The 118,625-nt window shown below is 39.3% G+C and overlaps 2 protein-coding genes, 1 long non-coding RNA gene and 2 pseudogenes across 3 annotated transcripts; 1 reads left to right on the top strand and 4 right to left on the bottom strand.

The window, feature by feature from the left end:
• Nucleotides 1-15,262: 15,262 nt before the first annotated feature.
• On the bottom strand, nt 15,263-16,032 carry LOC123925679 (annotated as a pseudogene).
• Nucleotides 16,033-50,088: 34,056 nt separating this feature from the next.
• LOC123926153 (28S ribosomal protein S36, mitochondrial-like) lies at nt 50,089-50,481 on the bottom strand. Its single transcript, XM_045979942.1, has one exon. It carries the CDS (start codon nt 50,469-50,471, stop codon nt 50,160-50,162), a length of 312 nt encoding a protein of 103 aa, XP_045835898.1. The 5' UTR covers nt 50,472-50,481; the 3' UTR covers nt 50,089-50,159.
• A 9,357-nt stretch (nt 50,482-59,838) lies between these two features.
• Nucleotides 59,839-60,561, bottom strand: LOC123925678 (annotated as a pseudogene).
• An 841-nt stretch (nt 60,562-61,402) lies between these two features.
• On the bottom strand, nt 61,403-64,289 carry LOC123925966. Its single transcript, XR_006815119.1, has 3 exons — nt 64,195-64,289; nt 63,348-63,543; nt 61,403-61,524 (listed from the first exon to the last, which is right to left on the bottom strand). It is a non-coding gene; the product is annotated as an uncharacterized LOC123925966 (long non-coding RNA).
• Nucleotides 64,290-64,482: 193 nt separating this feature from the next.
• Nucleotides 64,483-103,562, top strand: ACTR2 (actin related protein 2). The gene is made up of 9 exons (XM_045979400.1): nt 64,483-64,639; nt 72,972-73,082; nt 78,620-78,835; nt 82,413-82,485; nt 86,579-86,715; nt 88,349-88,498; nt 92,956-93,101; nt 96,548-96,680; nt 100,728-103,562. Exons 1-9 carry the CDS (start codon nt 64,592-64,594, stop codon nt 100,896-100,898), a joined length of 1,185 nt encoding a protein of 394 aa, XP_045835356.1. The 5' UTR covers nt 64,483-64,591; the 3' UTR covers nt 100,899-103,562.
• The last annotated feature ends 15,063 nt before the right edge of the window (nt 103,563-118,625 follow it).

Below are 118,625 nucleotides of genomic sequence, written 5' to 3'. Positions count from 1 at the left end.
GGGAGCATGAAGTGGGGCTTGATCTCAGGACTCTGAGATCATGACCTGAACTGAAGGCAGATGCTTAATCTACTGAGCCACCCAGGTGCCCCTACATCAGGATTTCCTTCCTTTCTTACTTTCTTTCTTTCTCTCTTTCTTTCTTTTTAAGATTTTTATTCATTTATTTGAGAGAGAGAGCACATACAAGTTGGAGGGGCAGAAGCAGAGGGAGAGGGTGAAGTAGACTTCCCACTGAGCTGGGAAACCAGTGCAGGGCTTGATCCCAGGACCCTGGGATCATGACCTGAGCTGAAGGTAGACACTTAACCGATTGAGTCACCCAAGTACCGCAACTACATTTGAATTTTCAAAAGAATCAATGCTTATTAGAAACAATGCATTGTAAAGTAGATAGAACTTATTGATAATCATAGTTATAGCTTTAATAAGCTTGTCCTGAGTACCATAAACTTGTCATGAAATTAGGATTCAAGTTTAAGCTGGCTCAACTCCTACTTTTTAAAGCATATTTTCCATTAAACCATCAAATCATTGTAGTGGTGAATGTGTTGTTTCTCCCACAACCCTGTACACCTACCTCTCACTCTCTATCTTCCCCCAGTATCCCTCAGTCCATAGACTACTAGAAAAATCCCAAGGAGCCTAGTTCTGAAGAGCACCCCCTGTACACTTTCTGAATTGTTTGTGTGGGTTTAGAACCAAGAAACAGAAATATAAGGCAATGGGTCTACCAACCCAATGAGCTAAAATAATACTATCAAGTTCTCCTGCTTTGTTTCAAATTTGTATCTCTTTATCTGCCTTTGTGGCACAGTAGGTTGGGCGCCTGACTCTTGATTTCAGCTCAGGTCATGATTTCAGGGTCATGAAATTGAGCCCTGCCTTGGCTCCATGCTCAGTGGGGAGTCTGCCTGAGATTCTCTCCCTCTCCCTCTGCCCTTCCCCTCACTTTCTCTTTCTCTCTCTAAAATAAATAAATCTTTAAAAAAAATTTTTTTCCTAAACATAACCACAATATCTTTCTCATATCTTTTTTTTCCATTTTATTTATTTTTTCAGTGTAACAGTATTCATTCTTTTTGCACAACACCCAGTGCTCCATGCAAAACGTGCCCTCCCCATTACCCACCACCTGTTCCCCAACCTCCCACCCCTGACCCTTCAAAACCCTCAGGTTGTTTTTCAGAGTCCATAGTCTCTTATGGTTCGCCTCCCCTTCCAAATATTTTTTTTTTTAATAAACATATAATGTATTTTTATCCCCAGGGGTACAGGTCTGTGAATCGCCAGGTTTACACACTTCACAGCATTCACCATAGCACATACCCTCCCCAGTGTCCATAGCCCCCTCCCCCTCTCCCAATCCCACCTCCCCCCAGAAACCCCCAGTTTGTTTTGTGAGATTAAGAGTCATTTATGGTTTGTCTCCCTCCCAATCCCATCTTGTTTCATTTATTCTTCTCCTATCCCCCTACCCCCCCATGTTGCTTCTCCATGTCCTCATATCAGGGAGATCATATGATAGTTGTCTTTCTCCAATTGACTTATTTCACTAAGCATGATACGCTCTAGTTCCATCCACGTCGTCGCAAATGGCATGATTTCATTTCTTTTGATGGCTGCATAGTATTCCATTGTGTATATATACCACATCTTCTTGATCCATTCATCTGTTGATGGACATCTAGGTTCTTTCCATAGTTTGGCTATTGTAGACATTGCTGCTATAAACATTCGGGTACACGTGCCCCTTCGGATCACTATGTTTGTATCTTTAGGGTAAATACCCAGTAGTGCAATTGCTGGGTCATAGGGTAGTTCTATTTTCAACATTTTGAGGAACCTCCATGCTGTTTTCCAGAGTGGTTGCACCAGCTTGCATTCCCACCAACAGTGGAGGAGGGTTCCCCTTTCTCCACATCCTCCCCAGCATCTGTCATTTCCTGACTTGTTAATTTTAGCCATTCTGCCTGGTGTGAGGTGATATCTCATTGTGGTTTTGATTTGTATTTCCCTGATGCCCAGTGACGTGGAGCACTTTTTCATGTGTCTGTTGGCCATCTGGATGTCTTCTTTGCAGAAATGTCTGTTCATGTCCTCTGCCCATTTCTTGATTGGATTGTTTGTTCTTTGGGTGTTGAGTTGGCTAAGTTCCTTATAGATTTTGGATACTAGCCTTTTATCTGATATGTCGTTTGCAAATATCTTCTCCCATTCTGTCAGTTGTCTTTTGGTTTTGTGAACTGTTTCCTTTGCTGTGCAAAAGCTTTTGATCTTGATGAAATCCCAATAGTTCATTTTTGCCCTTGCTTCCCTTGCCTTTGCCGTTGTTCCTAGGAAGATGTTGCTATGGCTGAGGTCGAAGAGGTTGCTGCCTGCATTCTCCTCAAGGATTTTGATGGATTCCTTTCTCACATTGAGGTCCTTCATCCATTTGGAGTCTATTTTCGTGTGTGGTGTAAGGAAGTGGTCCAATTTCATTTTTCTGCATGTGGCTGTCCAATTTTCCCAGCACCATTTATTGAAGAGGCTGTCTTTTTTCCATTGGACATTCTTTCCTGCTTTGTCGAAGATTAGTTGACCATAGAGTTGAGGGTCGATTTCTGGGCTCTCTATTCTGTTCCACTGATCTATGTGTCTGTTTTTGTGCCAGTACCATGCTGTCTTGATGATGACAGCTTTGTAATAGAGCTTGAAGTCCGGAATTGTGATGCCACCAACTTTGGCTTTCTTTTTCAATATTCCTTTGGCTATTTGAGGTCTTTTCTGGTTCCATATAAATTTTAGGATTATTTGTTCCATTTCTTTGAAAAAAATAGATGGTATTTTGATAGGGATTGCATTAAATGTGTAGATTGCTTTAGGTAGCATAGACATTTTCACAATATTTATTCTTCCAATCCAGGAGCATGGAACATTTTTCCATTTTTTTGTGTCTTCCTCAATTTCTTTCATGAGTACTTTATAATTTTCTGTGTATAGATTCTTAGTCTCTTTGGTTAGGTTTATTCCTAGGTATCTTATAGTTTTGGGTACAATTGTAAATGGGATTGACTCCTTAATTTCTCTTTCTTCAGTCTTGTTGGTGTACAGAAATGCAACTGATTTCTGTGCATTGATTTTATATCCTGACACTTTACTGAATTCCTGTACAAGTTCTAGCAGTTTTGGAGTGGAGTCTTTTGGGTTTTCCACATATAGTATCATATCATCTGCGAAGAGTGATAGTTTGACTTCTTCTTTACCAATTTGGATGCCTTTAATTTCTTTTTGTTGTCTGATTGCTGAGGCTAGGACTTCTAGTACTATGTTGAATAGCAGTGGTGATAATGGACATCCCTGCCGTGTTCCTGACCTTAACGGAAAAGCTTTCAGTTTTTCTCCATTGAGAATGATATTTGCGGTGGGTTTTTCATAGATGGCTTTGATAATATTGAGGTATGTGCCCTCTATCCCCACACTTTGAAGAGTTTTGATCAGGAAGGGATGCTGTACTTTGTCAAATGCTTTTTCAGCATCTATTGAGAGTATCATATGGTTCTTGTTCTTTCTTTTATTAATGTGTTGTATCACATTGATTGATTTGCGGATGTTGAACCAACCCTGCAGTCCTGGAATAAATCCCACTTGATCGTGGTGAATAATCCTTTTAATGTACTGTTGAATCCTATTGGCTAGTATTTTGGCGAGAATTTTTGCGTCTGTGTTCATCAAGGATATTGGTCTGTAGTTCTCTTTTTTGGTGGGATCCTTGTCTGGTTTTGGGATCAAGGTGATGCTGGCCTCATAAAATGAGTTTGGAAGTTTTCCTTCCATTTCTATTTTTTGGAACAGTTTCAGGAGAATAGGAATTAGTTCTTCTTTAAATGTTTGGTAGAATTCCCCTGGGAAGCCGTCTGGTCCTGGGCTTTTGTTTGTTTGGAGATTTTTGATGACTGTTTCAATCTCCTTACTGGTTATGGGCCTGTTTAGGTTTTCTATTTCTTCCTGGTTCAGTTGTGGTAGTTTATATGTCTCTAAGAATGCATCCATTTCTTCCAGATTGTCAAATTTGTTGGCGTAGAGTTGCTCATAGTATGTTCTTATAATTGTCTGTATTTCTTTGGTGTTAGTTGTGATCGCTCCTCTTTCATTCATGATTTTATTTCTTTGGGTCCTTTCTCTTTTCTTTTTGATGAGTCTGGCCAGGGGTTTATCAATCTTATTGATTCTTTCAAAGAACCAGCTCCTAGTTTCATTGATTTTTTCTATTGTTTTTTTGGTTTCTATTTCATTGATTTCTGCTCTGATCTTTATGATTTCTCTTCTCCTGCTGGGTTTAGGGTTTCTTTCTTGTTCTTTCTCCAGCTCCTTTACGTGTAGGGTTAGGTTGTGTACTTGAGACCTTTCTTGTTTCTTGAGAAAGGCTTGTACCGCTATATATTTTCCTCTCAGGACTGCCTTTGCTGTGTCCCACAGGTTTTGAGCTGTTGTGTTTTCATTATCATTTGTTTCCATGAATTTTTTCAATTCTTCTTTAATTTCCTGGTTAACCCATTCATTCTTTAGAAGGATGCTGTTTAGTCTCCATGTATTTGGGTTCTTTCCAGCTTTCCTCTTATGATTGAGTTCTAGCTTCAGAGCATTGTGGTCTGAAAATATGCAGGGAATAATCCTAATCTTTTGATACCGGTTGAGACCTGATTTGTGACCCAGGATGTGATCTATTCTGGAGAAGGTTCCATGTGCACTAGAGAAGAATGTGTATTCTGTTGCTTTGGGATGAAATGTTCTGAATATATCTGTGATGTCCATCTGGTCCAGTGTGTCATTTAAGGCCTTTATTTCCTTGTTGATCTTTGGCTTGGATGATCTGTCCATTTCAGTGAGGGGAGTGTTCAAGTCCCCTACTATTATTGTATTATTATTGATGTGTTTCTTTGATTTTGTTATTAATTGGTTGATATAGTTGGCTGCTCCCACGTTAGGGGCATAGATATTTAAAATTGTTAGATCTTCTTGTTGGACAGACCCTTTGAGTAGGATATAGTGTCCTTCCTCATCTCTTATTATAGTCTTTGGCTTGAAATCTAATTGATCTGATATAAGGATTGCCACCCCAGCTTTCTTCTGATGCCCATTAGCATGGTAAATTGTTTTCCACCCCCTCACTTTAAATCTGGAGGTGTCTTCGCGTCTAAAATGAGTTTCTTGTAGGCAACATACTGATGGGTTTTGTTTTTTTATCCATTCTGATACCCTGTGTCCTTTGATTGGGGCATTTAGCCCATTAACATTCAGGGTAACTATTGAGAGATATGAATTTAGTGCCATTATTAGCCTGTAAGGTGACTGTTACTGTATATTGTCTCTGTACCTTTCTGATCTACTACTTTTAGGCTCTCTCTTTGCTTAGAGGACCCCTTTCAATATTTCCTGTAGAGCTGGTTTGGTGTTTGCAAATTCTTTCAGTTTTTGTTTGTCCTGGAAGCTTTTGATCTCTCCTTCTATTTTCAATGATAGCCTAGCTGGATAGAGTATTCTTGGCTGCATGTTTTTCTCGTTTAGTGCTCTGAATATATCATGCCAGCTCTTTCTGGCCTGCCAGGTCTCTGTGGATAAGTCTGCCGCCAATCTAAGATTTTTACCATTGTATGTTACAGACTTCTTTTCTCGGGCTGCTTTCAGGATTTTCTCTTTGTCACTAAGACTTGTAAATTTTACTATTAGGTGACGGGGTGTGGACCTATTCTTGTTGACTTTGAGGGGGGTTCTCTGCATCTCCTGGATTTTGATGCTTGTTCCCTTTGCCATATTAGGGAAATTCTCTCCAATGATTCTCTCCAATAGACCTTCTGCTCCCCTCTCTGTTTCTTCTTCTTCTGGAATCCCAATTATTCTAATGTTGTTTCGTCTTATGGTGTCACTTATCTCTCGAATTCTCCCCTCATGGTCCAGTAGCTGTTTGTCCCTCTTTTGCTCGGCTTCCTTATTCTCTGTCATTTGGTCTTCTATATCACTAATTCTTTCTTCTGCCTCATTTATCCTAGCAGTGAGAGCCTCCATTTTTGATTGCACCTCATTAATAGCTTTTTTGATTTCAACTTGGTTAGATTTTAGTTCTTTAATTTCTCCAGAAAGGGCTTTAATATCTCCAGAGAGGGTTTCTCTAATATCTTCCATGCCTTTTTCAAGCCCGGCTAGAATGTTCAGAATCGTCATTCTGAACTCTTGATCTGACATATTACCAATGTCTGTGTTGATTAGGTTCCTAGCCTTCGGTACTGTCTCTTGTTCTTTTGTTTGTGGTGATTTTTTCCGCCTTGTCATTTTGTCCAGATAAGAGGATATGAAGGAGCAAATAAACTACTAAAAGGGTGGCAAAGACCCCAGAAAAATGCGCTGTAACCAAATCAGAAGAGACCCCTAATTGTGGGGGGGAGAAAGGGGATAAAAACAGGTTCTGAAAAAAAAAAGAAAAAAAAAGGAAAAAAAAAGAAAAAAAATTTAAAAAATAAAACAAATAAAAAAATATAAAAAAGAAAAAAAATTTTATATATTTAGATGAACTAGTCAAAAAACGTTAAAAAAGAAAAGGGTAAAAGTTTTAAAAAATTTAGCAGAAGAAGAAAAAAGAAAAAAGAAAAAAAATTGAAAAAAGAAAAAAAAAATTGAAGTAGCCGCAAGACTAAAGAATCATGGGGAGAAAGCCATGAGTTCCGTGCTTTGCTTTCTCCTCCTCTGGAATTGCTCTGCTGTCTTAGGAATTGAACCTGCTTTCTCCTTGATCGATGAACTTCGTCCTGGCTGGATATTTTGTTGATCTTCTGGGGGAGGGGCCTGTTGTAGTGACTCTCAAGTGTCTTTGCCCGAGGCGGGATTGCACCGCCCTTACCGGTGGCCGGACTAAGTAATCGGCTCGGTTCGCTTTTGGGAGCTTCTGTTCCCTGAACGCTTTCCATAGAGTTCCGGAGGACGGGAATGAAAATGGCGGCCTCCCAGTCTCCGGCCCGGAGGAGCCGAGAGTCTGGGGCCCCACTCCTCAGTGCGCCCCCAGAGGACAGCACCCAATCACTCCCGTATCCCCAGCCTCTAGCCGCGCTCCGAGCTCACCCAGCCCGCGACCAGTTCAAGGTAACCCCGAGCTGAGAGTTCAGTCCTCGGCTCTGTCTCTGCAGCTGGCTTCTCTGTTCTAATACCTGCGAGCTCTCCGACACTCCGACACCCCCGATCCTTCTATGACCCTGCGGGGCCTGGGGCCACGCTGACCCCGCGTGGGCTTCACCCTGGTTTAGCCTCTGGAGCAATGTCCCTCAGTGGAACAGACTTTTAAAAGTCCTGATTTTGTGCTCCGTTGCTCCGCCGCTTGCCGCGAGCCGGCCCCTCCCCCCGCGGTCTATCTTCCCGTCGTTTTAGATTCACTTCTCCGCCAGTCCTACCTTTCAGAAAGTGGTTGATTTTCTGTTTCTAGAGTTGCTGTTCTTCTTCTCTTCGCTCTCCCGTTGGATTTGTAGGTGTTTGCAATGTTTAGATAAGCTATCGAGCTGATCTCCTGCTACCTGATGTAGTCTCAGGCTGCTACTTCTCCGCCATCTTGGCTCCTCCTCCTCTTTCTCATATCTTAATACTATCTTCAAAATCAGGTATCCATTAGTAACACCCCTTATGGTCCCACTCTGTCTCCATATGTGCTCAGTCCAAGAGATGCAGATAAAATTCACAGCCGCTAAGCAGGCTAATTGTCAAGCTACAGCTTTTGGCCTGAAGTACTTGACCAAGCTGCTCCCGAAAAAAGTAAGAGTGAGTCTGCTTCAGTAACCTCCTTGCTAAGCACCTCGTTCAATCTTGACTTTGGTCTTTGTAATCACACCATCAGCAGGGAAGACGGATGTGGCAGAGAGAGAGAGAACATCCATATGGACATTGTAAAACATGGGATTCAGGTAGTGTGGTCCTCCATGTGGCTTGGTCCCATTCATAAATATCTCAATCTATCCTTACCTCTTTGCTTCTAGCTTTGTGTTTTAAGACGATTCAACACACTGTAACTTCTTTTTGATCTGTGAGCTTTTCTGTGCCATGACCTAGTCTATGATAACTTGCCTAATAGGAGGCTTGGAAACCACCATTGCATCAGATTAATTTCCCACATTGTGAATTTAAATCAGATAATCTGATACCAATGCCTGTTCCTTTAGAATTACACCATACAAACTCCTTGAAGAAATCACGTATGCTCAAAAATCTATAGATTTCCCACAATCAAAACATTTTAGAGACACCTGGGTAGCTCAGTCAGTTGAGTGTCTGCCTTGGGCTCAGGTCATGATCTCAGGGTCCTGGGATCCAGCCCCATGTTGGGCTCTCTGCTCAGCAGGAGCCTGTTTCTCCCTCTCCCTGCCGCTTCCCTTGCTTGTACTCTCTCTTCCTGTCAGTCAAATAAATAAAATCTTTTTAAAAAATTTATTCAGAGCAGGAAAAGGATACTTTCTTTAAAAAAAAAAAAAGTAGAAAAATGAGTGTTTAAGACCATAAGAAGAGTCACAAAGAACCTGGGGGGAAAAAGACATTTTAAAGTGAGGTGATCCGGATGCCTGGGTGGCTCAGTCAGTTAAGCATCTGCTTTTGGCTCAGATCATTACCCCAGCGTCTCCGGATTGAGTCCAGCATCGGGCTCTCTGCTCACTGAGGAGCCTGCTTCTCCCTCTCCCACTCTGACTGCTTGTGTTCTCTCTCTTTCACATAAATATAAATAAATAGGATCTTTAAAAATATATGAAGTGAGGTGATAGAATGAGATATTACATACAACAAATGAATCGATTCGAATTTTTGTTAAAAGTAGCTTTCTGGAAAAGCCTACAAATAATGAATAACTCAGTACTAAACACCTTGAGCAATTAGATTGTCATTTCTACATACAGTTTCCCTACGAAAAGGAACCATACTTCTTATGGAAATGGCTAACTCCATGTCCGAAGTAGAATATATATACATTGAGACTTGGACCATGTTATCCTACCAGAAAGCCAAGAAGTTATCAGAAATTAATAGGATCCTGTCAAAATGACACAGAGGCCAACTTGAAGACATTCCTACTGACCCAACATGGAACAATTTGAGCATCAGTAAGAATAATAGCTGTAATGAATTAAAACACATTAAGTATGGATAAATAGTAAGTTCAAATTATTCATTAAAAAAATCTCAGTGGCCATTTTTAGAGAATGCTAGAGAACCAATTCATCATTTCTAAAAACTGTACGATAGGTAAAAGAGAACCTATTAAACTGATTAATTTGTAATATTTTTACAAAAACTGAAAGGATCACGGAACATTAAGATGGATACTACTCTGTTCTATGCATTTAATGGCTTACTGAATTCTGTAAAAGAAACAGAATAGGTAAAAATGCCTTTACTGTGTGTTTAACAAGTTCTTACTCACAGATTCATAATTCAATAGCTATGTAAAAATGTTAATAAATGATCACAAAAAGGGAAGAGGCATCACCATACATAGTTAAACAAAGCATTTTTGTCTGTTCTAACAGACTGTAATCCATTACTCATTTGCGCTAGCTTTCCAAGGAAACCTTCATTTAAATTTCTACTCCTATGTTTCACAAGTTTCACGAAGGGCCATTATTCCTATATGTTTACATTCATAGCTGCAGGACACAAAAAAATTACAGCATGACATATTTTTAAAAGGACCAACCAAATTAGATAAAATGTCATGACCTTTACTTCTCTTTTGTAGGCTTATTTTAAATTATCACTTTATCCTGCATAAAGCAGTTTTTCAAAGGGCATGTGATTTTTCCATTCTAATAAACTTCTTTAGAATTCCATCATAAAGAGAACTACTCCTTCCTTTGCATGCTACTCTATAATTTTCTATCCTATCCTATAGGGGTAGAGATTACTGCATTATTCAATACTTTATTAGGTCAATTCACAGGAACTGCCATGCTATAATATATATAGCTGTCCCAGAATAAAGGGAGTCTGAGGACGCACATTATATCAATTACACTCTTCCAAAGGGGGAAATGGACTGTAAAATGAGTGAACTAGGAGAAAACAGGCATCTAGAAGTCTGCTCCTAATTATCAGGTCTTAAAGCATATATGCATGGGAGTGGTCACACCCAGGGTACATATTACACTTTTTTTTCATTCTTCAAAGGCAACAGTATTCACAGATAAGAACTAGTTCAAGAAAACAAAAATCCCAATGTTGCCAGAAAGTTGTGTTAAGCATTTGTGTTGAATGTCACTGTGAAAGGTTCTGTGTTAGAGTTACCGAAGAGGAGGAAATATAATCATTGTTCTCAAAAGACTTCCACAAATAATGACCAACTTTGAGTGCTTCTCATGGACCATGCTCAGCACTGTATGTGTGTGTGTCGTGTGTGTATCACTATATATATATATATATATATATAGCTTCACTATAACCTCCCTGGATAGATATTGTTATTTCCACTTTAGAGATGGAGAAACTGGAGCTCAGAGAAGTTAAGTAACTTGTCCAAAGTCACACAGCAAGTTGAGTGTTGGATCTGGTTAGGAACCCTAGCAGTCTATCCCTAGAGCCTAAGCATTTAATTATTAAGATCTCCTCCCCACTGAAAGTCTGATCAAGAGACAAAACACTTATATATACTTAAGATACACAGATGGGTAAGTTAGAGATTTTGGCTTTAGTCGTCACTCTGACATTTTAGTCAACTCTCTTTGTGGCTCACTTTCTTCATCTGTCAAATGGGCCTTCCAATGCTTATCTAGCTAATTATGCAACTATTATGATAATGGATGTGAAAGTGCTCTGAAGGGACATATATTATACAAAGTGCTGTTTTTTAAAGCAATAGAGGGCCCCACATCTGTCCCCTGTCTTTGTGGGGTCAAGATCCAGATAGATATTGTCATTCAACAAATCTTTATTGAGGATCTACTATGCACCCAACAAGTGCTGGGCACTACTTGTAGAGAAGATGAGCAAACCAGATATGGCTATGGCCTTTGCTGAGTGCACAGTCTCACGTGAAGGACAAACGTTAAGCACATAAATACACAAATATGGGTATAATTTTAAAGTATGTCTTGAAGGAAATGAACACCTCACCATTAGGAAAGAGACCAAGAGAAAGGACTTGGGAGAAATGACTTTTAAACTGGCGCAGGGAAGAACTGAACTCATGGGGTGAGACCTGTGGTGTCTGAGTCACCGTAGAAGAGGCCCCGACCAGCACAGGGCAAGGCAGGAGCCTTGTGGGTGCTGTAGTGGTTTTGTATTTTGACCTAAGTGCAATGAGAAATCATTAATGGGTTAAGAGCGGGGGTCTGGCATGGTCAAAGAGTTGAAGGTGTTTGCCACAGTAATTGCACTGCTGAACCACAATGTCAGGGCTGGGTAAGAGGTCAGTGAAGAGAGAAGGATGGAGAGGGAGTGGCAGGTCTCTGGACTGAAGGATTTGATGGCATTAGTGGAAGGAGAGAACAGGGTCCTTGAATGAGTGAAGAAGACAGTGGTAAAGTTTCTGGTCCATGTTGTGATCATGAGAGCGAGTGGTGGTGACAGGTTCAAGTGTAGCTAGAGATACAAAGTCAGAGAACTAAAAAGCCGGGATAAGTTATCTGAACTGGGAAGAAAGTTCCAGCTCACAGAGGGCTCAGGTGTGGGTTTTGCTCAGGTCTGACCCCTGCTGGTAAGTGCTGGTAAGAAGCCCCAGAAGCCAAACTATGGTGGGCTGAGTGGAACTCCGAGAAGCTTAGGGAAACCCGCAGCCACAGGCAACAAAGGAAGAGGGCTATTCTCACTTAGACATAACATTTTCACTTTTCAAAATGTCTTTTCTAGGGCTCAGAATGTCCTCACAGCTAAAACACCCCTTCTAGATAATTCCAGGCTCATGTTATCAAATAATGAAAATGCGACGCATGAGTAGTTGGAAGAACACGAATTTCTCCATAAATTTTGTTTTTACTTTCTTTCCTGAAGCGTAACATAAATTTTATAAAATGCACAAATTGTAACTGTACAGCTAGATTAAATTTTCGAAATGTGTAAACCCATCGCATTACAAGTTAACCATCACTCATATTAAATACAGAATATCCAAGTAACCCAGAAATTTCTCTCTTGTCCACCCCAGTCACTACTTATTATACTATACTGACTTTGAACGACTGGATTAGTTTTGTCTGTTCCTTGACATCATGTAAATGGAATCAAACAGTATGTGTTCTTATACTTTGTTTCTTTGACTTAATACAAATCTGTGAAATTTACCCATATTACGGATAGCAGCAGCTCATTCCCTTTTTTTGAAAAATCCATTTAGAAAATATACCACCATTACTTATTCATTCTCTTGCTGATGGGCATTTGGGTTGTTTCCAGTATATGACCATTATTACTCTTATGATGTCTTCTGTTGATCATACGTATGTATGTATGTATGTATACAGTAGATATCTAACTAGATTTAGAATTGCCAGGTCACTTTAGATAGATGCTATCAAAGGTTTTCCAAAGAAGCATTCCGACCACCAGTATACAATAGTGCCAGTTGTTCCACATTTTTTTTGCTAACACTTGGTATTGTTGGGGTTTTGTTTTGTATTTCTAGTAGGTGCATCCTCTCATGTTAGCCAACTGTTAGAGGGGATTTCAAGAGAAAACCCTTGGAGAGTTTGACTCATTCCTCTTGGAGTTTCTGTGGCACAGAGGCAAGTGCCAAACCTAGTTCTGAAAAAATTGTCCAGGCTAAAGCAGCAAGTGGTAGCAGAGACAGCTGCATAAAATGTGGAGGACGCTCCCTCTGAGGGCAGGCAAGGCCTAGGTGGTTCTTATGGACCAAATGCAGGTCTAAGATCCCTCCGGGATCCTGTCCTGGAGAGGTCAGCAGTTTCCAACAAAGAGGTGGCCTGAAAGATGAAAAGGAGGAGTCTAGAAAGGCAGTCAGAGAAGAGGCATTGCCAGTGTCCAGGGTGTTGTCATCAAAGAGCCCAGCACAGGAGTCTCTGATGGACCAAGGAAGGGCCCCACGAGAGGCCGGGATCTGCCTTCCCCAGTGGTCATGTTTGTGAGGTGCCTGTCAGTGAGATCTCTCTGTCCCTTCCCAACCTGAAGGAAGAGCTGGCTGAGGGCCAGGAGAGAGCAGGAGAACCCACTGTTGCCTTTCCAGCCTAAAGCAAGCCAGAGCTGAGAGAAGGTTTAAATTAGGTAAAAGTGTGAAGTTGTGATTCGGACACTAACCTAAACATTTTAGTTACTAAAATATGCATGATAAACCCCTATACCCCAAAGCTTGCTCTCCTTGCAGAGCTGCCTGCTTCATTTAATGGCAGTTCCCTCCCTCCTGTTGCTTCAGCCCAAAGCCATCAAGTCATCCTTGCGTCTTCTCATAGCCTGTATGTAGTCTGTCCATCAACAGATACTGCCATCCCTACCTTGACATGTTCTGCATTTTAAAAGGAGGCCGGGGAGTGGTCAACTATGTTTTTGGTGTTTTCTGTACTTAGGATGTCCTGAATTATTAATTATTGGCCAACTCAAGGAGATAAGAATTAATACGGTTTGTATGTAGGTTTGCCATGTTTTGCAAAGAAATGCTCTGTCTCTTCTTTTGCATATGCTTAAGCTACTAAAGGCTAAATCATCTAAACAGAGACCAAAACCTAAGAAAGGAACTAATAATTCATTAAAGTGAAATGATCATCGTTGCTACTAATTCCTGTCTCATACAATCCAATACAAAGGAATTGTTGGCTCAGGATAAATGACATATATCCTGGGGAGATGAACTCAACCTAGAAGATGGAATTTGATTGGGCATAATTACATACGAATATGGGTTTTAAAACAAATACAAAGCCTTAACTTAGAGTTTCATTGTGTTTTAGAATCATTGCTGCCTTTATGTTTATTTTTTCTTTCATGATTGAGTTTTTATTGGTTGTGCTGAGGTGTTCAGTTTGTACACAATTCCTTTTTTTTTAAATAGGCTCCATGCAGGGCTCGAACTCACAACCCTGAGGTCAAGACCTGAGCTGAGATCAAGAGTTGGACACTTAACTGACTGAGCCACCCAGGCACCCCAATTTGTATACAATTTTTAACGTACATACTAAAAATCTAAATTTAAAAAAAATCATGGAGCTGTGATTCTTCTCTAAAAGTTAGTCTGGTGATCTTCCAGCTTAAAATTTGGAGGCAAGGGGTGCATGGATGGCTCAGGCAGTTAAGCATCTGCCTTCAGCTCAGGTCATAATCCCAGGGTCCTGGGATCGAGCCCGGCGTCCAGCTGCTTGCTCAGGGAGGAACCTGCTTCTCCTTCTCCTCCCCGCTTGTGCTCTGTTGCTATCACTGCCTCTCTCTCTCTCAAATGAATAAATAAAATATTTTTTAAAAATTTGGAGGCAGGGGCGCCTGGGTGGCTCAGTGGGTTAAAGCCTCTGTCTTCGGCTCAGGTCATGATCCCAGGGTCCTGGCATCGAGCCACCCATCGGGCTCTCTGCTCGGCGGGGAGCCTGCTTCCTTCTCTCTCTCTCTGCCTGCCTCTCTGCCTACTTGTGATCTCTGTCTGTCAAATAAATAAATAAAATCTTTAAAAAAAAATTTGGAGGCAAATATTCCTTAACAGTATATCAAGTACCTGTATCTTCAAATGTTGATATACTGTTACACTGTTAAATCCCATTAATTCACAATTTAATATCATATACACTGCATACTCAGATTTTCAGTCTTTCATAGAACATTTAAAAAGATATTAGGAAAACTGGACTACCATGACCAAGATGTTATAGAGTATACAAAATTCTGACAGGAGGAACCAAGATCAAGAGTGGTTTTCTTTAGGAAATAATTCTACCAAAACAACATGGGAATAGAACTTAAAATATTCAAGACATATTAAATGCATGACCGACTCCAAATTATTGTTCAGTATGCTTGGTATTACAGGGTATAAAAGGAACTACCCCACCCAAGGAATGTTAAACTGACACACAAGACAACTGAGGATATCAATATCCCACATTCAATATCCCACTATTTTCTGGTTATACCAAAAAATAAGCAACCAACAAATGATTTCACCTCTTTAAAAAAATTACACTTAAAAAAATGGAATGAGGTGGGATTCTCCCTTCAAACATTTTCTAGAACTACTAAAAATTTGCCTTTACAAAATAGTTGATAAAAATATTTCTCTAGATTGTACAAACAAGTGGACAGTGACTATGATAAGACCTGGTATATGGTATTAATCAGACTTGGTTTCTTTCTCTCCTGCTTCATCAGAGGCTAGACTCTCCTCATTTTCATTTTCTCTGATTTCTGCAGGTGAGTCTTATTTTGCTTTCTGGTTAGCTACTTCAGCCTGGTTTCCCTTCGTTCCCCTCTGGTTAGCACTTTTTTGTCTGAAGATTTATCCTTTCCTGTCGCCTTGTTTGGTTTTGTTTCCACTTTTGCAGGAGCATATTTGGCTGACAACTTCTCCGACCTTGCCCTGGGCTCCTCCTTTGCAGCCCGTTGGGCAGAGCTGATGTTCCTCTTGGCTACCTTAGTGGTGGGGCAGGTGTGCGATGTCTGTCTGTGGCCACCCGGCAACTTTGCAAAGCTGGGCTGCTGGTCATTTCCACTTCTCCACTCCGCCTGCTGCCCAAGCTGCTGCAGCCCTACCCTAATGTTTAGGTATCTGTTGAAATCCACCTACTAAAGGAGAAATATGTTTTTGCCTATGGAATTTATAAATATAAACACAGAGAGCTATGGCTTTTATTTATTTTTTTAATTTGACACAGGGAGAGAGACAGAGCACAAGCAAGGGAAGTGAGAGAGGGAGAAGTAGGCTCCCCACTGAGTAGGGAGCCCGATGTGGGACTCCATCCCAGGACCCCAGGATCATGACCAGAGTGGAAAGCCAACGCTTAAATGACTGAGCCACTCAGGGGCCCCAGAACTATGACTTTAAAAGGAACATATTGTTTTCATGATAATACTTGTTAATCTCACCAATAGGAGCAAATTCATTGTTAGCAGACCTGCCTTGTAAGAAATATTAAAAGAAATTGCAGAAGAAATGAATATGGAACAGAGTTATTCATTTAAAAAATAAGGCTTTCCCCAAATAACATGTTACTTTAAATATTCTAAGATTCCTTATGAAAACTAAAATTCAAGGGATTCTACTTCCAGAATAGCAGCTTGAAGTACTACATGAATCTGTCCCCCAGCTAAATAAAGAAATGAAGAAAATTATAAAAACATACCCATTTGAGGTCTCTGAAAATTGTCTTAAGGTCTTACAGAAAGTGAATAAATATTTATTCAAGGAAATCTACTAAATTTCAGTACAAACAGAAAAGTCTGGAGTGCTTGAGCCACAGCCCCTTCATGCCCCTTCTCCAACTCAGCTTTGGCGGAGTGCCATGTCAGGCAGATTTGACCAAGAAAGAAGGGTTTTCTTTCTCTTGAGTTCCCAGTCAAGGGATAAGGCATCTCACAAGGAGATGCCACTAGCATGTCTTATATCCTCCATCTCTGACTTGCAGAGGCTATATTCCCGATGAGTATAGCCAAGAAATTCAGACTCCTCTCCTCTACGCAGCTTTATTCATATGTTGGAGGCTCTCCCCCAGGCACTGCAAATGGAGAATACTGGGGTCCCAACTGCCTTGCCACAGCTCACGTGGAGGGTAAAGGTTCCACACAAGGAGAGGCAAGACAAGAATGCCAGAGGCTACCATCACTATTTAGCATCTGGCTTGTAAAACACTTACAGGTCACTTCTACGTCAGTTCCAGAGGAGTGGCTCAGAGACATTGCCTATTAGAGGAGAGAGTTCAAAGCTCTTTCCAAAAGAACTGACTTTTTCTCAACTGGCATAAGAAAGAGCCAAAAATTTTGAAGGTAGATCAATTGAGATTATATAATCTGAAGAATAAAGAAAAGAAATGATGAAGAAAAATTAACAAAGCTATAGAAAAATGTGATACCAGTAAACATACTGACATATGTGTAATGAGAGTAGCCAAAAAAGAGGAGAGAAAGAACGGAAAATATATTCAAAAAAATAATGGCTGGAAACAACCCAAGTTTGATGAAAAATTAAATTAATCTATAATCTATAAATTAATCTATACATCCAGGAAACTTAATAAACTCCAAGGAGGATAAACACAAAGAGATCCATGTATAGGTATATCATAGTAAAAATCCTGAGGTACAAAGACAAAGAGAAAATGTGAAAGCAAAAGAAAATCAATTACTCATGAACAAAGAAAGCCAAATTAGATAAATAGCTGACTTCTTCTTTGAAACAATGGAGGCCACAAGTTATTGGAATGTCATATTCAAAGTGTTGTGTCAACTAAGAATTTTATATCCGGAGAAACCATATCTTGAAAATGAAGGCAAAATAAAAATGTTCCCCGTTAAACAAAACCTGAGCAAATTCACTGTCAGCAGACCTGCCTTGCAAAAAAATATTAAAAGAAATTCATTAGTCTAAAAGCAGTGACTTCAGCCAGTAATTGAAATCCACATAAAAAAATTATACTGGTGAAGGTAATTATCTAATTACATACTATAAGAAAGCAATAAATGCATATTTTCCCCTTCTCAAATTATTTTAAAGCAATTGTACAAAGCAATGTGTATATAATTGTATGGTTCATCCTGTAATATGTGAAATGTATTATATTTGGCAATTAATAGCACAAAGATGTTGGGAGCAAAACTTTATGGAGTAAGGAAAGTACACCACATGGTAATTCTGATCCACAGGAACAAATAAAGAGATTGGGAATGATTAACAAGAAGGTTAATATAACAATCTCCACAAATATATACTTGCTTTCCTCCTTCTTTTAGCTTTCTTACTAGACATAAAATTATATAGCTTTAATAATGAATTTTGAGTTTGTATCATCATAGACATAATACGTATGACAATAATAGTACAGAAAGGAGGAAGAGAAGATAGAGATATATACTGGAATAATGTTTCTATATCTCACCGAAATTGAGTTGCTTTAAGTCTGAAGTCAATTTTGGTAAGATGTATATAGTAAGTCCTAGGGTTATCATTTAGAAAATAACTCAAAAATATATTAAAGAAATAATTAAAGGAATTTAAATATTACACTAGAAAATAACCACTTAATGCAAAAGAAAGCAATACAGAAATAGTAGGGGAACAAAAAGACATGAGACATAGAGAAACAAAAAGCAAGATAGCAGGTGTATATTTAACTGTATCAATAATTTAAATTTTAGGGGCGTCTGGGTGGCTCAGTGGGCTAAAGCCTCTGCCTTCAGCTCAAGTCATGATCCCAGGGTCCTGGGATCGAGCCCCACATCGGGCTCTCTCCTCAGCAGAGAGCCTGCTTCCTCCTCTCTCTCTGCCTGCTTCTCTGCCTGCTTGTGATCTCTGCCTGTCAAATAAATAAATAAAACTTTTTAAAAAATTTAAATTTTAAATGTATCAATAACTCTCCAATTGGATCTAATGCTATCCAACTTTTAGATTCAAAGACAAGAATAGGAAGCTGGAATGGTCATACTAATACCAGAATAGACTTTAAAACAAAAAAGTTGGGCACCTGGGTGGCTCAGTGGGTTAAAGCCTCTGCCTTCAGCTCAGGTCATGATCCCAGGGTCCTGGGATTGAGCCCCGCATCGGGCTCTCTGCTCCGCAGGGAGCCTGCTTCCCCCTCTCTCTCTGCCTGCTGCTCTACTTGTGATCTCTCTCTCTCTCTCTCCCCGTGTCAGATAAATAAATTAAAAATTTAAAAAAAAAAGTTATAAAAAGTGAGGTAAGTGGAACATTTATAATAATGAAAGTATCAATCCATCAGGAAAAATATAATTATAAACATATACACCTAATAGAACTCAAAAAGCATGAAGCAAAACTGACAAGTGAAAGAAGAAATAGTTAATTCAACAATAATGATTAGACACTTCAAAACCTCACTTTCAATAATGGAAAGAGCAATGAGGCAGAAGATCAACAAGGAAATAGAGAGCTTGTTTTTATAAGCCAAGTAAATCTAAGAGTCATCTTTGAACACTCCATCCCCAAACAGCAGAATATAATTCTTCTCAAGTTCACATAGAAAAGTCTCTAGTATAGACCATATACTAGGCCATAAAACAAATCTCAATACATTTAAAAGGATAAAGATAACACAGGGTCACCTGGGTGTTGCAGTCAGTTAAGTGCCTTGGTTCTGGCTCAGGTGCTGATCTCAGCATCCTGGATTCAAGCCCTGCATTGGACTCCATGCTCAGTGTGGAGTCCGCTTGAGATTCTCTCTCCCTCTCCCTCTGCCTCTCCCACTCATGCTCTCTCTCTTTATTTCTAAAACAAATAAATACATGTTAAAAAAAATAATATGAAGTATGTTTTCTGACCATGGGGGAGTGAAATTAGAAATCAACAATAGAAAAAAATTTGGGAAACACACAAATATGCAAAAATTAAGCAACACATTCCTAAATAACCAACTGGTCAAAGAAGAAATCACAAAGGAAACTAGAAAATATTTAGGAACATTTAGGCGTGGTACAGTTGGTTAAGGATCCAACTCTCCAACTCTTTTTTTTTTTAAGATTTCATTATTTATTTATTTGAGAGATCACAAGTAGGCAGAGTGGCAGGCTGAGAGAGGCAGGGGTTGGGCAGGGGGGAAGCAGGTTCTCTGGCGAGCAGAGAGCCTGATGCAGGGCTCGATCCCAGGACCCTGAGATCATGACCTGAGCCAAAGGCAGAGGCTTAACCCACTGAGCCACCCAGGTGCCCCAAGGATCCAACTCTTGGTTTCAGCTCAGGTCTGATCTTAGAGTCATGAGATTTAGTCCCACAGTGGGCCCCCATTCAGGGCAGAGCCTTCTTGGGTTTCTCTCCTCTCCCTACCATGTGCACTTGCTCTCTCTCTCTCAATCTCTCTTTCAAAAATAAATAAATAAATCTTTAAAAAAGAAAAGAAAAGAAAATCTTAGTGAATCCACTAAAAAACTTTTAGAAGCAATAAACAAGTTCAGTAAGGTTGCATAATACAAAATCAATATACAAAATCAGTTCTATTTCTGTACTTTAACAATGAGCAAACCTAAAATGAAATTAAGAAACAATTCCATCTGCAATACCATCAAAAAACAAAATATAGTCAATTCTTACTGTATTCTACAAAGTCACCATAAACATTGAATTAGCATATACTGAACCATTTCTCCTAGGGAAGGTACGAGGTTAGGTTCCTACAAATCTCTGGTTACATTTCACCAACTGATCAATGCATAGCCTTGTTTTTATATATGTTTCTATTTAAAGACACCTGATTTAATATATATTGTTGATTTGTTAACTTTGAACTCAGACCCAACAGTACACATCAAGAATGATTACAACTTAATAACCAAAAGACAACCCAATTAAGAATGAGCAAAAGACCTGAATAGACAGTTCTCCAAAGAAAATACACAAATGGCCAATCAACACATGAAAAGATGTTCAACATCATTAGTTAACAGGTAAATGCAAATGGGAAACACAGCGAGAGACCACCTCACACTCACTAGGAGGGCTGTAATCAAAATGACAGATAAAATAACTGTTGACAAGGAAGTGGGGGAATTGGAGCCCTCATACATTGCTGGTGGAGATGTAAAAGGATACAGCCTCTTTGGAAAACAGTCTGGCAGTTCCTCAGTGGGTTAAATATAGAGTTACTATGTGATCTAGCAATTCTACTCCTAAATATTTACCTGAGAGAAATGATAAATAAAACAATAGGTTTGCATAACTTGTAGATGAATGTTCATAGAAACATTGTTCCTGATAGTTAAAAAGTCAAGATGACCCAAATGTCCATCAACTGAAGAACAGGTAAATAAAATGTGGTTTATCCCTACAATAGAATATTATTCAGCAATAAAATAAATGAAGGACTGATGCATAATACAACATGAATGAACCTTGAGAATGTTAGCTAAGAAAAAGAAGCCAGTCACAAAGGGTCATATAATGTATGATTCCACTTATATAAAATGCCCCAGAAAGGTAAATCCATTGAGATAGAATGTATATTAGTGGTTGTCTGAGTCTGGGGGTAAATGGGGAAATTGGGGATGACAGCTAAGGGGTGCAGGGTTTCTTTTGAGAGTAATAAAATATTCTATATCTGTGATGATGGTTACACAACTCTGTGAATATACTAAAAGCCATTAAATTGTACACTTTATTTTTAAGACTTATTTATTATTAAAATGCATAAGCAGGGGTAGGGTCAGAAGGAGAGGGAGAGAGAGACTCTCAGGTAGACTCCCTGCTGAGTGTGGAGCCTGAAGCAGGGCCTGATCCCATGACTCAGATCATGACCTGAGCCAAAATCAGGAGCCTGATGCTTAACCAACTGAGCCACCCAGGTACCCTGAATTGTACACTTTAAATGGATGAATTGTATAGTATGCAATAAAGCTGGGTTTTTTTTTAATATTTTATTTATTTACTTGACAGAGAGAGATCACAAGTAGACAGAGAGGCAGACAGAGAGAGAGGAAGGGAAGCAGGCTCCCTGCTGAGCAGAGAGCCCGATGAGGGGCTTGATCCCAGGACCCTGAGATCATGACCTGAGCCGAAGGCAGCGGCTTAATCCACTGAGCCACCCAGGCGCCCCAATAAAGCTGTTTTTAAAAAGGAAACGAGTTACAAATTTCCAAAAGGATGTTGATGAAATGATAATTCAAAATAATAAAGAAAATAATGCTTTCATATAACCTGACTTAAAAGACTATAAGAGGATTTGAAAAATTGTTATTTGATCCTGTAAGATGTTTGAACAATGAGGATATTAAAAATATTGACTATGAAAAAAAGAAAAATATATTGACTATGATATTTTCCACTTGATCATCTTCTCTCCTCCCTTTATCTTTCACTCACCAAATCACATTGTTACGTCTTTGTCTTATAACTATATTGATTTCAAAGTCTATTTCACTTCAAATAGAACTCTGTGAATAGAGGACACAGAAACCCCTGAAAAGAATTATTTTACTCTACATATATAAGTTTAAATTATTATGCATTGATATAATATGAAAAATGATTCCAAGTAACAGGAATATAATAGGTCTCTATCATTTGAATCTATCTTCAAAAATCTATTATGTAGAAAAAAGTCTAACTTTTCTCACTTGTTTTATCTTTAGATTGGTTTCTTAATGGGAATAAGAACCCCAGCCAAATGAAGTTAAGGAAATTGGTTTGTTTGTTTTTTTTAAGATTTATTTTTATTAATTTTTGAGAGGCAGGGGAGGGGCAGAGAGACGTGGAAAGAGAGAATCTCCCACAGACCCCCTGTTGAGTGAGGAGCCGGTAAGGCTTGATCTCACGGCATTGGGACCATGACCTGAGCCAGAATCAAGATTTGGACACTTAAATGACTGAGCCAACCAGGTGCCCCCAAATTTTTAAAAACCTATTTGTGCTGTCTGAGAGTTATGTATTTGCCCCCAATGATTAGATCTAAATTCTCTAACCAAATTCTGGCTTTTTCTTTCTAAACTCTCCTTTTATCATTAGCAATTGTCACGATTCCAGAGTTGTTAACAATTTGGCTGTGCTTTGTGGAAGTCTTTTTATTTTAAGCTTATTTAGATCATTCCCTCTGGGTCTAATAACACTTGAGAATTTATGCAGCCTTTCTTTTATATTGTGCTCTAGAAATGAAAACTGAGACTGAAAAAACCTTATGAGGCAAATAACACTTTTTTCTCTCTTTAAAACTTTTGTAGTTTTTCTCTTTTTCTTCCCTATTCCCCTGGATGAAGACTCTTTCCCTGAGGTTTATTTCTCTTGTTATTTGAGGCCAGAGCATCTGAGCATCGGCGATGGCTGTGAGGATCGCCTAAGGAAGGGTTGGAGAAGAAGGAAAGCACTATGGGAAGAGTCTAGAAGGATGGAAAAGCATGTTCTGCTTGATGGGACTGGAGAAGACAGTTATTGAAAATGGCAGAAAGGCATGCTCTCAGCACTATAAAAGTTTGTCTCTTCTTTTGGGAACTAAGAGATAGGAACCATAATAAAAGAAGAAAAGCAGACCAGAAAAGGATAGAAGGGTAGACAGCAGACACAGAGAAGATCAGAGATGGCCAACAAAGAGTAGAACCCAGGGGGCCACAGATGGAGAACACAGGAGAGATGAATCTTGTGGGCACGGCAGTCAACAAGAGAGGGCAGCTCTGAGGAGGAGGTTGAGCCTGGCCACTGATCGGAGAGAGAAAAGGGACTAGAACCCACGCGGCAGGTGGAATAGCCCCCGGGTTTGGAGAAGGTGAGGGGGTGGTGAATGGGAAGGGAGAGAGGAACAGCATATACATGTGGATACTTTCAGCACTGAAGGCAGGACAATTCAGCAGTTTGAGTGATGTGGAGAAAAACAGGTGGAGAAAAAGTTTACAGAAGGCTGTGACAAACTGAAATACTCATTCCTCATTCTAACATTTCCTTTATTATTTAACTTTCGTCTTTTTTATGGCAGTAGGAACAGCATGGCGGTAGGAAACAAAAGTGTAAAGACAGGGAATTGCAAAGAAGAGTGGGAGATGGGGAGTAGATGAATTTATTTTTTTAAATGATTTTATTTATTTATTTAAGAGAGAGAGTGTATGAGCACAAACAGGGGGAGAGGGAGAAGCAGGGTCCCCACTGATCAGAGAACCCAACGCAGGGCTTGATCCCAGGACCCTGAGATCATGACCTGAGCCAAAGGCAGACACTTAACCGACTGAGCCACCCATTTATTTAAATTCATTTAATTTAGTTAAATGAAGAACTCATACAGGGGAGTGGTGGCAGAAAAGACTGGAAATCGGGGGCAGAGTCAGGTTGTAAAAGTCCTTAGGTATCAGAGTGAAGAACTGGGCCCCAGTAAGGGGAAAGGTAGAGCTTTCAGCAGGGAAGTAAATGCTGAGCACTGTGTTTTAGGAAGATGAATTCACCAGCAAAAGACAGGATGGAGGGAAAGAGAAACCATAGGCAGGAAAATGAGTTATAAAACTAAGGTGTGTGTTGTCCGGAGAAAAGGCCTAAAAGATGCATCTGTGAAGTAATTCTGTTTCTGGCAATTTACATCCTAATGAAATAATTATGAATACAAAGATTAAATACCAAAGAAGCTTATGGCAGCATTATTATAAGACATTCACAAAATGTCTCTAAAGATTTTATATATTTATTTATTTTTGTCTATGTGTGTGTGTGTGAGAGAGAGAGAGCAAGCAAGGGAAGGGGCAGAGGGGGAGGAGGGACAGAGAGAGAATCTGGAGCAGACCCCACACTCCTGGAACCTGTGAGAGGCTTGATCCCATGACCCTGAGATCATGACCTGAGCCGAAACCAAGAGTCAGACCCTTAACCAACTGAGTCACGCACACACCCCTTTAATAAAATGTTTCTGAAAACACTTGAAAGAGCATCTTTAGCAGCTAAATCTTTGTACATATTCTTCATTATTTCCAAAAGTTCTATCTACAGAGTAAAAATCTCTAGCTTTGTTAATGAAGACAAATTATGAACTTTCTTAGATCCACAATACTAAAATGACTAACAAAGGTGTGTCTCTATAGATACACACATACACAGTGCTGTATAAACTTCTGAAGATGGAAACATCAATGTATTGCTCATATATGTTAGTACTGGAATTGAGAAAAAATGACAATGTCCTACAGATATTGGAGGCTTCCTCCATGACCCCATTTAAATTTGCGTGGAAATAGGGCAGGCAGCTTGATCAGAGGAAAGCAAGAAGCCTTCGGAGGGGGATATTAGGGGAAATTACTTACATTTTCATATTTATATCTCATCTCTAAGCTACACTGTAAATTCAATGAAAGTTAAGACCTAACACAATGCAGATTAAAAAAGCAATGGAGGGGCACCTGGGTGGCTCAGTGGGTTAAAGCCTCTGCCTTTGGCTCAGGTCATGATCCCAGGGTCCTGGGATCAAGCCCCAAGTCGGGTTCTGTGCTCAGCGGAGAGCCTGCTTCCCCCCCTCTCTCTGCCTGCCTCTCTGCCTACTTGTAATCTCTGTCAAATAAATAAACAAAATCTTTTTTAAAAAAATAAATAAATAAGCAATGGAATTTTTATATCTTCAAACAAAAATATTTTCCCTCATTGGGCCAAACCAGATCCAATTCCAGTGTTCAGCTAATCTCATGTAACTGGCTTCTATTTAGATTACCTAAACCAATAATGGCTACAAGGGAGGTAGAATTAACCTGATTGAATTAAACCCCTCAGAGCCCTCTCTGTGAGCTGGGGGTGGCAATCCATTCATAACCCCTTTGAGTCTTATAGCTGGTACATTATTTGCAAGGGGTGGATGGATCTTGGTTGAATGATTATGTTAAAGATGAAATTGAAGCCTATGATAGCAGAACTCAAATGTCAAGGGAAATTGCACTGAAATGGAATAAAAGACTTTGCAGACATGATCACAGCACTGCTAACTGTGATTTGAGATATCTTGAACAGATGAAATATCAAAAGACCGGACACGTGTCAATAGCATTATAAGGTATGGGGGACGGATGCTGAGAAACTCAACTCTGTCAAACTCAACTCAACTAATATATCAAACTTAACTATATGCCAGTTCTTACTTTTTTGGTATTTATGAGACATTTTTAAATTCTACAGTTCTATTTTTTCATATGAAATATCTTCTTATTTTGTGCGTTTAATAATAGGTGTTTCAAGTAATTTTATCCTTATCCCTAGCTGCCAGTTTATAATGTGCTTATAAATGGTTTGTAATAAGATTATACTGTATTAGATTTTCTTTTCAATTATTTTTTTAAATTTTAATTCCAGTGTAATTAGCATGGGTGTACAATATAGTGATTCAACAATCCTGTGCATTACTCAGTGCTCATCACAATAAGGGTACTCTTAATTCCCTTTACCTATTTCCCCCATCCTCCCACCCACCTCCCCTCTGGTAGCCATCAGTTTGTTCTCTATAGTTAAGAGTCTCTTTTTTGGGTTTGTCTCTTTCTTCTTTTTTTTTTCTTTTTAATAAATCTAATTTTATCTGATTTTATTTATTTATTTTAAATAGGCTCCATTCCCAATGTGTGGCTTGAACTCATGACCCCAAGGTCAACAGTCACATGCTCTACTGACTAAGCCAGCCAAGCACCCCTCTTTTTATCTTTGTTCATTTGTTTTGTTTCTTAAATTTCACATGTGAGTGAAATTATATGGTATTTAACTTTATTTGACTGACTTATTTCACTTAATATTAGACTTTCTAGATCCATTCATGTTATTGCAAATGGCAAGATTTCTTTCTTTTTTATGGCTGAGTAATCCATTCTATATATATACCACACCTCTTTTACCCATTCACCTACTGGTGGACACTTGTGTTGCTTTGATAATTTGGCTTTTATAAGTAATGCTGCAATAGAGGAGTGCATATATCTTTTCAAATTAGTGTTTTCATATTCTTTGGGTAAATACCCAATAGTGGAATTACTAGATTATATAATAATTCTATTTTTAATTTTTTGAGGAATTGCCATACTGTTTTCCACAATGGCTGCTCCAGTTTGCATTCCCACCAGTAGTGCACAAAGGATCTTTTTTTCACATCCTCGTCAAAACTTGCTATTACATGTGTTGATTTCAGTTATTCTGACAGATATGAAGTGATATCTCACTGTGGTTTTGATTTGCATTTCCTTGATGTTGAGTGAGGTTGAGCATTTTTCATGTTTCTGTTGGCCATCTGGATGTCTTCTCTGGGGAAATGTTTACTCATGTCTTCTGTCCATTTTTTAATTGGATTATTTGTTTTTCATGTGTTGAGCTATGCAAGTTCTTTATATGTTTTGGGTACCAACCCTTTATTCAATAAGTCATTTGCAGATATCTTCTTCTAGTCAATAGGTTGCCTTCCTGTTGTGTTGACTCTTTCCTTTGCCGTGTAGAAGCTTTTTATTTTTTATTTTTTATTTTGATGTAGTCTCAATAGTTTAATTTTGCTTTTGTTTCCCTTGCCTCAGGAGACATATCTAGAAAAATGTTGCTTAGAGCCAATGTCAGAGAAATTACTGCCTGTGTTCTCTTCTAGGATTTGATAGTTTTAATTCTCACATTTAGGTTCTTAATCCATTTTTAATTTATTTTTGTGTATGAAGTAAAAAAGTGGTCCAGTTCCATTGTTTTGCATGTAGCTGACCGGTTTTCCTAACACCATTTGTTGAAGAGATTGGCTTATTCCATGCATATTCTTGTCTCCTTTGTCAAAGATTAATTGACCATGTAATTATGAGTTTATTTTGGGGATATCTAATTTGTTCTATTGATCTATGTGTCTATTTAATGCCAGTACCATAGTGTTGTGATTCACTACAGCTTTGTACTATATCTTGAAATCTGAGATTGTGATACCTCCAGTTTTATTCTTCTTTTTCAAGAATGCTTTGGCTATTCAGGGTCTTTTGTGGTTCCATAAAAATTTTAGGATTATTTATTTGAGTTATGTGAAAAATGCTATTGATATTTGGATAGGGATTGCATTAAATCTATAGATTGCTTTAAATAATGTGGACATTTTAACAATGTTTGTTCTCCCTATCCCATGAGCATGTAATAATTTTTCATCTGTTTGTATATCTTCCATTTCTTTCATCAGTTTTTTTTAAAAGATTTTATTTATTTATTTGACAGAGAGAGAAGGATCACAGGCAGAGAGGCCGCCAGAGAGAGAGGGGGAAGCAGGCTCCCCGCTGAGCAGAGAGCCAGATGTGGGACCTGAGCCGAAGGCAGAGGCTTAACCTACTGAGCCACCCAGGTGCCCCTTTGTCAGTGTTTTATAGTATTCAGAGTACAGGTCTTTCACCTCTTAGGTGTTTTATTATTTTTGGTGTAATTATAAATAGGATTGTTTTCTTAATTTCTCTTTCTACTACTTCATTAATAGTGTATAGAAATGTTACAAATTTCTGTATATTATTTTGTATCCTGCAACTTTCCTGAATTCATTTATCAGTTCTAGTAGCTTCTTGGTGGATTCTCTAGGGTTTTCTATAGATAGTATCATGTCATATGCAAATAGTGAAAGTTTTCTTCTTCCTTACCAATTAAGATGCCTTTTATTTCTTTTTCTTGTCTGATGGCTAGGACTTCTAATATATGTTGAATAAAGTTGGTGAAAGTGGACATCCTTGTCTTGTTCCTGATCTTAGGGGAAATGCCCCCAGTTTGTCACCATTGAGTATGATATTAACTTTGGGTTTTTCTGTATGGCCTTTATTATGTTGAAGTATGTTCCCTCTAAATCTACTTTGTTGAAGGTTTTTATTTTTTTATTTAATTTTTTTATAAAATTATTTATTTATCTGAGAGAGATTGAGAGAATGAGAGTGAGCACTAACAGGTAGAAGAGCAGAGAGAGAGGGAAGCAGTCTTCCCGCTGAGCTGGAAGCCCAATGTGGGGCTTGATCCCAGGACCCTGGGATCATGACCTGAGCTGAAGGCAGATGCTCAACCGACTGAGCCACCCAGGCGTCCCTGTTGAAGGTTTTTATTATGAACAGATGTTATGCTTTGTCAAATACCTTTTCTGTATCTATAGAAATGATCATGTGGTTTTTATCATTTCTCTCACTGGTGTGATGTATCATGTTGATTGATTTATGACTATTGAACCACCCTTGCATCCTGGGAATAAATCCCATGTTGTGGTGAATTATTTTTTTAATGATCATTGAATTCATTTTGCCAATATTTTGTGGAGGATTTTTATTTCTTTTTTCATCAGGGCTATTGTGTAGTTCTTTTTTTTTTTTTTTTGTAGTGTCCTTGCCTGGTGTCAGTATCAGGGCAATGCTGGCCCCATAGAATGAATTTGGAAGCTTTCCTTCCTCTTCTGTTTTTTGAAATAGTTTGAGAGGAATAGGTATTACTTCTTCTTTAAATGTCTGGTAGAATTCACCTGTGAAGCCTTCTGGTCCTATACTTTTATTTCTTGTGAGTTTTTTTTTTTTTAATATTTTATTTATTTGACAGAGAGAAGTCACAAGTAGGCAGAGAGGCAGGCAGAGAGAGAGGGAGAAACAGGCTCCCCACTGAGCAGAGAGCCCGATATGGGGCTCGATCCCATGACCCTGAGATCATGACCTGAGCCGAACGAAGGCAGAGGCTTAAACCACTGAGCCACCCAGGCACCCCTCTTGTGAGTTTTTTGATTACTGATTCAATTTCATTGCTGGTAATCAGTCTGTTCAAATTTTCTGTTTCTTCCTGATTCAGTTTTGTGAGGTTATATGTTTCTAGAAATTTATCCATTTCTTCTAGGTTGTCCAATTTGTTGGCATGTAATTTTTCATAATCTTATTATCCTTCATATTTCTGTAGTATTAGGTATTATTTCTCCTCTTTCATTTCTGATTTTGTTTATTTGAGTCCTCTGTTTTTTTTGTTATTGTTGTTATGAGTCTGGCTAAATGTTTATCAATTTTGTTGATCTTTTCAAAGAACGAGCTCTTGTTTTCATTGAGCTGTTCTATTGTATTTTTAGTTTCTATTGTATTTTTTTCTACTCTATTCTTTATCATTTTCTTCCCTCTACTGGTTTTGGGCTTTGTTTTTTCTTTTTCTTGCTCCTTTAGGTATAATGGTAGGTTGTTTATTTGAGATTTTTCTTGCTTCTTGATGTCAGCCTCTTAGAGCAACTTTTGCTGAATCTCAAAGATTTGGAACCATTGTGTTTTCATTTTCATTTGCTTTCATGTATTTTTTTAATGTCCTCTTTGATTTCTTGGTTGACCCATTCATTGTTTAGTAGCATATTATTTAACCTCCATGTATTTGTGTTCTTTCAAGATTTTTCTTGTGGTTGATTTCTAGTTTTATAGCATTCTGGTTGGAAAAGATGCATGGTATGACTTTGGTGTTTTTGAATTTGTTGAGATTTATTTTATGGCTTAATATAGAATCTATTCTGGAGAATGTTCCTTGTGTACTTGAGAAGAATGTGTATTCTGCTTTTTTTTAAGATGGAATGCTCTGAATATATCTGTTAAATCTGTCTGGTCCAATGTGTCATTTAAGCCACTATTTCCTTGTTGATTTCATTTGGATGATCTAGTCATTGATCTAAGTGGGGTGTTAAAGACTCCTACTATTATTGTATTAGTATCCATTACTTCCTCTATGTTTGATAGTAGCTGCTTTATGTACTTGGGTGCTCCCACCTTGGCTGATAAATATTTACAATTGTTATATCTTCCTGTTGAATTATTCCCTTTATGATTATATAGTATCCTTCTTTGTCTCTTGTTGCAGTCTTTGTTGTTGTTTTTTTTAAGATTTTATTTATTTATTTGACAGACAGATCACAAGTAGGCAGAGAAGCAGGCAGAGAGAGAGGAGAAAACAGGCTCCCTGCTGACCAGACAGCCCAATGGGGGGCTCGATCCCAGGACTCTGGGACCGTGACCTGAGCCGAAGGCAGAGGCTTTAACCCACTGAGCCACCCAGGCGCTTTTAAAGTCTATTTTGCTACCCCAGCTTTCTTTTCACTTCCATTTGCATGAAAAAATGCTTTTCCATCCCCTTGCTTTCAATATACCTGTGTCTTTAGTTCTCAAATGAATCTCTTTTAGGCAGTGTATAAATGTGTCTTGCTTTTTTATTCATTCCATCACCCCATGTGTAGATTGGAGCCTTTGGTCCCTTTACATTCAAGCAATTATTGATAGGTATGCACTTATTGCCATTTTGTTACTTGTTTTATGGTTGTTTTTGTAGTTTTTCTTTGTTCCTTTCTTTTGCTCTCTTGTCTCACAGTTTGCTGGCTTTCTTTAGTGATATACTTGAATTCTTTCCTTTTTATTTTTGGCATATCTATTATCAGTTTTTGGATTGTGGTTACAATTAGATTTGTATCTAATATCTTATGTATATAGCACTCTATATGAAGCTGATGGTCCCTTAAGTTTGAAGCCATTCTTTACTCCTCCTCCACCCCACATTCTAAGTATAGTATCATACTTTACATCCTTTTACTTTGTGAACACGTTGACTGATTCTTATACTTAATTTTACTGCTTTTGTGCTTCTTAATTTTCTTACTCCTGTTTATAGTCTTTCCTTTCCACTCAAATAGTCCCCTATAATATTTTTTGTAGGGTTGGTTTAGTGGTCATGAATTCCTTTAACTTTTGTTTGAGAAACTCTTTATTTCTCTTTCTATTCTAAATGGTAGACTTGCTAGATAGAATATTCTTCCCTGTGGGTTTTTTTTTCCTTCTTTCAGCACTTTATTTTTTTTTAAGATTATTTATTAATTTATTTGACAGACAGAGATCACAAATAGGCAGAGAAGCAGGCAGAGAGAGAGGGAAGAGGGCTCCCTGCTGAGTAGAGAGCCCAATGCTGGGGCTCAATCCCAGGATTCTGGGATCATGACCTGAGCCGAAGGCAGAGGCTTTAACCCACTGAGCCACCCAGGCGCCCCTCTTTCAGCACTTTAAACCCTCTGACTGGGGCGCCTGGGTGGCTCAGTGGATTAAGCCGTTGCCTTCGGCTCAGGTCATGATCTCAGGGTCCTGGGATCGAGCCCCGCATCGGGCTCTCTGCTCCATGGGGAGCCGGCTTCCTCCTCTCTCTCTCTGCCTGCCTCTCTGCCTACTTGTGACCTCTCTCTCTGTCAAATAAATAAATAAAATCTTTAAAAAAAAAAAAAACCCTCTGACTAGCAAAGTTTCTACTAAAAATTAACTGATAGCTTTATGGGGTTTCCCTTTTAGTAACTTTTTTCTTTTGCTGCTTTTAAAATTCTCTATCACAAATTTTTGCCATTTTAATTACTACATGTCTTGGTGTGGATCTCCTTGGGTTGATTTTGCTGGAGGCTATCTGTGCCTCCTAGATCTGGACATCTGTTTCCTTCCCCAGATTTGGGGAGTTTTAAGCTATTATTTCTTCAAATAAATTTTCTGCTCCCCTTTCTCTCTCTTCTCCTTCTGGGATCTCTGTAATGCAATTGTTATTATGCTTGATGGTGTCAGTTATTTGCTTAAAACTAGTTTTTTTATAATTATTTTTTTCTCTCTATCATTCAGCTTGATTGCTTTCCATTACTCTGTCCTCCATGTTGCTGATCTGTTCTTCTGCTTCCTCTAATCTATTATTTATTCCCTCTAGTGTATTTTTAGTTTCAGTTATTGAGTTCTTCATCTCTGATTGTTTCTTTTTTATGTTTTCTATCTCTTTGTTAAGGGTCTCACTGAGGTCCTCAACTCTTTTCTCAAGTCCAGTGAGTATCTTGTACAAAAATATGCTGGGACAGGATGCTCAGTATTAGCAAGGTTTGCCCAGGTCTGCTATGGGATGGGACCTAGAGCCAAGGCTTGGCTGGAAGGTGCATGTCTATAGGAGAACATGGGGCAGGGTGTGTTTTTTAGTAAGTTAGGTAGCAAGTGTTAGCACTGTGCTAATTTCTGCAGCTGTCTGTGTATCCATGCTTGGACGGTGGGAGAGGGGATGGCAATGGCACTTGCCCACTCCTTTGTTCTTGGAGAAGTTTCCCAGCACATGCTCTGAGATTAGTGAACAAATCTCCCTCCCATATACCCCAGGAAGTTTTCAAACTATTGTTTCTATGCTGTATTTCTGCATATCTCTTTAATAGTGGGGACCTAGTTTCTTATCACCCTCCTGATAGGAGGGAGCCAGAGCCAAGCCTGCTGATTTTTAAAGTTTCAAGTGTTAAGCCCTGCTGATTATAAGAACTTACTAAATTCGGTCCCCCTGGTTTTCCAAGCCGAATGTTATAGGATTCATCTTCCCATTCAGGTTCCCTATGTCTAGGGCACCTGGTATGAGGGTCTGTTTCTCTCACCTCTCCATTCCCACAGCATCTTTCCCCCCCTGCAAAAAGTCCTGTGGGTCCTTTTGGCACCCAACTGCATCTCTGTCCTTCCTACCCTCTTTAAAGTGGTCTTTTGTCTCTACTTATCTATGGAAAATCTATTCTACCATGCTTTGGGCTGTTTTTTGGCTTATTTATACTGATGTGGGTGTAACCTAGTTGTAACCAGGAGACAAGGTGAGTTTAGGGGCCTCCTATTCCTCCATCTTCTCTGGATGTCAAAATACTACCATTTTTCATGGTACTTGTGACTGAATTGGAAGAGTCAAAGTTAGACAAAACAAGTTAGCAATGATTACAAAGTAAGAGCTACCCCAGGATAAACATGTCTGACATCTTTTGTGTAGGAGACAGCCATTTTTGTTGTTTTTGTTTTGCTGTTTTGTTTGTTTGTTTGTTTGTTTTGCTTGGTTTGGTTTGGTTCCCTAGCATCCGTTTTCCATTCTTCTTGTAAAACAGCATACCAGAACACCCAAAGAGACAGCTCTACTCTATTCTCAATCCATGTGGTTGCAGGGCCAGTGGTGCTTCCTATAGGCAATTCCCATCCCACTGGCTGCATTGATTGGTCCAAGTCTGGCCAAGAAGAATGAGGACCAGGATTTTTGTTTGGCTATTTGCAAAAAGAAGCTGTTTCTTTCCTTCTGGATTTGAAGCAAAAAGTTGCAGAGAAGAGCAGCTGTAGTCATTTAGGCATCGTGGAGTGTGGGTGGAAAGGAAATAGTGAAGTCTGGAACTGCCAGGAATCACCAGAGGGAGCCTGAGCATAACGCTTAGGTAACATTATATGGGTCATATCCAGCTATGCCAGAAAATTAATTTTCCTGGACTTTTCACTTATAAGAGCTGTGTTGACATACTTTCTTATTTTCTTTATTTTTGACAGTCTGGCATTTGGGGCTTTGATCCTGGAGAGACGTCCCCTCCTGGGACTAGTTAATTCACCCGTAAGGCCAGGTACCAAACAACTAGAGATCATCCCAATAGCCCAGAGCCTACTGAAATTAACCAAACTATCCAATCTTAAACTAACTCTTTGTACCTCAAAGCAAATTATATGCTGCCTTGTCCTATTTCACATGACCTACCTTGCTCCAGGTCATGGTAGACATCACCATGATCTTATATATACTCATATATATATATATATTTTATGGAAAATATTAACTTTTTACATTAGTTAAAATTTTGCAGCATTCAGATGAAAGATTCATGGAAAACTAGTTTTCTGCCAGACAAACTATTTTGGTGTTGCTACCCAGTATAATTTTTGTAGATTACTATGTGAATGCTACATCAGTTTGTCTAAGGATCAGGTGATGAGCAATAAGAACAAGGGAAAGTTTATTAACAAAAGTCATTTTAATGTTTGATTGGGTTAATAGACTGAAAGACCAGGGATATGCAGTAAAATGTCATTCAAATAATGAATCCAACATGGACTTTCATGACATTTTGATTGACAAAATAAAGTAACATGGGCCATTATACACAGCTAATTGAATAATCCAAAAAAGTATCAATTTTTCATTTAATTTATATAAGCTTTTGTTAAGTACTTACTCTGTATCAAACACTGTGTTTGGTTTAGTATATAGGAAAAGACTATGCTTTCTCCCACGCAAAAAATGTGATTCAGAATAAATATTTTAATAGAAATCTTAATAGAATGATATGTAAGCACAGAGGAGAGGTATCAAATGCAGCCTGGGTATAACTGTTCAATGAACTATTATGCCATCACTCAATATGATGCTTAAGAGAATTCATGCCAATATTAAAAATGCTTGTAAAGGAGAAAAATGGGTCACAAAATTATACTGAGATTCTTTTTTTAAGTAGGATCCATGCCCAGTGTGGAGCCCAATGCAGGGCTTGAACTCACGACCTTGAGATCAAGACCTGAGCTGGGATCAAGAATTGGATGCTTAAACAACTGAGCCACCCAGGCGTCCCTTCCACAGAGTTTTTCAAAGCAAATTCCAAACATCGTATCATTTCATTTGAAGATACTTTGGTAAGAATCTCTTCTTTAAAGTGGACATCTTCTTACATAACCACAATGCTTTTAAGGCATGTATCAAGGGGCATCTGGGTGGCTCAGTTGGTTAAGGGCTAGTATCCAAAGTCTATAAAGAACTGATCAAACTCAACACCCAAAGAACAAAGAATTTGATCAAGAAATGAGCAGAGGACATGAACAAACATTTCTGCAAAGAAGACATCCAGATGGCCAATAGACACATGAAAAAGTGCTCAACATCACTTGGCATCAGGGGAATACAAATCAAAACCACAATGGGATACCACCTCACAGTCAAATAGCTAAAATTATCAAGTCAGGAAATGACAGATGTTGGCGAGGATGCGGAGAAAGGGGAACTCCCCTATTCTGTTGGTGAGATGCAAGCTGGCGCAGCCACTCTGGAAAACAGCATGGAGGTTCCTCAAAAAGTTGAAAATAGAGCTACCCTATGACCCAGCAATCGCACTACTGGGTATTTACCCTAAAGATATAAATGTAGTGATCCGAAGGGCACGTGCACCCAAATGTTTATAGCAGCAATGTCCACAATAGCCAAACTATGGAAAGAACCTAGATGTCCATCAACAGATGAATGGATAAAGAAGATGTGGTATATATATACAATGGAATACTATGCAATCATCAAAAGAAATGAAATCTTGCCATTTGCAATGATGTGGATGGAACTAGAGGGTATTATGCTGAGCAAAATAAGTCAATCAGAGAAAGACAATTATCATATGATCTGTCTGATATGAGGAATTTGAGAGGCAGGGCAGGGGATTGTGGGGGGTAGGGAAGGAAAAAATGAAACAAGATGGGAGTGGGAAGGAGAAAAACCATAGGAGACTCTTGATTTCACAAAACAAACTGAGGGTTGCTGGAGGGTTGGGGTTAAGGATAGGGTGGCTGGGTTATGGACACTGGGGAGGGTATGTGCTATGGTGAGTGCTGTGAAGTGTGTAAGTCTGATGATTCACAGACCTGTACCCCTGGTGCAAATAATACATTATATGTCAATAAAAATAAAAAATAAAAAATAATTCAATTGCTTTTCTATATACAAGCAATAAACAACTGAAAGTTGTTAAAAAAAAGAAAAAGAATTTATTAGAAAGAAAGAAAGAATCTGACTTCTTTACCAAAAAGACAGAGACCAGGCCAAGTGAAAAATATTCAAAGATTTGAAATTACATAAGTAACTAGGAATCAAGTTTGGAGGGTATGCAGTAGAGACCACATTCTTTAAGTTCACAACTTGAATTTCTCCCTAAGAGGAAAAGAGGAAAAGAAAATTAGCAGGATTTGAAGTCCAATGTTTGTTTATTTTGTTTGTCTATTTATCTAAATAGGCATCTAAGAACTTCCTGGTAAGATCCTTTAAGAAGCCAAGGCTATGGGAGAGACTGGATGGAAAGAGATGGTATTACAGAGATCCAAGCCAAAGATTCATGCAATGTCATCATAGGGGTGCCTGGGTGGCTCAGTCAGTTAAGCGTCTGCCTTTGGATCAGGTCATGATCCAAGGGTCCTGGGATCAAGCCCTGCATTGGGCTCCCCGCTCAGTAGGAAACCTGCTTCTCCCTCTCCCACTCCCCCTGCTTGTATTCCCTCTCTCACTGCTTCTTTCTCAGTAAAATAAATAAATAAAATCTTTAAAAACTTTAAAAAAATAAATGGAAGATAACACTAGAAGCCTGATTAGATTCAAGTTCAACATATTTGGCAGGAACACTTTACAGGAAATGCTCTAAAAACACTTGTGCTTGAAGTACATATTTATCTCAACATGCTGAAATATTATGGTCTTAAATCAAGATGATTTAATTAACCAGAATAAATAAAAAGACACCATTTTAGGTTGAAAGATTAAACTGTAAAGTACAGATTGAGGACACCCAGATCAACATTCAGGGAAGATATCCAAAAGATTTTTACTGAACATTGCTGCAGGCAACAGCACACCACAGTGGTTAAGAATATGGGCTTGGGGGGCGCCTGGGTGGCTCAGTGGATTAAGCCGCTGCCTTCGGCTCAGGTCATGATCTCAGGGTCCTGGGATCGAGCCCCGCATCGGGCTCTCTGCTCCGCGGGGAGCCTGCTTCCTCCTCTCTCTGCCTGCCTCTCTGCCTACTTGTGATCTCTCTCTCTGTCAAATTAAAAAAAAAAAATCTTTAAAAAAAAAAAGAATATGGGCTTGGAATTGGACAGGATGGGTTTGAATCCTGGCTCTACCACTTATTGAGTGTGTGACTTTCGGTAAGTAAATTAACTTCCCCATTCCCTCATCAATCATAACAATATTATAGCCAGTCCTCAGTAACTATTGACAGCTAGTATTGTTATTGCCTATAAGTACAGGAAATACCATACTAGAAAAACCCTTATCCATGTGCACAAAAGGTCACATACAAGAATATTCATTACACCAAGCTTTGTAACAGGGAAAAATTGAAAAAAACTAAATGTTCATAAATTGAGGAGGGATAAATAAGCATGAAATATTCATATATTAGAATCCTATTCAGTAGTTACAGGACCTAGGTCTCTATTAGTTTTGGATGGACCTCAAAACAGAATGTTGAGGGGCGCCTGAGTGGATCAGTCGATTAAGCATCTGACTCTTGGTTTTGGCTCAGGTCATGATCTCAGGGTGGTGACATGGAGCCCTGTATCTCACTCTAGCATGGAGTCTGCTTGACATTCATTCTCCCTCTCCCTCTGCCCTTCCCCCCACTCTCTCTCTCATGCCTGTACTCTAAATAGATAGATAGATAGATAGATAGGTAGATAGATAGATAGATAGATAGAATCTTAAAAAAAAACCCAGAATATTGAGAAATCAAGTTTGCAAAATGATACTTCAGGATGATAGTATGGAAAAAACCACATATATGCAAAAGTTAGTACTAGAAATTGTATGTAGGGACATATGTACATGCAATGAATATATTTTGAATCTGACTTTTTAAATTTTAAATAATTACAGATCAACAGGGAGTTGTAAAAAAATAATATAGAAAGATCCCATGCACCTGAGCTCCAGTTTCTGCCAATGATAATACATTGCATCAAAACAGGAAAGTGACAGATACAATCCACAACTTTATTCAGATATCACCACATACACATATGTGTGTGTGTGTGTGTGTACACTTCTATGCAATTTTATCACATATGTAGATTCATGTGACCACCACCACAATCCAGATAGAGACCTGCTCCATCACCCAAAGATCTCTCATGCTACTCCTTGAAAGTTGTACCCAATATCTTCCCACACCCTATCCCAAACACCTGGAAATGACTCACCTGTTCTCTATCTCTATAATTTTTTCATTTCTAGAATGTTAAATAAATGGCATTAAATAGTATATAGCTATTTTTTCCATGCAACATAATCCCCTTGAGATCTATTCAATTCAAGTTCTTATTTTGTGTATCGACAGTCTCTTTTTTAAAAAATTCAGTTAATTAGTATATAACATTAGTTTCAGAGGCAAAGGTCAGTGATTCATCAGTCTTATAGAATACCAGTGCTCATTACATCATTTATCCTTCTTAATGTCCATCACCCAGTTACCCCATACCCCTATCAGCAACCCTTAGTTTGTTTTCTGTTTTGTTTCTTAAATTTCACATATGCATGAGATCATGATAATAGTCTTTCTCTGACTGACTTAGTTCACTTAGCATAATACCCTCTAGCTCCATCCACATCACTGCAAATGGTAAGATTTCATTTTTGATGGCTGAGTAATAGTCTATTGTATATATATACACACCATTCATCTGTTGATGGGCATCTGGGCTCTTACCATAGTTTGGCTATTGTGGACATTGCTGATATAAACATTTGGGTGCGTGTACCCCTTTGGATCACTACATTTGTATCTTTGGGGTAAATCCCTAAATTCCTGGGTCATAGGGTAGCTCTATTTTCAACTTTTTGAGGAACCTCCATATTGTTTTCCAGAGTGGCTGCACCAGCTTGCATTCCCATCAACAGTGTAAGAGGGTTCCCCTTTCTCCACATCCTCACCAACATCTGTCATTTCTTGAGTGGTGAATTTTTGACATTCTCACTGGTGTAAGGTGGTGTCTCATTGTGGATTTGATTTGTATTTCCCTGATGCCTAGCAATGTTGAGCTTTTTTCACGTGTCTGTTGGCCATCTGGGTGTCTTCTTTGGAGAAATGTCTGTTCATGTCTTCTGCCAATTTCTTGATTGGATTATTTGTTCTTTGGGTGTTGAGTTTAATCAGTTCTTTACAGATTTTGGAACCTAGACCTTTATCTAGTAAGAAATTGGCAACTATCTTCTCCCATTCTGTCAGTTGTCTTTTGGTTTTGTTGAATGTTTCCTTTGCTGTACAGAAGCTTTTTATCTCAATCAAGTCCCCATAGTTCATTTTTGTCTTTGTTTCCCTTGCCTTTGGAGACATATCTAGCAAGAAACTGCTGTGGCTGAGGTCACAGAGGTTGCTGCCTGTGTACTCCTCAAGGATTTTGATGGATTCCTGTCCCACATTTAGGTCTTTCCTCTTTTTTGAGTTTCTTTTTGTGTATGGTGTAAGGAAATGGTTCAGTTTCATTCTTCTGCATGTGGCTGTCCAATTTTCCCAACACCATTTGTTGAAGAGACTGTCTTTCATCCATTGGATATTCTTCCCTGCTTTGTCAAAGATTAGTTGGACATAGAGTTGAGAGTCCATTTTTGGGCTCTCTATTCTGTTCCATTGATCTCTGCATCTGTTTTTGTGCTGGTACATACTGTCTTGATGATTACATCTTTGTAATAGAGGTTGAAGTCTGGAATTGTGATGCCACCAGCTTTGGTTTTCTTTTTCAACATTCCTCTAGTTATTTGGGGGTCTTTTCTGGTTCCATACAAATTTTAAGATTGTTACAGCCAGGAATAATGTCAATGGTGTTTGGATAGGAATTGCATTAAATGTGTAGATTGCTCTAGGCAGCATAGACATTTTAACAGTATTTATTCTTCCAATCCATGAGCATGGAACATTTTTCTATTTCTTTGTGTCTTCCTCAATTTCTTTCATGAGTGTTCTGTAGTTTTCTGAGTACAGATTCTTTGCCTCTTTGGTTAGGTTTATTCCTAGGTAGTTGATGGGGTTTTTTTTGCAATTGTAAATGGGATCAATTCTTTAATTTCTCTTTCTTTTGTCTCATTGTTACTGTATAGAAATGCAACTGATTTCTGTGCACTGATTTTATATCCTGCCACTTTGCTGAATTCCTGTATGAGTTCTATCAATTCTGGGGTGGAGTCTTTTGGGTTTTCCACATAGAGTATCATGTCATCTGCAAAGAGTGAGAGTTTGGCTTCTTCTTTACCAATTTGTATACCTTTTATTTCCTTTTGTTGTCTGATTGCTGAGGCCAGGACTTCTAGTACTATGTTGAGTAACAGTGGTGAAAGAGGACATCCCTGCTGTGTACCTTACCTTAGGGGAAAACTCTCAGTTTTTTTCCCCATTAAGAATAATATTCACTGTGGGATTTTTGTATATTGCTTTTATGATCTTGAGCTATGTTCTCTCTATTCCTACAAGGCAGAAAGTTTTTAATCAGGAAAGGATGCTGTACTTTGTCAAATGCTTTTTCTGCATCCATTGAGAGGATCATATGGTTCTTGTCCTTTCTTTTATTAATGTAGTGTATCACACTGATTGATTTGCAGATTTTGAACTATCCTTGCAGTGTGGGAATAACTCCCACTTGCTCATGGTGAATAATTCTTTTAATACTGTTGTCTAGTATTTGGGTGAGAATTATTGCATCCATGTTCATCAGGGATATTGGTATGTAATTCTCCTTTTTGGTGGAGTCTTTGTCTGGTTTTGAGATCAAGGTGATGCTGGTCTCACAGAACTAGCTTGGAAGTTTTCCTTCGATTTCTATTTTTTGAAATGGCTTCAGGAGAATAGGTAATAATTCTTCTTTAAATGTTTGGTAGAATTCCCTTAGGAAGCCATTCAGCCCTGGACTCTTATTTTTGGGAGATTTTTGATTACTGCTTCAATTTCCTTGCTAGTTATGGTTGTGTTCAGGTTTTCTATTTCTTCCTGTTTCAGTTTTGGTAGTTTGTGTTTCTAGGAATGCATCCATTTCTTCCAGATTGCTTAATTTGTTGGCATATAGTTGCTCATAATGTGTTCTGATAATTGTATTTCTTCGGTGTTGATTGTGATGTCTCTTCTTTCATTCATGATTTTATTTGGGTCCTTTCTCTTTTCTTTTTGATAAGTCTGGCCAGGTGTTTATCAATCTTATTAATTCTTTCAAAGAACCAGCTCCCAGTTTCATTGCTCTATTCTACTGTTCTTTTGGTTTCTATTTCATTGATTTCTGCTCTAATCATTATTAATTCTCTTCTGCTAGGTTTAAGCTTTATTTGCTGTTCTTTCTCCAGCTCCTTGAGGTATAAGGTTAGGTTGTGTATTTGAGACCTTTCTTGTTTCTTGAGAAAGGCTTATATTGTTATGTACTTCCCTTTCAAGACTGCCTTTGGGAGGGTTTTCAACAGTTTTTTGTTTTGTTTTGTTTTGTTTTGTTTTGTTTTGTTTTGTTTTTGAGGAAGAGAGAGATAGTGCATGCACACAAGTGGGAAGGAGGGTCAGAGAGAGAGGGAGAAACAGACTGTCTGCCGAGCAGGGAGTCCAATGTAGCACTCCATCCAAGGACGCTGAGATCACAGCCTGAGTGGAAGGCAGACACTTAACTGACAAAGCCACCTAGGTGCCCCTGAACAATTGTTTTCATTTTTACTTGTTTCCATGAAATTTTTTTTCCATGAACTTTTTTTATTCTTTAATTTCCGGGTTGACCCATTCATTCTTTAGTAGGATATTCTTTAGCCTCCATGCATTTAAGTTCTTTCAAAATTTCCTCTTGTGATTGAGTTTAAGTTTCAAAGCCTTGTGGTCTGAAAATATGCAGGGAATGATCCCAGTCTTTTGGTTTGGGATCCAGTATGTGATCTATCCTGGAGAATGTTGCATGAGCACTTGAGAAGAATGTGTATTCTATTGCTTTAGGATGGAATTCTCTGAATATATCTCTGAAGTCTATCGAGTCCACTGTGTTATTCAGAGCCTTTGTTTCTTTGCTAATCTTCTGCTTGGATGATCTGTCCATTATAGAGAGTTGGGTGTTAAAGTTCTCTACTGTTATTGTATTATTATCAATGTGTTTCTTTAATTTTGTTATTAATTGGTTTATATAACTGGCTGCTCCCATAGGGCATAAATATTTACAATTCTTAGATCTTCTTGTTGGAAAGACTCTTTAGTTATGATATAGTGCCCTTCCTCATCTTTTATTACAATCTCAAGTTTAAAATCTAATTTGTCTAGTATAAACATTGCTATGCCAGCTTTCTGTTGATGTCCATTAGCATGATAAGTGGTTTTCCACAACCTCACTTTCTTTTTTTTAATTTAATTTTATTTTTTCAGTGTTCCAAGATTTATTGTTTATGCACTACACCCAGTGCTCCATGCAATACGTACCCTCCTTAATACCCACCACCAGGCTCACCCATCCCCCCATCCATCTCCCCTCCAAAACCCTCAGTTTTTTCCTCAGAGTCCACAGTCTCTCATGGTTTATCTCCTCCTCTGATTTACCCCAATTCAGTTTTCCTTTCCTTCTCCTAATGTTTTCCATGTTATTCCTTATGCTCTACAGTGAAACCATATGATAATTGACTTTCTCTGTTTGACTTACTTCACTCAGAATAATCTCCTCCAGTCCCATCCATGTTGATATGGGTATTCATCCTTTCTGATGACTGTGTAATATTCCATTGTATATATAGACCGTATCTTTCTTTATCCATTCATCTGTTGGAGGGTATCTTCACACCCTCACTTTCTATCTGGAGGTGTCTTTGGGTCTAAATGAGTCTCTTGCAAGAGCATATCAATGGGTCTTGCTTTTTTACCCAATCTGATACCCTGTGTCTTTTGATTGCAGCATTTAGCCCATTTACATTCAGAGTAACTATTGAGAGATATGAATTTAGTGCCATTGTATTACCTGTAATGTCACTATTTCTGTGTATTGTCTTTATTCCTTTCTGGTCTATGTTACTTTTGGGTTCTCTCTTCGCTTAAAGGATCCCCTTTAATATTTTTATAGGGCTGGTTTAGTGATCACAGATTCTTTTAGTTTCTATTTGTCCTGGAAGGTCTTTATCTCTCTTCCTATTTTGAATGATGTTCTTGCTAGATAAAATATTCTTGGCTGGATATTTTTCTCATTTAGCACCTGAATATATCATGCCAGTATTTTTTGGCCTGCCAGGTCTCTGTAGAGAGGTCTTCTGCTGGTCTAATGTTTCTACCCTTGTAGGTTACAGACCTCTTGTCCTGAGCTATTTTCAGGATTTTCTCTTTGTCTCTGAGATTTGTAAGTTTTACTATTATATGTCAACATGTTGACCAATTTTATTGATTTTGAGGAGAGTTCTCTGTGCCTCCTGGACTTGAATGCATGTTTCCTTCCCAGATTAGGGAAGTTCTCTGCTATAATTTGCTCCAATATGCCTTCTTCCCCCCTCTCTCTTTCCTATTCTTCTGGGAGACCATTAATTGAAATATTGTTTCACTTTATGTTATCACTTATCTCTCAAATACTACCCTCATGATCCAGTAGTTGTTTATCTCTCTTTTTCTCAGCTTCTTTATTCTCCATCATTTGTCTTCTATATCACTAATTCGCTCTTCAGCTTCATTTACCCTAGCAGTTAGAGCTTCCATTTTTTATTGCATCTCATTAATGGTCTTTTTTATTTGACTTGATTAGATTTTAGTTCTTTTATTTCTCCAGAAAGGGATTCTCTAGTGTCTTTCATGTTTTTTTCAAGCCCCCATAGTATCCTCATAATCATTATTCTGAAATTCTAGTTCTGACATCTTAGTTATATCCATACTGATTAGGTCCCTGGCAGTCAGTACTGCCTCTTGTTCTCTTTTTTGAGGTGAGTTTTCCTGTCTTGTCATTCAGAGATGAACAGATGAACAAGAGAACAAAATGCTAAAGTGGCAATAACAACTCCAAAGAAATATATATTAAATAAATCAGAAGAGTCCCAAAACTGAAAAAAATAAAATAAAATAAGAACACAATCAGACAGGTGAATAGAACAGAGATCCTGTATGTATTTTGGTCTATTTTTTGGAAAACTAGATCCCAAATTGTAAAGAAAGAAAAACTTATAGATATACACAAAAATAAAATTAAATGCATTGAAAGGATAGAATGTAACTGTGAAGATGAAAATTAAAAAGGAGTGTAACAAGAAGGAGTTGAAGGAGGAGGAGAGGAGGAGGAGGAGAAGGAGGAAGAGGAGGAGTAGGAGAAGGAGGAGTAGAAAAGAGAGAGAATATGACCAGATAGGTGACGAGAACACAGCAACATACTAGATTTTGGGTGTGTTTTGGTCTGTTTGTTAGAAGATACTGCATCTTTAAAAAAACATATATATATATATATATATATATATATATATATAAATTAAATACAATGAAAGGATAGAATGTAAACATAAAAATGACAATTAAAATAGACTTCTAAAAAGAGTTGATAAAAAAAGAAATTGGCTGAAAAAAGAAAGAAAAAAGTTAAAATTGAAAAACTAAAAAAATTGAAAAACTAAAAATTGAAAAACTAAAAAATCATGGGGAAAAAAAACATGAATTCTATACATTATTTTCCCCTAGCACTAGAGTTTTACAGTTCTGTGTAATCAGTAAACTTGATCTTAACTGGATGTTCTTGCAGATCTTCTGGGGGAGGAATCTGTTGCACTGATTCTCAGGTGTCTTTGCCCCAGGTGGAACTGCACTGTTCTCACCAGGGGGCCAGGATAAGTAAGTCTTTGGATTTCTCTATTTGGCTTTTTGTTCCCTGAAGGCTTTCTGAGCTTTAGAGGATGAGAATAAAAATGGCAGCCTCCCAATCTCCAGCCCCAGAGCTGGAAACTCGCACCCCACCCCCTCACTTCTCAGTGCTATGCTCTCAGGGAAGAAGCTGTCCATCACTCCTATATTCCTGGTCTCCAGTCACACTCTGTGCTCACCCAGCCTGTAACCGAGCATTTCTATCTCAGGCATGTGACCCCATTTGGAGTCTCCAAACCCTGCAGACTCTTCCTCCTGGGGAAGGGAAAGTGGTGTGGAGGCACTTCTGCTGCTTGCTGGACCCCAGCTCAGCGAGTACTTGCCCGACTCTGCCACGGTTCATGGTTTATGGCAACAGCAATCTGGGAGCCCTCTCCTGGGCTTGCTGATTGCAACTGGCTTCCCTGCTCTGATGCCTGGGGACTCTGCCCCACTCAGGCAACCCCATTCTTTCTGTGATCCCGGGGATCCTGAGACCACACTGTCCTACCTAGGATTCTGCCCCCCTTAGCCATCTTAGCACCTTTCAGGCAGAAAATCTCTCATCTGGAACAGACTTCTAAAAGTTCCAATTTGGGGGTGCCTGGGTGGTTTAGTCAGTTAATCAGCCACCTTTGCCTCAGGTCCCAATTCCAGAGTCCTAGGATTAAGTCCTGTGTCAGGTTCCCTGCTCTTCAGGGAGTCTGCTTCTCCCACTGCTTCTGCCTCCCTCTCTCTCTCTGTCTCTCATGAATAAATAAATAGAATCTTTAAAAAAAAAATAGAAGTTCCAATTTTGCACTCCACGGCTACATCACTTTCCAGTAGCCGGCTTATGGAGGGTCCCTCCCCGCCGTGATTTATCTTCCCATATATCCCCTTGGATTCACTTCTCCTTGCAGAAAGTGGTCATTTTCCTATTTATGGAGTTGCAGCAATTCTTTTTTAGATCTCCAGTTGAGTTTGCAGGTGTTCAGAATGATTGGAGTTATCTAGTTGAATTCCTGGGACCAGAAGAAACTGAAGTCTCCTACTCTTTCAACATCTTGGATTTGCTGATAGTTTGTTTTTTTTTATTGCTATGTAGAATTCCATGCTACATTGCTTCACCATTTGCTCCTTAAAGGACATATGGGTTGTTTCTAGGTTTTGGCTATTGCAAAAAAGACTGCTGTGAACATTCCCCTATAGGTTCTTTTGTGAAAGAATAAAAGAGTAAAAGTTTAAGCATACAATTGCTGGGTTGTGGGGCACATGGGTGGCTCAGTGGGTTAAGCCTCTGCCTTTGGCTTGGGTCATGGTCTCAGGGTCCTGAGATTGAGCCCCACATCGGGCTCTCTGCTCAGGACGGAGCTTGCTTTGCCCTCTCTCTTTGCCTGCCTCTCTGTCTACTTGTGATCTCTCTCTCTCTCTCTCTCTGTCAAATAAATAAAATCTTTAAACAGCAACAACAACAAAAAACAATTGCTGGGTTGTAGGTAAGTGATGCTTAGTTTCATAAGGAATTGACAGACATATTTTCTAGACTGAGTATTTCACTTTATATTCTGATCTGCAATGTCTGAAAGATCCAGTTTCTGTATTTTTACCAGCATTTGATGTTATCACTATTTTTTTTTTTAGTCACTGAATAGTCTAATAGGTGTGTAGCGGTACTTAATTATGATTTTAATTTGTGTTCCCATTGTGACTAATGATGTTGAATATCTCTTCCTGTCTATCTGATGGATATTCTAAGAATGATCTCTTAGCATCTTCCAAAACTTAAAGCAGTGTTACTTCTGAGGAAGCTGAGAGGGAACTGGGATTAATGATGAGTATAAAGAGGGACTTCAAGGGCATCTGTAATGCACCATATGTTAAAAGAAGAATGAATTCATGTAGTATTTATATGATTAACTATTAGCTAAAACAAAACAAAACAAAACAAAAGCAGAGAATGAAAAACAGCAGCAGTATTTTATCATGGAAAGAACTCAGACTTCAAATCAGACAAACATGGCTTTGAATTCTGGTGTCCTTATCAGGTATGGGGCTTTAGTAGCTATTAACCTCTCTCAGTCTCACTTCTCTTACCTGTAAAATAGTGGTACTAGTACTTACCTCATAAGATTGTTGTGAGAATTCAGTTAAGTTAGATAGTATATTAAGAGGGCTTAGATAGCGTGTGACAGAAACTAGTTGCCCAGTAAATAGCCAGCCACTGTTCCTACAAAGATGGAGACTTTATTATTTTCTTTAGAGCTTAATTTATTTAGATTGCTCTTAACCTTCCATAAATGGACTAGTGTTCATTTTCAGAAATAGTGTTATGCTATAACATGCTTAGTGATCTCATGCCATGCTTCCTAAATGAGTAATAGATTATACCTGTATGTTGTACAAAGTTGATACTAGCAAATCCCTAGTAAACTCTTTTTCTTGAGGTCCTCAAAATTTACAAAACCATCTATAATGCTGAACAGAGCCTTTTTCTACATTTTTTTGATTGTCAGGCCAAATCAACAACAGAAAAATCTATAATCTTAACCAGAGTATAGAGTAATTGTTCATCCTTAAGAATACCCAAACGGGTTTGAACAGGTCAGTTTCTTGAGCAACTTCACATTCCAAGATAAAAATCTAATCTAGATATTCAAAAGGAAACTCAAGTTCTCTGTACTAGGTGGTAAGTGAAGGTGCCATGTTACCAAAATTATATGATAGGTCTACAATATGAGTTAGTCGACTTCAGCCTAGTTAGGCTTCTTTGCCACTGCGGCTGACCCAGTCTGTCATTGACAACATTTTTTCAGGCACCAGCACACTGCATTTATAATTTACAGGAAGTTCAATTCAAGTGTAATGTGTCAATTATTACATTTACCTGAACAAATATGAAGAAGTGATCACACGTCTAGAACTGTTACTACAGGTCATAGGGGTGAACATGGAGAATCTTATTCTGCTAATTGAGGAGAAAAAGGCAGCAAGGGAAGGAGAATGAGGAAGGAACAAGTGTATGAGGAACAAGTATACAAGGAACATATAATGCTCACCCTACTTAGAATATCACCAGTGAGGGGGCGCCTGCGTGGCTCAGTTGGTTAAGTGTCTGCCGTCGGCTCAGGTCATGATCCCAGTGTCCTGGTATCGAGTCTCATTCCCAGCGGGCTCCCTGCTGAGCAGGGAGCCAGCTTCTCCCTCTCCTGCTTGTGTTCCCTCTCTTGCTGTCTCTCTCTGTCAAATAAATAAATAACATCTTAAAAAAAAAAAAAGAATATCACCAATGGAAAAATAAAAGGGAACATAAATTTCAATGTTATAACTGTGTGTTGTAAAATGCTACTACTTTTTATAAACTGAAAGGGTAATGCCTTTATTTGGGGTAAGAAAACAAAAAGAAATGTATAAAGTAAGAAGAGTTTAGAAAGTCTGGCCAGGATCCTAAAGCTAGCTGTTCTTAAAGTGAAGACTAGAATGCAGGCTCTGCATTAATTAATTCTGTGCACCCCAGGCCACTGATTTTTACACTAAGAGGGGGGTGGTAACAAATTGGAAGGTAGTCCCAGGTATCTGAAGACTATTTTTGATATTCTGCAAGAGAACAGTGACACTGTTATTTCAAAACAGCGATACTGATGACTTCAGGGTGTGCCAGAACAGTTACCGGGACACGCAGCCGACCTGTGCATGCCTGACACAGAGAATATGCGCTGTGCCTGACAACAGTTCAGAGCGGCAGCCAAAAGTAAGCAGCAAAGTGCATTCAACGGGATCTCCTGCTGGAAGGGTTGGAAACCACTCAACTCTGTTGCTATGCTGCCTTAGCTGTGGCAGAAAGAGAGTTAACTCCCTGCTCAGTCCTCTTGCTGTCACACCTTATTTGAAAGCCAGGTTGGCTGATGAGTCCGAGTTTGAAGAAGGTTGACGGCTTCATCTGGGAGTGGTAGGTGAAGATCTCAACTAGACTCAAGAAGACCATAACACGGATAAGAAGTAAACCTGAGAAGCAGAAGAAACAGATCTTAAGCCTCCAGGCCAATAGAAGAGGCCAGGCCCAGGCTTAGTCTCAACTAGGTTCTATTTTCTTGCCTATAAACTCACATATTTTTATTTTAGACTTGTTTGTTAAGCTTCAAGGCCTGAAGCAGCTTGTGACAAAAGCTCCGTGCTGTTCCTCACACTGCTGTTGGGGGATTTGGCCGTGGAACATATCCCTTTTTAATCCTTCGTTAGAGATTTAAATTGATCACTGCCCCCGTAAGCTTCATGTCTCTTTTCGGTAGCAAGTTATTCCATCAGATTTTAATCACAATGTCTAGTAACTGAATATCTTATTTAGGCTAAACATACATAAATTCTGAATTTAATCAAATTTTATGCATTTCATCTAGATAATTCAAATGACTCTTAAATTAAAACTTCTGCTGTTCTGATCATGTACTGTTCTTTTGGTGATGACAGATCCCTTGGAGGTCAGGAGCTTACACGTTTATGGTTGATGGTGTTGTCAGGCATGATTTTCCCCCTAAATCATGTGAAAAGTGAAACTCAAGCCTACTTAGTTTTTTTTTAAAAAACTGTTTAGGGGCACTAAACCCTTATTAAAAAGTCATCTGTTTATAGTCAAATTCTGAGTGCAATGACAGCCCTAGGAAACAACAAGAATGAATGACTCTTACAACATTATGTTGAGCAAATGAGACAAAAAATGTGTGTATATATATATATTACTATATATACACGTATATATATTACTATATATATATATAGTAATGATTCCATTTATATAAAATAAAAATGGGCAACATATAGTCTTTGTTTTTAGAAACTGGATGATGTTTTCCTTTCAGATGGAGAGGTGGGACAGTGATTAGAGAGGGTGTGGGCATCTTCTGTTGTACTTGAAATATCGTACTTCTTGACCTCAGTGTGATTACGTAGCTGTGTTCACTTAGTAAAAACGTTGAGTGTAAAAGTGCCATTTGTGTACTTTTTTAAAAAATATTTTATTTATTTATTCGACAGAAAGATCACAAGTAGGCAGACAGGCAGGCAGAGAGCGATGGGGAAGCAGGCTCCCTGCTGAGCAGAGAGCCGGATGCTGGGCTCGATCCCAGGACCCTGAGATCATGACTTGAGCTGAAGGCAGAGGCTTAACCCACTGAGCCACCCAGACACCCAATGTGTACTTTTTTTTTTTTTTTTTTGGATTTTTGGACAGTCTTTATTGTAAAGACTATTTTTTTGTCTGATGGCAAATAGCAGCCACACTGTCAGTGATTATTTCAGACCTCCAAGTTGGATAAATTCAATTTCTTCTTGAGATACAAGTTTCCTTCTGTATTTCTGAGGTAATGTTTTTATTATTTCTGCAGTATCCGGTGGACCCTGATGCATCAGCAAATCTGGTGATTTACTTGCCTTAGAATGCTGTGAAATTGAAGAAGAGTGAAGTGGTAGTCCTGCTGATCTCAAAACTTCTGATACATTAGGTTTAGGATTGTCTCTTCTGTCAAGGAATCTTATTAATGGAGTATGTGGCTTGACTACCTGAACGACCCTGCTGGCAGACGCCATCTTGCTGCCCATCATGACCCCGGGATGGGGCAGCTCCCATGTGTACTTTTTTGCATGTATATTTTACCTTAATAAAATTTATTTTAAATTACATCTATCTTGTAAACATTAATTTTTAATTACATGGGAGGTATGTGAAAACATCCTCCTTGTTTAAAAAACAACTGGAATATTTTAGTTAAGGCAGGTCCTTTTGGATTCCTTTCAAATTTTGTACTCTCCCAACAGGATATCAGTTTATCCTCTTAACATATATTTACATACCTAAGTAAGGGCATAGAAAATATATACCATTATGTGTGTATTTTAAAATCCATGTTCTTTTTTATTTTTTTATTTTATTTTTAATATTTTATTTATTTGACAGAGAGAAATCACAACCAGGCAGAGAAGCAGGCAGAGAGAGAGGAGGAAGCAGGCTCCCCGCGGAGCAGAGAGCCCGATGCAGGGCTCGATCCCAGGACCCTGGGATCATGACCTGAGCCGAAGGCAGAGGCTTTAACCCACTGAGCCACCCAGGTGCCCCAAATCCATGTTCTTTTTTAAAAAAACTAGGTTAATAGACTTTACATTGTTTCTTTCAGTAATGGAGGGTATCCACATTATCTTTCACTAAAAAACCTCTAATAATCTTCACTAAAATTAAATATTATTTTGTAATATACCCCATAGACACAGTTTTATCATACACATTAGAGTGCATATATGTTTAGTTTTATATACGTTACTTATGCAATATACCTCTTATTATAGTATAGATATTTAATACAACTTATAATAAAATTTATGCAATGAAAGAGTCCTCGTGTAGCTGTCAGCCAGCAAACCTCAAGGATAGAAAATTAAACTTGGAAATAGAAGCCTGTAAGAATCAACAGTAAGTAGTGGAGTTGAGGTAGCAACGTATATAATCAAGTTGTAAAAGTTTGCAAAAGTACTGCTAATGAGATTGTGGTAGGGTGTTGTCCCTATGATACTGTACAAGCCTAAGGAAGCTCCCAACCCAAGGGCTAAAATTTAATTTAAGCAAGATACACTATGATCTTACAATTTATGTTGCCGAGGGTAGGGATGCCTTGATAAAAAGAAAGCCAAGGGGCGCCTGGGTGGCTCAGTGGGTTAGAGCCTCTGCCTTCGGCTTCATGATCTCGGGGTCCTGGGATCGAGCCCCGCGTCGGGCTCTCTGCTCCGCGGGGAGCCTGCTTCCTCCTCTCTCTCTGCCTGCCTCTCTGCCTACTTGTGATTTCTGTCTGTCAAATCAATAAAAAATGTAAAAAAAAAAAAAAAAGAAAGCCAAAAAGCAAAAAATCAGCCATTTTATTTAGTACTGGGTATTCCACCAACACTCTACACACAGACATGACACACACACACGCACACACGGGTTACAAAAGTCAAATGGTTTTCAGGGAGTTCCAACAGAGGCTACCCAGGCTGGGTCTGCAGTGGAAACTGACTGTTCCCCTGCAGGAACGCTGTCGAAGACAATGTCTGAAAGCTTCTGCTGGCCACCTTGATAATCCAGTTTTTGAAATGGAGTTTTTGCAGCCTGGAAAAGCAGAATCCAGTGATGATCATCATCATCTGAACTGACTCATCGCTCATACTGCTCTCAACACCATAGATGAGAGCAAGCGGCTGCCCGACAATACAGACTGGAACACTGCGGACAAATTCAAGGACTGGTTTGTTTCAGCATTTGTTCCTGCAGGTCACGTGCGATTTACTCTGCTTCCTTACAGAAGGCAAGAAGATGAAATAAAGAACTTCTTTATTGATGACTGTGATTTATACATAAAGTTTGTAATGAATCCACGTTATGAACCCAATTCTCCTGTTTGATCAAGTGCATTTGACAGAAAAGTTCAGTCTCTTGGGAAGGAACAAGTTGAGTGCAGAAAACTTTGGGAAAAAAAACAATGTTGCTACAATGGGGTATTGTCAGGAATGAGTACATTGTAAGTAACTTGATTAAATAGCCTGGAAAAGTTTGGGGGAAAAGTCCAGGGGTCCCTGGGGGGTTCAGTTGGTTAAGTGACTGACTTTTGGTTTTGGCCCAGGTCATGATCTCAGGGTCAATAGATCGAGCCCCTTGATGGGCTCTGTGCTCAGAGGAGAGTCTGCTTGAGATTCTTTCCCTCTTTCTCTGCCGCTCCCCTGGCTCATGTGCATGCTCTCTCTGGAAGAAGTAAATAAATAAATCTAAAAAAAAATGTCAAACGGTTTTACAAAGCTTATAATGTTGAAAAGCCAGTGCTGGCCTTACCCTTTCTACTCTGAACTTCTGCTTCCCCAAGACAACTACCTTCAACTCTTAGTTGTTTCTTCTGATACTTAAGTCCTTATATTTGAACATGCTTCTTCAGCTATTTCTTGATCTTTTTCAGTTTATTTTTTTTCAGAATTTATTTATTTATCTGGGAGAGAGAGGGGGGGAGCACAAGATCAAGAGAGATTGAGTGAGAGGAGGGGCAGAGGGAGGAGCACACTTCCTGAGGAGCAGGAGTCCAATGTGGGACTTAATCCTAGGACCCTGGGATCATGACCTCAGCTGAAGACAGACTCTTAACTGACTGAGCCACCCAGGTGCCTGATCTTTTTCAATTTAAACACCATCCCTTAACCATCTACTATGAAAGATCATTTAATTCCATTACAACTCCTCCCCAGCACACATACACTTCCCTTCCCCTCATCCTCCTAGCATCCAATTATTATAATATTTGATTAGACCATTATTTGGTATTTACACTCATACTGAGCCATGTAGTATATATGATAATATTTCTTTTGTATTACAATTTAAAAATTTCCCCTGGGTTTAATCAATGTCTTATTTTTCTTCTGTTTAAGAAGGAATCACTAGTTTATCATAAAACTCTCCACTAGAAGTACATATGTACAGCTCCCAAAGTCTTTAATTTTTATTTTTATTTACTTATTTGAGAGAGAGAGCACAAGCCAGGGGAGGGGAAAAAGTGGAGGGGGATGGAGAAGCAGACTCTCCGCTGAGCAGGGAGCCTGAGGCCAGACTCAATTTTAGGTCCCCAGGATCATGACCTGAGCCAAAGGCAGACACTTAATGACTGAGCCACATAGACACCCCTCAAAGCCTTAAAATAAATCAGATAATCTAATGTTTATGCATATGTGGGGAGAGAGAGGGAGAGCTTGATTTCCCTCCTGAAGTACACTGTCCTGATTCAGACTCTAGAGTGATGCACAGCAGATTTCTTGGGATTTTTGTTCTACCATCAGTCATGGAATTCTTATTTTCTATTCTATCTTGGTGAATTCCTGTTCTTCTATTTCTCATGATTAAATATTTCTTGAATAACTGCCTCATTTTCCAGGAGTACATACTTCAATAACTTTCTGAGAAATGGAGCATTGTCTAGAAAATTATTTCTCAGTTCTTGGAAATAATCTTGTATTATCTCTCAAATTCTTTCTTTCCTCCTGTTTTCTGTTCTTTCTTTCCGTAAGTTCTATTTTTCTGATATTAAGTGTCCTGGCCTGGGGCACCTGGGTGACTGAGTTGGTTAAGCATCTGACTTCAGCTCAGGTCATGATCTCAGGGTCCTGGGATGGAGCCCCACTTCAGGCTCCCTGCTCAGCGGGAAGTCTGCTTGTCCCTTTCCCTCTGCTCCCCTCACCCCTACTCATGCTCTCTCTCTCTCAAGTAAATAAATAACACCTTAAAAAAAAATGTCCTGGCCAGATTCCCCTAGTTAATTTTTTCCCTACTTTTTCCCACTTTTATTGTTTTTTCACTCTACTTTCTGGAAAGTGTCTTAACCTTTTTGTTCCAACCTTTCTGTTGAACTTTTTTTATCATATTAAAATTTTCTTATCTCTCTGAGGACACAAAGGTATTAATTATAATGATTTTTTAAAAGTTCTCTTCTGTTTCCTACATTTTCACCATTTTGGTTTTTATCTTAGGTGTTAGAGATTCTCCTCAAGCGTTTGACGATCTCAGGCTGTCCAGTGATATTTAGAAGAGAAAGATTAAAAAACTGACTGGAAGCTGTGTGTTGAGCACTGAGTCCTGTTGACTAGTGGTTTTACTATAGTATGACCTAGCAGAGCTTTGACTATTTTTGTTAGGGAGATTCCCAGCTGTCAGTATCTATAGGAAAACTGATTATCAGTTTATTGGCAGTTCAGTAGGAAGGAGGCTGGGTGTCCCACTGGTTTGGGTATAGATGTCCCATTAACCTCCCTGTGGTATCCAACTATGCCTGTCCTTGAGAACAGGGTCTCTTTGGCTTTAGCTCACTGTAGAGAAAAGCTACTCCATTCCGTGACAGAAGGGATGGCATGGGGAGCAGGGCAGGGTGTCATCTGGCTACAACGGCTGAAGGGGGATATTTAGGAGTCTAATTTTTTTTTTAAGATTTTATTTATTTATTTGAGAGAGAGATCACAAGTAGGCAGAGAGGCAGGCGGGGGGGTGGGGGGCAGGAGGCAGGTTCCCTGCTGAGCAGAGATGCAGGGCTTGATCCCAGGACCCTGAGACCATGACCTGAGCCGAAGGCAGAGGCTTAACGCACTGAACCACCCAGGCACCCCAGGAGTCTAATTTTTAAACCATTTTTAATCAATTCCTTTTCAGATTTCTGCCTCAAGAAGAAGCTTGATTTCCCCCCATTCTAACCTCAGACATTAATTTTTAAGCTTTCCAAGGTTCAATGACTACCATTCTTCTATCTGCTCTCCAGTTTACAAATATTTGTCGATGAACCTAGCAACTCATTTCTTTCTTTCTTTTGTTCATTTGTTCATTCCTTTTTTTTAGCCCCAGGGAGTCTTTGTCCTTGCAATTCTCTTCACCTGTAAAATGAACTGCTTTAGCGGTTTAAAAAAAAAAAGGCTTTATTGAGACTAATACACATACTAAACAATTCACTTATTTAAAATATATAAACACTATATGTTAATTTCATCTCAATAAAACAAACAAAAATAAGTAAATACTGTAACCATCACCACAAGCAAATGTAGAACATTAGCCCAAAAAGAAACCATATACCCATTAGCAGTCATTCCTCATTTCTGTTTCTTCCCCACAATCCACCAACCTAGTCATAGTCAACCATAATCTACTATCTGTTCCTACAAATTTGTCCATTCCAGATATCTCATATAAATGGAATCATAAATTATAGATGGAATTGTAATTGGCTTCCTTCACTTAGCATAATGTTTTCAAGTTTCATCCATGTAATAACACATAGTAGTACTAATACTACACTCCTCTCTGCAGCTGAATAATATTCCATTTTTTGTATATAAACACACTACCTTTTGTTCATCCATTCATTGGTTGATGGACATTTGCGTTGTATCCACTTTTTGGCTATTATGGACAATGTTGCTATGAACATTTATATACAAGTTTTTGTATACACATATGTTTTCATTTCTCTGTTATATATCTAGGAGTAGAATGGCTAGGTCATATGTTAAATGTGTTTATTCTTTTGAGTAACTTTTATCCTGCTTTGTAAAGCAGCAGTACCATTTTATATTCTCACCAGCACCATTTTACATTCCAACCAGCAATAGATAAGGATTCTAATTTCTCCACATCATTGTCAAGACTTGTTATTATCTGTCATTTTGATTACAACCGTCCTAGTGAGTGTGAAGTGAAACCTTACTGTGGTTTTGATTTGCATTGACCTAATGTTTCTGTGATATTAATCATTCTGTTTCTTTTCATGACTTTATTGGCCATTTTGTATATCTTCTTTGGGTAAATGTCTATTCAAATCCTTTTCCTATTTTCAAATTGGTTTAGTTCTTTTTTATTATTGAATTTTAAAATTTCTTTATATATGCTAGATACAAGTCCCTTATCAGGTTTACGATTTGCCAGTATTTTCTCCCATCCTGTGAGTTGCCTTTTCACTCATTTGATGGTATCTTTTGTAGCACAAATGTTTTTAATTTTGATTACGTCCAGTTTATCTATTTCTTCTTTTATTGCTTGTGCTTTTGTATCATATCTAAGAAACCATTGTCTAATTCAAGGTTATAAAGATTTATCCCCTGTGGTTTTTTTATTTTTTATTTTTTTAAAGATTTTATTTATTTGAGAGAGAGAGCATGAAAGGGGGGAAGGTCAGAGGGAGAAGCAGACTCCCTGCGGAGCTGGGAGCCCGATGAAGGACTCAGTCCCAGGACCCTGGAATCATGACATGAGCCGAAGGCAGTGGCTTAACCAACTGAGCCACCCAGGCACCTCCTGTGTGTGTTTTTTTTTTTTAAGAGTTATTTATTTATTTGAGAGAGAGAGAGAGAGCATGAACAGGAGTAGGAGGGGCAGAGGGGGAGATCTCAAGATCTCGTGCTCACACTGAGCATGAGCCAATGTGGGGCTTGATCTCACAACCATGGGATTACAACGTAAGCCAAAACTAAGAGTTGGACAGTTAACCAACCAACCAGGCATCCTTACCCCGTAAGTTTTTAAAAGAGTTTCATAGTTTTACCTCTTAAATTTAATCTTTGATCTGTTTCAAGTTAATTTTTGTATACGGTGAGATGAGGGGTGAAATATGAACCTTTTGAATGAGGATTATCACAACTAAAATGCCAACTAAAGCTAGAGTTTATACACAGTAAGTGCCTGTGAGATGTGTTTTTTGATTTTTAAAAATCATTTAATTAACCTAGTTTTAAAGCTATAATTTTATTGGAAAGCAACTGCAGTGGCTAATTAGGTCAAAACCTATTTGCTTTGGAAATGAGAAATTATGGGTCAGGCAAACTACTTGATTGCTTCCTGATCTAATCAGGCAACAATCGTTGATGACTGCTTTAACTATTAAGTGGCAAACTCATGGGAACTCTCTAATATATCATTCAATAAAACCAAAATCCACTGAATAATCTTAACATCACTAACCGTGGGACATCCACGCATTGTGTTTCTTCAAATGTGATGCAATAAAAGTACATCTCTGTACTTCACTACAATAAAAGTACATCACTGCCTATGAAACACTTTTACCAAAATGGTTGAACCTACATCTAATCAAACTTCTAGATCTAACCACCAATTTCTAGAAAATATGGAGGCTAGAGGAACAAGACAAACAACATTGCATGGATACAATCAGCCAAATCCAGAATCAGGAAATTCCAGAGGACAAAAGATCCTGTTTCTTCACCCAAAATATGGTGTAGGGAAAGACAGAGGGAAGCGTCATAAACTAAAATAGGCTTCAGAGACGTATCAACTGAATGCAATGTGCAGGCCTTATTTAGATATTGATTGGAAAAAAAAAAAATGAAGGGCACCTGGATGTCTCAGTTGTTAAGTGTCTGCCTTCAGCTCAGGTCATAATTCCAGGGCCCTGGGATTGAGCCCCCACATCAGGCTCCCTGCTTGGCAGAAGCCCTGCTTCTCCCTCTCCCACTCCCCCTGCTTGTGTTCCCTATTTCTCTATCTCTCTCTCTGTCAAATAAATAAAATATTTTTTTAAAAAGAAAAAAACAAATGAAAAAGAGAAAGAGGACATTTTGGGGACAACTAGGGAAAGCTAAATATGGATTGAGTATTAAGAGATAAGAATTTGTTAATTTTGTTGGGTATAATAATGTTATTGTGATTATATTTTTAAAGTCGTTATATGTTAGAAACACATACTGAAGTATTTAAAAGAGGTAAGGTATGATCCCTGATATTTGCTTTAAAATACTCCCACCAAACAAGAACAACAAAACTGTGTGTGAAGAAAAATTGATGAAACAAGAACAGCAGAAAGCCCATCACTGCAGAAGTTAGCTGATGGGCTCATAGGGTTCATTTTGTTATACTTTTATATGTGTTTGAAATTTTCCACAATAAAAGCCAAAAATAGTAATCAGGTCGAATATTAAAAGATAACTTAGGGGCACCTGGGTGGCTCAGTCAGTTGAGCATCCAACTCTTAATTTCAGCTCAGGTTGTGATCTCAGGGTTATGAGATCTAACCCCGTGTTGGGCTCCACACCCAAAACAGAGTCGGCTTAAGATTCTTTCCCTCTCCTGCTACCCCTCTCCCCGCCCCTCCACTGCATGCTCTCTCTAAAACAAATAAATAAAGTATTTTTTTTAAACCCTTAAAGTTATTATATCATAAAATGAACAAACTCCTCAGAATTATTTTCCTTTAACCCTGAGATGTACTTATGTTATACAGAGAATCAAAAAACAAGTAAGAAGCTAAATGACATTGAGAAAAAGGGCACTTGGCTGGCTCCGTCTGTAAAACATGTAACTCTTCATCTCAGGGTCATGAATTCAAGCCCCACATTGGGCAGGAGCCTAATTTAAATAAATAAATGAATGAGTGAGTGAATAAATAAAGTCAGGAACTTGGATAGTAAAACATTTAGTTTATTAACTTTCATAGTATTTATTCCCTTCCCCAACAGAGTTATGGAATCACAAATCACAGATTCCTGCTTTTCTGTGTGTGCACATGTGTGTATAAAAATTGTACTCTTTCTAGACTAGATCTAAATCAAGACAATAGCATTATTGATAGGACTGAAAGATTTTTGCTTGGTTCTGATATTAATACAATGTTAATTTTATATTGCCAAAAGCAAAGAATATCCATGTAACATATCCTGTCTATAGTATCATCAAATGCCATAACAACATTATGCATAAACATCACTTAAAAATTTAACCAACCACGAGAAAGCATTCATACAAATCCAGATCATGGAACATTTCTATAGCCAAATGATCTGAACTCTTCAAAAAGTTAATGCCATGAAAAAAAAAAGTAGGATGACTATTCTAGATTAAGAGATTAACAAAGGGTTCCAGTGTGGTTCAGTCAGTTGAGCATCAACTCTTAGTTTCTGCTTAGGCCATGATCTCATGGGAGCCTGCCTAGGGCTCCATCCATGCTCAGGGTAGAGTGTGCTTGAGATCCTTTCTCTCTTTCCCTTTGCCCCTCCCACTTGTGCTCTCTTTCTCTCTCAACTAAATAAATAAATCTTTTTTTTTAAGACTTTATTTATATTTTGACAGAGAGAGATCACAAGTAGGCAGAGAGGCAGGTGGGGGGCGGGGGGGAAGCAGGCTCCCTGCTGAGCAGAGAGCCCAATGTGGGACTCAATCCCAAGACCCTGAGATCATGACCTGAGCCGAAGGCAGAGGCTCAACCCACTGAGCCACCCAGGCGCCCAATAAGTCTTTTTTTTTTTTTTTAAAGAGAGAGACATAACAACAAACGTAATATCTGAACCCTGATTAGATCTTGGTTTAGGAAGAAAAACAGCTATAAACATGGTAGGGACAACTGGGGAAATACAAATATGGACTGAATGTTAGATGATATAGAGTTATTGCTAATTTTTCCTAGATATAATGATACTATGGTTTTGTAAAATATTGTATTCTTTCTTCAAGAGGACATGCTGAAGAATTTAAGAGTGTAGTCCACTACCCAAAACATTAAAGCATTAACAAAGAAAAGGGCAATCAGCATGATGATGGCCAATTTCAGATCCGGGTTTTCAGTGGGACTCAATGGACCATCTTTTTCCACTGAAGTATGAGGATGATGAAGGTGACAGACTTTTCAAAAATCAAGATCAAGATGTAAAAGCACACTGCTGGACCTGGGCTCCACACTGCAGCGGGTCTCAACATTTGTCCAAATGCAGGGGCTCCCCCTGCTGCTACTCAACTAAGAAGCTCATGGCTTGCATGTCCACAGAGATGAGCAACTTGCTAACAGTTGTGTCTCAAGAGAAAGCTGAAGTGAACAAGGTCCTATTCGATGAGATCTGCTAGGTACACATTTGCAAAGTGGATGAATAACATTCCTATGACTTGTTTGGAAGTGTCTAAAAACCATATCCTCTAGGGACTTCTTTCATGCTTTGGTTCTTAGGTTTGAGCATCAACATGCTGAAGGCCACTGCACAGAGCAGTCCCTGCAAGAAAATGCCAAAACTGTGCAGGAGCGCAAGGCTCTTGCCTGGCAGCTCTCACTGGCCTTGAGGGCAGCCTGCCCAGTGGTTCCAGCTGGAGTGCCTGGTGGGGCCCTGCATTACCAGCCTGTTGGAGTAGCACAGACCCAGTCCACATGTGGCCTTACTGCCTGCAGGCCACCACTTTCATTATGGTTTTAATTTATATTTCCCTAATGATTAATGATGTTGAGTATCTTTCCGTGTGCTTATTAGTCATTCATAAAACTTCTTGGGTGAAATGTCTACTGAAATCTTTCACCCACTTTTAATATTAGATCATTTATCTTATTATTGTTATGTGTTCTTAATTTATTCTGGATACAAGTTCTTTGTTGACTATATAATTTGCAAAAATTTTTTAGTCTGTGGCTTGTCTTTTGGTTTTCTTAATACATGAGTTAAACTTTTAAATTTCTGTTAAGTCCAATTTATCATTTTTTTCTTTTATGAATCATGATTTTGGTGTTATGTCTAAGCAATCTTTACTTAACAACAAAAGATTTTCTCGTCTTTTTTTTTCCCAGAACTTACAGTTTGAGCTCTCCTAAATTTATTTATTTTTATCTTTAATTTTTAAAAGATTTCTTAAAATAATCTCTACACTCCATGTGGGGCTCAAACTCACAACCTCAAGACCAAGAGTTGTATGCTCCTCCAATTGAGCCAGCCAGGCTCACCTGCTCTTCTAAATTTAAATCTATGATCCATTTGAATTAATTTTGTGTATAGTGTGAAGTAAGGATCAAAGTTCTTTTTTTTCTCCACATATAAGAATATCTAGTTGCCCAAGTACTATTTGTTTAAAAAAAAATTACCCTTTCCCCACTGAATTGTTTTAGCAGATTTTTGAAAATCAATTGGCCATAAATACAAGTTTATTTCTGGGCTGTCTATTCTGTACCATTGATTTATATGCCCATCCTTGTGACAATATCATACCTTCTTCATTACTGTACCTTATAACAAGTTTTGAAATCAGTGGAAGTCTGCCACTTTTGCTTTTCTTTTTCAAAATTGTTTTGGCTGTTCTGGCACCTCTCCATTTCCATGTAACTTTCAGGATCAAACTTGTTGGTTTCTAAAAAGAAAAAAGGCTGCTGGGGTTTTGACAGAGATTATATTTGAATTTAACAGATCAATTTGAAGAGCACTGTCATCTTAATAATGAGTGTTCAGGGCACCTGCAGGCCTCAGTCAGTTAAGCAGCTGCCTTCGGCTCAGGTCATGATCCTGGGGTCCTGGGATCAAGCCCTGCATTGGGCTCCCTGCTCAGTGGAGAGCCTGCTTCTTCCTCTCCCTCTGCCTGCTGCTCTGCCTACTTGTGCTCTCTATCTCTCTGTCAAATAAATAAAATCTTTAAAAACCAAACCAAACCAATGAGTGTTCAATCCACGAACATGGTATGTTTACTTATCTAGATCTTCTTTAATTTTTCTAAACAATGTTTTGTAGTTTTCAGTGTATTGGTCTTGTATGAAATTTATTTAGATTTTTCTAATATTCTTTCAACTTCAGAATATTCACTGATGACAAATAATAACATACTGGTATCTGTTATGTATACTTCATATCCTATGACCTTATGGGACTTAATTTTTTAAAGCCCTCATTTCTTTTTTTTTTTTTTTAAGATTTTATTTATTTATTTGACAGAGATCACAAGTAGGCAGAGAGGCAGGCAGAGAGAGAGGGGGAAGCCGGCTTCCTGCTGAGCAGAGAGCCTGATGTGGGGCTTGATCCCAGGACCCTGAGATCATGACCTGAGCTGAAGGCAGAGGCTTAACCCACTGAGCTACCTAGGCACCCCAAGCCCTCATTTCTCATGTGTAAAATGGGGATATCTGTCTAGCAAGATTTTTGTGTGGAATAATATACATAAAACCATGACAGAGGATAGATATGAAGACTCCCTCTCCTCCTCCCCCAAAATAATCACCTAAAATATGTAATCACATTATTTTGAGGCAAGTGAAATGACCAGGTTTCGCCTGGTATAGAAGGTAGGAACCAGTCACCAATAGTGCTGCATCTGAATTTGCATGATCAAGGGTTTGGTGCATTTCCATTAGTATAGCAAATGGATATTTGTTGATATTTTCTGTCATCTGCATGTACTATTTTTATAATCAGAAAAAAACTATACTCTTAAACAGTTAAAAAAAAAAACACAGAGAGGAAAAATAAAAAGGACACAGCAATGCTTGAGCTCAATTTGCTATATTTATTTGAGACAAATAAATATACTTCCAGGAAAATTTTACAGCGCCAGGCACTGGGGCCACAAAAGGAAGATGTGTAATTTGTGAACTAATGCACTGTTCAGCAAGCTAAGGTACCTCAACAACTACCCAAACAGGTTCAGAGAAGACATATTTCCCTGAAGCCTTCTATCCATTCTAATTTCTCAAACTTTCCACTACTGTGGCAGCTTTAATTTATTTTATATGTTGAGGTTCCATGTAAGATTAAATTTGAGGGGGCACACCTGGGCAGCTCAGTCAGTTAAATGGTGGACTCTTGATTTCGACTGAGATCATGCTCTTAGGGTCCCAGGATTGAGCCCTGCCTGCATCAGGCTCCACAATCAGCAGGGAGTCTGCTTGAGGATTCTCTCTCTTCCTCTGCACCCCCCATGATCCTGCACGCTCTCTCTAAAATAAATAAATAAATAAATAAATAAATAAATAAATAAATAAATAAATATTTTTAGAAAGATTAAATTCGAATAAAGCTGCCTAAGCCCTTATAAAGGTTTGAAAATGACTGGCCTAATAAAAGAACAAAGTGAAAACTGAGAGGAAGCCTAGTATTAGAATACTGGATTGAGGGATTTATGATCCAAGCTTTAATCTAGTCAGTGCACATGTACAGCCATGTGAAAGGCACAATTCTAGTTCTCACCTCTCAAAAACGCTGGCATTTTTTCAAGATAAATTTTAATATCACTCATTCAATATTTGTTGAATGTCAAAAGCACAAAAATATTATTCATATGTCCATGGTAAACTAATTAGTGAAGAAAGAGTAAGGAGCCTCTTGAGGGTTATCAGCAGTCTTCATAGATGTGACAACTGGATCTTAGAGCATGAGAAGTCTCCTGATTGATTAAAAAAAAAAAAGGAGAGGCATTATAGGTAGAAAGAACTATACATTTAGAAGTATGTAAATAATAACCAATAACTACCATTGAATAGATACTCCATGCATAGAATTTTACCCTTACAACCACCCGTGGAAGTAGAGGTTAGTATTCATATGCATAGGCAAAGATAAATCCAAATCACAGAATCCTTGAGTGGCAGAGCCATATTTGAAACTGAGGCTGTCTGATTTCAAAGTCGAGACTCTGGGTTCAAACAGGTACATACAGTGAAGAGGTGTGAAGGAACATGGTGCTGCTGGAAGAGAAATGGTGAGGGAGGGGCCTGAAAAGATAGGTGTCCACTCCTGCTCGCTTGACTAAGGGCAAATTGGGCAAAAAAGGGTTGGGCTGGAATTGGAGGTATCAGTATAAACGCATGACTTCATATGCATGTATCTATCCCAGCTCTGTTCCCTGAAGAGCCCTAGAAGCCATGACACACCAAACCATGCTCAACGGTGGGTTCAACAGAGATGTCCTGGTTTGTTTCCCCTGCCTTCCACCCTCCAGGCGGTCTCCTCTCTACATTCCACTGCCATCTCGCACAGATCCGGTGTCCTTCACCTGCCTGCCTCTTTTTGGCAGACGGATAAGGGAGGCCCTCACCTCCTGCAGCGCCTTGGGCCTCAACGTCCCCTAGATCAGCCGCCATTAAAGCCCCGCGAAGCTCCAGGAACTAGAAGCCATAAGGAAGAAGCCGGGTGGGCGGTGACCGCGACGGCTGAGAGGGAGCCGAAGCTGAAACGGGAGTTGTGGGCGGGGCTTAGAACTTAAACGTCCCTTATTGGGTCTGACTACTGCCAGTCTCGGCCTCCTGCCTCCCATCCCCACCCCTTCCGTGCAGGCTGTATCTTAAATGGCGGGTGGGGCCGGGCGTTGACTTCCGGTTGGGGGAAGAAAGTTGGGCCGAAGGAGGGGCCGCGAAGAAGGAGGAGGAAGAGGAAAGGGCCGGGCAGTAGGGGCTCAGGTCGTTCGGCGGCGGCGGCTCTCTTCCGGACGGACGATGGACAGCCAGGGCAGGAAGGTGGTGGTGTGCGACAACGGCACCGGGGTAAGCGCCGGCGGGGAAGTCGTGACCACAAGCTGGGGCGGGGATGTGCTAGTGGCGCGTGGGCCCTCGGTGGTTGGGGTTGCACCCCTGGGCCCTCGGGCCGCCGGGATCAAGGGGCGCGGAGCAGCGCTTCCGGCCTTCGCGGGAGTGGGGAGTGAGCCGACCGATCTCATTCTGGTCTCCCCGAGCCTGCCACCTCCGCGACTCGGGGTGAGGCGGTGGGAAAGGCCGACACTGGAGGGGGGATCCAGTTTGCTGCCCGCCGGCGCCGCGCCCGAATGGGGACACTTTGGCCAAAGGGCTGGGGGGGTAAAAGACTGGGTAGGTTTGTTCGATAAGGGATCCATTCCCTAGGGTCACCGATTCTGTAGAAAGGAGAAAGACCCAGAGGCCTTCCTCTTCCTGTATAATTGACGATACCGAACGGGAGGCAGGAAATGGGTTTAAAGAAAAAGGGAAGTGCTGTCATGCAACGAGCCGCAGCCCTTTCGCAGTTTTGGGGGGCGGGGGTGCAGTTGAGCAAAGCATCATTTACTTTTGTTCTGCATGCTGGGAATTTGGCCTCGGTGCAGCCCCGCGGAGACAGTATGTTCTATTGATCTTGGGAGATCGAAGACCACTTTAAGGCCCAGGTGTTAAATTGTGGACCTTGGGGGAAGTTAACCAATTTTGTTACCCCCCCTCCCCCCATTTTTTTCCTTAGATGGAGAAAACAGATCATGTTAGTCTTTAAGATTCAAAAAGGCAAATGATTGTAAAAATCTGGCTAAAACAGTGATTTAGGAATCAATGGAAAGTTGTTGCTTTCAACTCCCCGCCCCCATTTAAAAAAAACTTAAGAGTAGAACATTGGAAGACAGAAATGTTACTTAATTGGAATGAGTTCTATAGTGATCATTTCCCCCCTGCATTACAATGATTTCTAACCATTTTGGAGTTGCAATATTTTGTGACTTTTCTCCTCTTTTTTCCATAAATGTGACATAAGAATTAAAATAGGCTTCCAGTTATGGAGTGAGTAAATCACGGGGATGACAGGTACACCTTAGGGAATGTAGTCAGAGGCACTGAATAGCATTATATGGTAGCTACACCCACGGAGAGCAAAACATAACATATAGTTGTCCTATATGTCCTATATGTCACTATGTTGTACATCTGAAAAAAAAAAACAAAAAAGATTTTACTTGAACTTTTTTTTCTTTAAAGATTTTATTTATTCATTTGACAGAGATCACAAGTAGGCAGAGTGCCTGGCAGAGATGGGGGGTGGGGGAAGCAGGCTCCCCACGCCTGATATGGGGTGGATCCCAAGACCCTGGGATCATGACCCGAGTGAGCCAAGGCAGAGGCTTAACCCGCTGAGCCACCCAGGCGTCCAGATTTTACTTGAACATTAAAACATTTTGGAAAGTGGATTGTTGAGGGGAAAAACGGAGCTGATATTTACTGGCATAATACTGCCCTTATTGTGCTACAGACTTTTACAAGCAATGATCACACTAGTTTTATATGAACTAAGTTAAAAACATGAGAGTAATAAGGGTTATCATATAGATAACCCTTAAGTTACACCTTTAAGTGTACAGAATGGTACACTTAAAAAAAAAAAGGCAGATTCACCACTGTGGAAAGATTCATACAGAATGGTATACTTTAAAAAAAGGCAGATTCACCACTGTGGAAATGTCGAAGGTTTATTATTAAGTTAAAAAAGAAGTTTTAGAATGATCCATTTATGTGAATGTTCTTTATTTTATTAAATAAATATGTGTCCACGAACTTGTACGTGAAGTTTTAGAGGGAGAGATATGTTTGTAGTGGTTACCTGTGAGCCCGGGGGATAAGAATGAGGGAAGATAGGACAGACTTCATGACTCTTCTGAATTACTGGGAAGTGCTCTGTTTTGTTTTTTTAACAAAACATGTGAGACTATCTTTAAACCAAATTAACTATAAACATTTATGCTTTTACAGCTAAAACCCAGTTAAAGATGCTTTAAAAAAAAAAACTAGCCTGATTACCCCTGTAGTCTGAAATTGACCTCTAAAAAATTTAAAGCTTTAAAAATTGAATTAAAAAAATTTTTTTAAATGTCTGATAATCTTTAGAAATCATGGCAGTTATATTTCAGTGATTCCTCCTCTTTGAAGGGTAATGAGCTCTGTATTTATAGTGTATGAGTTTGTTGATATTCAGTTAGAATAGGAATGTTAGCCATGAGTTCATTTTTGTTACTATTTAATTAGTTTACCTGAGTTAGAAAGCTGATTGTATGTTATTGATTAGGCTTATGGCTAAACCTTAGTTTAAGAATCTTGTACCTTAAAAGGGTGGCTCAGTGGGTTAAAGCCTCTGCCTTCAGCTCAGGTCATGATCTCAGGGTTCTGGGATCAAGTCCTGCGTCGGGCTCTCTGCTCAGCCGGGAGCCTGCTTCTTCTTCTCTCTCTCTCTCTGCCTGCCTCTCTGCCTACTTATAAAATAAATAAAATATTTAAAAAAAAGAGAGATCAGTAAAGGAAAAATGTAGTTAATTTGAACAAAATTTATGTATTTGGTGTTAGATTTCTAGTTACTTTAAAATTTTATCCGGATTTTCTATAGACATGATTGGCTTCAAATGGAGAGACAATTCTGATGTAATATGTAGCTAGGAAAGCTGTAATATCTGAAAATTTAGAGGATTCTAAACACAGAAATTCTCTATTTCTTACTGCTTATATTTCATAGTCCTCTTGATTTTGTTTCGGTACCTGAACCTATACTGAGTTATCTACAACTAAATATTACGGAAGATGTTCAATTTTAATTTCTAAAAACTTGCATAAATAGTTGTTACCCTAAAGCAGCTGATCTCTTAACACATTTTAGGTTTTAGGCTTATAGGCTATTTGAGAAATTGATGATTTTTTTTATCCCCGCTGGCAGGCCCTAATTGGAATGCTTTAAGAGTGGGTGAGTCTTACGATCACATGTTAAATGTTGGTCCTGCTTCTCTTCCTCACTAGCTCCCAACCAGACGGGGTCTCTCTCATTAGGGTGGTCTAAAGGAGGAAAACTTATCTGATTCCAATAATTTATGCATTTCATCTTCATAACCATTCAAACCTAAAAGAGAGCTCCCATCGAAATAGAACCACTGAAAATGGTCACACAGATGAAAATCTGGAGATCTGCTTAGGTTTAGGTGTCTTTCAAGAGTTGGGCCCAGGTCCCTGGAGTGTATTGTTACCAAACTTGGGTGATTTCATCAGCATTAAGCTAGTTCACCGACAGGACAGACTCCTGTGCTTACTGTATGACTGTACAATTTTTAGGGTCTAATGATACAAAGTAGCTTCTTGTGCTAGGATAATTATGCTTTCATTTATAATTTTCACATTTGTTGTTGCTTATGGTGTGCTTTATCAGATTTATGCTAGTTTATATTTTGAATTTAGGAGGGCTTGAAGTAGGAACAAACCAAAAACAAATTTGGCTTCACTCTGCAAAATACTTTGAAATAGAAAAAATATTTTTGTGGCTTAAGATGAGAATAATCACTAGGCAATTAAATTAATGAATATATCCATACCATCAGATTAAATTAATAAAGGAAAAATACAAATTAAATAAGCTCAAATGGGGCTGTATAAATCCCAGTTGGTTTTTTTTTGGTTTTTTTTTTTTTTTATTTATTTGACAGAGAGAGATCACAAGCAGGCAGAGAGGCAGACAGAGAGAGAGGAAGGGAAGCAGGCTCCCTGCCAAGCAGAGAGCCCGATGCGGGGCTCGATCCCAGGACGCCTGGGATCATGACCTGAGCCGAAAGCAGAGGCTTTAACCCACTGAGCCACCCAGGCACCCCCCAGTTTATTTTTTGAGGGGAGAAAGATACTTTTAGAGCAAATGTTTTTGGATTTATTTTTTTTTTTCATTTTTGCTTGAAAGAACATTATACTGTTCATGTTCTTACCATTTGATGACTCAGTGGCAAGTAAGGGAGTCAGTTCAAACCACAGTGCTATGAAGAGGAAACTATATATGGTAAAATCTATTTCTTAAACACAACCTTCTTGCTCACAATGAGAGAACTAAGTCCAAGTCTTAAAATGATTAGATTGGGGGAGGTATTGCAAGGATTAAAATTATACCAAATGAGTAGCTTGGAAAAGACTGTTTTGTTTGCATTTTATCACATGAATTAAATTTTTTTTTTAAGGTACTGACTTTTTGCAAGAAAGGAAATGTCAAATTGTCTTCATTTTATGTTATTAAAAATAGATTATTGTAATTAAACTCATTATTATAGCTATTAATGCTCTCACATTGGAAATAATAGGAAATAGTGCAGCTATTGTCATTTTGACCGAGTATCTAATACCATGTAGGAGTGCTGGCACTGGAGTATTTTTTTTTTTTTTAAAGGTTTTATTTATGTATTTGACAGAGAGAGCACAAGGAGGAAGAGCAGCAGGCAGAGACGGGCGGTGGGGCTGGGGGGGTGGGGGACAGGGGTGGGAAGCAGGCTACCTGCTGAGCAGAGAGCCCAATGTGGAGCCCGGAGCTCGATCCCAGGACCCTGAGATCATGACCTGAGCTGAAGACAGAGACTTAACCCACTGAGCCACCCAGGTGCCCCTGGCACTGGATTATTAAAGCAGCATCTTCTTCCAGTAAGCTACTGCTTAAACTGAATAAGTAATTTCATTAATAAGTGATTGGTATGTTTAATTTGAATTAAATGCCAACTTTCCTTATTTTGTAAAGCACAGGAATAAATGGGTTTACAATTGTTTTTATAGTTTCAGGGAGTCTCCTATTTCAGGGATGTCTTTTTACCTTAGTCACATGGCAAATATTTCATCCCTTAAAATATGCTCAAACAAACAAAAATATGCTCAAATGAGAATTTTAAGCTATTAAACCACCCATCTGAGCATTTATAATCAGTAAACATCGACAAATGTGATTATTTATGTATTTGCCATGTTGTGTGTTTTTGAGTCTGTGTAGCTCAGAATAAGAGGGGAAGCATGTCAACCTTCACAGCCTCCTCCATGCACCAGGATTTGATTTAGTTCCCATGCCAGGCTCGTCCTCCCACCTTCAATTTTAGATAGTATTTCTCTCTTAAATGATTTGTTTATATTTAATATGCTGAAGGGCCATATTTTTAATATGGCCCTTGGAAACTTGTCGATTCTTTTTTCAGTCATTCTATAATTTTCTTTAAAAACATTTATAACTATATAAGGGAGCATTTTCAGCTTGGAATGGACACTTTTGACCACCCAGTGTCCTAGCTGTTCATTACTTCGAGGTAAACGTAAGAATTTAATATCTGCATAGTATTTGCTTTCTATATTTGGAATATAAGGTAAATCATGACTAATGCTGATACTAGGCTGATGATCATGACAAATGTATTCATATAGAAATTTGGGTACGGTTGGGGACGCGTGGGTGGCTCAGGTCATTATCCCAGGGATCCTGGTATCCATCCCCACATCCGGCTCCCTGCTTCTCCCTCTCCCTCTACCTGCAGCTCCCCCGCTTGTATTCTCTCTCTCTGCCAAATAAATAAATAAAACCTTAAAAAAAAAAAAAAAAGATTATTCCATATCCTACTATTGCCTTGGAAGATAATCCAATAAGAATTGTATCATAGTTTTAGAAACAGGTAGCTGTAACTGAAAAATACCCTAGCCTTGATGACTTAGAGGTTAACTGACCAGGACGAGGTTTTGTGGGTTTGGAAGAACATGTATATGGACAGTATGTTTTATGGAGATTCTAGAATGTAAATGTGAACTGGGAGGACAGGAAGTCAGGTGGTATTTCAGACAGATTTTTCATAGCTTTAATCAGCATAAGTCATGACTTTAATATATTTTTTAAAATTCTATTTATAAAAGACTTGAAATTCACTTCAGATTCTGGGTGGCAGAATGTTCTAGGCTATTTATAGTTAAATGTGGTTCATCAGCATTTCCAACAAGGTTGGTATAGAGATCTTCGAAATATGAAAATTCGATATTTTGGTGGGGTTAGTCAGAAGTCAGTAAGTTTAAGATCATTCCTAAGTTTTACCACCATCAAATAAAACAGTTCTTTGTACACAGTAGCTTTCTGTCAAGGGGTAGGTTAATAGTTTTTGTCAACATTCTTATTATTGTCATGTGTCACACTCAGATACTGTTTTTCTCCTTCTTAATTCTTTTCAGAGAATGTATGGGGCCTGGAGCCATGAAACAACGTACTTTTTCTTAAGATGAAACAAATTCTCTGTATTAAAATAATCATGGTGGGCGCCTGGGTAGCTCAGTGGGTTAAGCCTCTGCCTTCAGCTCAGGTCATGATCTCGGGGTCCTGGGATCGAGTCCCGCATCGGGCTCTCTGCTTGGCAGGGAGCCTGCTTCCTCCTCTCTCTCTCTCTGCCTGCCTCTCTGCCTACTGGTGATCTCTTTCTGTCAAATAAATAAAATCTTAAAAGAATAAAAAATTTTTAAAAAATAAAATAATCATGGTATCATACTTCCAAATCAACAGCAAAATTTTTAAATTTTTTGGTCAGTTATATAGTATGCACTTCCTATGTGCCAGACACTGTTCTAGGCACTTGGGATTTATCAGTAGACACAAAAATCCTTGTACAATATAACTTACATGAATAAAGACTTGTTAAGGAAGAAGGTAGAGACTATGATTACATTTCCTGGTCTGTAGCTTCCTCCTCCTGCCCTTAAGTTTTTAATTGCATTTTCCTTGCAATGTCTGCTCTTAAAAATAAGACTGAACAGGCTGTATTATTGGTACAAGAATTAAAAACCGTTGGTTCTATTTTCAGTTTTACTGTAGTTGTTAAGTCTCTTAGTGTATCAGTTTCTTTTATTTTTATAATTTTTAAATTTTTTTATAAACATATAATGTATTATTAGCCCCAGGGGTACAGGTCTGTGAATTGCCAGGTTTACACACTTCACAGCACTCACCATAGCACATACCCTCCCCAATGTCCATAACCCCACCACCCTCTCCCTACCCACCTCCCCCCGGCAACCCTCAGTTTGTTTTGTGAGATTAAGAGTCTCTTATGGTTTGTCTCCCTCCCAATCCCATCTTGTTTCATTTATTCTTTTCCTACCCCCCAAACCCCCCTCATTGCATCTCCACTTCCTCATATCAGGGAGATCATATGATAGTTGTCTTTCTCCGATTGACTTATTTCGCTAAGCATAATACTCTCTAGTTCCATCCATGTCATCACAAATGGCAAGATTTCATTTCTTTTGAAGACTGCATAGTATTCCATTGTATATATATACCACATCTTCTTTATCTATTCATCTGTTGATGGACATCTAGGTTCTTTCCATAGTTTGGCTATTGTGGACATTGCTGCTATAAACATTTGGGTGCACATGCCCCTTTCCATCACTACATTTGTATCTTTAGGGTATTTACCCTAGTAAATGCAATTGCTGGGTCATAGGGTAGCTCTATTTTCAACTTTTTGAGGAACCTCCAAGCTGTTTTCTAGAGTGGTTGCACCAGCTTGCATTCCAACCAACAGTGTAAGAGGGTTCCCCTTTCTCCACATCCTCACCAGCATCTGTTGTTTCCTGACTTGTTAATTTTAGCCATTCTGACTGGTGTGAGGTGGTATCTTATTGTGGTTTTGATTTGTATTTCCCTGAAGTGTATCAGTTTCTTTTAAGTATTATCAGGGTCAGTGTTGTGCCCTCACTGGAGAACTACACTATCTGGATATAAAATTCTGGTTACCTGGCATCACTAAATACATATATCTAAATATAAAAGTGTAAACAGTCCAAAATGCCCAAAATATTTTTTTTAATATGATGCTAGTCCAGATGCCGTTTTCTCCCCCATTTTGGTAAATGTTGCTTAAGTGAATTGCCAAAGATAATTGAAGCATTAGTTCTGTTCAGTTTCTAACATTTCTCTTTTTAAAAATTCTTAGCATTTGTTGAGTGAATCTGTCTCTCACTTGTGTGACCACTGTGTGCTGAGATCTCTTTGAGGCGTTGGGCTCCACCATGAACTGTCCAGCTTAAGCTCCCTGATTTTCTGAGACTTTCCCTGTGGTAGGGAGACTTGCACACTAAATAAGCAGTTAACCGGTAAATAAACATGAACTCTGAAGTAGTCAATGCCATAAAGGAAATAAAAGGAAGATAGAATAGATTGGGTGACTACTTTGGATAATTTGAAAGCACCAGAAGTTTAAAATATTGTATAAATGTGAAGGGTTATTTTCCAGATGTTCTCTTTAAATGGACATGGTGAATACCTTGACACTAACCCATTTTTACTGTTCTCTTTCAGTTTGTGAAGTGCGGATATGCAGGCTCTAACTTTCCAGAACACATCTTCCCAGCTTTGGTTGGAAGACCTATTATCAGATCAACCACCAAAGTGGGAAACATTGAAATCAAGGTAATATTTTATTTATTGATAAATGAGGATTAAAACTTGTGGGGTGTTCTTTGAATTAAGTAATTTTAAGATACGATACCATGATAAGCAAAGAGGCAGAATTTCTTGTATTTTTAATTTATATCAACACTTGAAGAAAGACACAAAAACTGATAAGGCATTACTCTCTGAATGGAGTAAAACTTAATAAGATTTTAATGTTGATGTGAACATTGTATTAGGGACTTAAAGCCCTTATTACATATAATGTTTAAAAGAAATCAGCCTGATATTTTTATGTCTCAGTTCCATATATTTTTCATTATATGTTAGTGTCTCGTTGGGACCTAAGGCTTTTCCTTCCTTCTCATGGTCTGATTCTCCTACTTTTTAATATAGCCAGTCAGGAAAACACAGGGTATACATTTTATTGGTTCTTTTTTTCACTAATAGAGTAACTGATTTCCATAAGGTACAGGAAGAAGGTGTGCACATCTTGAGGTGGCCTTGCATTGTTGCATTATTTCTCTTACCGCAAGGAGAGCGGAGGAAGGTTGTCATGTATTTAAGTGAGAGATTGGACATTAAGGATGAGAGATTTTTCTCCGTATTAAAGGGACTGGAAATGAAGTGGGAATTACAATATTTTAAAAGGAAAAAAAAACACCAACAATCAAAAGGACAGTGGTCACCAATTGACTTAAATTCTTTAGGTGGCCTAGGGATGAGATATAAAAAATGCAGTCACATTTAAGGGTCGTTTTACTGAATTATTTGTGAACAAGCTAGCATTGTTGATCCTATCTGGACAGTCTTTCATAGAACTTCAGTTAGATTATGAGTCATTTGAAATACGAGTTAAGAAATTTGAGTATTTATGTTATGGCAAATTAACTTTATAAGAAATTAGTTGGGACAGAGAAGTTTTTGTAACGTTTCTAGCATCTAGACATTTGTTTGAGATATCTAGGAAGGTAGTAATAGCTAGAGAGAGACTTGCTACTCGGTAGCTCTCTGCTCTTGGTACTAGAGAATTGAGTTACATAATGAGTATAGATGCCAACCAAAACTGAGGTTCCGGGTTAAATTTTTAAAGATTTAAAGTAGTGAATGATTCTGGCCTCTGTTTACAATCAAATGGGACATTCAAAATGATTTTGAATTTTTTTTTCAGGGTCTTTTCTTTTGGGAAATTTTGGGGGGGGATACCTTCTGTTTTTGTGAATGCCTTTCATTCTGATTGAATTTAATCTTAAATGAATGACCTAAAATTTAGCCAATACCAGTGATAAGGTCAGACTTTTTAAATGAAGTTGGAAATCACAGTTTTGATTCAGTATTAGGCTTTTAGAGAATGTCTTTTTTATATACTTTATGGAGAATAACATTTTTGAGGTATACAGATACATCACATATTAACCATTTTAGTCTCTAACATGGCACGAATGATTACATTTCTTTTCACTCCCATTTTCTTGCTTTTTAAGGCCAAGTGATAGAAATGAAACTAGCCTATATTCTAAGACATTTTTGCTAAGGAATTCCCCAGTAGCATTTGCTGTATGGTTTGTCATTCTGTGTTCTGTTGGCTCAGTTCTGTTCAATCTGCTCAGTCTTTTAAGTCTCTCAAGTTAATTTGTTCTTCCAGTAGAAAATAGTAAAAGAAATCTGTGTCAAATTTAACTTGACTACTAGAGCTTAGAAAAAAACCACTCTAAACTCACCCTCTACCTACTCAACTAGACCTTTCTGTTATTTATTTTCCTTAATTAAGGCTCTTAAATTCAGTAATGAAGTAAAGAAATTTGACTTTTTGGAATTCTTGTGCCTAGTGGATTGACTTATACTTTTGTGTTTTGTTAGCTGAAATGTGGTGATAGACTAAAAACTGGAAATTTAAATTGTTTAATGAGTTAATTTTCTTTCAGGAGTAATAACTGTCCATGTTAATTTGGCCCTAATTATTAACTCCGTAAAATATAGTACTGCATCTGACCTCTACTTAATTTGTCTCTATTGCTTGTATGTTTAAAAATTTCAGTGAGGATTTTATTTAGGCCTTTTCTGACTCTTACTTCTACCTTCTCTCTCTTCACCTTTCTTGACCTGTTGAAGTAGAATAACAAAAAGATGGTAAGTGAGGTTACACACATGCTCTCTGTTTGTTTTCCACTTTTGCTTGATGGGACAGTAGTTGTTGTTTTGTGTCCCTGTAGTATTGGGGAGGGGGGTAATTCCATATTTTAATTTTAAGTACTTTGATTTTTAACCTTTTTCATTGCTTCAATTTGGTAGCAACTAATTAAGTCCTATACTTTCCTGATTGCATACAATGGACCAAACCAGAACTAATTACTAACATAGTTTTGAATTATTTTCCTTGCGTTTCTTGTAGACGAATGTTATAATTAAAATGGAATGTGGTGTGCATAATATTAGAAACCAAGTAGCTTTATTTAGAATACATGTGATCCAGAGAATTGTGGTGAAGTTGTTACATTTGGATAAATCTATTTTATTGATCAGTGTTAAACATTGCCTATCATAGTCTGTATGTATTTGCATCCAATTGGGTAGTAAATGTGTAATAAGCTGAGTAAAACTTTGATATGCCAATGACTATAGATAGTAAAAAGGGAGGAAAAGAGATTGACTTGTTTCTTACACCATTTTTATTGATGAGCAGATTTTAACAACATTATCTGAGGATAAATAAGAAAAATGTGAAAGTCTTACAAGACTTTTCCATAAACAACACACCTTCCCCCTAAATAAATACCATTGTGTGAACCTTTTTCTTTTGAACTAGAAGCTGGGCACATCCCAGACAATTCACTCTCTTTATATTTTTCTGTGATAGTCCTTAAGTGCTTCAGTAGTAGGTGTTTTCAGGTTTGTGTGTTTTTGATATTATTTGTAAGCAGTTTTGACAGAGTTCAAGCATTTTTTAGTGATTTGTATTTTGACTAGTAACAGTATCTTTGCAGAGTGTTCTTTTGGATAAATGAGAACATTTAAATGTGGAAATTCCTATATTTATACTAAATAAAAATCATGTATTAGTCTTAAAATCTCAAGGGAATTAAGTGTATACTTGTAGAGAACAGTGTAGGCTTTATTAACAAACTTTTTTATGGAATTTCCTTCTTGGGGATTTAATTGTGGTTTTAAAATGTGTTCACTCAGTTTTCCAATTTGAGGTGACATTGTTCAGAATAATTCTTGGCAAATAAAGCTACACTGCCTGCTTTTCATAAAAGATAAATGCCTTTGAAAGAGCGTCTCATATAGTTACTGTGATTTCTCATTCTTTCAACTAACAGGTGGTAGTTGAGGCTTTAAATCCAGGGGTGGGGTGGGTGGTAAAAATCTAAGGTTCTGAGATATAAGGCAAGTCACATAAAGCTCTTGGCATTTGTAGTTTTTGGAAGTTGAAACATTCTAGGGAAGAATATATATTCTGTGATTCTTTTAATTAATATTTTAGATACAGATAAATTTTTGGATTAGGTGCTGAGCTACTTGAGAATATTTGTACTAATTTCATAGGTTAATACCTGTTTTCCATTTTAACTGTTCTTCCTCTTTGTTCAGAGGGTTTATAAAATATTCAACGCTAGATGTTTCTTTCAGTTAATCCTTTATATATGTATGCTCTAGAAGTAGATAGATGAGATTTTTATTTTGAATTGGTACTGGGTCAGACATATGTAAAACCCCATTCTTGCATGGAAATAGAAGTAAATATTCTGATGAAATCAGATTAGACTTATTCTAAATTTGATGAACTATAGTTATGAATGTATATTGCCTATATAAGCCATCTAATTTTTAATTTATTAACTTTGTACCACATAGAATGATACATTCTAGAGGAAAGTAAGTAACAAAATTGTGTATTATATTTGCTAATCGTTAGAAAGTTAAAAAGTAATGTATGTAACCATTTGTTAATGGTTAAAAGTAATATATGGTTTGTAGGTGTAGATTCCCTCAACATTTGATTAAATGTTTAGAATATATAGCAAAGTTGAATGAATTCTGCAGTGAAACCCATATACCCATCACCTAGATTCTAACACTAATATTTACTCCCCTGACATACCACATGTTTATTTATTCATCCCTCCATTAGTCTGTCTCATTTTTTATGTATTTCAGAGTATCAATGTACTTCTCCTAAAGTAATTCAAAATATGCATGTTATTGATTAGAATTCCCAGATGCAGATTTTTAATTTTCCATTTTCCTATCAGATTATTTTCAACAGTTAATATTTAAGAAATTTGAGTATTTATGTTATGGCAAATTAACTTTATAAGAAATTAGTTGGAACAGAGAAGTTTTTGTAACGTTTCTAGCATCTGCTTTAACTTTGTTCTTCCTTTTTGTTGTTGCTTTCAGTGGATTTTTCCAGAATTCTTTTTTTGAGCCCTCGCCCTGGTTTACCTTTGATCTTTTTTAAATTGTTATTTTTAAAAGTTTTAAACTCACATGTATTTAAACCTTATTTTGAGACATTTTATGTTAATTTTAACATTTCATTTCCCATGTTTTAAACTTAACGGTGTTGTAGCAAACAGTAGCTATTTCTGATAGCTTTTTTAAGTTGAATTAATCAGTGTATGTAGAAATCAGGATTATTTAATAGCTTGAATAGCTGATTTTTAAAATATGCTTAAATTCTATGACATCATTAGCCTTATTATACATACAAACTTTGACTTTTCAAATGTGGGTCATCTTAAGTATGCTCTCCTTGGAGACAAGACTTGTGAGTACTCTGCTTCTTGTGTGCTAGCATAGTTTTCCAGTATTATACTTTAAGGTTGGAAATGTTGCTCATGAGCTAATTTTTAAACATTGTTTCCCTATGTCTTAATTTTTGGTATGTCTACAAATTTCCATTGATCTTGGTGAGACATATATAGAAACTTAATTTCAGTTCTAACTGAGGCATGTGCAGGTGCAAGTTTGTGAAATTTGCAAGTAATGTGCATATGTGCATTATTACAATATAATAAAGAGTCATTTAATTTTTAACATTTTTCATTATGCTTTGTTGTACATTAAAACGTATCATTTACACTTATCATTTCAATATTTAGTACAAAGAACTGTGCTGCATGCATTGAGCATTTTTCTACAAGTTTTTTTTCCCTGATGTGCTATTTCACATATCACAGGCCTTATTTTTTGAACATTTGAGCAAAAGAAACAGATGAAACCTCATACAAAACCCTCCAAAATATGAAAATGTGGGGTTTATTTGTGCTAATGCTCTTCTTTTGGAAACATATGTATTGAAGGTAAGGTCCATTTATTGATTTAAACCACATTGTACATAAAAATTTATTATTCATGATTAAACTCTCCAAGGCATTGTTCTTGAAAGAAAAGATTTTTTAAACTTGTGGAATGAAGAACTTTATCTGAAAGTGCCAGAAAAATTAAAATTGAATTATTCCCAAGTTTTCCAAAATATCATGGGAATGTAATTTTCTTAAGATAATTTATGCAAAAATTTGGCCTAAAGCCTTGATATTATAATTTTCTAGGATCTTATGGTCGGTGATGAGGCAAGTGAATTACGCTCAATGTTAGAAGTTAACTACCCTATGGAAAATGGCATAGTACGAAATTGGGATGATATGAAACACCTGTGGGATTATACATTTGGACCAGAGAAACTTAACATAGATACCAGAAATTGTAAAATCTTACTCACAGAACCTCCCATGAACCCCACCAAAAACAGAGAGAAGATTGTAGAGGTAAGTTTTTAAGTGGGATGTGTATATATGTGTTTCTGTGATGTAGCGTTACAGCAGATATTCTTTTACCATTGTTATTAAGAATAAAGGGAATGAAAATAATTGTTTCCCCCCACCAGATCCTATTTATTGAGAACCTAACTAGTCATTATTTCTAAGTAGGATATATCAGTAAACAAAATCAAGTCCTGTTGCCATGGAACTTGTTCTGGCAGGTGACACCCACCCAACCCCCACTGCCCACAAAGTGAATTAACTGAATGGTTTGTTAGAGGATAATAGATGCTAAAGAGGGGGAAGAGCAGGTTAAGGGGAGTGGGGAGGAGGTGACATTTCTCATAGGGTGTGAGAGTAGGCATGGAGAGAAGGTGATGTTTAAACACAAAGTAAGGGAATCAGCCAGGATATGTTAGGGGAGAGCATTCCAGACAAGGGAAATAGCTAGCCAGTGTGAAGGTCTTAAAATGGGAATAAGCCTGGTATATTAGAGAGTCAACAAAGAGGCTAGTATGGGGGAGCAGTAGGAGATGAGGTTAGGGAAATAATAGGGCCAGATCACCTAGAGCTTCACAGGCCCTTAAAGAGAATTATTCTTTTACTCTGAGTGAAATGAGGTGCTTTCACACAGAAGGGACATGCTCCAGTTTAGGTGTCTGCGGCTGCTGTGTTGTGAGTAGACCATAAGGAGGCAAGGTGGAAGAGAGACAAGTTTGAAGACTTTCAGTTACCTAGGCAGAAGACAAAGATGGTTGGATTTGGGGTAATAGCAGCAAAAGTAAAGAGAAGTGGCCAGACTGTGAATCTATTTTGAAAGTGCCAAAGCATTTTCTGGTGCATTAAATATGGGTAATAGAGGAGGGGAGAGTCAGGAATGTCTCAAAAGGTTTTGGCACGGGCACCCAGAGGATAACATTACCATCAACTGAGATGGGAAAAGACTCAGATAAGTAGAACGGGATTTGAGGGCAATGGATCAGGAGTTAAGTTTTGGACATGGTAGGCCCTCATTAGACATCTAGTCAAAAATGTCAGAGAGAGGTATCCCCCCACTTTTCAAAAGTTCATGTTAATGCCACTTCCCTTTGACCAGAGACCTACATTAGTACCTGTTTACACTAACTGAAAGAACTCCAAAGAGGATTTTCACTTAATGAGAAAGGGGAAAAGCAAAAATTGCATTCAGCAGTTTTTCTACAGCGAGCTGTTAGAGGCAGCACACACCCAGAGCAGAGAGAGTGGCCGCGCCAAACTCTGACCCTGGAACGACACTCAGCATCGCGGCATCAAGGCGCCATGGCTTTGAACTGTGTCTGTGAGCACCTGTGCTTTATCTCGTTTCATTTTGTGCATCCCTTAGCAAGGTGTGTCCTAGGTTATCAGAAAAGCCCAAGAGAGGTTATTTTTGGGGTTTGGGAACACTCAATTTTCCGTATAAACTAACGGTAATTGCTTCTTTGATTTACATTTCAGCTTTACTTAAGGTTTCATAGGAATATTCTGTCTTCAGGTAGTGGGGAAACCTGTAAAAGATCAAGTTCAGAAGAAAAGTCTGAGGCTAGAGAAGGAAACTTGGGAGTCATCGGGATATGGATAATCAGTTCACCAGGGAAGTGGGGACAGACAGTGGTGGGAAGGCTAAGGACCAGGGAGGTGGGAATTAGCAAGAGGAGATTGAAGGGCCCTGGGGGAAGCAGGTACGGAGAGCAAGAAGTCTGCATTCTTCAGAGTTTAGCTAAGTAACTTTTCAAGGTTGTCTTTCATTATATTTTGTTCTTTATGAGGTAGGAACTGTATGACTTTGTCTTGTTATATTTGAGGTAAAAGCTTATAATAATTGCTTCTTAGTAGCTTTGCAGATACTACTGTACATCTATTTAGCTGTTGGTGGAAATTTTGGAAGGATTATACAAGAGATTATTGCTAGACAGTATTTTTAAATTCTGGATTAAAGCTTAAGTTTTATATTAAATGTTTTAAAAATTTAAGATTCTGGTTTTAGTTACAAAATCCATGTCATTTCTTATGGCTTATATCTTACTATTTTTTTTCCCCTCCTGACTACCCCTAGAACTGTGAAAGATGGCCGTTATTATATTAGTTCATATTTTAGTTGCAACTTATTATTTCTAAATGATTTATAACTACTAATACTTTTTGTGACGGATAAGTAGTCATTTGTAATCGGTATTTATTTTTAGTAGCGCATTGTAAAATCAGGGTAGAGGTACTTTTGCATTAAATCAAAAGGTTCCTCCTACACATGTTAACCACCTTAGGAAAGCAACACAACATCAGAATGAAAACCAAGTTTCCTTTCGGATGAAAAGTTAGAAAGATGACATTATACCTGGATGCGTCTTCCACTAGCTAGCTATTTGACTAGGACATGTTTGTGTTTTTTGTTTTGTTTGTTTTTTTATCTGCTAGACTGACAAGAATTGGTCTCACTGTGCTATAAAGTCTCATGTTCTTTTAATATTCTTTTTACTTGTGGGTGCAAATTTGGCTGTGACTGGTAATGCCCTGCTTTAATCTTATCCAATAAGTTCATTTAGTACTACAAATACTTTCTAATTATCTTACAAATAAAAACAAGTTCTAATGGACTTTGAAGATGACAAACACAAATACAGCTTAACTCTTCCATTTTCTCCTGGGTGGAGAGGGGATATGGAATAAAATATGGGTTGGAATATCTAGTTTCTTAATTGAGTACTGGCTAGATTAGAATATCTGGTTAGAATATCTAGTTGCTTAATTGATGAATATCTATTTCAGAGTAATAACATTTAAATCCTATGTAATTCTCATTGTGATCATTTATAAAATTTCTAGGTCACTAGATTTACAGAGTGGTAGTCAGCCCTGCCAGGCAAGCAGTGCTCCCTGTAGATGACAGAAAAAGTCCTACAGGATGTTCCAGCCCACCTGGATTACAGAGAATGAGCATGGTTGTGACCAGAGAGGGCGCAAGGAGACTCCTCCCTTTAGTGTAGCTCAGCTGAGAGCAGCGCCACAGCCAGGGCTCAAGCCGGGAGGGTGGGTGGAACAGCTAGGCAGTTTCTGTATCTGCCAGCGTTCGGGAATTACATATATTTTTGGCTTCCTGCCCTGCCGTTTTACTACTTTTTTTTTTCTTTTTTTTTTTTTTTTACCAGTTGTGGGTAGAACTCTAGTCTTGGCCCAGGTTAGGACAGAGGGATGGGGAGGTCAGCAGTTGAGCAGTTTCTGTAGTTTGTCCTTGAATTAAAAGGTATTTTCATTAAGGGACATCATTAAGAAAGGCTTATTCGGATGCAAAAATCTTTCTTCCACTCTAATTAGCTATTAACCAAAACATTTAAAAATCTTGGCTTTGTAGCACTTAGGAAATACTTGAGGACTCCGTGTACATCCAAAAATCTGTTCCCCGTGTTGGAGCTCTGTGACAGCTGAGGAGAATGGAGGACTCTTTTAGGTCCCTTTTGATTCTGTTTTGGCAACTAATTACTCTGTGACCATCAAGAAAGCATAAAATATATACGTATTATATAACTTCTAAATACCAGCATTTCTTTCTCTTCTTTTGCATTTTCAGGTAATGTTTGAAACTTACCAGTTTTCTGGTGTGTATGTAGCTATCCAGGCAGTTCTGACTTTGTATGCTCAAGGTAGGTGAAACTTAACTTTTAGAATAATCAATTCAGCAGACATTAAGGGCATTTTATATCAGAGGAATTTGGTTTTTCAGTAAGTTGTAAATCCCAGAAAAGCACAATATTTATATATTTATTTAAATTTTTTCAACTATTTACTCAAATATTTTCATAATTTCTAAAATTAGTCAAATAAAATACCACATATATTTTTATTTCCTTCGTTAAGCAATGAAGGACTTAAGGTAAAGAGAATTCAAATTTTTTTTTAATTTTTTATTTTTTTTTATTAACATATAGTGTATTATTAGCCCCAGGGATTCAGGTCTGTGAATCACCAGGTTTACACACTTCACAGCGCTCACCATAGCACATACCTTCCCCAGTGTCCATAACCCCGCCACCCTCTCCCTACTGCCTCCCCCACCCCCGCAACCCTCAGTTTGTTTTGTGAGATTGAGTCTCTGATGGTTTGTCTCCTTCCTGATCCCATCTTGTCTCATTTATTTCTTTCCTAACCTGCTACGTTGCCTCTCAACTTCCTCATATCAGGGAGATCATATGATAATTGTCTGAGAACTCAATTTTTTAAAAGTAGGAGGTTCCCTCTTTTAGACCTTTTTTTTTTTAATTCTTTTTTTTAAAGATGTCATTTATTTATCTGTCAGAGAGAGAGAGGGAGGGAGAATGAGCAGGGGGAGCAGCAGACATAGGGAGAAGCAGGCTCCCCACTGAGCAAGGAGCCCTATATGGGACTCAATCCCAGGACCCTGAGATCATGACCTGAGCCAAGAGCAGACGCTTAACCAACTGAGCCACCCAGGCGTCCCTAAACTTTTTTAAAGTAAAAAAAATGTATATATATTTTTTTAAGAGATTGGAGGAAGCAGGCTCCCTGCTGAGCAGAGAGCCTGATGTGGGGCTTGAGTCCAGAACCCTGGGATCATGACTTGAGCTGAAGGCAGATTTTTTAACCCACTGAGCCACCCAGGTGCCCCAAAGTAAAAATTTTTTATGCAGTGAAGAATGAGCTGGAATTCGTCCTTAGAATTGTCAGAGTTGGGGTGCCTGGGTGGCTCTGTTGGTTAAGCATCTGTCTTTGGCTAAGGTTGTGATCCCAGGGTCATGGGATTGAGTCCCGCATTGGGCTCCCTGCTCAGTAGGAAGCCTGGTTCTCCCTCTCCCTCTGCTGCTCCCCCTACTTGTGCTATCTCTCCTGCTCACTCAAATAAATAAAACCTTAAAAAAAAAAAAAAAAGAATTGGCAGAGTTTAAAAGAAATACATAGAGATCCAAAAAAGGTTAGTATAAAATCATACTTGTTATATACATGGTAGAGGAGAAGGTAGACATTTGGAAGTGCCTTCCTAACTTTTATGTTTTCTTGGTGCTGCCATTAGTAACTGCATCCCTTTCTGTTGAGAATAAGAATCAGCCATGTGGGGAGAGCTCTTTATATTCTGATAATCTTATTAAGAGAATTTATGGGGTTGTCAGAGAGGTGCCACACAGCCTATTAGGCACTTGAAATGTGAAGATACCGTCAAAGAATTTAGAGTCCAATAGGGAAAAAGATACAGAAACAGATAATTTTGACTCAGCACAACAGAGGTTTCTTTCTTTCTTTTTTTTTTTTTTAATATTTTTTATTTATTTGACAGAGAGAAATCACAACTAGGCAGAGAGGCAGGTAGAGAGAGAGGAGGAAGCAGGCTCCTTGCGGAGCAGAGAGCCCAATGCAGGGCTCGATCCCAGGACGCTGGGATCATGACCTGAGCCGAAGGCAGAGGCTTTAACCCACTGAGCCACCCAGGCGCCCCAACAGAGGTTTCTAAAAGAGGTGACACCTGAGCTAAGTCTTCAGCCGTAGTCATTAGCTGTGTGTATGACATAGTACTTAGAAGACTCACTGTGGTGACCCATCTAATTCTAAACAGGGATTAGTAAAAATCACCTTGTAGAAATACACGTTGGCTCATTAAACTGTCTTCAGTACTACATATAGATACTTGGAAAATACTTGGGGGAATTAAATTTTCAAAGAAGTTTTGTTCATTCATCAAGTGGAATGTACATTGTGCTGTGTTTAGTGCAAAGGACATGGCAATGAGTAAGGTCTTCTTGACCTTAACATGATTATATTCCAGCTATGAATAATTTTCCTTTGAAGAAGGAATTTAAAATCACTTGTTACTTTATGAGGAGTGTTTACCTGCACTGAGGTAATTTTATTTCATTTTTAGAAAAATGAATTCTAGAAATTATTTTAGAAAATACTTTGGAAAAAAAATAGATACTAAAAATTTGGGGAATCTAAGCTTTGAAACTGGTGATAATAGTTTCATTTAGGTGGTGAGGATGGACAGTGCTAATAAAGTGAATTTTTGTTTAAATTGTATTGAATAAAACTGACCATAACTGATTTTTCTAGCAATATTCATGCATTTATTTCCATCCAATGAGAAGATACTGTCTTTTAATTCCTGGTATTTAGTCATTTTTTATATAACTGTTGAATCCTTAATTGTGAGAAATGATAGTCCAGTAATGATCAAAAGAACTCTGACCCACAGTAAAATTCTCCTTCTAAACAAGGTGGCTAGTGCTACCAGTTATATCAAGGTAGGAAGAAGCATTTGGAGCTGTGGAAGGGTTGTAAGTAGGAGAAGTGACATGGTGATTTAGGAAGCTATGTCTGACTGCATGCTAAAGACAGGATTGAAGGGAATAACTGGAATTAGGGAATCTGGAGGTCAGAGTTGTCAGGAAAGGTGTAAATGAAGAGGTATGAACTCAGTTGAACCTCAAAGAATCCATAGGAATCGAAGTGGAAGAGTGTATACTCAAGTGACAAAATGGGATGGCACTGAAAATGGGTCAGATGTGTACTGTGAAAGGCTAGTCTGTAACCTGGTGGGAGTGGGAGAAAGTAAGCTGCAGTTGGATGGGAAGGTCTGTTTGGAAAGTAAAATGTCAATCCTGCTTTAGTTGATATTACTGGGAGTGTTTTTGAATTAATGATGTGGATTCCTCTTTTTTTGCAATGAAATGTTTTTCTGTTGAAAGGAACTCAGCATTAAAAGGCAGTAGATGATTTTTATGAAGCTTTTTATGAAAATGTATATACACCATCAATCAAGGAAAGATAGTATATGAGCTTCAAAAGGAGGTAGATAGAGTAAATGTATCAAAGATAAATCATTATGATTAAATATTATGGTGCATTCAAGTTTGTATTAAGAGAGGGAGAGAACCTATTCAGGGATGTGAAAATGATAATGCTTAAGAAAGTTACAGACATTGCGTATTCTATAAGGTGAAAAACTTTTTTTGGTTAAAACATTGTTAGACTAGTAACTATTAGAAAATTTGAGTTAGAAAAAGTTTTGTCTTTTTTTTTTCCCCCTAAATTAACCCTAGTGCAGGAGGTAACTTTTGCATTCATTTGTAGTTTAAATAGTATGTATGGGAAACAAGGCAGCTTCTTTGCTGTTCTTTTATTAAAAGGTTTAACTGACATTGTCTTTCTGGTTTCTGGTGAATAATTAAAGTGGTCCTTTGGCTAGCCAAGGTTAATTGTTCTCAAATTTCCATCTATCTAGTATCAATAGGAATTTTTCCGAGACATAGTTTTGAATATATTATATGACAAAAATAATAAGTACATTATTTCAGCAGGTTCACTATCAACTTGTATAGCATTTATCTCTCAAAATCGTTTTCCTAAAAGTTGCGATGATGCTTTAGAAAATTCCACTTCAGGGAAACTCAGGGATCACAATTAAATTGGAAAGAAAAATAAAGAATTATACTGAGCTTTAAGAACATGTTGTGTTTTTCAGTCCTGAGTCGCAGAGTCTGTTTCTTCCTGTCTCTTGAGACAGCACACAGATTAAAGGTCTCATAAGAGACATGTGTGAGAACACTCACTTTAGTGTCTAGATGTTAGAAGTAAACTGCAAAATAGCAAATAATAAAGAAATGCTGTCTTCTAGACCATTCTGGTTGGTGAAGTTTCTAGTTTGGCTTCTGTACTAATTTCTGAAATTTGCTGGTTCTGATTTTTCTGATTTGGCTTTTTATTTAAAACCTCACGGTTCTCACACAGGTTTATTGACTGGAGTAGTGGTGGACTCTGGAGATGGCGTAACTCACATTTGTCCAGTGTATGAAGGCTTTTCTCTCCCTCACCTTACCAGGAGACTGGATATTGCTGGAAGGGATATTACCAGATATCTTATCAAGGTAAGCAAAAGAAGATATCATAGAAATTAGCTTTTGTAGTTTATATTTACTAACTTAACATATTTGAAATAATCCTCTCAGGATCATAGCAGATCTTCTGCACCACTAGGGGAATGACCCATTTACCCCATTATTCATGTAAAAATCCATGTAAAATTTACACACATGATGTCTGGTGTGGTACCACGAGGATAGAATACATCATTGCATAGTTATGTTTGCTATTTCTGAAGACTTGGTAGTGAAATAGAAGAGACCGTAAAACTTCTTGAACAATAGAGGCAGCCTTTTCTGCCATGAAACCTTTCTTTGAGGGGAGCCTGGGTGGCTCAGTCAATTACTGTCTGCCTTGGGCTTAGGTCATGACCTGAGGGTCCTGGAATCAAGTCCCCTCAGCGGAAAATCCGCTTCTCCCTCTCCCTCCCCTCCAACTCCCTACTTGTGCTCTCTCTCTCCTTCAAATAAATAAAAAAACTTAACAGGCCCAGTTGTACCAGACTTCAATATTTAGTAGTTTTCATGGAATTTATCCAGTTTTTAATGTTTACATATATTAATGTTTACTTCTAACTATAATTAGTTACAATTTTCGTTAAAACATTACTGGAGAAAGTATATAAGTCTGTTATTTAGAGGTATGTGTATATTTTTAATATTGAAAAAAAAAAGTTTAGACTAGTTAGTTTATTCTCTCCAGGTCAGTGGCTCTCAACCAGGGATAATGCTGCCCCCACCCCACCCCTGGGACATTTTGCAACATCTGGAGACATTTTTCGTTGTTCCAGCTGTGCAAGAATGCTACTAAACATCCTACAGATGTTTAGTGGGGGCAGTCCCCACAACAGAGAATTATTAAGGTCCACAATATCATTGGTGCTACTGTTGAGAAACTATTCTAGGGTGATGTCTGTGCAGTAAAATAGGTTGTGTAAGTCTTTATCTTGACATGGGGTTGCTTTTGTCTCGTTTAGAGTAATAATGAGATTAAGCTAATGAGAACTATAATACTCTTGTTCCAGGCCAAAATTCTGTCTGAGGAATATCTGAGGGTTTTAAAGTTTTTGTATGAAAAGTCCAATTTGGTTTTTTTTTTTTCTGTTAACTTGAATTATCTTTATTTGAAATTTTTTCTGTTAATTTGACTTTGAATCATTTATTTGATTGACAGATACTTTTGCCCGTCTACTATATGTCAGACATAATGCTAGAAGTCAGGGATAAAACTTTTTAAGACCTAGGGATATTTCATAAATATGGCATTGATTGAACAAATGGCAGATTATAGGAGTCCAGTACTAAAATAATATTCATTGAAATATTTATTTTGATTCTTTATCAAAACTATCTAAACATTAGCACTCAAAACAGTCATTTTTTTAAAAGCTTGGTTTTTTAAGCCTACTTTACCCATTTGTTATTCATAAACTGTTAATTCTTTCACTCTCTGTGAAAGTGAAATATAAGTCCTTTTATGGGAAATACTATTCCCATTTCTGAAATATTCAGTAAGACCTAAGGATCCACTGTCCATTGCATTTGTTACTGACTTGAGCTGTTTAGTGAGCAATGAAAGCTTGCCAGGGTTTAACTCATTCAGATTAATTGTGAATCTGCTGCTGTTTTTTTGTACCAGCTGCTGCTTTTGCGAGGATACGCCTTCAACCATTCTGCTGACTTTGAAACAGTTCGCATGATTAAAGAAAAGTTGTGTTATGTGGGGTATAATATTGAGCAAGAGCAGAAGCTGGCCTTAGAAACCACAGTATTAGTTGAATCTTACACAGTAAGTATTCTCAGTATTTAATACATACGTGGTTTTAAAATGGAGCACCATGATTGTTGATAATGTACTTAAGTAGGTTTTCTTAGAATCAGTATTTTTGTTTTGAGTTGTTAGAGTATGTATGTGTGTGACTTTTAATGTCTTTCTACAATAAGATTCTTTGATTTGATTATTTTAGGGCACCATATAATGTGAAATAAGGCAAATCATAAATTGCTTTTCTACCTTGGGATATAATTAGATAAGAGATGTTATTTTGAGACTCTGAGATCTAAAATAGCACTTTTCGGGGCGCCTGGGTGGCTCAGTGGTTTAAGCCACTGCCTTCGGCTCAGTCATGATCTCAGGGTCCTGGGATCGAGCCCCGCATCGGGCTCTCTGCTCGGCAGGGAGCCTGCTTCCCTCTCACTCTCTCTGCCTGCCTCTCTGCCTACTTGTGATCTCTCTCTGTCAAATAAGTAAATAAAATCTTTAAAAAAAATAAATAAATAAAAATAAAAAATAAAATAGCACTTTTCAACATGTGTTTTGCAGAATGTTATTTCCCTGAGATGTTATTAAGTAATTTCACAAAAATTAAAGTGGAGTTTACATTTTCCTGTAAGTTTGGGATTCAGTTTCACTTTACTGAAGACCGTCTCAGAACCTTTGATGTGCTTAGTATGTGTATGTCTGTGAGAATGTGGTACACTGCCTGTTGCTCAACCTTATTAGACTACAGGACTACAGGATTCTAGCATTTCGTAAGACTCCTGTTCTAGGAAGCGTACTTTGGGAAGTGCTTATCCTAGAGTTTTGCTCTAATAATTCAGTAGGTGGCAGTCTTTTCCTGACTTTGTATTTTCTTAATGAGCTGTTGAAAACAAACATGAACTTGAAAGTATAACTAGTAAGACTGAGAACCCAGTTATAGGTTACACCAGGAAAGTTGATTCTACCAGAATTTTTAATGTATTGTTATCTTAAGTCTATTATATTCATCTGGGTAGAAAATACTTCCATATCTCATCTTTGATCTAGTTATTACTAAAATGAAATCAAGTAATGGGCAATAAAAGCAAGTATTCTTAAACTGTGATTCATGTAAGTTCTGCATATCACAAATATGTATGAAATAGTCATTTTAGAAATTATTGTTAATTTTTATAAATTGTATTGTTTTATTTTTTAAGCAATACTGATCCAAATAATTTATAAGCAACTTATTAATCTCCAGATCTGCCCTGGAGATTATTTTCTGAAGCTTTTTTGATAGTTCCTTTAGATTTATAATTTTTCATATACCTGACTTACTTGTAAGAAAATGGCATGAGACAAAAGATGAGGGAACTAGAAATGTAAAACATGTTTTATTTAATTTCTCCCCTCCTTTCTCAAAGAATTTGAGGTGGGTTACAAAAATACACACAGGTGACTTTTGGGGCACTGACTCCCTATGCAGTGCATGACTTTTGACTCCCTCAAAACTTAACTACTAATAGCCTACTGTCATTGCCTTGCCAATAACATAAACAGTCGACTAACACATATTTTGTATGTTAAATGTATTATATACCATGTTCTTACAATAAAGTAAGACAGGAAGAAAAGAAAATCGTAAGGATGAGAAGATACATTTGCAGTACTGTACTGTATTTGTCGGAAAAAATCATGTCCTTGGACCTGTGCAATTTAAACCCATATTGTTACAGGGTCAGCTGCACAATAAATAAACAGTAGACTAATGAAACTGATGAGCAAATGAAGAGGGATGAGGAGAGACAAGTAAAGGATTGGATAAGATTTGGTGCAAAAAAGTGAGAATCCTACAGTCATAATAGGTAGGGTAGGGTCTAGAGGTTGGTAGCTCCTAGGCCAGGTGGCCCCATGCTGACCAGCAGCCAGAGTATGGAAAGAAACCACACCCTCGGAGAGGCTGAAGTATGATTTTGCCAATAACCGTGTACTGTGTATAAAATTTTTCCAGATATTTTGGGTGATTTCATGTGGTTTCTAAACTCACCTGATGGGTTTTTGGTTTTTTTAAGGGTATTTGTTTGAATCAGTATCCTTGGGGGTTATTTGTTTGTTTTTTGAGTGTTTCTTTTTAATTTGATACAATTTATTAAAAGACAGTTTGTGGAGATTTTGAAAAATGTGATTGCTTTTGCATCTATCTGTAAACATGGAGTAAAAGTTTTAAGAAAAAAAAACTTGGCTTTATGGTACTTTGTCATACTGGAAAGTCATTTTTAGAATCTAAATACAATCACAGTAGTCATAATCTTAAAAATATACTGTGGGACATGTCAATGTAAGACTAATTCTGGTGACTCCTATGGAAGTGGGTCAAATGCCAGCATACACCAGCATGCTTATAATTTAGGTCAATCCAATGAGTTGTGAGGTGGTTTTAAGAGAGGGAGGGGCACCTGGGTGGCTCAGTCGGCTAAACATCTGCCTTCAGCTCAGGTCGTGATCTCAGGGTCCTAGATCAATCCCTAGTCCAGCTCCCAGCTCAGAGGGGAGTGTTTCTCCCTCTACCCCTGCCCTTCCCCCACCTCATGTGCATGCTGTCTCTCTTTAAAAAAAGGGGGGGGGAGTTTTTTTGGGGTTTGCCTATTGGCTTAGTCGGTCAGGCATCCAACTCTTAATCTTGGGGTCATGAGTTCAGACCCCACATTGGGCTACAGCCTACTTCAAAAATTAAACATTAAAAAATAAATTAATAAAAATAAATAATAAAATAAATTAATAAATGAGAGTTTTTACTTATCATTTCTCATTTAATTAAATATAAACGTGATGTGTGACTTTCTGCATTTACAAGGTCATGTTGTAATGATATCTGACCTGTTGTTTAAATCTTAATTTGCTCTGTGGGCGCCTGAGTGGCTCAGTAGGTTAAGCATCCGAATCTTGATTTCAGCTCAGGTCATGCTCTCATAGCCGTGAGATTGAGTGGCAGACCAAGCCCTGTGTTGGGCTGCACACTGGACATAGAGCCTGGTCAAGATTCTCTCCCTTTCCCTGTTCCACTCCCCCTGCCCCTGTGTGCATGAGCTCTCTCTCTTAAAAAAAAATCCTGGGGCGCCTAGGTGGCTCAGTCATTAAGCATCTGCCTTCAGCTCAGGTTGTGATCCCAGGGTCCTCGGATCAAGCCCCACATTGGGCTCTCTGCTCAATAGGAAGCCTGCTTCTCCCTCTCCCATTCCCCCTGCTTGTGTTCCCTCTCTTGCTGTGTCTCTCTCTGTGGAATAGTAAATAAAATCTTTTAAGAAAAAAATCTTATTTGCTTAAGTTGAAATTATATTTATCCGTTATTTAAAATTTAATAGGATCTAGAGGGGAGCCTAGCTGGCTCAGTTGGTAGAGCATGTGATTTGGTCTTGTGAGGGGTTGTGAGTTCAAGCCCCACTTTGGGTGTAGAGATTACTTAAAATCTTTAAAAAAAATTTTTAATAGGGTCTAGTAAGTAGGATACAGTAGAACTGCTTAATAAAAAGTGCTCTTGAGGCACCTGGGTAGCTCATTCATTAAGTATCTCCCTTCGGTTCCGGTCATCATCTCCTGGGATCAAGCCCCACATTGGGCCCCCTGTTTGTGTTCCTGCTCTTGGTGTCTCTCTCTGTGTCAAATAAATAAAACCTTAAAAAATATATACTACAGTAATCTATCAGTGTTTCTTAAACTTTTCTGATCATAAAACTTTTTTTGGATTACATGATTTGATAGAAATTTTACACATGATATAAACTGTTCTGATGGCAAAACAGTGAAGTTTCTCAGTGCAATTATTTGGTAAAAGAAATTATTTAAAAATTTTAACTGAATGTGTCTAGGCTACATAGTAAAAATATCCATAAAATAAACCACACATGTGTTAAAACAGAGAAGCAGCATTGACACCAGCCAGTAATCCAAATGCAGTGGTTTATTAATGCTTCCTTTTTTTTTTTTTTTTTAAGATTTTTGTATATTTATTTGACAGAAAGAGACAGTAGGAGTGGGAACACAAGCAGGGGCAGTGGGAGAGGGAGAAGCTCAGCGGGGAGCCCAGTGCAGGGCTCTGTCTCAGGACCCTGGAATCATGACTTGAGCAGAAGGCAGACACTTAATGACTGAGTCACCCAGGCTCCCCTTAATGCTTCTTTTTTTATGCTTAGCTGCACACAGCAGTGGAACATGACACACTCATGCATTCTGACTTTTTTCAAGAAATTCCTGATGTGTTGGAGCATGGCATGATGGCATGTTCTGCATTTAAAAAACAAAACAGCATGATAATAACAACTATCTGAATGTATTTTATTTCGCCTTTTTTTTTCTTTTTCAAAAATTTATTTTAGGAGAAACATGTTGCTGATAATGATTTTGGTTATTGAACAGATGTGTTTAAAGTACTAGTGTTCTAAAGAACACTGGGAATTTTTAAAATATGTTTTGCTGACTAATACCTGGTTATTCTTGGTTTCTAGCTCCCAGATGGCCGCATTATCAAAGTTGGGGGAGAGAGATTTGAAGCACCAGAAGCTTTATTTCAGCCTCACCTGATCAATGTTGAGGGAGTAGGTGTTGCCGAATTGCTTTTTAACACAATCCAGGCAGCTGACATTGATACCAGGTACATCATAAGTGCTGGTTTCAAAGTTATTTATCAATAGATAGAGTTATGTATAGTTAAAGTGACTAAGTTGTCTATTACTTTACTCATGGTTTTGAACAGATAAGGCAAAGAATCTTTTGAGGGTGACATTTGATGTTGGATATATATATCACTGTGTCTCAGAAACCACCTTAAACTTTTTTTTAAATAATTCAAAACTTAAGGAAAATTTCCAAGAATAATACAGAGAAGTCATGTATACTCTTTACTCAGTTTCTCATTCTACTAATTTTAACATTGGGCAAGTTTATTCTATCATTCTCCCTCTCTTTTTTCTTGAGCCTTTTGAGAGTATGTTGAACATGTAAGTCCTCTTTACTCCTTGATACTTGCTTTGTATTTCCTGAGAATAGAGGTATTCTCTTAACTAGCCGCGGTGCCGTTTCTGAGCTCAGGAGAGTGATTACTGATCTGCTGTTATCTGCCACCCATTTTTCAGTTTCGCCTACTGTCCCAGTGATGTCCTTCATACAGTTTTTCCTTTCCCCAGGAGATTATCAAGTCTAAGCTCGCACAGTGTATGTAGTTGTGTCTTAGCTTTTATCTGTTACAATTCTTCAGGCTTTCATGACAGCAACATCCTTAGAGTACAAGCCAATTATTTTAGAGAATTTTTCTCAACTTGAGTTTGAGTGTTTTTTCATGATTAGATCCAGCTTATGCATTTGGGGCTGGAATACTACTGAAGTGATGTCTCCTTCTCAGGGTGTCCCATCCAGAGATGAGATCTGTTTGTTCCTTGTTGGTGATGTTAAGATTAAGCTCTTGATGAAGTTTCCTGTTTAGTTTTTGTATTTTTCCTTTCTTAGTTTGTAAGTAATTTGTGGGAAATTACCTTGGAACTGTATTGATCTCCTATTCCTCATAAACTCTGCCCCCCCCCACCCCTTTTAGTATTGTTGATGATTCTTGCCTAAATCCATTTTTATTGTGCTCTCAAAAAGGTAATTTTCTAATTCTGTCATTCTTTCTATATTTATTAATTGGCATTCCAGCATAAGGAAGTGCATTGCCTTGTTTTGCTTGTTATCAGTGTGAACTCATGATTTTGTCCAGTGATTATAATCTGTTACTGTCTTTATTTATTTTGATGCTCAAATTGTTCCTGATTTGGCCAGGGAGAGCCCCTTCAAACACACCTGTGTATCCTTTGACATGCTCTTATCTCTTTGAACACATTCTGTTTTGTGGCACAGGATAGTCCTGCCTTAGCTTTAATTTTGTAGGTAAAACATTACCATCTAGTCGGAACTATATAAAAAGCATACTTTGAAGTATTACTCTCCCAGCCCCTTGTTCTCTACCCTAATCTTCCTCTCTCTTATAGGTAAATGATCTCATTAGCTTGGATTTATCCTTTCTGTGTTTCTTATTTGTTTTTATACAAAAGGTAGCTTAGTATAAATGCTTTTTTGCACTTTACTTCCTTCACTTAATATATCCTAAACAATCCTGTACCATTCCTAGAGATTGTCCTTTTTTTTCCCAGTGTATACATAACATTCAGTGAATCTGGGTTATGTAGGTAGATGCCAGTATTTTTGCAGACAAATAATGCTGCAGTAATAACCTTGTGCACAGTGTATTTTTGTACTGTTGGGCATGTATAATTTGAAAACATTTCTAAAGGGAATTGTTGGGTCTGAGGGTGGGTAAGTGCATATAGTTTTGTTACTGCTCAGTTCCCCTGTCTAGATGTTAGGACCCTTCTCCTTCCCACCAGTAATAGATGAGGGCACCTGTGTGTCCCCACAGCTTGGTCATAGTTTGGCAACTTTTTAACTTTTATGCCAGTCTGATGAGGGAAATGATATTTTAGTGTAGTTTTAATTTGTATTTTACTTAAGAAAGAAGTTAAACATATTTTTCTATGTTTAGGCCTGTTTCTGTCTTTTTCTGGTGAATTACCTGTTCATGGCTTTTGCTGCTTCTGTAGAATTTTTGTAATTTTCCCCCTCAATTTTTTAAAAGCTCTTTTTATATTATAGCCCTGTGATATTTATTGCAGGTACTTTTTCTGATTTTCCATTTGTCTCTTATGTTCTTTGGCTATACAAAAATTTTTATTTACTTAGTTATTAAATAAGTTTATAACCTTTTATTGCATCTAGAGTTTGAGTCATAGTTGAACAGCCCTCCTGTACACCCAGGTTATGGAGGAATTCACTCAGAAGCATTTTGTAAAAAGCAAGTGTTTGCTTACTTGTCTGTTTAACCCTGAGTTAAATAACCATCAAACTAATTTTTGTGGGCTGGCCGAGGAGCGGGGTAATAATGAAAAGTAATAAAAATAGCAGTGGTGATTGAAGTGTTGGCATCCCCAAAGCACTGGAGTCCAGTTCAGGACCTTACAACAGAGCTAGCATTGGGAAGTAGCACAGCTCAGCTCCGTGTGTTCTGCATGTTGAAGGTGTACCTTAAATGCTCGTGGGAACGGACCGTGTGGAGCCATAGCTCAACTGCATGTGCTACACTCGTGTGCGGAGCTCGGCGAGTGGGTGTAAAAGCCGCACGCTTCTGTAAGCTGGGGTCATGATAGGCTGAGCCGTTGGAAGCCAAGATGGATGAGGCCAAAATAGCTGTGGCTCAGCTCCTGAACTTCACTAGAAGAGTTCCTCAGACCCTCACTTAGTTATATTACTCTTACTACGGGTGCAGTTATTTTAGACTTGACTATCTGGTATCATAACCGGTAGCATATTTAAAGAAGAAAGAGAACACTGCTGTAACGAGGAAACACGTCAGTCTCACCTAACATAACAGCAGCTAGTTCCAAGGCAAAGGAACAAAAGGGAAAAAGGACAAAAGGCAAATGGAGAAACTGGAAAAGCAGCTGAAATCATAGTAGAAAATGGTTAGTTCTGGTAAACTCCGGGAAGCACGGTGATGACATACGTAGTCCAAGTAGTGGAAGTTTGTGATGGAAACTCCGGTCCTTGTTAAAGGCCAATTACAGGGCTGCCTGAGTGCTTCAGTCAGTTGGGCGTCTGACTCTTCTGATTTCAGCTCAGGTTATGATTTCAGGGTCATGAGATCGAGCCCCACGTCAGGCTCTGAGGTCAGTGCAGAGTCTGCTTGTCCCTCTCCTTCTTCCCCTACGCCCAGCTCGCTCTCGCTCTCTCCGTAGAAAAATAAAAATCTTTTTTTAAAGTCTCAATTATATTTGCAGGACAGTGTGTCTTGTGCTTTAGAAGCATTCTCATTAAAATTGTAATAAGTATTTTACATGTAGAGAGGGCTTGTTATCTAATAACAGCATTAATAACAAACGTTCAGCCCTGCAATTTCCATGCTGAATTTTAATTCTCCCAGCAATCCCTTGAAGCTGACAGATATAAAAGGAATGCTAAAAGACTGTTTTTCTCATCTGAAACCCCAAATGAATACCTTTTGTGTCCTTCTAGATCTGAATTCTATAAGCACATCGTGCTTTCTGGAGGGTCTACTATGTACCCTGGGCTGCCATCACGGTTGGAACGAGAACTTAAACAGCTTTACTTAGAACGAGTTTTAAAGGGAGATGTGGAAAAACTTTCTGTAAGTATCAGTCAATAATCCAGCTGTTAACATACTTTTTAAAATCCTGTAAAGTAGCTTGTGAATCTTGACAGCCACCAGAGGGAGCACGAAGTCTTCCTAAACAAATTTTTAATGAAGTCGCCTGCAGCCTTGAAGAGATAGAAGTAAATGGTTCCAGGTAAGCTCTGTTTCAGAATGGTTGTACTGCCTGGTCACCTCTGTCTGCAGTGGCTAGAGGCAGTGAGGTCCCAGGCCACATGTTCTGGTTCCTCTGTAACAGACAACCTGGAGTCAAGGTGCTTCTAAGGGCACAGGATGAACCTGCCATATAGTATTCCCCCAACCCTTTTCTGTGGGGATATGTTCAAAGGCTCCCAGTGGATGCCTAAACCACAGATAATACTGATTCCCCCCATACAAGAACACTTATGATGAAGTTTAATTCATAGATTAGGCCCCAGAAGAGATTAACAACAACAACAACAACAATAAAATAGGACAGTTACAACAATATACTGGAAAAAGGTTATATGAATGTGGTCTCTGTTAAAATAACCTATTGTACTATACTCACTCTTGCGGTGATGTGAGGATAAAATGCCTCCGTGACGAGATAAGGTGACAGGAGTCACGCAGGCCTCGTGATGTAGTGCTGTGTCGGCCGGGCCATCATCTGCTGCCAGACCATGGGTAACTGAAACCACAGATAAGGGGCAACTGCTGTGTTATGGAGAGAGAAATGCCTCTTGGGGTTTTGGGGTTCTACTTAGCTAACTTTTTGGATATGTAACCAGCCTTCATTGCTACTCTTGGACTGTCTCAAATTTCTGATTCAGAAAAAATTATTTTTCTGGCTATTTCTTGTATACGTCTTACTTCCCTAAAAAGATTGTAAAACATAATGAAGCAAATATTTTACATCCCTATCAGCTGTCCTTGCTCTTGAAACAGACTTTAATTGGTAATTGTCAATGTATAGAATAGAAAGTAATTTACAAACTAGAAGGTAATAGTCGATGGTAATTCGGCATTGTTTTTTTCCTACCAACACTGGAGTGTGTGAAGTACACTATATATACTATGCACTCAGCCAGGGTCATTTAATTCCAAGTTAATCTCTGAGCTCTGTCCCAACAACTTCGATCAGCTGTTGTAGATATGAGATTACATATTACAGAGGACTATATATATCAGAGATACTAATGTCACATTTTCTTCTATCACTAAATTGTGAAAATGGAGTGTGGACTCACATATATTAAATAAATTAAAAGACTCAAAAGGAACCATGTTGTCTAAGTACTTTGCTTATTTGTCTGATTTTTTTTTTTTGTCATACATAACAATTTAAAATTAATCTCTGATCATTATTTCCTTACTCGGCAGATATTTCTTGACCTGCTTCTGGGTGCCAAACACTTGTCTAGGAACTAGAACAAACAAAACAGTAGTAAATAAAAACCAGGTCCCCACTTTTATTCTGTGAATCAGTAGTAATAAGCACTGTGAAGAAAAGGAAAGTAAGGTGAGGGGCTAGAATGTGGTCGTGACTGGGGAGATGGCATGCTCCTTCATGTAGTGTGGTCGCGGAAAGACTCTGAGGAGATCAGTTCTGAGCAGAGACCTGAGTAGAGTGAGCCGGTGAGCCATGTAACCATCTCTGGGAAGAATTTTCCAGGCAGGAATGGCAAGTACAAAAGCCCTGGGTTGGGGCGTCTGGGTGGCTCTGTCAGTTAAGCGTCTGCTTTCGGTCATGATCCCGGGGTCCTGGGATTGAGGCCTGTTTTAGGCTCCTCACTCAGTGGGGAGTCTGCTTTTCCCTCTCCTTCTGCCTGCTTCTCCCTCTGCTTATGTGCTTGTTTGCTTTCTCTTTCTCTGACAAAATAAATACCCCCCCCCCCCCAAAAATAAAAGCCCTGGGTTGTTGGGAATGTGCAGGTGTGGCTGGGGCAGAGTGAGTAAAGGGGAGGCCTGGTTGGTGAGGTCAGAAAGGTGGTTGGATGCAGGTCTCATCAGCCATGGTGAAGGGTTTAGCTTTAGTCCTAGTGAAACAGAAAGCCTTGGGAGGGTTTTGAGCAGAGAAGTGATAGGATCTGATTTGTTTCTAAGGGATCACTAAGTCTGGTGCGGGGGAGGGAGGAAGAAAGAAGGCTGTAGAAGGACGAGGTGGTGGGCTGGGAGGGAGGGAGGTGGTGGTGGAAGTTCATGAGATGGAGGAGGTATGAAATTGTGGTCTTGAAGAGTAGAAGAGAGAAGACACGTGCCGTGGGCTTGCCAGGCTGCACTAAGGGGCTCAAATGAAGGAAGTGATGCAGTTCAGCCAAGACGTGCAGTTTCTCACCTGTCGTGTTCAGTTGCTTGAGGGCAGCTACAGAGTAGAGAGGTGGTCCCCCGAGTCCGTATTGTGCCACATGAAGTGAGAGGGAGAGAAGGCTGAAGTCACAAAGGAGACCAGGAAGTGGTGGGGAGAGCACACACACACGCACAGGAAGGGCGGGCATGAGAGGAAATAAATCGGGGCTCCTGCAGGTGACTTGGCAAAGAGGAGTGGTGGTTGGAATGGTCTGACAATGAGTTTCAAGGGACGTGGCTCAGTTGGCTAAGTGACTGCCTTTGACTCAGGTCATGATCCCAGGGTCATGGGATCGAGTCCGGCTCCAGCCCCCTCCTCCGCGGGAAGCCTGCTTCTCTTCCTGGCTGCTGCTCCACCTGCTTGTGTGCTGGCTCTCTCTCTCTCTCTCTGACAAATAAATAAAAATCTTTAAAAAAAAAAAAATGAGTTTCAACTTGGGAGTTGCAGGGAGAAGGGAGAGAGAAGCAGCAGTGGAGAACAAGAATTGGTGTGACCAGACCAGGTGGTGTGAGAGAAACAGCAGCCTGCTCAGAGCTGCCAGGACAAGCAGCACCTTCAGGGACTAACCAGCTTTCCCTTAGAGCCAGGGCGGCTGACCTTCAGGCCTGTATCAGGCCTGTTTGTATAAAGTTTTATTGGGACGCCTGGGTGGCTCAGTTGGTTGAGCGGCTGCCTTCGGCTCAGGTCACGATCCCGGCATCCTGGGATCGAGTCCCGCATGGGGTTCCTTGCTCAGCAGGGAGCCTGCTTCTCCCTCTGCCTCTGCCTGGCCATTCTGTCTGCCTGTGCTCTCTCGCTCTCTGTCAAATAAATAAATTTTAAAAATAAATAAATAAAGTTTTATTGCAACAAAGCCAGGCCTATTTTTTTAAGTAAGTAAACTGGTGTTTATACCTGATCCTGCAATTCAGTTATGTGACGTGAAGACAATCTAAAATGACATAGTGACTTTGAGTCCTTTTGCAGGATTTGTGACACAGTAAATTGAACTATGACATTTTAAGGTTTTTCTTTCAGGCGTGGAATGATCACACAGATTGAGGTGTGTCTTCTATTAGACAATCAATAGTGGCTGCAGAGTGTAAAACTTACTCCACTTGTCTAATTTTGGTTACTGTGTTCATTTTTTTCCCCAGCATCTCCACGGTTTATTTGACCATATTTGGCCTTGTTTATTTTGAGAACACTTCATTTGAATTTGAGACAATAGAAAGTGAGCTTTGCTTATAAGAAAAGAATTCCAATCTTACTCTTACATGGGACAGCAATCACAGAGGCATTAGACCTTGAAGAAACCATAGAAGTCCTCTTATCCAAGCTCTTGACTTGACATCTAAGTGATTTTCTCATGTGGTCATCCCCAGGAGGTGAAGAAACCTGCCACAATCAGGACTGTGGTACTTGGGCTCCCAGTAGGCTGATTGTGCAATTTGTTGTTCATATCAAGACAATTTTGAGAGTGACAAGGGGTGTTGTTAATAGCGATGGGGGAACAGGTGTAAATCAGCACACTGGGATGATTGTGTCATCTCCTTGGTCTGAGCTTTGCGCAAATTACCAAAAATGTCTACTTCAGCTAAAAAGTCAAGCCATGCTACTTACATCACAGGACTTGTGGGAATTCAACAGCAGAATATATGAGACAGTCATCCTCATGAAGCAGAAAGCATGATGCACTTGTGACATTTTACAATCTTGTCTTTCTCCTTTAGAAATTTAAGATCCGCATCGAAGACCCACCGCGCAGAAAGCATATGGTGTTCCTGGGTGGTGCTGTTCTAGCAGATATCATGAAGGACAAAGACAACTTCTGGATGACCCGACAAGAATACCAAGAAAAGGGTGTTCGTGTGCTGGAGAAACTTGGTGTGACTGTTCGATAAACTAACTCCAGAGCTTGTTCACATCACACCCCTAATGCTTTCTTTTTGCCTTTATTGCCAGTCTTTGAACTCATTCAACTCCAGGACATGGAAGAGTCCTCTCTGTGCCCTTTGACTGGAAAGGTCAGGTTTTATTCTGGTGTCTTGGGGAAGCTTTGTTAATTTTTTGTTAATGTGGGTAAATCTGTTTAATTCAACCACTTCCCTACAAACACGATGAGAGGGCAAAGGGTCCTGTCTGCTGCTTTGTTTCTTCTAAGTAGGCATTTAGATCATTCCTGTCGGCTTCCTATTTTCACTTTACTGCTCTAATGCTGCTAGTTTTAGTCTTTAGCACGCTAGGTGGTATGCCTTTATTAGCATAAGAAAAAACTTTACAGGGGCTTTTACATATTATTGGGGTGGGGGTGGTGAGGGGCGGGTGAGTGGCTGCTGACCCCTTTTACAGCATTTCCTCCCTGGTGTGGTGCTTTCAACAGTCACTGCACAGTTGAAGTACCTTAAAGCTTCTGGAATTAACATTTTAGGGGAACGGTAGACTCAGAATTCAAGTGTTTTTGGTGGGTTTTTGCGTGGGGGCAGGGAGTGGTCTTTTGATTTTGCAATTTTGATTTTTTGAGCTTTTCTGCTCTGAGGTGTGTAAGATGAAATTTATTTACAGTACTTTGATTTGGCAGGTTTTCTTCTACTTTTGGTCTGCCTAGAACTGTTTCCATGATATAAAAAGCAAGTGTAATACTCCATTACCATGTGGCTTAGGGATTTATTTGTTTTGTTTTGTTCTTAAATCAACCATGTTAGCTGGGAGTAGATTCCCTAGAATCTCTCAGTGCAAAATTAACAGTTTAAAATGCTTTTGGAAATTCAGATTACAGATGAAAAAAGTGCTTAAGAGTGCTTCTTTTTATACCAGCAGCATTAAGGTAATCCGGTGCCAAGTCCCAGCCTTGCCGTTACGCTGTGATATGTCTGACCAGTGCCGCTCTAGTAAGAATAGGCAGATACATACGAATAATTACTGGCAGTGGGTTATAATTGCGGGGTTAAAAATAACATTGAAATATGGGACTTGTTGCCAGTTGGGTAATTTTCATTGCTTTTTTATTATTATTTTAACTTGAAACATGGAAGTAGAGTAAAATTTGACTACTTAAAACGTTGGCAAAAAAAAAATCAAGATTTAAATTCATATTTGTACTGAAAAAGTAATCATAACAATAAGTCTCAGTCATCTTATGCTTGAAAGAAGAGTTGTTGATATTTTGTAAATGTTAGCAAACTTTCCCATCTGTCAGAAAATCATATTTACGAATCCCATCGGTATTGCTTTGTGTCTGAAAAATATCAACTAGTACTCAGACTTGAATTCTTTCTAAATTTGAAAAATAAAGTAATAAATTGTATCACGCTAAGTACAAAATGCAGATTCTGGGGGAAAATGTTTTCCTTCATTTCAAAATATTCTTTAGTAATGGTTTTGAACGAAGAAGCTTAATTTTTAGGTGACTGAAATTGGAGAAATTATTGGCTTTAGAAAGAGTCTCTTTTCTGTAAGAAAACTTAAAAATCAATTTTTATGAAATAAGCAACAAAAGAAGGGCAGTTTTAATTATGCAGCTTCTGTTAATATTAAGTATTTTTTGTCTGTTTTACCTCAAGTTGAAACAAGTAAAAGAAGTTTGCCTGCATGCTGGACATGCTTCAGTACACTTGAATAGCCTATGAGTAACATGTACTAGATTTGAGGGACATGGATGTCAGTCATTTTGGAATTCTCAAGTGTCCCTAAATCATGTTCATATAAATCCCCCTAGCCTTTGAGTCCTGGACTAGTTAAAGGACAAAAATGTAGGGCCAGTACCTACCTGCTGTTCATTTCCGGTAAATGGATTGGCCTTTGGTCATGATTTTAATCTATGGGGATAGAAAACAACAAGGAATAGGATAGACTCTTAGAACAATGAAAGAGCATTTATCTTTTGTCCCTTGAATATAGAATTTGGTTTTAATTTCATGATTCTGCTAGCAGACACCACTGTTCAAATGGTGTGTGTGTGTGTATATATATATATATATATATATGTATATATATATATGTTAAAATTATTTTATATATATATAGACCATTTGAATGGATATATATATATATATATGGATCATATATATATCATATATATATGATATACCCATTCAAATGGTCTATATATATGTATAAAATAATTTTAAAATTCCATTTTCTAATTTTCCTATTCCAAGGTAAAATAATGCATTTAGCTATTTGGGGGGTAGTAGAAAACAATGTTTAATTGGAGTTGCCAGGTAGGAGTCCCTCAGATATTAAAATTTTTTCTGTTTTACAAGCGATCTGAGTTTTAGCTCTTGAAAACAATTGTCACTTAAATTTCCAATAATGATTAAAATTCCTTTTAAATTAGAATTGCCAATGCCTTGACCTTTGAGAAGGGTTCCTTGGAAATAAATCCCACATTTAAACTTTGTCCTTTAAAGCATGGTATTGGATGTTGACTTTTTACAGTTCTAAGCACTGTTAACAATATCAGGAAGGTGTTTTGAGAGAGATCAATGGAAAGTTAAACATTCTACATCTAACGTGGATATACTTCTTTTTGATTCAGAAAATAAAATCAGATTTTTGAAAGTAAATTTGAATTTTGTCTTGGTTTTCTATTGTTTTTCTCTCTAGTTTCATTTTCTTATTTTTGTTCATATTTTCACTTTTGCTAATGCAAGAGGGATTGACAACTTCATCTGCACACAACACAAAATGTTAGGCGAGCTTCAGCTCAGTGTTGTTCTATTATTTGACCAAAAAAACCTCTTTTTTTCTGGTATGATTTTAAATACATAAGTAAAACAAAAACTGGAAACCAGAGTAAATTACACGGCTGTATTAGAGGGTTCTTTCCCCTCAAGTGGATTGTTTTGTTTCCTGAAAGACTTAAGGTGGCTTTTGCAGGATTAGGAATGCTAGACAGATCTATATGTAAGGGGCCTGTGTATTAAACTGACTTTTCCTTGTTTTCATACTAGCCTTTGTGGATGGGGCTGAGGAGTAGATAGGATTCTTGTGTAACCTTCTTCATGAACTTGCATGCTTGAATCTCATTGCTCCCTTCGTGGCCATGTTACCCCAGGATGTCATGAGGTTTGCCTCTGGTGTCTTCTCCAACCTCTTCTTAGTTGCCAGTGTAATGGGACAACTGTCTCCATGTGTTACAAGGTGGAAGATACTGGGCACTGCTCCTTGTTGATGGGATGAATGTTTCAGTGGTCTCCATTGGTTTTCTTCATCCATAAACTTTGACCACTGTACAGTTGAGTGTGAAACTGTGCTAATTTTAGAACCATCCAAGAGAGTACCGAACGAAAGTGAACCAGAAGCTCCAGGATTCATTTTGGCTCAATATTTAACACGTAATCTAATCTTGGACTAATTGACCAGTATCCATAGTACCTGGGATATTTGTAGGGTCCCTTTTTTCCACCAGCTGAAATTCCTTGACCTATTAAAAGCTTGAATACTTTGTAAAGACCAAATTCCTGACTTTAACCACTCTATTGCAAGTAACCTTAGCTATAGAACAGAAAAACTTGTGTTGGGATTGTCAATAAGGCAGCTGTTGTATAAATTCACATAGATTTTTCGTGTTAGACTTAATACTTTAAAACCCTCCTAAAGCATCTTTCCCTGCATTGTTGAACATCTGAAGTTAGGGAGAAGGAAGCTATTACACCATAGTTACTTTTGTTTAAATCATCTGCACTATGGCAGTGACAAAAAGAAACAATGCTTTGTACCTGTTCGAAGTGTCTCATTTTGTGTTGTGTGCGGATGTCAGATACCTAACTGGACAGGGGGAATTGAAATGATTACTCTCTTTGGCAGAACAGTTCCTGTTCTGCTTCCTCTCTACCCTCAGTTACTCCCCACCCAGAAGAGGGAAAAGACTGGAAAGGACTCTGCAAATATTTTTCCTTGAAAGAGAAGACTTAGTATTTTAACTGTGCTTGTGTGCACCAATTGAAAGGTTTGGGCTTGAGAAGTGCAGAAAGCAGTTACAAGAATAATAAACTATGGTTTTTAAGTCCAAGGTAGACTCCCTAGAACACTGCCTTTGGCCATTAGCATCAGGTTGAGCTTTTTGCCTGATGAATGCTTTTTCTTAAAGGTCAGTAAAAAGGAGACTTCACCTAGCTGCTTTGCTCTTCCTTGAATATGGGTTTGGAAAAGAGGGCCCCCAACTCTCAGGAATTAAGAGTTCCTAGGGACTAAAAAAGTAATTGTAAATATTTGAATGCAAAGATACTAATATCAAATAAAGGTTGACATTTTAAACAATTAGTTCAGGAAACCAAAGTTAAGACCTGCAGCAATATTAAGTTGATCTTTTTGTTAAGCCTTGATGTTGTGTGCAGGGGTTGGGATTTTTTTCTCTAGGCATATCCTAAAATACGCACAAGAAAATTGCAAGGCCTATCTTATCTTGGGTAACCAAATCTAAGGATTTCCTGAGTGAGGATTACTTCTGTCAACTGCTCTTAAACATTTTCATATCTCATACCAACTTGATATTTGAAAAGTAAAAATTTGGAATTTAAGCGAGGTTCAAATGTCAAAAATAAGTTGATAACATACATTTGACCCCTTGATTCGAAATCTTCAGTCTATCTCCACATATGTGTTTAGCTTCTGGCATTAAATTTTAAGAACTGTTGAAAGAGGGGTGCCTGGGTGGCTCAGTGGGTTAAAGCCTCTGCCTTCCGCTCAGATCATGATCCCTGGATCCTGAGATTGAGCCCCGCGTCCCCACATCGTCCCCACATCGCATTGGGCTCTCTGCTCTGCGGGGAGCCTCCTTCCCTTCCTCTTTGCCTGACTCTCTTGCCTACTTGTGATCTCTGTCTATCAAATAAATAAATAAAATCTTTAAAAAAAAAACTGTTGAAAGAAATGTAGGTTTGGAAGCTAACAATATGATGACTGGGTATAATTCAAAAGACCTTGATGATCAATTTAAAAGGCCATTTTGCTTATTTGTTTTTTAGAGCTTTAGGTGGAATTTAATATATAAAGTATCCCACAAGAAATTATGTAGATGGAGCAAAATTACCTTAAGTTCAAAAATAGTCAAATTACTTGCCCCTTCATGTCTCTTTTGATAGGAAGTCACAATCACAGGGAGTGTTTAAAACAAATGCAGGTTCCTGCCCTCTGGGCCCACCAGGTTTGGGGCTGAGAATCGGCCTGTTTTCCAGCTGCGCCAGTGGTCCTGCATTTCCCTCAAAGCTCTCACTCCTCTGCTGTAGGAGCTTAACAGAATAAGCAGCCCAAGGAATGAGCCACTCCCCTAGGCCTTGCGGAGCTTTTAGCGAATAGGTTCTGAAGTGAGATGGGAAGAGGCCCTGAAAACCACCTCTGAGCAGAGCTGGGTGGCCGGTTGTGTTGGCCTCCATCCCCTCCCCCAAACAGATCCTCTGTCCTCGACCCCCAATCCTGGTGGTGGATAAGAGCCTTTACTCAAAATGCAAATTCTTGTGGGAAGGTTACAGCCCCATTAGCCATTTACACATATGTGTGAATTAAAAGGAAGCCTGGGGACTCAAACTAACACCCAGTGAAGCTTACCAGCTCTTTGTGATTTAAGGCAAGGGAAGGTCTGTAAGTTTGGTCTAACTTGCCTTGAAGAAAAGAGACTCCAAGGAAATGTGGAGTTATTAGTGTATTACTTCTTAGGGGCCCTATACATGGGAACTGGGTGCTTGGAAACAGCAAAATAACCAGAGCAAACTGCTTATTTCAGAATTGTTCTGAGAGATGTTTCCTCCTCACTCTGACTTGCATGCTTCCCAGCTCCCTGAACTCAAGCTAGGACAGCTAATGCTACAATTCAGTCCTTTGACGGGTTGTAAAATGGTTTGTAGTCTGGCCAAGCAACCCAGCTACCAGATGTAGCTTTACTTCTGGAGAGGAAATAATCTGTTTCAAGTTCCATGCAACTAATTTACAAGCGAACTTCCTGATGCAGTTTGGAGCCTGCGGGTATATGGTTAAGTTCTGATTTTTTGAAAGTATAAACCCAGTTCCAAAATTTGGAAGTTTGTGGCATTTTATTATTGTAGCTTCTAGCTGCTAGAGAGACGCAGAAGCTTACCCCTACATTTGCTTTTTCAGGCAAGGATGATTTTAGCCAGATATTCCAGTGAGGAGGAGAGGAGGGAGGGGGCGGGCCATTTATATGAAAGTGCTGCAGGTGAGCACACGCAGGGTTGTTGAAGGGGACAATAACCCGCTGCAGGTGAGGAGGTGGCTGGTTTTCAGAGCGGGAACCCTCTCTAAGGAGTTGTGTGGAGCCTCTGGGTGAGTAGGAAGTTACTTTTCTCTTCTGAACCTATGTGTTCGACAGCCTGTACCTGTAAGCCCTAGAGCGCTCTAGCTGGAGAGGCTGTAGCTAGTGCTGGGTGTGTTTTCTCGCTGTTTGTTTGCCTTTATCTTATTCCTACCGTGTTCGCCACGAAGGCTTCTCTTCAATTGTCCGTTTCACCCCAGAGCACACAACAAACAGCCTCCAGCCTTTTCAAGCGCCCCCCCTCCCCGTGACAGCACATTTGGCTAAGATGCATATCGAATGTTTGGGAGCCTCACTTGTAAATGTTGACCTGAAATTCGTCCCAGAGTGGAGGTGTTTAACTGTCCATAATGACCAATCGTCGTTTTAATGACTGCTATAAATACATTTTTTAACCACACAAAAACTGACTGAAAATCACAAGGTCCCCTAAAGCAGAATGCTGTTTCATAATGTGGATTTGGAAGGGCGGGGGAGGTCTCAGTGTTGACCATTTGCCTTTTCTCAAACAGGTGGAAGTGATATTAGGAACACTGTTTCTGACTTTAAGCGACTTTTCTTTTAAAAATCGTGTGACAATGTCATGTTTGGTTTTGGTTAATTCTACCAATCTCAGAAAAGAGTTGGCTGAAAATTATGTTTCTCTTTCCCATCCCAAATATGTAGCGCTCTTTTATACTTTAAACCCCTTTTTCTGCTTCTGCCATTCAAAAGAAGCCAAGATTTGAGGTAGTAGCCAAAAAAAAAAAAAAAAAAAAAAAATCTCTCTCCAGGTGTTTTCAAAATAACAAAAAAGACTTCCTTGAGGGTTCTAAATGGAAGTTTATTTTGTTGCATTTGTGGGTCCTTTGAACAAATACGTGAGGGAAAGGATTTGTAGGATGAAATGCCCATGTTTAAGAGTCTAAAGAGGTGGGGCGCCTGGGTGGCTCAGTGCGTCAAAGCCTCTGCCTTTCGCTCAGGTCATGATCCCAGGGTCCTGGGATCGAGCCCCGCGTCAGGCTCTCTGCTTGGCAGGGAGCCTGCTTCCTCCTCTCTCTCTCTCTGCCTGCCTCTCTCCGTACTTATGATCTCTATCTGTCAAATGAATAAAATCTTTAAAAAAAAAAAAAAAGAGTCTAAAGAGGTTTTGATTTATGGAGCCCCCAGCCCTGCCGTCGAAACACTGAGGCAGAAAAACTTTTGAGCAAATGAAACCAAATGGCTGCTCGCTCCACTAGCTGATGGCATTCAGAGGCTGGGACCCAAGGAGGGACTTTTCCCACTAAGTTTCAGTACAGTTACTACTTGAAAGAAGAGGTCCTGTTTTCTTCAGGCTCCGAGTTTGTCTGCTAAAATAATCAGCTGTGAGGCAGATAGGGGGAGGGGGAGGCCTCGCATCTGCAAAAGGCAGGACGAGGTTTGGAGAGGAGGAGGAGGAGGAGAAGGAACTAAGGCCCTGGCCGGACTCACAGCTGCCCACCCTGTGAGGAGCAGAGCTTGCCAAGAATCTCCACACTGATTTATTGAGGAGAAATGAGGAAACCATTTGCCCCAGATATCTTGGATTTGTGACAATATCGGTGCAAACGATTTTCGTTTCGACCAAGAGAATTCCGAGTCTCCGAGGTGCTTTACCGTCCCCCCGCCCCGCCGCCTTGGACCCTCCTCGTGTTTTTGGCAGCACGCAGGCCAGCGGCTCTCAACGGGAGGGGGGGCGGGGGAGATCAAGATACCTGGCCCCACTTTCAGACACTGAGGTGACACGCTAAGAAGAGCTCCTTTGCATTTGGAAAAACCTAAATCAGAAACCAGAGTGTTTTGTACAGAAGTAAGCTGCAGCCTAAACGGTAGAAATCTGCGTATGTTTTCCCAAAGGTTCCTCTTAATCGTTTTCTGAGAGAAGGAAGCCCAATGCTTTCTGCCTAGAAGTCAACTTCTAGGGGCCCTCGGACTCCTGGTTTCTCCCTCTATTTTCTCTCTTCCTTTCCCTCTCTTTCTCCTTCCCGTGTGCCCGGAGAAAATCGCCTGGTTTCCTTTATTACTCTCCAAAGTATTGCCAGTCTCATCCGTTCGAGAGAGCTTTTGTTGCAAACCCCTTTTGGAGGAGGAGAGTATTTTCCGGCCTTGGTTTAATGCCTTTCAGAGAACAAGAATGCATCTTGAACCAGTGTGTATCCAACTCTCACCTTCCCTTGACTTTCCGCGAGCCAAGCCAACAGGAGTCCTCAGGCCCCCCATTCATGGCAGGAGGCCCCTAGAAGCAGTACCAGTGAGGACACAACAGAAGGCTGTGCTGGGCACCGGCCGATGCTCATGTCATTCAGGCAGGAGTCGTTATCTGCACTTCGTAGATGAGAAAAGAGACCTCAAAAGAAAACTAACCAGGACAAGGACGTGGAGCTAGGAAGTCATAGAGGCGGAGTCTAACTCAAGCCTCGGGCTTCAGCACCCCACCACGGCTCTGCGTGGCCATCTGTGTCTGTCTGCCTCCCTTTCGAAGCCTTGATCAGCTTCGGACCCCATCGTGACTCTTCTGGCCCCCCTCCCCACCCCCTGACTCAAAGGCCTTGGGAAAAGCACTTGTCTTTTGTGTGCCTTAATTTAACTCAGGCAGATGAGTAGAGTGCCCTCAGCCAGGAGCGGTTGACATCCCAAGGGCCATTAGAGAAGTGCTTTGATATGAAGTGCAACGTAAGAGCTTTGCTCTTCTGTTTCTAGCAAACCAACCTCAGGAAGGGAATCAAGTGGTAACCCTGGGAGTGAACGAGTGAGCGGTCCGCTGGGCACAGGCACTGACGTCCAGAGGAGCTTGTCACCCTCTGAGGATTTATCAAGTTTGGGGTTTAAAAAAAATTTTTTTCCAGTAGGCAGAAATTTTGCCTAGAGGGTGTACATCCTGGTCCAGGGCTCTGAATTTAGATCAGAACTTGACAAATTCATCAGGAGAGGTCTCGAACCCTCTACTCACGACAGGAAGAGGAGAAATGGAAAGAATGTCAGTTATTGAGGTTAGCAGTGGCCCCTGGATTCCAAATGGCCCTTGAAAAGAACACCTGGGGAGCGGAAACCTTTGAATGGTTCAGTCTGCTAAGAACTTGCCTGTGTGGAATGCGTGGAGAGTGGCGAGAGCATGAGCAAGCTCTTCCCTCCGCGCGCGTTGTCAAGGGGCCCGGCCCACAGGGAGATCCGCTACAGAGGCTAGAATGCATCAGGGGCTGTAGCTCTGTGCCCAAGCTGAGCGGCTGGGGGCCACTTAGCAGCAGTGAATTCAAGGATGTTCCCCGGATCTCCTTCTGTACTGAGAAGAGCAGTGTTGCTGGAAATGGCCATTGTTTGCTTCTGTCCCCCTTTGGCTAGCAGCGGAGGGAGGGGCCTGGATCTGGGTCTCCCGTCGCTGCTGCTGGAGGACGGGATTAGTGGTTAGCCTCTCTCTCAAACCCCCCGGGGAGCAAAGGGCAGGAAGGAAGGAAGGAAGTTGTGTAGGATAAACAAAACAAAGCAAGACCAAAAAAAGCCGCAAGAAAGTACTTCAGATGTACAAGAATCTGTAATTCACATACTCAGGGGATGGTTGAGGGTTAGGACCTGGATTAAATGCTTTCATACGAACCAGAATACCAAGAGTAGGGAGTGCCTGGCTGGGGCTGAAGAGGCCCTGGAAACAGATTCCTCTTACATTTCCGGATGTTTAGAACTATCAAGGGCTATAAATTCTTTGTAACTGTCTCTAGCAAGTCTACCCTAAGGCTGTTCACATTGTCCATTTGCTATAGGTTTTCATAATAGGATTCAATAGGTTTTATGAACTTGTTGAAAATAATTCATCACTTCAAAAAAAAAAAAACTAGTTTAAAAGAGGTGAATATACTGATAACAGTGTGAAATGATCTCTTGAATGTTAATCAAAACCTTTTCCAGGGCGCCTGAGTGGCTCAGTGGGTTAAGCCTCTGCCTTTGGCACAGATCATGATCTCAGGGTCCTGGGATGGAGCCCTGCATTGGGCTCTCTGCTCAGCAGGGAGCCTGCTTCCTCCTCTCTCTGCCTACCTCTCTGACTACTTGTGATCTCTGTCCGTCAAATAAATAAACTCTTTAAAAAACAACAACAACCCATTCCAAGTAAAGGCATCTCCATCAGATACTATTTTAGGGTAAAGGGGCTGGTACCTGGCAACCTTCACAATTCAGTGCCTTTAGGGTATGAAGGACTAGATTCCTTGGGACCAATACTGTGTGTCACACCTCATAGATGGGGTTTTTCAACGTCTTAATGACTTTAAAAAGTAGGATCGGTGGGCATTTTGAGAGGCTGCTACATTCTCTCAGTGTAAAGTATGCCAAGGATTTCTTTTTTTTTTTAAGATTTTATTTATTTATTTGACAGACAGATCACAAGTAGTCAGAGAGGCAGGCAGAGAGAGAGGAGGAAGCAGACTCCCTGCTGAGCAGAGAACCCGATGTGGGGCTCGATCCCAGGACCCTGTGATCATGACCTGAGCCGAAGGCAGAGACTTTAACCCACTGAGCCACCCAGGCGCCCCTATGCCAAGGATTTCTAAGCCGAATGCGGTGAGAAGTTGTCAGCCTTGCGCAGCTGTTCTGGAGAAGGGCTTGCAGGCCAGCCTACTTGGGAACCAAAGTTTTTGCGAATTCTGCATGTGTACTTGTGTGAAATTAACTTGAAGTTGAACTTGACAGTGAACCAGAAAATGAAACAAAAAAATAACAAAAACCAACTCATGACAATGTTAGTTTCAGCTGGTGCAAAATAAGCACATTTGAAATTACATTGATTTCGCAGGAAATACCTCCCCAACCCCGCACTGGATAACATTATCATACTCTGTGTGAATTATAGTTATTTAACCATCAGCTTGAGTGTAGGGTCAGGGGTCCCCTTGTTTAAAGATCGCAAGCTGTGTTTCCTAAATGCAATGGTGGCAGAGACAGTCGAGAATTTGAAAGAGATTCAACTCTGTAGAGTGCTGCTCCCCTACCTCCCACGTCCCCCACCACCAACTTTTGGTAAAGATTTTATTTATTTATTTGAGAGAGTGAGTGTGAGAGCACAAGCAGGGGGTGGGGCAGAAGGAGAAGGAGAAGCAGACTCCCAGCTGAGCAGAGAACACCACACAGGACCCCAGGATCATGACCTGAGCCAAAGGCAGACACTTAATGCACTGAGCAACCCAGGTGCAACCTCCCCTTCCCTTTTTAAAGTAGCCCTAAAATTGGTGTGAAACTAGTGACATTTAAGATCACTTGTATTTGCATTGAAAGCTCCAAGAGTCTTGAATCTGAAGAAATGTTCTCTGAGGTTCTAAGGCAACGTGGAGTAATGGAGCATTTTCCCAATGTGAAACCCAAGTTCCAGCAAGATGCCTTGCAACCCACGTGTCCTCTGTAGTCCAAAGAGTTAGGGAAAGAAATCTTCCTTGCAGCATATGAAAGTCTTGGAGAAGTCCTGCGGGCAGGTCAGAGTGAGCGTTATCCAGTGCAAAGTCTCTCTCTCCATCCTCCCCTCCTTTTCTCTCTAGCCACCCCACATTCACACCAGACAGAGCCCATCCCAGAGGATCCTGGACCCCACCGATAGCACAGACATGCTAGCTGTGGTCCCTTCTCCTCGTGTGAGACCGGTAGGTTTCAAGGGGCCTGAAATAGTTAGGATTCCAAACTCTTCCTTAAGGTTCACTTTAGAACTAACGTTTGAGGCTTTTACCCTTTTTTCCCCCCATATCTGAATAAGCCTTAGAATGCCGGAGCAGCAGCAGAGAGGAGGATGAGGAAGATGGTGATGGAAAGCACAAGGACAGCAGACAGAATCTAGCAACTGGGAGCTTCCCCAGGGTTTGCTGCTCCACGCTGGCGCTATACCGGTGGACACTGGCCGTGATGCCCGAGGCCACCAAGCATCATTTGAACTCCCTCCCCACATTTAGGGACTTTCCTACATTGTCATTGCTGCCTCCTCAAGATAGAAGTCGCTGTCACCATCCCAGCCTTTCTTCCAGCACAGATCTGCCCATCGACGCTCGCTGGCTTGGAGAGCAGGAGCTCTGGAGGAGTCCTCTCTGGCCAGGGGGCAGCACAGGCCTAGGGTTTTGGGGCGCCGGCAGGCAGGAATCTAGTGCCCATTGTTCGATGTGGGCAGCAGGGTCTCCGCCAGAAGGGGGGGGTGGCGGAGGCCCCGCTGAAGGCCCCACTCCTTCCTGGACGGTCTGTAACCTGACTCTGGCCTTCCCAGGGCTTCTGTGAGCTCCTGAGGATCTCTTGGTCATGAGTCTTCTTTTCCACTTAAACCATCCAGGGGAGGTTGTGCTGTTTGCCCCGGAGACCCTGACTAACACAGGCACATCCTGCCGAATGGCCGCCATTCCATCTTCATGAAACTAGTGCCTCGCAGGACCCCGGACAGAGTTTCCACACATTTCGTTCAGGAGCCCATACTGTGTTTATTCCCTCAAATGTCCGGGATAAGTGCTCAGTATACCATACCTAGCAGAGGCCAGCTCAGTATTTGCCAAACGAAAGACAGGTTTCTTCTTCAAGAGAAACAGTCCTCGCCATCTTGTAGAGCAGGAGTGTCTGGATTCTCACAATGGCGGCCAGTCAGAAGAGCAGAGTGTACTCAGCCATATTCTCCTGAGTTCGTCTTTTTCACCCCGTGAATATGGTTAAAAGTAAGAATATCCTAAATACATTTTCTGGAAATATGGAGGTATATACAAAGGAGAACCCAGCAAGACAGTAGGTTTTTCCCCTTAGAGTTGCTGAGGGCCCAGTGGGGAGTTGTGGGGACGGGGAGAAGGATCACAATTTTGTCTGTGCCGTCTCTGAAATCAAGCAGAAGTGTTAGAAACCAAGAAAGCCTCTTTGAAAAGTATTTTCCTTGATGTCAGGAAACTGTGGGATCATTTAATCACATAAAAACAAAGATTTTTAATCCACTATCTGCCACGGGCTTAGTGCTCCGCCAGCTGCTGGAAGGAATACCACAGCAATATTTATTTTTTTCTGAGCCATTTGAGAGTAGCCAAGACACCATGCCCCTTTATCTCTTAATACCTGTATCTCCGATGAACAGGATATTCTCTTACACAGCCACAATACTTATGGGATTCAAAAAATTTGATACTGTTACAATATTTCTTTCTTTTGTACACCCTACATTCCAAATTTGTCAGTTGGCCCAGTAGGGCCTCTGAGCATTTCCCCCACTCTGGGGAAGAATCAAATCCAGCACCACAGACAGCTTTAAGAGGTCGTGTCCCTTTTGTCTTCTTTACTCTGGAACCATTCCTCGGCCATCCTCTCCCTGTTATGACACTGAAGTGTTTGAAGAACAGAGGCTAATTATTTTATAGACTGTTCGTCAATTTGGGTTCCTCGCAAGTAGGTTCAGGTGATGCAGCCCCAGACAGAAGACAGTGTTGGCTGATGTCCATCTGCTAATGTTCATCTTGATCAGCCGGTCACTGCGTGGTCAGGTTTCTCCACTGCATCCTTACCATTTTCTCCTGGCAACTAATAAGCCATCTGTGGGGCCATATACCCTTCGAAGGGACAAGGACACACCACACTAATGGAGGAGGCTACAGAGGGCAGTAGCAAGAACTGGCTTGAATCCTGACTCCCATCCATGAGCCGTGTGACCTTGGGCAAGTGACCTAACCTCTCAGCTCCTCCATTCCTGATCTGCAAAATGGGATAATAATATTTCCCTTCCTGTTGTTGAGAGGATAAATAAGTAAGGTACTCTGCACATAGGAGACATTCCATAAATTTAACCCACTTCTCATTCTCTTCCTCTACATTTTTAAAGATACTTTGGGGATAGTGATTTGTTGCTTTCTTAGTATTGCTTTTAGTGCCACGAAGGGACACCACAGGCAAGCAAGTAATACAATGTGGCATAGAGCGAGTGGCATGAAAAACCAGCGATGTGGAACACTGGGGTGGCTCAGTCGGTTAAGTGTCTGCCTTTGACTCAAGTCATGATCTCAGGGTCGTGGGATCAAGCTCTAGGTCGGGCTCCCTTCTTGGAGGGGAGCCTAGCCCTTCCTGCACCCCATTTGTTCTCTCTCTTTCCAATAAATAGATAAAATCCTAAAACAACAACAACAACAACTCAGATATGCAGTAGAGCCCCCCCGTAGGAGGAGCCTGGAGTTTGTTTTGGGAATGCCAGGAGCAGGGGTTAGAGGCCGCAACACTGTGGCTGTCTTAAGGTGTGTGGCCATGCTCTGCTTGAGCGTCGGCTGCAAGGAAAACGGCCAACAGGACACAGACTGTGAGACTGCCATGGGCTCTGCAGCATCAAGGACCCAGGGGTTCCACCCCACGCCCAGGCCAGAGGCCGAGGCCACAGAGCAGAATCTGTTCTCTCCCAGCTGTGTGTCCCCAGGAAAACCACGAGGCTTCTCAAAGCCTCCATTTCCTCATCTGTAAAATGAGGGGTTTTGACCAAATCTGTAGCTTTCAGTCCAGGCTGAGCATTAGAACAAGGAGGGGAATTTTAAGAAAATGTCAATTCCTGAGCCTATCCCCAGACCAATTAAATCAGAACCCAGACCAAAATTTTTCAAAAGTTCCCTGGGTGATTCTACTGTAAGCCAAATTTGAGAACCACAGGTCTAAATTATCTTAAATGTCCTTCCTTGCCTTAACTTTCTACGAGTCCATGAATGGAATATTCTGAGGAACTGAATATTCTGGTGAATTTAGAATTCACCACCAGAAATTCCTTCTTGTTTCTATTCCTATTTTTGATAACCGTTTCTAAAGCAAATAAATCCAGATAATCTCTTTTTAAATTTTTTTAGAAACGGTTTTGTTTATTTAACAGAGAGAGAGATCACAAGCAGGCAGAGAGGCAGGCAGAGAGAGGGGGAAGCAGGCTCACCACTGAGCAGAGAGCCAGATGCAAGGCCCTGATCCCAGGACCCTGAGATCATGACCCGAGCAGAAGGCAGAGGCTTAACCCACTGAGCCATCCAGGGGCCCCTAAATGTTTTAATTTTAAAAAGCCTAGTGTAGTTAGCATAGTGTTACATTAGTTTTGGTTTTAGGTGTATAATATAGTGATTCAAGACTTTCAGACATTACTCTGTATAAGTGAACTCGAATTCCCCATCATCTGTTTCACCCAGTCCCCCACCCATCTCCCCTCTGGTCACCATCAGTTCTTCATAGTGAAGAGTCTGTTTCTTGGTTTGTCTTTTCTCCCCACTTTGTTCGTCTGTTTTGTTTCTTAAATTCCACATATAAATGAAATCATATGGTATTTGTCTTTCTCTGACTGACTTATTTCACTTAGCATTATACTCTCTAGCTCTCTATCTACATTGTTGCAAATGGCAAGATTTCATTCCTTTTTTATGACTGAGGAATATTCCACGTATATATACACCACCTCTTCTTTATTCATTCATCTATTGATGGACAAGTCCAAATAACCTTGAAGTTCCTTCCTACTTCCTAGTTTCTATGGCTACATGAAAAGGTGTTCTGAGGAACTGGGGTTTTCTGGTTATTTAGAATTCCACCAAAACTTCCTTTTCAGTTTTAGTCCCACTTTTGAAAACTGTTCTGAAGTGTACAGGTTCCTACCTAGGGAAATAAGAATAATATGTTCATATGGAGGCTACCACATGCTGTCTCCCTAGCTTGGACAGATATTATTAATTGACAATAACCTCGCCAACTTACCTTAAAAACCCTTCTCAACCCTAGGCAGCCATGACCAATCAAATGACACTTGAGATGAAACCTATTTGCATTCTGACTATGGGAAATTTAGCTCAGTCTTTCTTTCCTGATGGGATATCTTTCAGGGTCAAAGGCAAGATTCCAAACAGCCCTTCCTCTACTCCAGCTCCAAAGGCACAAGACTATAAAACAAGTGGAGTGGGGGGCTATGTTGAACGTATACTGACTCTGGAAAAACTTTGGGTATAAACGTATGCAACTTTTTATAAAAGCACGGTTTCTTCCATTTCCTTCTTTTACTTAAATTGAATTCAGAGAAGCAAGTTCTAGAGAAATAGCACAGCAAAGAGCGTAAGAGCTAGGGTTCATATTCTGATCCTGCCATTCACATGTTGGTCACTTTTGCCAAGTTACCCAAACTCTCCTCTGTAAAATGTGACTACTAATAGTATCTGCCTCATAGGGTGATCGTGAAGTTTGAATGAAACAGTAGACCTAAAACCCAGAGTCTGAGACACAATGAACTCTCAACAGTTGTTACCTTGTTAATACCATTTGAGGGTTTCATTGAGTTAGGATTAGTGAACATTGCATGGAAGTGTTAGAGGTGGTAGAGATAAGAGAAGTAACCCTATCTTTTTTTTTTTTTTTTTAAGATTTTATTTATTTATTTGAGAGAGAATGAGTGAGAGAGAGCATGAGAGAGGAGAAAGTCAGAGGGAGAAGCAGACTCTCCAAGGAGCTGGGAGCCCAACGCGGGACTCGATCCTGGAAGTCCGGGATCATGACCTGAGCCGAAGGCAGTCGCCCAACCAACTGAGCCACCCAGGCGCCCCGAGAAGTAACCCTATCTTGTGCCCCAAACACAAACTGGTGGCAGGAGCATATGAGTCTGTGCATCCAAAGTGGGTTCTTTTCAGTGTAGTCTTGGGTGGCAGTGACCTACATCTGGGGTATGGTAATGGAAGCTTAGGGTAATCAACAGGAGCTGTGGTACCCCAGAGGGGACATGTTGAAAATTAGTGGGTGCACTTTTTGGTTGACACCCCCCATTGACATTGGGAAGAGAATAGAAGCTAGGTGCCCTGCAAAATTTGGATTAGTCCCATACAACGAAAACATATCTCCTGTCCCACATGGCTGTTGAATGTTCTTCCAGACGAAACTTATTACAAATGTAAATGTAAGCCATACTTAGAACATCATAATCCTGAAAAAAAGGTCTAAGAAGTTACTTGAAGAGACCAGTAATTTAGAAGACCATTCCATAGAGAGAATCAAGCTTCAAAGGAAGAATTTCTGTGGAAATTACTGTGTTATTTACTCACACTCTGCAGGTGTGAGCCAGCTCAAGGCATTAAGCATTTCTTTTTCTTTTTCTTTTTTTTTTAAAAGATTTTATTTATTTATTTGACAGAGAGAGATCACAAGTAGGCAGAGAGGCAGGCAGAGAGAGTGAGAGGGAAGCAGGTTCCCTGCTGAGCAGAGAGCCTGATGCGGGACTTGATCCCAGGACCCTGAGATCATGACCTGAGCCGAAGGCAGAGGCTTAAACCACTGAGCCACCCAGGCGCCCCAGCATTAAGCATTTCTAACTACAGATTCTTCTAAAAAGGGTTTCAGTGTTGTTGGCCAGTTACTGTGCAATGAAACTAACTGAAAATCT

This window comes from Meles meles, chromosome 15, assembly GCF_922984935.1.
Source record: "Meles meles chromosome 15, mMelMel3.1 paternal haplotype, whole genome shotgun sequence".
Classification (NCBI taxonomy): Eukaryota; Metazoa; Chordata; class Mammalia; order Carnivora; family Mustelidae; genus Meles; species Meles meles.
The sequence above is the reverse complement of the archived record's forward strand: the minus strand, read 5'-3'. Positions and strand labels throughout refer to the sequence as shown.

Bases quoted from the DNA above. Each gene is read 5' to 3' on its own strand.
- ACTR2 (XM_045979400.1), top strand. From the start codon at position 64,592: ATGGACAGCCAGGGCAGGAAGGTGGTGGTGTGCGACAACGGCACCGGG. The intron at 73,083-78,619 runs GTAATATTTTAT...ATAATTTTCTAG, and splicing joins TGGGAAACATTGAAATCAAG to GATCTTATGGTCGGTGATGA. The intron at 78,836-82,412 runs GTAAGTTTTTAA...TTGCATTTTCAG, and splicing joins ACAGAGAGAAGATTGTAGAG to GTAATGTTTGAAACTTACCA.
- LOC123926153 (XM_045979942.1), bottom strand. From the start codon at position 50,471: ATGATGGGCAGCAAGATGGCGTCTGCCAGCAGGGTCGTTCAGGTAGTC.